This window comes from Pseudopipra pipra, chromosome 3, assembly GCF_036250125.1.
Source record: "Pseudopipra pipra isolate bDixPip1 chromosome 3, bDixPip1.hap1, whole genome shotgun sequence".
In the NCBI taxonomy this organism is placed as follows: domain Eukaryota; kingdom Metazoa; phylum Chordata; class Aves; order Passeriformes; family Pipridae; genus Pseudopipra; species Pseudopipra pipra.
Window position 1 is genome coordinate 60,075,940 of NC_087551.1, and position 118,662 is coordinate 60,194,601.

The 118,662-nt window shown below is 41.3% G+C and overlaps 1 protein-coding gene and 1 long non-coding RNA gene across 5 annotated transcripts; one reads left to right on the plus strand and one right to left on the minus strand.

Moving 5' to 3' along the window:
• Positions 1-19,564: 19,564 nt before the first annotated feature.
• LOC135411643 (uncharacterized) lies at positions 19,565-102,387 on the minus strand. 4 transcript variants are annotated; one of them, XR_010429241.1, is made up of 8 exons: positions 101,980-102,374; positions 79,047-79,138; positions 58,631-58,875; positions 57,172-57,286; positions 49,328-49,891; positions 47,265-47,339; positions 26,022-27,964; positions 19,565-20,503 (listed from the first exon to the last, which is right to left on the minus strand). It is a non-coding gene; the product is annotated as an uncharacterized LOC135411643 (long non-coding RNA). The 4 variants fall into 4 exon arrangements; XR_010429242.1 differs by lacking the exons at positions 19,565-20,503; positions 26,022-27,964; positions 47,265-47,339; positions 101,980-102,374 and adding exons at positions 48,712-49,033; positions 79,307-89,285 and having other exon boundaries at positions 49,123-49,891; XR_010429243.1 differs by lacking the exons at positions 19,565-20,503; positions 26,022-27,964; positions 47,265-47,339 and adding an exon at positions 48,712-49,033 and having other exon boundaries at positions 49,123-49,891; positions 57,172-58,875; positions 101,980-102,387.
• Positions 102,388-102,411: 24 nt separating this feature from the next.
• CCN2 (cellular communication network factor 2) lies at positions 102,412-105,595 on the plus strand. The gene is made up of 5 exons (XM_064649465.1): positions 102,412-102,810; positions 102,912-103,134; positions 103,263-103,514; positions 103,733-103,944; positions 104,268-105,595. Exons 1-5 carry the CDS (start codon positions 102,418-102,420, stop codon positions 104,562-104,564), a joined length of 1,377 nt encoding a protein of 458 aa, XP_064505535.1. The 5' UTR covers positions 102,412-102,417; the 3' UTR covers positions 104,565-105,595.
• Positions 105,596-118,662: the final 13,067 nt, after the last annotated feature.

The following is a 118,662-nucleotide window of genomic DNA, read 5'->3' on the forward strand; positions in this document are numbered from 1 at the left end:
TCCTTATCTGACAGATAAGCACCATTCTTTTTCAAATGGTCCAGCACACAGTCATTCCCATTTATAACTTGTAGAAAATCAAAGGAAAAATATAGAAAACCTGTTCATAGTCAAGCCAAAATTGTTTACTATGACCCACAAGCCACAAAAGCCTTACAGGTGGTATGATTTGCTTTGCAATGCAAAACAAATGCCTTTCTATTTACTTAATTTGATTGTGAGAAAGCAATCCTGTGAAAAGCACATTCTTAATAGAGGTAAAATGTGGCAATGAAAAGTATTCCTCTGTTCTTAAATCTAAGTTAGTGACTCAATAGTATTTCATTCCTGTGCAAATGTGATGAATGTCTAAAAACTCCGAAGTTAATTACTGCTAAAACTTCATTGAGTTGGAATACACTGTAGATTTTTTCAGAGCACTGTGCAAAACTATTGTCAAACTACAGCACTTAGAAGTGCTGGATGTTACAAGTATCTAATCAGTACGGTATGCTAAAAATACCTCAGCTGCATTACACTTGAGATAGTAGTTCAAGTAATTTCCATATGGCTGGTCTCAAGCATTTGCTGCTGTCCCTTTCTGAACTACAGCTAAACAAAAAATAAGAAAGGTTCTTTTCAATATTGCATTCCACATTTCTCAGCTCAGATTTTCTCTTTCAAGATCCATGTAATTCATTAGACTGGAAGGCAAAATGAAAGGAAAAAGGAAATAAAAAAGGAAGCTTTTCAGATGGTGCAACCTGGATTGCAGAGGATGGAAGTCATAGCCAGAGTGCAAAGGAAATTGAGTGGCTATCTTGTGCAAGGAAGGGAGGAAGAAGCAAGGTACCTTTACAGTATGGATATTTCAACTACATATATCCCCCTATCTAGGGGCTACATATAGGCATCAAGTCATAAAATCACTGCTACCACATATTATCCCCTCTGTACAAGTGGAGACAAGAGCCTATAGACAAAAAAACATGACAAGGGGAGAGCTAGTGTTCTGGCTTTGTGACACATCATCCCTTCTACCTACTTTGAGTCCAAAGTTGGTACTCTGGTTTTGGCTGGGATAGAGTTCATTTTCTTCATAAAAACTGGTATGGGGCTATATTTTGCATTTGTGCTGAAAATGGTGTTGATAGTATAGAAATACTTTTGTCATTGCCAATCAGTTCTTGCACAGCTTCAAGGCTTTTTCTACTTCTCATGCTACCTTACCAGTGAGAAATCTGGGGATGCACATGAAGCTGGGAGGGGACAGAGCTGGGACAGCTGACCTCAACTGACCACAGGGATATTCCATACCATATGGAGTGATGCTCAGCATATAAATTGGGAGAAAGAAGAATGAAAGGGGAGGATGTTTGGAGTGATGGCATTTGTCTTCCCAAGTCACTGTTCTGCATGGTGGAGCCCTGCTTTCCTGGAGATGGCTAAACACCCACCTGCCCATGAGAAGTGGTACATGAATTCCATGTTTTGCTTCTGTGTGTTCCTTGTTCTGTAAGTCCTTTCCATGAGAATAGTCCATAGTCAGACATCCCATTTAGCTAGCTGAGTGGGCATTACATAGACAGGTTTAGACCTTCTCAGGTATGAAAGCTTAGTTGTCCCAAAGACCACTTCCAGAACAGGCAACATCACAGGGGCCCTTTTAAAGCCTCAGAAGTCATTGCAACTATCTAATTCATGTCCCACAGGGATTTCAATGATTCCTGGATTTAGCCCGGGATTTAGCCTTCAACCCATTTGCTGTAGAGAAGCCTAAGGAAAGTGGGATTCACAAGAAGTCCTCAGCACTATCCTAGACCCTAGACTTCTATTCAGAGAAATGTCAGCAACACTCAAGAAAGTGCAGGGCATTTCCAAAGGTCCCTCTTTGATCCCACTTTTGTGATGATGGGATAAGGTATTTTTCATTCTAAAACTTGAACTTTCCCACACTGTTTTTTCAATGGTGAACAATATTAAGAGGGTTCCTTACCTCAAACTTTTAGGGCATTTTTAAGCTGGTTACTTAAGGGAAGTTAGTTATATACTTTTTCCTCACCAAGAAAAAAAAAGACCCTAAAAATTGTACCTAATGATACCCTGAGAAACCTTCAAAGAATGAAAAGTCCAGGTTTATATGCAATTCTAAACAAGAGTAACTTAAATATATTTTTATTCCTTTAATGGGCTCATTTTTCAGTGACTTTTCTTATCTGATATTCCTGGAAGGCCCTTGGCATTCCTCACATTTTTTCCCTTTTTCTTTCAGCTGCTTCATAGTGCCCTTTCTACTTCAATCTTTCATTGAGATGCTAAGCTGAGTGACATACTTTAATTAGGTGACATTTGTTGCTAAGGAGACATGCTTATTTAGACTAAATAAGAGGAGGTTACTTTAAAATACAAGTGTACTATAAATGGTAGCTTTATGTGTGGGAGGGAACAATAGTTTTGTCAGAGAGGTTATTAACATATTTCTTGTGTTATTTTGGAAAGAAACATACAATAACATTCATTTTTTTTTATTTCTCAACATAGTTCCAGTCTTGCCAGTCTGCCATGCTAATGAAATATTTTTCACAATTAAGCAGTTAAAGCTGGCAGTGCCTGAGAAGTGCTTTGATTTAAATCCTCTTGGAATCAATGTTGCATTGGTATATGAAGCCCTATGCTTTTAGCATGCTTAATTTGGTATTTTTGTAGTCCAAATTCTGGTAATGATAACAACAAAAAAAAGTAATTAGTTCATTTTCAGAGCACCTAGTTTGATTAGGTCTTGTCTGAATTTCCCCTCTGGTGAAAGGAGTAACAGATGGAGGATATACAATATTAATTATGGGAACATGTGTAAAAGAGTTGGTCACTAGAGTAAGATTAAAGCATCAAAGTAGGTTTCACACGTCAATGTGAAGTCCACAAGGATATTCATGTGTTCCAATCCATGGAGATATTTGTGTGTTTCAATTTGAGCCATTAAGAACCTACTCAAATTTAAAAAAAAAAAAAAGTGGATTACAGTCAAAAGTAGGGGGCAAAGTGACATAACAGATATTAAAACAAGTATGCAAAATAATGTAGTCAATCAATATGTAGCTGAACAGTTATAGAGGCCTCCTGTAGAGATTAATGGATTAAATACCAAATTCCAGAAAGTTCTGAAACATCCCACAGTTATTCTTCCTGAAGTATAACGTTATGCATTTTAAAATAATGCCTCTGATACAATCTTTGTTCAATTTCTGTATGTGAAAGTCCTATAAATCCTTGAAGAACTTTCCATAAGAAAAAGAAGTTAAAAAATGTTGCTTTGAAGTAAGTGAAAATTAAATTAAATTTTCACTAAGATAAGAGAAAAATAACTTGCTATCTCACTATAATAAGCATTATCAGGACAGGAAATAAACTTTCATTTTGTTGTAGTAGTAGCAGTGATAAGGGAGATCATTATGGCCACTTTATACTGCAGTTGTCTTTGACCCTGCCTTTTTCCTGGACAGCATGCTTTGTCAAGTCTGGACAAAATTGATTGCAACAAAACAGGAGGAAGAATGAAACTTTTCCAGTCTGAGTTACAAGTGCCTGAAGGAGCTGTTGGTGCCATTGAACTAATCCAGCCAAGCATTTTGGTTTAGATGCACACTTAGGATAGCAGAATTGATGCAACGCATTTACGATTTGTTCCTTGCTACCACGACAACTACATATTTGACCGCTTTTTAATTACTCCATGCAAAATACATGAAATCTCAGTTCAAAAACACCCTTGAGCATCTTGATGGCAGTCAGAATATTCTCAATAATAAGGATAATTTTTTAAGTGCTTAGCTGATCTAGAGAAGATCTTACTTCAGTTTGAATAAACCAATCTATGAGAATTACTTGTAAGGAGAAAGACTCTGAAGATCAGACATTTAACCTTTAGAATATGTTCAATTTGTTTCATGGAATCAGTCCTTATAGGAATAAGAAAGTCTAAAAAGCAATCATATTTTATAATCTTCTTAAGGTTAGTGTTTGATGTTTTGGTTCTTTTTTCAAAATCATGCATCAGTAGACTTACATATTCTCCCTTGGTCAACCTGAGTCTTTAATTGTCTGTGTCAACAGCCCCAGACATGTGCCTACACTGGTGAACACTGCAGACTGCAGATCCGTTTAGATGATGCCTAGTAGTTGAAGACATTTCTTTGGAAATTTAATTCCTACAGAAGCACAGACTTTTTCTGTGCAGGTGGATGCCATGAAAGTCCCAGAGGTTTTGGTTTGAGTAAGCCAAAAATGTCAGCCAACATAAAGCAGGAATGACAAACACTTTATGTCATTGACTGAGCGTGTACTTTAGGTCTATTTCTACCTATCTGGGTTGCAAGGCTACTGGATGAATGCCCAATTTCAACAGCATTTGGATGATGTTTGGGTGAGGGGGGGCAGCTGGAGCCCAGAGCCAGTACTTGGGCCAACTCTCTCACCTTTGGTGCCTATAACTGCATTATTTCAACAAAACAGGATATTGTCCAAGAGAAAAATGGAATGTCCCTTCCTTTAGCTAAGTTTCTCAACAGCCATTTAGCATCAGGATTATTAATTATGGAATCTCAGAAATGGGAGTGGAGATTTCTTCAAGATGAGGGAAATTAACCTGGTTTCCCTCAACCTGAGAAGTGTCTGAGAGAACTGCTCACTCCGGAAAAGATGGGGTAAAGAGTGCATCTATTCTTATGGCAAATTATATGAACTGGTTTGTAGCAAATTTGAAATATCATTGAACTCTGGTAAAAAGAGCAAAATGATTTTACCTTCATAAAGAATGAAGGCATCTAGATAATATAGTTACCTGAGTCTTGCAGATTTCCCTCAGGCATTGCATTGTGCATCTTTTTGTTTTAAAAAGTTTGCAGAAATTGTTGCAGTGTTAAACCAAACCTAAGGTAAATAAAGTACAGTAGGTTGGGTAAGCTAATAATAAAGAACAAATTATAGGAAAAAAACCCCAAAAAATAAAAACAAAAACAAAACCACCACCACAACAACAACAAAAACCAACCAAACAAGTGAAAAAAAAACCTTACTAGATAAGCTGGCTCTTGCTGAGACAAAAAATAACTTGTTTTTGCACAGCATCAAAGAAAGTGAACTCTGATAGTGGATGCTTCAAATGCATCAACAAAGCATTTATGCACATTTTAATGCTTTCTTGAATAAGAGCTCTTGTCCAGCATATCTTAGTGCTGTTGCCTTCATTATACTTTCTGATGATCTATTAGAGCAATGCTAAATGTGCTCAACTTTTTCCAAGATGAAGAGAGACAGGGAAAATGAAACTGCCAGCACTCATGTGCCTTTTCTCACTTCTATTTTTCTTTCTCTAACAAAGAAGACCTCAGTCTACATATCTACATATCTATCTTACTATTTTTCTTCATATATGCAATTATATCTCCAAAATACAGGGAAAATTCAAAGATAAATTATTTATTTTGTTTATTTTATAGTGCATAACAAGCCTGCCCACTTCTTTATTATAGTTAAATTTAAAACTACCATAGAAAAATATTTAATTTTGAATAAAACTCAGAATTTGACTCCACCCTTCCTCCCACAACCAAACTCACCAACCCAGAGAGACATTAAAATAATAACATTATTCTGAAATATGGTCTCAAGGTCAACAGATTCAAGTTCTTTGAAGATCAAATACAAAACTTATCTTAAAAGACTCCAATTGAAACTGCACTCCTCTGCTTAAAATTCGGAATCGTGCATTCAGTGCCCTGGGCAGATCTTAGTGGTGTGGTAACAGGCAAACAGGGATATTTCAGACAGGCAGTGCTACTCTAGTTCTTTTAGTGGGAAACACGAGTATGTGCAGAATAAGGACTCTGCACATACTCGTGTTTCCCACAGATGTCTTGACTCTAGGGACTTCACTTACACAAATCGTTATCTACTCTGGCGTTGGGAAGGTCAGTACTGAATTCAGGAATCTACAGAGGCAGAAATTTGGCTAAGGTCTTTTCCAGAACTATAATAAAAGTTAACATTTGTTGTACAGGTGTCTCTCATCTATGCCTAGAGCACACCACACAAAATGTTTACTCTGGGGCCTGATCTTCCTACTCTCTCTCTCTATACATGCAACTATGTAAAGGTGATTCTACCAAATATGTTGGTGGAGAGTAATTTACAACCACTACTAAAATTTCACTGTGTTATTCATCCCTCTGCCATTAGCACTGGCACAAGGAGATGGCTATGGTACGATTTACTCCTGTAGAGGCTTTTCTTTTTAATTTGATTTTAGCTGCTAACTTCAGGACCAAAAGCTCTTGAAAGTTCAGCAATGAGTGGAATTTAGGTGCAGAATCAGACTTTAAGCATACTTCAAGATGGGAATGAGTATGGCTATGCCTAAACAACTTTGGTTGGGTGTCAGAACGGGCCAGATTCCCCCGAAGAGAGCGGTCGAGGGTTTATGACAGCTTCATTGCTTCCAGACCTGTCACCAGCTGTCTTTATGTGAGTGCCCATACCTCTCTGCTGAATGCAGTGCAGAAAAGCCATATATATATACAGCTCATCTTTTGGTTCTTCTCTCAGAGCCAGGCTGGAGATTTATTTATCTGCAATGTTGATAATGCTTTTTCTTTCTTATGATGAGGTCAGATGATGATTGCCACCCATTCTGAATCATAACATGGTAAACCTCAAAGTTGTGACACAGAAATGAACAGCAGAGCTTATTTGCCCATAGAGAAATAGAAGGATGGGTTGTCAGAAAAAGTGCTGTGACTGTGACTCCTATAATATTTTTATAATATTGGATCAAAATAATGTCCACGGTTTGTCCTTACTTCCATTAAAAAACAGTCACTGAATAGTACTTGGCTGGAAAAAGGCATTAACTGCTGGTAATTGCATGGTTCTGCTTGGCTGCAGCTCTGGTAGAGATCCTAAAGGCAGCTGGTTAAATGTAAGTTCTGGTTCCTCACTCTTGTGAACACATTTACAGTACATGGATCTGAATACCCCTGAGCCTCATGTCTTTTCTGTGAGGTGACGTGAATACATAAGGATTGGAACACACACATAGGATTGCTTTAGGGGTTATTTTGCTTGGATAGGATAAAAGCACAAGAAGAAAGCTTTCCAGGGATCACTGCTCTTTGCTCAGATGGTGTGCTTTGTTGGATGCTGTCATGCATTTTTAAGCTGTCCTGGAAGAGTCTGGCCAGCTACAATGCAATGATACTTTTGTAGAATAGTTTTTTGCATATTGAATATTACTACTGTTTAGAATATGGTGGGTACATTAACATTTCCCCATGTAATTTTGATTAAATGAGGTGTTATTTGGACTAAAGGCCATGTCTTGCAATGATGGTACCTGTCAGATCAAACCCATAAAGAATTTCAAAGGAGTGCCACATACCAAAGCTACATGTTCACTTCTCTCATTCTGAGCAAGTAGTTTGGTTTTGAAGGGTATTTTTAGGAAATTATTAACTTTCTTGGCCTAAGTCAGGCAAAATACTCTACAAATATGCCTGTTCTTCTGAAGTATTCATTTTCTACCTGTTTTCTGTGCTTCTACAGCTCTTCATATCTGCTGTCTGGGTGAAATAACTGCCTTCTAATGCAAAGTTTGCCACCTTTTCGAAAGCCTATATAATCTTCTGAATACTAAAATCCTACACAAACAGATATTTGCAGCATTAAAAGGAAGAACTAAAGTTATCATCCTATAAATTAGTGAGACAATTGACATTACAGAACTGCTGTTTTGTTCTGTGTTTGTAGTCTGTGTCTGTGTGCTTGCACACACAAATGCGCCCACATAATGAATGAGATTTGAATAAAACAGCATCACTTAAAGCAAGAACAGTATAAGTCATACATCATTAATGTAATAGCAACAAGATGCTAAGATTTGGTTTTATGACATTGGAAAACAGATATTACTGTTGCATGTTAAAACCCCTTTTATCTTTTCATGAACAGTCCTAGTTCCTACACTCTTGTGCCTGCAAACGTGAGGATAAGCAGCAAAATTCCCACTGATGGCTGCCATGTAGCCACGTGGCTACACAAAAATGTCTGACACATTCATATTTCAGTTAAAAAAACATCCCCAAACAACCATTTCTATGAAAACTCGCTATAACATTTTACATGTCATAAGTTTGTCCAAAGTTTGTAGTTTCTTAGCTGTTATTGCACATCAGCACCTTGAGAGAACGAAAGGTAAAAACTACACTGAAGTGTCTAAAGCTCAGAACCCAGTTTTGGGGACCCCAGTATCCCCAGACTAAGAAACCACTCTGGGAAAAAGTAAATTCTGATTTTGGGTACCATAATAATTTATGTTATTATGATACCCAATGGGAATCTCATTTTAGCTATCAACCAACCCCAGCATAACCTAATTCTGTATGTGCATCTTTTCAGATGTTAAAATCTCCTGCAGGTCTAAATTTGTTTCTTCACATGCCAAAGTCCCTCCAACCTCCCCTATGTTCACATGAACTTGAGGTCTAACTCACATAGAGGTGCAACAAGTATCCACAGAGCAGACTGTCCCTCTCCCTGGACCAAGGGACAGGCAAAAATCATATCTAATGCAGTACTATATTGACACAAAAAGCAGTGACAATAAACATTTTCTTTTGAACAGTTGTCCCAGCACACAGCAGGTCCCTTCTGAGATGATGCTGACTAAGGCACTCCCTGCTTGGGATGGTGCTTGTCCTGGACCCTGGGTGACAACTGCCATGCAATCCACAGGGAACCTGGATGCTTAAAAGCAAGGTAATACAATGCTCAATGGTGTAGTCTCCAAATAATTTTGTTTAATATATTTGTGCTTCAGTTTGTTGGTTTTAAATGAAGGCTGAGATCCTGAAGATAAACTGTGGTCTGCTTTATGCCTTTCCAGAAGTGGGTCTCTTGAGTGCAGGAAAACACTGTCCTATTGTAAGTACAAAGGAAATTCTAAATCGTATTACAAAATCTGACCATCAGATCCCTAAAGCAAAAGATACAACAGAGGAATGACAAAGGTATGAATTCTGTAGTTAACTACAGTTCTCCAAAGTGTGCAATTCCAGATTCCTTGCCCTGTCCTTGAATTTTAAAAAATTATAAACATTGAAAATATCCAGTAAAATAATCAAGCCATGGGATACAAGCCTGGTGGACAAAGGTAGCCAGATCTAGTTCCCACCCTTGTCAAAAACAGTAGGAAAGCCATTTCAGACACGAAAATAAACTTCTTCAGAATAAGTTTGATTCAAGGCCAGAATGAAACATGGTCCCTTCACAAAAGTTTGTGTTGTCAAGTACCTATTCAAACAAGGTCTTCTAAGCAGCTAATAATGTAACTAAAAGTGCTGAAATACAGAATAATCCATCCAGGATAGAAAAATATTTTTTCCATTCTAATATCTGGGAATGGAGTACAGTTGCATTACTTTTGTTTCTTTGACAGCCACTTTCTTTTTTTTTTAGCCTGTATGCTGTGCCAAATCGAAATTCTAATTTGACAATATGAAATATTGTGTCAGTACTGACCTAGGGTACTGCCCTCCACAGAGTGACAACCCCATTTTAGAGGTTGAAATGCTTTCATATACAAAGGTAAATGTGAGGAAAGGAGGAGCTGCTCAAACCTTATACTTCTTTTGTTCTGCTTAGGATATCCTTAAAGAGCTTCTGTCATTTCTGCAGATTCTCTATTATGCCTGTGTTTGGGTTTGCAAGGAAGAGTTACATATGGAGAGAGGGTAACTTTATATTCTACTGATCTGGACACAAAACCATAATCTGACCATTCTTATAAAGAAAATAGGGGTGGTATTACAAAAGCCTGAGGAAAATGATCAATATATGAAAATTTATGCGTCAATTTCTCACAATCAAAGGCACAGCCTAAACAGATATTTCTTACCCATAAACCCAAGCAGACTTCTTTGACTACCACACTATTTACTTTCCAATGCTTTGATTAGTGCACTACTGTTTTTTCACATTTGATTTCTGACATTTTTCTTCATAATACTGTATTTTCTTCTATAGAGAAATGGGAAATATATTGCCAGAGGGAAAGGGTTAATTTATGAAAAGAAAAGGTGTCTTTTTTAAAAAATTAAAATATGGTCAGAAAGGCTTCTCTTTGACACTTGGCAGAAAAATCTGATTGTGATATTCCAAAATTAAGATTGAGTGGTTCCCCAGAGATTTATTGTAGTCTGTAAAGGCATCCGAAACAGGGAGTGCTTTGTCTGCACCCTGCAGGTTAGTGCAGATGAATACTTTCTGAAATCAGATTTCACTGTGCAGTGAAACTATAACCTTTCCTTACAAAGATACCACAGAGTTACACGTCACGCATGACCAATGTTAATTTTCTTACTCAGCGAAGCAAAATTCAACCTATTTTATGCCCACAGACAGTCAAATTTTTGAGGCACACTTATCGTGTCATCAGTTCCTATTCCATCCATACTGGCATGTGCACTGGCTTCAATAATCCATGAGGTGACTGACTAAAAGGTGAAACAGCTATTAAAAATATCTGTCTTCTCATTTAGCTCTACATTAGAAAGTTATAGCCCAACTAAATTCCACTAAATTACAGAAATTTATGTACACCAGAAAGTGGTTTGGAGGAAGAACAGCAATTCTCTCCCACAGAGGACTTTGCCATTTCCAAATCTGAGTACAGTCTGGTTAGAAACTGAATAGTCAGCAGAAGAGCCACCAAAGCACAAGAAGCCAAGCAGGCGGGGTAGCAGGGAAGAGGCATGCAGGCAGCCTGCTTGGCTTCTGCCAGAAACTTTCCCAAATGGCCGACGTCTTTTTCATTCTGACTGGACACCAGACATCAGAGGAATTGATGTTGCAACTGGGTATTTCTCTACCCAGCTCTAATTATGGCAGAATTTAATCTTTCTGGACTAAGAAAAATATTAATTAGTTTTAAATGCAGGATGCTGGTCTGAGCAGTCACTTTGGCTACACTTTTAAAGATATGGCTTTATTAAGACAAACACTAAACATATGCCTATGTCCCATTTCTATCAACTGTTAAGCACGTATTTTAAACTAGACTCTTTACTGAGTAGCAGTAGATGTAAAAGCAATCCTCATATAATGTTTCCCAGACAATTCCACTGCACCTTTAAAAAGCTGGAAAGGAATATCTTCTGAGCAGAAGCTGCCTATCATGTGTTTTGTCAGCCTATGGGGCAGCAAAAGCAAATGTTGAGAGAAGACTGCCAGGTTCCTCATTTGATCCAAGGTCAGATTTTGAGCTGGACTTGCAGACTCTCAAGTGTGACTCCATCCACTGACTCTGGATTGCTCTGCCCCTGAAGACCTGCCTTAATAATGCTATAAATGAAAAAAAAAATGCTTCTTATACAATATCACTACCATGAGTTACTACAGAACAACAGAAAAAACTGACAGTTACCACCAAGATTTCTTAGATTGAAAGTACTTATTACTGGAGTTGATTTCAAGTTTTCACTAGAAAGAAATAGTGCTGTTACCTAAAGCAGAGGTCTTCACCTGGATCAAAGCCAACTCAAGGGAAATGTATTTGGCATTAAACTCCACTGTGCACTGCTTTCAATCTCTCCCCATCATTTTTTTTTTTTTCCACTAAGGACTACATCCTATTTAATCTTGCACAAGGTATTTAATCTTGCTGGAACCGGGGCTGAGATGCACAGTATTTACTATTACCCATAATACAAGCAGGCATAGGGTGTGATTTAAGGATGTAAAAGTCATGAATATTTTGTCTTGCACTGGAAATAGCATTAACTTTTTCACATGCACTTTCAATGTTGAATAAAGCTTGACTTGAGAAGGGTCTTTCTGTAGTGGTCACAGTTAGAGGGTAGTACTCTTACAGAAAGAACAACATTGTCCTTTACAGATGTTCTCTCAGATGTGGAATGTCAGATGGTCACAGGCTGTCCAGTTTCACAATTTGTAAGAAGGCTGAATTATATTTTCATTTAAGTGTGTGCTTTCCAAACTGTGGTAACATCAGTTATCTTTTACAGCCTGGCCTACTTCGTTAATGTAAGTAAGTGTGGAAAAGAAAATTCCAGCCTGTACCCACTGAATTAGACTAGAAAATGGGATTTTATCATGGTCTACCTCAGAGTATTTTTTAAAATCCCACTCACAGAGTGATTGTATGAACTGGTAGCAGTCAGTCCCTGCAGAGTTAAGGCCTTCCTTAAGTCATGGTTCAAAATGCCTAAATTAATGGATTCAGCATGGGGAAAGGAAAATCCAGATTCAGAGAGGACTGTGAGGTTTATGTCTCCTAAACATTTTTATTCTGGGCAGTTTATTCACAACTGCAGCATCTCAAGGCTGAATGGTCTGGTTTGCTTCATTCATCTTGCATTATACAAAGTGACTGTATGCCAGGCAGAGGGATTCACCGCTGGAAAACTCCACAAGCTAGAGTAGTCTCTGGACACTTCAGATGCTGTGGGAAGAACTCTGCCATCTGTCCCTCACACCCGTGTCACCACCCCTTTTCCTGGACGTTCACCTTCTGCAGTAAGGGAAAATAGAGCACAGATTAGTATTTCTTCTGTGTTTTCCATCTAGAGAGATTCAACAGAAGAAGCAGGGTTATTTCCTAGGGAGTAAGTTGGAGGAGTGCTTCTTGCAGCCAAAGAAGCCCCCATTTTTCGAAGCATAGTTGCATAGAGCACTTCTTTGGCAAGGCAGTTCCTCGGCATTGTCTCTCACTTCTGCAGGAAAATGATGTGAAAAGCTGCCCCACCATCAGTTGGATGTGCTGCCCAGCCATGCCATAAAATATCCATTTCTTTCCTCTGCATTTATTCATACATGGTTACCCTTCTCCTAGCCATCAAGAAAGTTAGTACAACAATAATTTTCCTAATCTATCTCTGACTACTTTCACCTTCCTTCTTTCAATTTAAACTATGTTTCTTCACTTTCATATGAGAGAAAAACTTCAGTCTCATCACTGCCTAGTATCCATATCCCCTCCTATTTCACCTATACTGATTGTCAACTTCCACCTTTCACAGTCACTTAACTCCACATATTTCAATTTTCAAATGCAGTCTCAAAAGCAAAGCCATCTTACTGGTTTCCTTTAAATCCCTATTGAAATCTCTCTTTTGACATGATGCCTGAGAAAATCTTGACAAAAGTTAGGCTACCAGAGAGTTGACAATGTCAAAACTGCATACCTATAACCAGTCTTATGCTGGTATCCATCTCTGTCATCTTCTTTTAAGGAAACTATAAATTTGTGGAACAGTCACCCCCTTTTGACCTTTCCCAACAGTGTTACCCACATTGTGTTGGCAGTCTACAACTGTGACTCCTAGGCACAATGCAGACATTACCTTGAAAAAATATGAACAGTGAAAGTACCAGACAGGGGTTTCATAGCTCACTTTTCCATTACAATTCGTTCAGGCATTCGAGAAGTTTTTTTTGTCAATCACATGCTTAAATGTCCAGAGCAGTATTACTCATAACTCAGATCAGTTTTCAGAACAATAATAAACAAATGTTAGGAATTAATTAATAAATTATTAAATAAATGGGACTGTAGTTTCCTCAGATTTTTCTAATTGGAATGTTTACAGGTGCATGCAGAGATTGGCTTTTCCTAATTAAAGGATGAAAACTTCTTAAACAAAGAGTACAGTTTGATTAAGTTTGTGGGAAATTAAAAAATCATCCTGCCAAAGTCTTTAAAAAGGGTGTGAGCCACTGATATAGTCAGTACATTTTAAAATTATTCCAGTAGAACCTAATATCTTTAGAAAATGATTGGTTTTGTTGAAATCATACTCTTCAAATATTTTACATAAGAGATATCTGCACACTAGACACCATGAAATGACATCCAAGAAGACAGCCTGTGTGGGCGAAGTGATGCCTTGAAATAATATGGATATGAACCTCACAGAAAGAAAAATGTAATGTACACTGAAAATTTGGTAAATCTGTGTTGTCTCTTCCTAATATCCCTTTCCTAATACTCAGCTTTTCCCATCTCTTAGAAAAGGAATAAAATTACTGATCTATTCCCTGCCAAATTAGAAAACAGGCACCTGGGCCCGGCAAAAAGTACAGTCCTTGTCAGCTCTCATACAGTCACATCTGAACAGGATGCTAAAAGGAAAGCTATTCTGCATGGAGGCTAGCTCTCAGCTGATGACTGTTCATTTCTAATGCCATATATATGCTATGTGGGACATTTAAACTGAAAGTAAAAGAGTAGAGTCACAAAACCAGCAAGGCCGGAAAATTGCCATCTTTGTACCACTGTGGTGAGGACAAAAACAGATCCAAGATTCTTTTTTGTCTTGTCCCACCTCCAGGCAATGAACCAAGGAATAGCAAGTGATGACCAGAGTTACTCAGTGAAGTTTTACCTTCTACCTCACTCTTAACTGTTTGGAGGCAGAAGATGAAAAGTAAATGATCCTTCTGTATGCAAGTGATTGAACTGTGACATAATTTTTTGAAAGTTACATCATATCTATTTCCTGTACTATCTTTTTGTTGTCAGGGTCTCTTTGATCACTGACTTTTAAGGGCAGAGCCTGTCTCTCACCATGTGTTTGGACACAGCCTAGCAATGCAGGCTTCAGTTCGGATCAGGGCCTCAAAGTACTACCATCATATAAATAACCATTCTCAGAGAAACAGAAGTCAAACACAAAAACCTCCAGGAGATGAAAAGCACACATGGTTTCCTGGTGACTCATTTTGCACAGTCCTGAGCACATTGTTTTATTTTGCTTTCAAAGGCCAAGTCACACATGGTGCCCTCCACAGAGGAGTAAGGATGTCAACATAGAGGATCAACCTACAGCAGAACGCAGGGCAAGTGTTTAGGGACTGGGCTGCTTTTTGTTCTTTTTTCCTTCACTAAGTACTGCACCACTAAGCAAGTATTTCTCCCTGCCGGTTATAAATAGGCACTAGTGCCTTATCATCTTCTTGCTCACTGGGAAAGAATGTGGATCAGCTAAAGAACGAGACACCCAGGAAAGCTGCTGAACAGCAACAATAATCTTTGTTTAAAAACACTCTCTCTTAGAGTCAGAGGCACAAATTCTTTGGTAATGAGTTTCTTGACCTGGTAAATGACACGATGCTTTATATACAAAAATATTAAGAGAAGATTATGTCACTGGTAAAAATGTGCTGAAATGGGGCCTTTCCCTTTTGCAAGCCTTTAAAGGAACTTTCCAAGCTTACTAAAACTGTGTAGTCATGCTGCTAACAGGCAGCCAAGTTCACACAGGGTCCAGTCCAAGGGCACCTTCAAAGCCAGCATACTGATGCACCTCCCATGTGAATGCCTAGGTGTGTTAGACATTACCAACATGGGATCTCAAAGCCCAGAAATTATAATCATCCTTCATTCTTTTATCACAAGGTGAATCTAGAAATAGCTATAAATCAGGACTCCACAAAACATGGAGATGATTACAAAAAACAGAAATTATTAAAACAAGGCACTGCATGAGGATCAGCAAGATATAAGCCAAGATCCACATAGGTCTTTACAGAATCACAGAATATGCTGAATTGGAAGGGACCTACAAGGATCATCAAGTCCAACCATTAGGCCTGTACAGGACCAACCTCAAGAGTCACACCATGTGCCTGAGAGAATCATCTAAATGTTTCTTGAACTCTGCCAGGCTTGGTGCTGTGACCACTTCCCTGAGGAGCCTGTTCCAATGCCCAATGATCCTTCTTTCTCTAATATTCAACCTAAACCTCCCCTGATACAACTTCAGGCCATTCCCTTGGGTCCTGTCACTGGCCACCACAGAGAAGAGATCAGTGTCTACCTCTTCTCTTCCCCTTGTGAGGAAGTTGTAGACTGCAATGAGGTCTCCTCTCAGTCTCCTTTTCTCCAGGCTGAACAGACCGAGTGACCGCAGCCGCTCCTCATGTGGCTTCCCCTTAAGGTCTTCACCATCTTCGTTTCCCTCCTTTGGACACTCTCTAATGGCTGAATATCTTTCTTATATGGTGGTGCCCAATATTGCACATAATATTCCAGGTGAGGCCACACCAGTGCAGAACAGAGTGGGACAATCCCTTCCCTCGACCAGCTGGCAGTGCTTTGCCTTATGCCCCCCAGGACATGGTTGGCCCTCTTGGCTGCCAGGGCACTGCTGACCCATATTCAAGTTGCCATTGACCAGGACCCCCAGGTCCCTTTCCATGGCACTGCTCTCCAGCATCTCATTCCCCAGTCTGTACGTACACCTAGGGTTGCCCCATCCCAGGTGCAGAATCTGGCACTTTCCCTTGTTGAACTTCACATGGTTGGTGATTGCCCAGTCCTCTAATATGTCGAGGTCCCTCTGCAGGGTCTCCCTGCCTTTGAGGAAGTCAACAGCTCCTTCTAGTTTTGCGTCATCTGCAAACTTGCTGAGTATCCCTTCCAATCTTGTCATTTACAAAGATGTTGAAGAGCACAGGGCCCAAGATGGAGCCCTGTGAAACCCCACTAATGACAGGTCAGCAGTCTAATGTCATCCCATTCACTATTACCCTTTGCGCTTGAACCATAAGCCAATTGCTCACCCATCACATGATGTGTTTATCCAGTTGTGTGCTGGAAATTTTGTCCAGAAGGATCCTGTGAGAGCCAGTATTGAAAGCTTTACTGAAGTCCAAAAAGATTACATCAACTGGCTTCCCTTGATCAACAAGGTGGGTTACCTTGTCATAAAAGGAAATCAGGTTGCATAAGCAGGACTTTCCTCTCATGAAGCCATGCTGGTTGTGACCAGTGACTGCCTTGTCTTTCAGGTGTTTTTCAATATTTCCCAGAATAATCTTCTCCATAAGGCATCCTCTCCACTGCCAGGTACTGAAGTGAGACTGACAGGCCTGTAGTTCCCAGGGTCCTCCTTCTTGCCCTTCTTGAAAACTGGGACAATGTTTGCCAGTTTCCAGTCATCTGGGACCTCTCTGGATTCCCAAGACTGCTCAAAAATCACCAAGAGAGGTTTTACAATTACATCAGCCGGCTCTTTAGGATTCTGGGATGAATCCCATCAGGCCTCAAAGATTTGTAGAGATCCCAGCAGATCCCACACAATTTCTGGGTTGACTGGGACTCACGGTCATAGTCCTCCAGCTCAGGGCACTGAGACCCCCTTGGTCCATCATTCATGTTGAAGACAGAGAAAAAGAAAGCATTAAACATCTCTGCCTTGTCTCAGTCCCTGTTTGTGAGGTGACCTCCATTTATTTAATGGTGAGCATTGGTACCTAGAAAGGAGTTACAACTTTAAATCCTTTTGTAGATTTTGGCCCTCTGTTTTATTCCGAGGCTTGTTCAGCTGACAAATCAACTCACCTTCCAATGAAGAGTTCATGTTTCCTAATTTGTAAAACATGTACATAGCACATATATAACAAAAGTGAATCTTCACAGACTCAAAGTCATGACAAGAAGGATGACAGAATATCCCCAAGCAAAAACCATTTTGGTCAAATAATTGAATATTCGTTCTGTTTTTGTGGTAGGAAGTACTTAATGTTTCAGCAGGTACTTTCAACGAAGCAAGGCACCAGATTCTCTTGCCAGTTCAACTGCAGCCATAAGCAATAGATGGGGCAGGGAACTTCATTTTTGAGAAGAGGAGAGCAAGTTAATTTGAATACTGTCTCTTTGGAGACACATTCCTTTCATCCTTCTATACAGTGAGCACCTAACTCAAATTCATCCTGCTTAATTCAGAGTTCCCAAGTAAAATTTCTATTCATTGAATCTTTATAATCCAAGATCTTTGGACCACAATAAAGTCAAAATAAGAACAAGAAAAACCTAAACCATTGTATATTAAAAAAAAATGTGGTCAGGATTTGACCTTAAAAGGAATAAAGACCAATAAAAATGAAAAATAATGATAATCCTCTTCGGCTTTGCAGAAGAATTTTTTTTTTTAATTATTAATTACTTCAAGTTTTAGGAATGTCTTACCTAAAGCATGTACACAGCCAAAAGACAGTGCTATTTTTAGAGTGATATTTCTCAGCTTGTTTGGCAAGGTAAATACCAAAGTATTTGAAAACATCCTTCAAGATTATAAACTTTGAGAATACTCAGAACTGTCTTCAGGGGAGCTTGGCAGACATTCACCCACAAGACAAAGCTTTCCAGAAGGGAACTTACTACAATAACTTATTTTCTGTGAATAGAGGATCCAAGACAAAGTAATACTCACCATTGCCCAGGGTTCTATATAACAGGCCATTAGTATAGTATTTTCTATACTCCATCATTTTCAGTGCTTCCTGAATCTGTTGTTATAGATTATAATCTATCCCCTTCAGACAAAAAAGTAATGTTGGAGATCTATTTTCTTCCAGTAATACCCAGAACTCTTTCTGGATCTCAACAGCAACTGCAAAAGACTGCTCCAGTTTCAAATTCAGTACAGTTTTAGAGGAAAGGGAAGTGAAAAGGGATCCCTCAATCACAGATAACTGCCCCACATACAAACAAGATAAATAGCAACAAGAAATGTTCTTCCCCATATACAATGAAGTAGCATCTAGCAGATCTTCTTCCAGTAGGAGCCATGGGACAGCGCAGTAGCCTCAGCATGAAGATTAGAAGCACCCATTGACATTTCATATCCAGATGTCGTTGTAATCAGAAATCACCTAGTCACTCTAGAAGCCACTCAACCTTCTACAGTGCCTTTCTTTTCACATGCTGCTTTGTGGTAGTAGGTAAAACAATGGGTCCACTTAAGTTAGCTTAGCCAGTGTAGCAGCTAGCAGACTTTTGTTTTTAAGAAGCAGAATTCTCATCCTGATTTTTCTAAGAACTGTGCTAGAATGACAAAATATTTGTTTTGATTTTTTTTAATACTGAGACATTTTCTAAAATAAACATAGCTGCAGACAGGAATCTGGGCTAGGTATGGTAGAATTACACAAGCAGACCAACTGACATCAAACTTAGAGAACTGTTCCCAAAATGTATACACACCCATTATACTTGAAAGTGCTGGACATTGATCTCTATTTCAATATAAACCACAACCTGCATCTAATTTCCCTTTCTTCACATTTTAAATTCTCAAAACCAGCTCAGCAAGTTCTCATCCTCCCTTGCACCTGGGGAGAAAAAAAGCCAAAAAGGCAAGAGAAACAGCCAAAAGGAACAGGGATGTTCCTGGGTTGCTAAATGACTTAGCTCCAATAAGGGGTAAAAAAGTTGACCTACTCCTAGAAGGTATTGCTACTCCAGTTCCCACTAACTTCCTGTTTAGGATGCTAAGCAGAGAATTAATAGTCTCTGATAGTACAAAATACTGAAATGGACATGTTATCTAGTTTGTTGCGAGGATTTGCCAGAATACTCTTCTTAATGTGTCTGGATGTCTCCATGTGCATCTGTTCTTGGCCACATAATAGAGGATCGTCTGATCAACCCTGCCCTTTCTGAGTTCTTAAGCTTGTTCTGAATCTCATAAAATAAGTTTGGAAACAGTATTAGAAGAAAGACTCACACTGCTTCTTTGTTATTCTTTATTTAATTTCAGAATTTGCATTTTTTAAAACATACACACAAATTAAACAAAAATTCTAGTCATATAAAATTCCTGTATTCTACAGCTCTCAGCCTTCACAGAGTCCATGTCCAAACATTCTCTGCAACATGTTCAGAGGCTTTTCCATAGTCAGACCAGAGGCCAGAATTTTAGTTCCTCACAGAGCAAACACTCAGCAGGTCATGCTCAGAGCATGGCAGAAACAAGCTCAGTAGGAAATGTCTAGAGTTGGGTGCAGTCCTTTGTGTGTCTGTTTCACGGCTCCGAAACAGATATAAACCAGATGTAGTTTCAAAACTGAGCAATAACAGAAGTGCAGCAGTAAACTCAAACCAACATATCTGTTAGTTGCATTAATCAGCACAGTATTGATGTAGTCAAAGCTTGCTTTAGGTTCGACAGCTTAGCTGGCTTTTCTCTACTACTACCAGAACCCTCTTTAGAGTTCTCAGACAGTGTAAGGAGTGAGTGTACCCGTAGTTGCCAAAGACTTTAATGTACCTCCACTTTATCAAAGCAGATTATGCCAAAGGATGTCCATAATGTTGTGAAATGAATGTTTGGCTATTGCACTTGCTTGCAACACAAGCAAAAAGTAGGCAATTTTTTCTTATTTAATTAATTACTAATTAACAGAAAAATTTGATCATTGATCCAGGTATTAGACAACAAAGAGAGAATATATCCTCCTTACTTCTTAGTCTCAGTTTCCCTTATTCTTGCTGCAGGATACACTCAGTCCATCCCAATTCCTGTGGTGAAGCAGTGGGTGGCCCTGGAAGTTGAATTGCATGCATAAGATCTGCTGCCTGTTGCTCTGTGCTTGTTGGCTTCTCTCTGCTCTGCTGTGCTTCTTACTGGTTTTCTAGGATCACCTCATCCAAGTTCAAGAATGGCCCATTCTGAAATGAAGAAAATCAAAGGTGACAGGAGGACTGCATGGATGAACAAGGATCTCCAGATCAATATCAAATATAAAAAGGGTCTATAAAAGGAGTCAAAGCAGGGAAATGTGACACAGAAGGAACACAAAGACATTGCTCCATTGTTCAGAGATGGGATTTGGAAAGCCAAAGCCCACCTGGAATTGCTTCTGGTGAGACACATGAAGGACAAGAAAAGGCTATGGAAAATGTGGGCCTGCTGCTGAATAGGGCAGCTGCCCTTTGGCAAAAGACACATAAAAGGACATGGTGTTCAAGGTCTCCTTCACTTTGGTCTTTACTGGTAAAAACACTCTTCAGGAATCCCAGGCTCATGAGATCAGTGGGAAAGTCTATTGCAAGGAAGACTTACCCTTGGAGGATGAGGATTAAGTCAGGGAACTTCTAAACAAACTGGACAAGCATAACTCCACGCCACCTAATGGGATACACTCACGAATGCTGACAGATCTGTGCAGAGTCACTGGAAGGGTACTTGCAATTTGTCTTAGACAGATCTTGGTGATCAGGGAAGCTTCCTCAATATTGGAAGAAAGGGCATTTCAATTCTATCATCTCTATGTGAGACAGTCACCCATGGATGTCTCTTCTCTTGCCTGGTCTTCCTTTATTGATTTTATTTAAAAGAAATAAATTTAAAAAAAAAAAAAAAAAAAAAAAAAAAAAAAAAAAAAAAAAAAAGAAGCTGATGGACTGAAGCCCCAGTGATCAGACTCCAATCAGGACTTGAACTTCAAAACAGTTGTGGATTGTTCGAAGACTAAGAGAATTGCCTACTCTCTGTTGCATAATTGCATTGTATGAACAACAGGTTTGCATTGTCTGCAAAGAACTAGAGTATGACCTGTTTTTCATCTCTAGAGTAAATTTGGTTTGAAAAGCCAGTAAATTACACAAGGCAGGCTGCAGCATCTCTCACCCTTCAATCCCTTTTGTAAACCTTATCAAGTTTCCACCTTAACCATAGAGGGTAGAAAAGGAATAAGCATTTAATTGGAAATCTATGTAAACTTTTCAGTAAAAACAAGTTAATTGATCATGAAAAGAGTATATGAAATTAAAATAGTTAAGAACTGAAGGAAATTACATTTGTTTCACATAAAATGAAATGAGTAAACAGGGCAGGAAGACACTGCTTAACACTATAAGAATGCTATTATGACTGACTACCCGCATTTAAAAGTTGTAAACACCATAGAGTGAGATGAACTGCATATAACTGCAAGTGATAAAATGACATTGAGCAATACACAATGCTGGCTTCATATCTGGAAAACAACTCTCTTCATTACAGACAAATCTGCTGTAGAGCAACAGACCTAACTCCACCTTAGTTTTCTGTAAGTGTTCCAGTGTCAGGCTAGGGAGAGTTTTGGGTGATGTACCATACCCAGAGTACACTACTGGCAAAATGATAATCATATTCTTCTTGTCCCTGAGGACTAGAATGTCACCTGCTTAATGTCCGTATAATTGGACCCTGTTTCCTGATACTGCATACATCTTCCCATATAATCCCATTCAGCAAGCTGTGTCTTAAAACCAGTTAGGTTCCTTGCCCCAGACTCATCATACTCTGCGAAAACTTTGCAGTACAGCCAGTTCTTTCAGTTTCTAACCCAGAGTGATTCATAGTCATATTTAAAAAAAGAAAAAAATTATTCCTCTGAAACATGGTCTTTGAGCTCAGATAGTTACTTCCCCTGCTTTCTTTTACTCATCAGTGTACTTAGGGAATGCAATCCCACCCTTTCTTTCACTAACCTTCTCAGTCTCTACCTTGCAAGACAGGACTCTCATCCCCATGCCATTTCAATCATTCTCTCTGCAAATGTTTTGTTTAAGTTCACCTTGCTGGAGAAAATGTACTAGGTGTCAGAGGTTAAATTCCCAGTGATGCTTCAGAATAATCTTCAGGCTATGCTAAAAATCTTAGGATGACATGTGCCTTATTCAGGACTGATCCTGTCTGTGTTTCACAGTCATCCTCTGACTGTCTAATACTCTCAGCTGCTGTAGTATACACTCCATCCTGATTTTCACAAGTGAATTCCCCGTTTTCAATGGAAAATTTTTCTATTTACTTCTAGGTGTGTAACTTCTGCACTTTGATGATTCTAACTCAGGACAGGGATCTAAATCATCTAGTAGAGCAGAACTGTGCAGCTGCTATGATTCTCTCTGTCTTAAGAATGGTTAGCTCTTCCTCTTTTATGGAGAAAAAGAATGACCTAAACAGAAATACAATGCATTGCATGTTTGCATGACCTCACCCTAGTCTTGTCTCTTTGGAAAGTACCCTACACTTGACTTGCATTCCAAGTATACACTGCTTTGCAAAGGTTTTTTTATTCCCTCTTCCCAGGGTTTATTTTAAGCCACTAGTTCCTAAACGAGGGTCACAACCTTACTTTTATGCACAAGCTTGGCAGTATAATTGAAAGTGGGGTCATGACCCCAGAAGTGGGTCTTGATGGACAGATGTTCTGAGATTCAAAACCCCTTCTGACCTCTTTTAACACCATTAAAGTCTCTAGCAGTGTGAAGCACATCATGAATGCAACAGGAGAAGATGAACCTCTACTTACCACAATTTGAGCAGTTCTGATGAACTCTGCAGCTCTCAACCAGAGTAGCAGTCATGTTGCTGGTCTCAGGATGTTACTCTCAACTGTTTGTCCAATGTGCAATTAACAATACAATTTTCTTTATGGCCATAGAGGGTATTTTTAAGCAAGTGCAATGAAATAATATAGTAAAGCTCTTAGTAATAACATGCACTTCATGATGACTGCAGAGTTTATTCTAGGCCTCTCTACTTAAGGTGTGAAATTATTCTGACATACTAATAAAGTCTTTCCAGGCTTCCATTGGGATCATATACATCATTCCTCTCAGATAAATTGCACTCAGTTATTCCTGTGAGCTGAAATAGTTTGGTTTAATTACAGAACCATTGATGCTTAGATAGTGCTCTGGAAGGAATTCAATGGCAAACATAGCCATTTTCCATAGAAAACAGTCAGAAGAAAAATAGATGATGACTGAGACCTGCTGTCGCAAACATTATTATATAGTCTAGGACAGGCACAAAATAGAGGAAATGCCTTATAAGAATGGCTGTGACTAATGATGAAATGTGTGCCAGAGCACTCTAGTCCCACAGTTGTCTGGTCAGTCACCCTTCTCACTTGTGTCTCTAAGTCTTCTTCCCAGATTATGAGATTGCCTTTCTCTCACTGCAGAACATGGTTGGGAGGCAAGGGAACATATAGAATCATAGAATCATAGAATCATCCGGGTTGGAAAAGACCTCTGAGATCATCAAGTCCAACTCTTGATCCACTACTGCTGCGGTTACCAGACCATAGCACTAAGTGCCACATCTAGTCTCATCTTAAAAACCTCCAGGGACAGAGAATCCACCACTTCCCTGGGCAGCCCATTCCAATGCCTCATTACCCTTTCTGTAAATAATTTCTTCTTAATATCTAACCTAAACCTCCCCTGGCACAGCTTAAGACCATGCCCTCTTGTCTTACTGAGAGCTGCCTGGGAGAAGAGACCAACCCCCAACTGGCTACAACCTCCTTTCAGGTAGTTGTAGAGAGTGATGAGGTCTCCCATGAGACTCCTCTTTTCCATGCTAAACAACCCCAGCTCCCTCAGCCTCTCCTCGTAGGACTTGTGTTCAAGTCCCTTCACCAGCCTTGTTGCTCTTCTCTGGACCTGCTCCAGCACCTCCACATCCTTCCTGAAGTGAGGAGCCCAGAACTGGAAACGTATCTAGATTCTGGAGTTGAGAAGCTCTCTGGAGTCAAACTCTGTGGACAATGAGGCTATATCTACACTAGTAAATTAGACAGTGCCCAAAACAGTCCCAGGCACTGGAATGCAATGTCTCTACACTTCCCAGTCAGAGGGCTCCCAGGTACGCTATAGGTCTCTGCCTGTCAGCATCCCCAAATAATTCCTGGATACGGTCTGGCATCTGAACATTCCCTGGATCATTCCCAGTGGGGACTTTGCATGAAAGTCCTCTGTTTTCCTGTCTGAAAGAGCCTACTAGAATAGACGTAGACTATTCCTGCCAGTAAGCTGTTTTAAATTATGTATGTAGAGTGTTAAATGTTCCAATACCTTCAGTGAAGTTATTCATGATGTAACATGTTATTGCGGTTAAGAAGTTGGGATCTTCACTGTAGGAGGACAGTGAAGAGGTTTTCTGAAATACTCTGAGCAAGAAGTAAGACTGTGAACAGCTTTCAATGGACCTGAAGGAGGCAGAAGTATTCCCTTTGTTATTTTTGTTGTGTATTTGCTCATCATCAATCCTGTCTTCTCCAGAGCAAGGAGATATAGCTGGCAGTGGTGTTTAGGGAAGGATATGCCAGCCAAAAGCATAAACTTTTGCTGGTGGTGGTTCATCTGTGACAAATGACATTCACAGTACAGCTTAGCCCTTTCTCTATTCTCACTGGCAAAGGCAGTAACTATCATGTCCACTGGTCTCAGCCAGAAGTTCAGCAGCCTAATGCTTCAACAAGGTATACCCTAATAAGAAAGTCTCTCCCACCGTGACTAAAGGAGTCTTCACTTTACGTGTCAATACTTTCTTTCATTCTATCATTTATTTTATATGTTTTCTGAAGAATAGCTGATGCCCAACAGATATTTTTTTCTGTCATGATGGTACTACCTGGTTTTCCTTTTTCTCTTATGAACCAAGTGACAGCTTTTCTTTCTTTTGATACTGTATTCTTCACTTTTAATTTAGGCCTGTGTTTTGTCTCAGTGGTCCTCCTGAATTTTAAGTAGTTTTGCTGAAGTTCCTAATTATTGTCCCAAATTTGCCCAAGGAAACCAACATGCCTCCACAGGAGTAGTACTTACCCTCTTTAAATGTTTGTGCAAATGTCCATCTTGAGGACTTAACAAAAATAAATAATCCTCTGTTCTGATACCATCAGTTCAAGGTCTCTGGCTCTGACCCCAAGTGCTTTCCTGGTACCCAAGCCCCAGAAGACAGCTGGCAGGACTGTGCAGCAGCAGCCAGGCAGTCTGTTGTATTTAAACTGCTCTAGACACCTGGCACTTTTTTTAGTCCTTCTTCCACTGTGCTTTAGCACATATGTTCAGCTATGGAACAGTTGTTGAACATTCAGAGTCCATTTGTATTTGTACCTGAATATACTAAAATGGGGGTAACAGCATATAGTGTGTGCTGCCCCTGGCTTTTCCAGTCACAGTGACTGAAAAAACCCTTCTCAGATGACAAATTTTCACTATAATTTTTATCCCTTAAAATAAAACAACAAAAAAATATACAATGAACATTCATACCCACTTGAGTATATAGGTCCAGAGACTACAACTGGAGAGCTCAAACAGTGGATGACAAAGACAGCACACACTTTTTGAGAAGGCCTAAATGACTATGCAGTGAAATTTAGAGTTTGGTCATATGTGTCAATACCTCTCTCATCAGTGTGTTCTCCTGCTCCTGATTGTTCATCCTCCAGAAGCATGCAGACCAAATGACAGTTTTCCATTTCTTATGTGACTATCAGTGTTCTAATCTGTCTCCTGTTTGGGTATGGAATCCAGTACAAAAGAATCATCTCAGACTGTGAGGTCTTTCATACCCACCAGCTTCCTTTAATGCTCTTCAGTTTAAAAACTCATTCACAATGTTCTTGTTTCAAGTGCTAGAAGTTTGGTGTCTTTAAATGTCTATACAGAGCTCATATGCCTGTATACATATTCTGCATAACAGAAAAATGCCTCATTCCTATGATTCTGAGTCCCTGCTCATCTACAATCTTTTCTGCTGGACGTTAAACCCCTGTCTTTTGGCTTCTGTCTTTTGCCCTGTGCAGAAAGTACTGTAAACCTTTCAGAGAGCACTGCCATGGAAGTCTTGCTGGTTTTAAGATGCCTAGATTTAGCCTCCCAAATCTCTGTCCTGCCTCTTGTTTTGCCCTAGGTGACTCTGTGGACTAGAACTCCAGGATCCTTCCTCGTGCATTTTACAAGCCAGACCAGACTCCTAAGGAGATCTGCCACCTCTGCATGCCTCCCCAGCCTGCTCCCAGCTGCTGGTCACACATGCCTCCCAAAGGTGGTGTGGGGCCACAGCTCTGCTGTGGCTTTGCATGTGCACTCACTCCCCAGCCCAGATCTTCAGGATCCAAAGCTTTGCACAAGGGTCCAAAATATTGGAGATATTTTATTTTATATTTATTTCAAAACAAAAAAGTTGCTTTGCAAGAAGGAAAAAGTTTAGCAATGTTCTTCTTTTTCCCTAGCCAGCCTGGACACCCCATGAACTCTCCCCACTGCCCACAGAGCTGCCTGCACCACTAGCAAGGAGTAGCCAACCCAATTAGTCCCTTCCCTTTCAAAAAGGACTCAGACCCTTGAGCCATGCCAGATGCAGGACACTGGGCCCTGTAAGAGCTGGAGCATAGACAGATCAAGATGGCTTGCCTCCTTTTAATTACTTACAGTTACAAATCTGAAAGTATAAACTCTGAAAGGCTAAACAATATCTTCTCCCATGACTTATTAAAGTTGAATGGCACACAGCCTTGTTCTTTTGCCATGCTGTTTCACAGAGCTTCATCTCAGACCGGTTGGCGAAAATTCACTTTAAGATGAAAAGCTTTTGGAAAGAGAACAACACATTCTGAGAACATAACAAGTACTCTGAAGCAAAAAGGCTTTCTCTTATTTTTAAAGTTAAGCTCATTAGGGATTGGACTTGTGTTTTGCAAGTGATGTTGCAATGGCAACAAAGCTGGTTCCTTAATAGCACTAGGTGAAACAGACTCACCTTCTCACATCTCCCTCCTGCATGCTTCTCTGCTTGTCCAGATACTCTGTTCCTCTTACCTTCAAACCTGCTGGAAGATCTGCAGGCTGTGCATCCTTTCTCACTCTGCCCAGGAGAGTTGTGTCTGACTGACTGGCTGATGATTACAGGCCGCTTTTAGTCTCTCACTGAGCGTACGGTTGTCTTCTGCTGAAGCAGAGAAGCAAATAAAACATCCTCTAGAAGCTGTTTTTAGCTGTGTCCTGTATATCTGCAGCTGTGCTTCTCATAATCTCTGCTTCTACTGCCCTCTAGTATTGCAGAATTTTGGTTGACAAAAAGCAAAACAATGAACAAAAATTCTGATCATCTTCTGTTATCTTTCTACTAGATTTCCTTATTTTCCTGCAGGAGCGTAACAGTTCTTGTACTTTTCTCCAAGGCCATTTAAAACTCCACCCCTCCTGATTTTTTTCCTCTTGCATCACAAGTCACAGCTTCAGTCTTTTCCCGTCTCAGGTTAATCATGCCTCAAACCACTTTTTTAAATCCACAGTTCTCATCTTTTTCAGACTTCTTCTTGAGTTTGCCATTAGTCTCAAACCCTAGGGAAGAACAAAGAGATCATGACAACTTCACAAGGATTTGTAAAGCAGAATCAAATCATCTTTGATCCCCTTTAGAGATATATGTACAAGGGACCATTATTTGAAACATGCTGTGGTTCCTTGTTTTCCTGCTTCTCCTCAGAGGTGCACAGTTTTGAGACTTGTGTGCTCCACCATTTCTGGTTAGATCCCCAAGACGAACACCAGAGGCTTTTCTCCAGCAGTAGTATTTTTTGTGAACTATTTTCCCTTGTTCTGCTGTTTCTACACAGAATGACAAAAGTAATAGTGTTATGGTCTGCATTATATTTGAACTTACTCATTTTCTACTTCTGTGTTTTCCACTGAACAGAGAACAGGGGTTTTTTTTCCCTTTTAACCAGTAAATAAAAAAGAAATCACAGAGTAATTTGCAACTTTGTCTTCTTGCTCTCAGACAGAGGACTAGCTTTCATGTTGCAAAAACTTAAGTAGTTTTCGTGATTAAACTCACAAAGTGGCTGAGGAGCCAACTTTTCTAGACCCTAGTGTCTGAGGTGTAGCTTTTCAAAACTTTTCCTCATCTGCATCATCACAACTTTTACACAGCTGTGAAAAATAATGACAAAAAATATAGGGTATTACTAGGGGAAACCACTGACTGTGGTTTTAAAAGGGACGTTAACTTTGGGCTCAAAAGGGACATTGACTGTGGCATCGTAAGAAAAATAGACTTAAACATTGTGCTCCGGGCAGAAAAAAGTGAGAAGTCTTGGTTGGAACTGATGGTGAAAGTTGCCTTGCTGGAGCAATTTCCTTTTGTCCATGATGCTGTTAATTATGTGTGTGTATATATATATATATATGCCTATATGGATATTCCCATGAGAAAAAAAAATCAGTTTTTGTAATGACAAAGTGGTAGCATCATATTCCTTTCTGGATTAGAATATTTTATATTATCAAGATCAAAGTAAAAATTTCAATAACAACTGACAAATTATTTCCTTCAGTTGGGCAGAAGAGAATGAAAAGAAAAACAAAAACGGGAAGAAAAAAAAGCCACAGGGACAATTAAAAGTAGGAGAGGAGCAAGAGGCAGCCAAAACAGAGCACAGACTTTATCAGATGGGCATACAGAGAAGCTGGCTGGCATGACAGTGTGTTACGAGCTGGAGAACAAAATTGATGCTGCGAACACACTGCTTTCCTTTGATGCAGTGACTAGCATCTTACTTAAGAAAAGACACTGTGTACAAGTGCCACACCATTTTATGAGCACTTGACACACAGCATTAATCATTTTTCCTCACTAGAAGCAGCTTGCCAAGTATTGTTCTCTGTTCTGGGAGTGAATTCAATGAGCACTTCACCTACTTAATAGAGACTGAAAGCTGGCCTAGGGTTTCACTTTGAAGGCATTTTGCTGGAGCTTTCCTGTCATAATGCATTCATTTCTATAGGATTTAAAATCTTTAGCTCTTTAAGAGCTACATGGGGACACAGGTATCTGGGGGTCACTCCATGCATTTCAGCATCCTGCCTCCAACAGGTTCCATTTACTGTCAATCTGGGAAAAGATGGAAATGACTCAGACAACTGCATAAAGCTCTCATAGTGGGAAATGTCTTCCTGCCTCCTGTGGATATCAGCATGTGCCCCAAAGCATGAGACTTGATTACCTTACTCCAGATCATAAAACTTCTAATGTTACTATAAAGCCTTCAGGCTACTAGGCATTTTCTTAAAATATAGCTACCACGTCTAGCATGATGACTCCCTGTACAACAGGCTATGTGCCTGATATTTCCTTGTACTAATTACCAATCATTAATATCATCACATGAGCCCTGTACCTAACTCAATGTCCATTTTCAAGAAGCAAAGGGCCACCCATTCTCAGATTCCACCAGAAAATAAAAGCTCAGTCTTGAATTTGGGGCTAATGGGACAATTTGCTTACAAGAAAGGTCTATTCCTCCACTTCCTACAAGCAGCTGTGCACACACACACACACCAGCCTGAGAGCCCAGACCTCCTCTGTAGCATGGACAGCCTTGGAGGAAGCATGCACCTGCCAGCTGTGCAAAGTGGGTCACCAGCCTGACCATTAGCATTTTGCCCAGAGGCTTATTCTCAGCCTTGTGGTGCACATGCTGTTTGGCCCAGGGGCTTGGGTAAAAAAAGCCCTGTGAAGCAACTATGCTTTGGAGAATCTCAGGTCTGAGCTATTCTGGGAGGAAACGAAAAAGAAAGAAAGAAAGACAAAGCAAAGTAGTTTACTGCAGGCTAAGCCTGTAATCTCTTGTAGTAACACTGACAGGTAAATGTTATGTCGTTTGCTTGATCTACTCCATAACCAAAGATGACTCCAAATAGTCTAGGGAAAAGATTTTTTTTCTCTAGCCCTATCTCCTGCAGATCGTTCAGATGTGAAGAGTTCTTACCTTCCCCTAGAAGAGACAAAATGCTCTTCTTTAGAGCTGTTAATATCCAGACGTTTGCTGGGCCCTGGAAGTAAGGGCCTTGCATCTCATCTGGACAGATACACCTGGTAGCATCACTGGCAAAATCCTTGCTGCCTTAAATGAAACCAGGATTGCATTCCCTGACTGCAAAAACTTCAGGTTCTTCAATTTCTCTACAATAAGATCTGTTATTCTCATAAAGCTTTGCTCTAGAGTTACCCTTTAGGCACTTTTTTACCATTATCTTAACAGAGTTTACAGGCAGCATAATCAGATGGATTATACCAAACTCTGCTGGGGCAACTCACACAGTGGCCCTGCAAGCAGTATCCTGTCTACCTCCGTGCAGCTCTTTAACAGTGTGCAGAGAGCTGTGGCATTCCCCTCCTACAGGGATAAGGAGACAAACATACAAAGTTATTTATATATCTAATGTCATCAAAAGAGATGAAAATAAAAATAATTACGCCCATATTGAATACCTGTGTAGATGGCACAGATGAACTACAAGAAGACAAGCAGTAATCTCTGCCGAATAGCAATGATCTCTCTGGTTAGACACAGACCTGAGTAGGGACTGAAAACCTTACACTTGCCAGAAAGAATAACCATATGCCCTATCTATTAAGTTGTGCCAAAAGGCGTCAACATATTTAAAATAATAAAAATACAACTGAATATATATTGCTCTACATAAATATCTCACAAATATTTCACAATTTCAGAAAAACCATAAAGAATTGAGAGAAAAATGGCATGGGTGATACACTGGTATCAGAATGAGATGAAAAACTCTATCTCACAACATGACTGAAATTAGAATGAGGGAAGGTTTGCTGTTTAGCTAAGTGTCTGTATTGGCTTAATTCTTTATGTTATCAGATCTTAATTTAATTTGAATTTTGTGTTGAAATAAAGGCAAGAACTCAAAATTAAATTAAGCTAGAATAGTAAGTTTTTCCCAACTTTAAGATGATATCATCTATTTTTACATGGTTTCTACTTGAAAGCACTTTTTACCCATGCCTTAGATATTGGAGGACATCAACTGAGCTAGAAAATTAAGATCTGGATTTTTAACCTTTCATCTTCAAGGTTTAAAAAAATTTGTAGCAAGGCTTTTTGTTTTGACACAACTAATTCAAATGGCTGCAGTTGTTTGTGAGTCCTTCAATTAATCTGCCCTATGACATTTTCTCTGTGACAGGACACTAGACAAATTTTAATCTGCCTCCATTGTCTGGAGAGACCATTCTGAACCCTTTAGGCTTCAACCAGTTGTCACTAGTCTCAGGGCAGAAACACGTCTTTCAGAAAATATGGATGTGTTCACGTGCAATGGTTCTCCATATGAACCGGAGAGGTGTACTTTTTCTTTCTGACAAACTTCTTTTTTTTTCTGAAAATATTTCATTTATGCACTTTCAATATAAAACTGGAGCAATTTGTCAGAAACTAACATCTGCAAAGAGGAGATCTGGTAAAACACAAATTAGAAATGTTTCTTATGTCTATGCAATAATCGGTTTTCCACTGAATTAGAGAATAAAGTACAGGATAAGCAGGGAAATGATAGTACTTTAAAATAAACATCCTATGAGCATTCTGTGACTTGAATTCCTTGCTACACATATAGAGTGAACCAATTGATTGTTAAGAGCATGTTTATTGAGGATTAACATTCATGCAAAGGATGCAGGCTTCCTAAGCCTCAGCAAATCTGTTTTTAATTTTCAACTGGCATATAACTATCCAAGAATAATGAACCTTTAAAAGCTACACTGAAAGCGTATTGAAGATATTTGTTTCAAACTGCCACTGAAATATTTCTTAGCTAATGGCATCAACATTTTAATGCAGAAATATAGAAATAATCACAGGCTCTCATTTTTATTGCCTTTCACCGAAGAAGGCCTGATTGGAGTAATTAAGTATGCCATTTTAGATTAATCCCTTCTATTTCTTAGAAGATGAAAATGGGTTCCTCCCCACATTTGCATTCATTAAAACCCATAAGTATTGTCTCCTGTTCATGACAGCATTCTAATGACTTTTAAAGTTAGCAACGTTAAAGTTTGGGAAGAAAATAATTTAAAAAAATAACTTCTTGTAAGTTTTCTTACTGCAGTAGCTCACTAAAAACTTTTCAGGTGACATTGATGGGCGGGAAATAGCCATCACTCTGAAGTTGTCACCACTGCAGAAGAGTTCATTGTTGTACTGCACTAACAAAACTGAGCATTAATTTTTAAGGCAAGCATCTGAAGATTAAGTTATCCTCTTGAAATATTAGCTCTCCTTCCAGCAGATGTTGCTGAGCTTGGGTCAGGCCGTGAGAAATTTTGGGCCGGTTCTGTTCTGCTACTCACACTATAGTGGTTCTGGCCACTCTAGCATTTAGCTTTAGCCCCTAGATCACAGACAGCAGACCTCACAACAGCAGTGCACTCACATTAGATATTTGCAAGCTGATCTTTGTGCTGCTTCAATCAAAAAGACCTGTGATCACAGTGCTTGGGTATGTTTTGTTATTCGCAAAAGCTCACTGTCTTAACTCTGAGGAAAGGCAAACATTTCCACTTCTACCTCTATGGGCTCTGGATTGAGACTTCTATTTATCAGATTCTTCATAGATTTGGATAGGTAATTAACAAGAAGAAAGCAAAATAATTATTTAAATTAAATAAACTGTTTCTTATCCTCATATATTTTAAGTTATACCTCATATTGATAAACTCTAAATCCCACAGAACAAACAAGAACAGTCAGAAAACTATCACTGGGGAATTCTTGGGGCAATAAATACACTTCTAGAGGCATGTCAAGAAATTAATACTAAGTGTTAATGGTTACTCTATTAGTCTGTCTAGCTAGTGCATTGATTCTTTTCTTTTGAAGAATCTGCAGCTCTCTGCTTCCTGAGAAAAAATAAAGCCTTGGATTACTCAACAGGAAACCCTACTTTTTCAGAAGACCTTATTATTGCAACCATTCTTTTACGCTAATTCTTCTGGAAAACCTAACAAACAGGAGCAGTTTCACCCAACAAGGTTGCAAGGGTTTGTTCATCTATTCCTGATGAAGAAATCCTCTTCTACAGTTCTACAGTGCTTATTCTTGTGTTCAGACTGAGCTTCCTCATGATGAGAATAAACAAATAAGTAAAGTAAGTCCTCTTGCCATGTATCTTAATGATCCCTTTCAGCAATGTGATGCCCATTACCGCAAATATGTAGGAACTTCAAGATTTGAATTTACATAAACTCATGCAACAGAAATCCTATGTATCCACGGTTGACAGATGTGAAACTTAGACTGAGAACCTGAGCAAAATGTAGCCTGTTGTGGCTCCATGGCTCAGTGATTTGTCAAAGATAACACAGGAAATATGTGACAGAGATTTTAATTTAGGTTTCCTAAATTTGCGGCTATCATCCTGACCATCCTCCTGTCTTTTTCCTCTCATCAGTAATATCACCACAATGATCTTTACCAAGTATCCAACACGTATTTGGAGAAGAAGTGGGAGGTAGCTGCTAGAGCTAAAAAGAAAACCTATGTTTTAGAAAGAAAACAAGTCCTGTACTTGTCAACTGGCACCCACACTTTGCAAATGAGCTTTGCTTTCTGTTCAGGGTGCAATTAAAAAATGCTATTTATTGTGGACATATGCAAAATATGCACAGAGGACAACTATCACAAGTTGGGCAACAAAGTAACCAAGCAGCCAAACCACTAAACCCTGAATACCCTGAGAATCGCTTTCTCTAGCAGAAAGACCGAAGAAGTCTGAGGACTTATCCACTGCTGTCAGGACTCTGCTTTTACTCTGTGCAAAATGGAGGCTTACTCTTGCTCTACTCCGGGTCTCATGACCTAACTGAGAGATAAGCCCTCCTGGCCTAAGTGGTACCATGGCTGGTCTTCAGAACATAAAGCTTTCTGCATAGAACATCCATATTAATTTCATAACACAAGATTGCTGTGGAGAAACATGCTGAGATTGAAAATTGCTCTTATGAAGTAGCCTCACATTCCTGTGCATCTCTGGCATGCCATAACCCTACCCAGTCTGCTGCCTCCACCAAAACAATACTTCTTTATAGAAAAGGCCCCTAGCCACAATTGCAATTGAGGGTCTGTTGTTTTGACGTGACCTTAGGCATAGGCCACATCCATTCACAGGACAAAGGAGAGTAAGTCCTCTTTATTATTTCCTCCAGAGAGAAGCAAAGCATGGGAGAAGGTAAAACTGTACAGTCACATATTTGCTGACAAATATACACTAAAAAGGCAAGTCTGCTGTAAAACTGCATTTCTTCTCAGCAGAGGAATGAAACAGCAAGATAAGAGAGAAAAGTAATTATCTGAAATTTATCGGGAAGTGGTTTTTGGGTTTTTTGTTGTCATTTTGCCAGAACCCTGAGAATCCAAGAGAACTTAGTGTCCCCATTTGGGCTGAAAGTGGCCATAATAAACAACTGGAGGGTGCTGATAGCATATTGCCCTACATGCATTCTCCACAATATCCTTGCATTGCTCATTTTAAAACAAGAAAAACATTTCCTGCCTGGATACATAACAGCAAAGGGCAAATTTCTGGAATGGCCTGAGACAAAGGCAGGGTTTTTGTTTTGTTGTCTTTTGTTTTAATGAGACTTGGAGAATAATAATGGTTCAGGATACCAGCAAACAGCCCAGTTGGGCTTTTGCTTTAGTTCTCAGAAGGCAGAAAAACAACCTCTCTGGTCTGAAGACATTTTTTCGTTACATCTCAGTCAGGAAAGTCTGCTAATAATGGGAGGCTGGTATTGCTCTTTCTAGACTGTACATAAAAAGGCTTTCAAGTATTAGTATTTCTTTATGTTGTGAGTGATGCAGTTGCCTTTTCTCAAGATATTTCTCCACTGCAGTTGTAGCAGCAATGATAATGACTGTTAGTAGCCAGGCATGGAGCTGGACCAAGCACAAAAATGTAAAAATAACCCTTACAGTCAGTCTTTTTTCTAATACTTATTAATTATTTCACATAAGAAACTAATTGGCATTTGAAAATGCACTAGTTACTCAACTAAATTATTTTAAAATATCTTGAATAACATATCAGTTCATTAAAGTCAGAATCAGAGAAACTCAAGATTTGGAGAATCTGCTCAATTTTCCCATCAGAAGCAAGATGTCTGACTTTGACTAGTGTTTTCATTATTTTTGCTTATCTGTCTTGCAGAGAACTCTTAACATCACCCTTAAGTGCAATAGGATCCAAGGACAATGTTTTGATTGCATTCAAAAATAATTTCTTGTATAACAGAAGAATATATACAAAGATATTCAACTCCTGCTTCTCAGCCCAACCTTCCGTAGGGTATAATATCAACAGTTACGAGAAGTTTCCACTTTCCTCAGCTCTTAGTTCAGAGTAGAAATAAAAGCAAGAGACACATGTGGATGATTCTGCTTTCACATCACTGAAAATCAGGACTAGATCCAGAAAGATCAAGTGAGCTGTACTAACATTATGTTACCATAAGCGAGAGCGCAAGTGATATGTAATACTGCTGTAACTGTTGGCAGAAAGAGTTCTGCCCTTTTGTGTATTTGTTCTTGTAATTTTGACTGTCTGCCTCGTATCTTTTCACATGCTGAATTTCATAGTTATGCTAGCCCCTGTTTATTTCTTTTTGTCTGGTGACACCCACTCGCAGATATTTTCATTGAGGTTCTCCTGATAAGGTTAGGAAATCTTGGTAGGTCAGGAACTTTGAACAGTGTTTTGAAGTTGAAAGACTAACATTAACTCCTTCTTTTGGCCAAAATTGCAACCTTTGCTATAAAAAGTCTGGATTATTTCATTTTAAAAGTCTTTATAAACAAATTTGAACCCCTAATAATAACTCTTATATTTCTCTTTTCAACTCTCCACCTAAATTTTCACAAGTCTCTTTGCTCATCATCTTTTTATAACACAGAGAGCACTTAGCACAGGGCTTATTATTAGGAACAGCTAATATATTTTGCAGTACTGGCAGCTTTAGGTATGCCCCCTCTTTCTAATAAACGGAACTGGTAACATGCAGTATTGTCTCTTCCTTCAAACCTTTTTGTATCATCATATCTCTAATATATTTGACTATGAATATACTTGAATATGTATACTTATTAATATACATACTAATAAGGGAGTAGCACTCATATCACATAATCACCACAAAGTTATGACATCTGGTCAAGTCAGTTCCTCTGGTTTCTTCTGTAGTTGGAAGAGAGAAATCACTGCTTCTAGATACTAGTCTTCCTAACTTTAGATCAATGAACTGAATTGCCTCTCTTCAATTAGAGCCCTACTCTAGACAGCTAGCATGGACTAGATGTTAGCTTTCAAGTGGCAATATCGAAATGAGATGAATCTGAATTCTGGTCACAGGAGCTGAGGTCCCCAAGCACAGGGTGAATGGAAAAGGATAAGATTAGAAATAGTGTTTTCAAGCAGAGAGATTATAAATTTCACCCCAGATTCTTATCATACTATTTGAAAATATCTCCAGGGCTAATGTGGTAAGACTAAGGGCAGAAGAAGCTTCATTAAAGCATCTTTTCCAGTGTGCACAGGTAACAGAGTTAATTGAGCACAGGTAAAGCCACTTGTATGGGTATAATGACCTATATTCAAGTGAAGATGAAGGACAAGAAGATTTCTCAAAAGACCAGGAGTGCTAAAAAAATTACACAGAAGGTAAGTTAGCACGGTATGATTGGTTTGGCAAGACAACAAATGGGGTATTTTTCCCTTTTTACGAATACAATGAGGAAAAAAACCAAAAACCACAAGGAAGAAGATTTAAATGAAAGCATAGCACTGACAGAAGACTAGATGGGAACACGGGGGCCACAGAAACACTTAGGATGATTGTCAGAATGGCGCTCTAGGAGCAGTGCAGCAGCATGTCTTTGTGGATGTGTGATTAACTCTGCACTTTATGTGTGACCCCAGGAGAGAGCCCTCCATTCAGCACAAATAGAGAGTGTCAGGTCTTTTGAAAGAGGTAGAGTGGATGCCTCCATTTACAGAATCATAGAACCACAGAATCACAGAATATGCTGAGATGGAAGGGACCTACAAGGATCATCAAGTCCAACCCTCAGCCCTGCAAAGGACCATCCCCAAGAGTCATACCATGTACCTGAGAGTATCATCCAAACACTTCTTGAACTCTGTCAGGCTTGGTGCTGTGACCACTTCCCTGGAGAGCCTGTTCCAGTATCCAACCACCCTCTGGGTCGTTACATAGGACTCAAGACCCTTTTTGGTACTGACACATATCACTGTTAAAAACAGATTTCTTACAATGGTTAAAGGAGTGAAAAAAAAATTCTGCTCATCCTTCTCCATCCAGTCTATGCTTCCTTCTTTTTAAAGTGAGGATTTTGCTAACTGCTTTCATGGGTAGTTTTAATACATGAACAAATGTCTCAGAAAAGTACCTAACAAACATTAATGGTTATTTTAGTTTTCAATTTAAATCCCATTTCACACTTCCAAGATAGGAAAAAACACTTCCATAACTACCTTCTGCTCAAACTACAGTTATGAAGGTCATAACCCCTTAAAAAAGAGTGTGAAACTGAAAATACTGGCAATCATTTCAGCAGAAGATCCCCACTCTACACTGCTATAAGAAGGATTTGGAAAGAATGATATTTATGACTTCAGCCATCACTTTCTTCTAGAGCTTAAAATTTTTTCCATAAAGTGTTTTTATTATCTTCAAGATGCTCTAAAAAATGTTTTTTCATCCCTAAATGTGGGTCAGATTAGGCAGTCAAAAATGACTTAGAGCACCACCACTTTAAACAGGACTTGCTGGTGCAAGTAAGAACTTTTTGGATGTAGCCAGTGCTGTAAAATCTGACCTAGTATTACCAGACACTAGTGAAATGGTCTCCATTTATAACTTTATGGTCACTTTAGAATAAACAGTACTAATGAGGGGTGAAGTATGTGAATGCTAAGCAGAAGTGTTTATTCTGTATCAGTACCCCACTACCAAAACTCAATTTGGTATTGGTGGACATTTTACCCTTTAAGGAGAAGACACATTTGAGAGAATTACAAATTCTCTTCTATTATTTTTGTTCCAAAAAGAAAATGCATTTTGATACAGAACTCAATCCAGCCAAAAATATTTGCTTGCTAAAGACTGTAGGTCTAAATAAAAATAATCCTGTAAGGGAGCAGGAGTGGCAAGGCTGGCCATAAAGGAATCCACATAGGTGTGTGCTAAGGCACAGGACACATGCAGTGTGTATGGATAAGAGTGGACATTAGATCCAAAAGCAGAACTAAGTTCTTGAAGTACAGGTATTGTTGCAACACTGAGTTTTTCTGGCTGTGCTCAAAAGCTTAGATCTCCAGTTTCCTTTTACTATGCTTCAGCAGAGCTAGGCATCCGAGATTTGAGCACGAAATCACCTGCACTCCATCATTCACAGCTGTCAAATGGGACAGGCTGAGCCTTGGTACCTGCTTTCCTCAAGATTCTGGTTGATGCCCAAAGAAGGGTGAGTCACTTCATGCAAAGTTTGGGTAAAAAAAGAAACTGCCCTGCAACCTGCTAAACCTTAAGTGCCATGCTCCCTTTCCCTCTCTTCCTGGCTCAGTGAGTTCTGGATCCCTCATTGCATAAGGTTTCCTCTTAAACAGAAACTGTGGGAAACAAATTTTCCAAAAGCCAGATGATTAAGAAATTCTTCAAGGACATCTAAAAGCAGACATCCCATGGACTGGACAACTGTACTATATGAATAAGTAACTTCTTGAGAACTAAGGCAGAATAAATCCTACCTAAATGTCCATCAAAGTACAAGCTATGGCTTAAAACTTGACATCACATTCCTGATACAAAACTAGTTGGTGTCCAGACTTCTGAAGCTTGGTGATAACTAGACTTAAAATGCTTTAAATTAGCTTCTTGTTTGTTTGTTTTTATAAACAGTTACCTCTACACAGGGAACCACGAAAGTAACAGCACAGCACTTTAAGACTTCATACCCATTCGTCACAGGAACGGATAAATATTTTGTTCTTTTTATAACACACTTTTGATATTATGTCTTTTTGTATCTGAGGACTAGTAATAGAGACACTATTTCAGGCCATGGAGTACATATTCCCTTTGAATAGCTCACATTCGTAGAAAGGCCAAAAGCAAGCAAGCAAGCCAGACCGTCACTGCCAGCCCACCGCACTGGACTTCTGTTCAGCAGCGAGGACAGAAACTGACAAAGTGTGAGAGTTTTCTGCTAAATACACCTGGTATAAGCACTAACTCGGGGCCCCACTTGCTGGAAAGCAGCTCTGTGAAGAAAGACCTGGGGCTCCTGGTGGACAACAAGCTGTCCACGAGCCAGCAGTGTGCCCTTGTCTGGATCCCTTTCCCCACCCACGACGTGGGGCGACCCAGTTCTAGTTCCAACTCCATCTGAGGAACCATTCCGATGTCTTGAAAGATGGGGAAAGGGAACTCCAGCGTCAGGGGTTTCAGGTCCTGAGCCTGGAGGGGAGAGGTGCCCTCCCCTCCCCCCACGCACGTGGTCCCATGGCAGGCACGGAGACAGCACACCGGGCGTGGAGAGGAGGCAAGAGAGAGTTTATTGTTGGGGGTGTTATATTTATAGGGTTAGGGAGAATCACAGGTTAACCAATTAGAAGTCTCAAGGGGCTTACAGGAACACCGAATCACAGGAAGGGGTTTACAAGGTCCAATGAGAAACACCTCAGGACACCTTCCCAGGATACTCCTGCATGGGACAACACTTGTTGTGGGGGGTGTTGGGAAGAAGAAGCATGTGTTTGCAAAGAGACCACCAAAAGCCATTTTAAGACATGTTTAAACAACAGTTTTCCCATATAATGCAGGTTTAGTGCCACACACTTGTTGCCAAGCAGGCCAATGGAATCCTGGGGTGCACTAAGAGGAGCATTTCCAGCGGGACAAAGGAGCTGATCCTGCCCCTCTACTCAGCCCTAGTGAGGCCACAGCTAGAGTACTGTGTCCACTTCTGGGCTCCTCAATACAGGAGAGACATGGAGCTCCTGGAGCCGGTCCAGAAGAGGGCAACAAAGATGATTGGGGGACTGGAGCATCTCTCTTATGAAATGATTCAGAGAGATTTGGGCCTGTTCATCCTCAAGAAGAGATGACTGAGAGGGGACCTCATCAATGTCTATAAGTATCTGAAGGGAGGGTGCCAAGAGGATGGAGCCAGGCTCTGCTCAGTGGTGCCAAACAATAGTACAAGAGGCAATGGGCAGAAACTGATGCACAGGAAGTTCCCCTCAAATATGAGGAAGAACTTTACTGTGTGGGTGACCAAACACTGGAACAGATTGCCCAGAGAGGTTGTGGAGTCTCCCTCACTGGAGGTGACATTCAAAAACTGTTTGGACTTGAGCATTAGATGAAAAGGGGCTGCTCCTTCTCCCTTGGGTACATCCAAGTTGCAGCCCAAACTTGTTTCTTATGACACCTGTCATGCACATGACAGTTTCAAAGACACACGCTTGGGAATTTCCACATCCTCATGAATCTCAGAAAGTTAAGTCCCTCAGAACTCAATTCAACTCTCTTTTGGACAACCAGAAGATTCCCATTGGCTGCAGTCAAGATTGAACTGACAGCGATACTTGCTGCCAAGAGCAGCATTTCCTTTAACAGTGGATGGGTAACGTGGAAGCTTTCAATCATAGGAAACAACTGGAAGCTGTAATGTTCTGTGCTGTAAGTATCCCCAGGAATTTGCTTAGAAAAAGGAAGCTGAGGATACAAAAACAGTCCTTTGTTTTAGTCTTCAAGTACCATAACAAATTAATTATGTATTGTAATATTTAATCTCACTTTTCCCAGCAAAGTATTTTGTGAAGTTTTTTTTTTATATAATACATCTGCTAGCTTCTGCACTTTGTTTCTCACTAAATCCCTCTCTCTCCTATTTAAATGAATTAAAAATATATCCTGTTCTGAGCTATTGACACATCTCAAGGTAAGGCACTTCTCTGACTTGGAAAGTATTACATCCCACTGGTATCTGGCTCTCGTGGACATGTGGTTCCTTCCCACTCAGCTTTCGGTGGACTGCTTCAGTGGACATCATTAAAGCAAAAAAATGATAACATCCTGGACAAACTGCATCTTGAAGCTTAAAAAATCCTGTAAAGGGGTACAGCCTAATACTGTTCCTGTGGCTCACACTGTCCCAGATGCAGTTTCTTAGAAGATCCAACCCTATGCGGCTGACGTTTTTCCATGGCCTACCTCTATCCTGCGTTAAACAAACAGAGAAAACACCTAGAGCTGCCTTGAGAAGTGGGGCTGAAGAGGAAAGCAAAGACCTTCCACAGAAAATTCAGTAACAAATTAACAAAAAAATATTCAATACTAAAATAGTTCACACTTCACTGGAAACAGAAATGGTAACATAATACCAACATGCTATAGCTGGTGGGCTTTGCACTCTTAATTCCCTCCTTAGGCAGAGTTCTCTGATTCAACCACATTTTCCAGGGCACAACACAGCCTCCTTACTTGGAGAGGAGATCTGGTTCATTACAGGAGCCAGAGGTCGACATAGGAGTGTGCCTTTTCATCAGAAAACTTGAACACAAAGTTTCAAGTATACTTTTGTACCCCAAATTAATTTGTTCTGAATACTGGCATTTTACTAGCAATATGAAGAATAGTAGATAAATAGACAGGTACATAGACAGGCAGATGGACAGGCAAATTTTCTACCAAAGGCAAACATTTTTTCATGTACTGTTTTTGAAAAGACAGTTTTCAAACATCTATAAAAAACACTGAATATCAGAGAATAATCAAAATTTGAAATGAGCAGCAATTAAAAGTCAAATTACAATGTAGAGATTAATAACCCTCTGGCCACACGTCTGTTTATGCTAAAAACACTGTAAGCTTAAGTCATGGTCCTGCAAGACTAAGAGGAAGCTGAATTGTCACAGAAGTAGCAGTCGTGCCTGAATTCATAGTCCTCGAGGTGCATTTGATGTCTTGCTATGTAAATGTTTTTCTGATCCACAATAACAATAAAACAAATGGTGTACCACATACCATTCTCCAACTGATAGTGACATTTTTACAGGACATATTTGAACACAATGCTATATTGTTCACATGTCTGTACAGTTTTTAGATCAGGACTGGCTGAGCAGCTTGGAGGAGAGAAACAATTAGTTCATTTAGAAAATTATGCCCTTGCAAAATTCATCATATCATTCCTGGATGTTTTATGCAGGCAGCTAAAGTGATGTAGAATCAACTATGTGGAAAGAAAAGATAATTTCACTTCAGAACTCATACTCTCAGCTGATGGGAATAAGTTCTTCTTCTCTTGCCTCTTTAATTCTTAGTTTGAAAATTATTGTCTGGGAAATCTGACTCCAGTTAGCCACCTGCCAAGTATTGACTCATATCTGTGTACAAGATGTTCCCAATTCTTGTGAGTGTATTTTTATCTCTTTGTAAAACATATCACATCATCCACTTTTTGAATACACGGTAAGAAAGCAGAAAGGACCCCCAGCATAACCAAAGGGTCAGATTCTGGGGGTTCTTTCCCTCCTGCTTTCTTCGGATTGCATCTTTCCACTCTCAATGCCTTTTGACAGAACTGCTCTGTATCATTTAGAAGCATTGTCATGGACTCTTAAGTACCACTAAGTTATATGGCAAATCTCCAGTCCTTGTTTTTTATAAGATGCTGATGAATTTGTCTGCAATGAATATAAGGTGTCTGGATAACAAGCTGGCTAAAATGGCTCAGTTCCCATTCCTAAAGTACCAGGTGAGAGCGTTTCTCTAGTGATGACAGCATTCAAACATAGTAACATTTATGGTATCAGCCTTACATTGATGCCACTTTCCAGCACATTCAATGACATCTGGGCATTCTTGAAATTAATTTGAGCTCTTTTGTGTGTGTATGTGGGCACATGTGTGTGTACATACTGACTGAGAACAAGGGAGAAAGGAAGAGTTGCTGTTTTACATTTAGTATGGATCCTGAAAAGGTTCGACTGCTAATAAACACTAAACATCACTTATAATCAATCACTTAGGTAGGCCTTGCACTTGAATGTGGTTCAATCTCCCATCAAGGCACTTATCATGCCAGAGGGATACCCTAAGGGGAAGAGGAGCACTGCAGGTAATCACTGCAAAGTGCAGATGGAGCAGGGCAGTCGATGCACTCAGAACCCTAACATCTACCACTGGATAACAGTCAGGCAAGTTCTCTTTAACCTCAAGCTAGCACATCAGTTAATTTACGCAGACTAGGAAAGAAATTCCTGTAGAAACTTGCAATTTGTTTCCTGTTAGTGCATTGTTGACTTATCTGTTGGCTGTTCTTGCAGCATAGCACTCACGGAAACCTGAAGTCACACTGTTAGGACTTGCAGCCTTTCATCTGGTGAGCTGCAAAAGACCCTGGGATTTTCATAAGCCAGAAATAGCTGGAAACTATTAAGGCAGTATGGGAGAGCACCCCAGATCTCCCTGAAGTGCATTGATACCCACCTAGCTGTTCAGCAGAAATTTGATAAGTCAATATGGTTGTGACTGTGCTGAAAAAGCAATTGCTATGTAAACAAGACTGTCCACACCACTTAATGAATCTAGCCTTTGGTCCTCAATATCCCTGAAGTGTAACTTCATTGAAATGATACAGATGAATGAACCTAAGTGCTGTTGAAAAAAAGACCAAAAGTCCCTTCTGCTAAACTCTCAAACAGATTAAGTCCTGTAGGTTTGATATTTTGGGGTTGCCCAAAGGAGATTGCTTCAGAGATAGAGTGGACTTGATGGGTAGGTTTGTTCATAAGGAGAGGTCGATATACCCACCTCCTTACCATTCTTCTTTGCCCTGTGGCCAACTGTGGCTGACAAAAAGTACAAGGACAAGACAAGCACAGAGTGGTGCATTCATCTGGAAGAAATGGCTGCAGTTTCTAACTACAGATCAGCATAGCCTTACTTTCTCAGCGAGTACCTGGTTTTGAAATTTGGACTTCTTAAATTATTCAGAGGATTGAACACTGAAAGCAGAAAAGAATGGAAAAATCAGAGAAAACAAAGTCTGATGTCTCTTGAAGAGCAACTTGAGACTCTGGCTGCCACTTCGTCCACTGGTTTCATTTGGCAGAAGTCAATTATATAATGACTCCACAGCCCACAGGACTGCTTTAGAGCATCTTCAGATTGCTTTCATGACCGTCTTTCTATGGAGTGCAGAGTGTCTTCCTTGCTCTCTTCTATCATGATCACCTTCAGTCCTAGCTCTTTCTTTAGGAGAGATACAGGAAAAAAACCCAGTCTTTCCTGCCAAGGAACAATACATATTCCCATTATGTAAAGAGCAGACGTATGGACTTTGCTTCCACAAAACAAATAACACTTTCTTTAAGCAGTTGTATCTGAAAGGGGTGTATGCTAGAACCAAGAAAGAAAATATAATTAAAAGTGAAATTTTCCACAGTAAATAATGTCCCGGGTAAAAAGCTTAAGTGACAGAGCTTTGAGAGACTGAAAAAGCTTATTAACTGAGATAATGATGCCTGCAACTATGTATCATTAAAATGACAGCTTACCACGCAAGTCTTGCAGTACCAATCATCAGCAGTCCCAGCCTTAGCACACTGGCTGGCCAGGTTTCGGCAGCAGCTGCAGTGGTAACATGGCTGGAGCTGCTCCTGTGAGATTTGGAGATAAAAAAAGAACACCCTATCTGACTCACTGAGTTAATAACTGTCAGCTCTGCCAACACTGTATTCAGTGTCTGGGAAGCTGATAAAGTAAATTTCTGCCCATATTGGTAATGGCAGTGATTCACTGAAAGCAGTTGGAAAGATGTTAGAATCATGTAACAGGATTAGGATTTCTCTACCTGGCAAAAGAAAGAGGGATTTAAAGTATCACAAATTCTCCCTGAAATCTTTCTTTAGCATTGGTTTTCATTTCCATTTTTAGTTGGATCTCTGTTCTCAACCATCTTTCTTTCTGTTTCTTTCTTTCTTTTTTTTTCTTTCTTTCTTTCTTTCTTTCTTTCTTTCTTTCTTTCTTTCTTTCTTTCTTTCTTTCTTTCTTCTCTTTCTCTCTTTCTTTCTTTCTTCTCTTTCTCTCTTTCTTTCTCTCTCTCTCTCTTTCTCCTTCTCTTTCTCTCTTTTTTTTTCTTTTCTCCTTTAATCTCTCTCTCTCTCCTTCTCTATCTTTCATTTGGTCTTTTTATCATGCTCTATTTTTGTCTTTCCTCAGAAGTGTGCGTGACGGGAACCCAGGAGTAACTTATAACTCACACATGTGCATCTTCACAGTGTTTTGCAGATCACTCTTTTCCCTTGTTGCAAGGGAGGATGTGTTTCAAAAGTCAATTTTAGAAGAACTAACTAAGGTACAAGAAAAAGATTGATTATACCAGAGTATATGACCTTGGGTTTTAACCTGTTGATAGTGATTATTGCTGTGAGCCTGAAGTTTTGCCAGCGTGACTCTACAGAAAGTTTGGACCCTGATGTTTCCCTGGGACATACCTAAACCTATTCCCCTTCCTGAGAATACATATTAGTTTATTAACGAATTATTTAACACACCAAGAAAATAACTGATATGTAGAAATACGATATTAGATGTGAAGGAGCTAGAACAGAAAATCCAAAGGACTAATGGTGAAGGTCAGTGGAGAGGAAGTTACAGCATTCAGACATAGCAAACAAACACTGTGATTTTATTTCAGATGGGCCTGCAGGAAGGAAGGAATCTAAAGGGTAGAAGATAATGTGGACATGGAGTTGAATTGAAATTGAATTTAAGTGCTCCAGGAAGGTGGCAGAAGTGCCTCAATGAGCATCTGCCACAGAAGCACTAGAAACTGAACTCTCATGACTCTCCTTGGGAAAGTTGGATGTTCAAAAAGGGAAACCTTTCCTTCTCTGGTCATTTCTTCTGCTGCGACCCCGCCCCCATCCCCCACCTCCAGCAAAGGCTCTGGATATCAAGTATGACACGATATTGAAATACGTGGAGGTCCAGGGATCAGTCATCAGTGGAGTCTAACTAGTATTCATTAACTTCCAGTAACTTTGTTAGTTCCATCTTCAGCAGTACTTCTGAAAAGAGTTGGGCTGGTCCAACACAAAATCTTGGCTTATTCCAGTGCAGATCAGCACAGGTTGAATTTTACTAATTTGGGTGAGACTGGAGACCCAGAAGTCTGCCTAGGATGCATTTCCGTCAAGTCAAAACCCCAAAGTAAATGTTTATAAGGGCCTGGCAATGGGGGGGGGAGGAGGTTTGGTGCGGGTGGTTTTTTTTGGTTGCTTTTTTTCTAAAAATTAGGTAGAAATAACAAAAAAAGTATGCAGTTCGGTTCATTCGAGGTGGCATAACAGCAACAGACAAGACCGATGTCTCACAACAACGTATCATCTAGGATTGTGCTCAGTACATAGCATTCTTCAAATATTGAAACAGAACAGTGTTTAGACCCTGAGTTTGCTCAGAAACACTGGAATGAGAAAAATACTGAAAAAAAATAGTTGGCTACCACTTAAAAGGCTTCTGTTTCCTTGGAGTTGGGAGAAAATATGTTACTAGAAGTAGTAATTAGTGAAATTATAGAAAGAGAAAAATTGAAGTCTAGGTTAGTTAGATGCATCTATTGCCCACTAGCTGGAAAAAAAAAAAAGAAGAAGTGGAAAAAAAAGGTGCACTTTTCTGATTTTTTTTTTTTTTGCAAAAATTATCTTGTGGCTTCAGTGAGGAACTAGAAAAATTCCTCACCTTGGCACATCCATGGCATATGGTGCTCCATGAATTTTTCCCATGTGTCTTACTTTGACTTTTGGCCATGTAAACCTAAAAAAGAAAACAAAACCCCAAACAAAAACCTGAAGATCTATTGGCAAAGAACACGTAGTACCAAATAACATTTGAGGTTCATGTGGTAGAAGAAAACGGATCAACAATTGGTAAATTATAGGTTTGACACTAATGGGGAAAATGTTGTAACACACTTCGCACGCTCAAATATTCCCTGTTTTCATGTCTTTGAATGGGACCAAGTTCTTGAGCTCTTGTATGAATCTACTCATTACAGTTCAACAGCATCAAATGCCAATGCAGAATGACATTGACCAGTTCCCTTTAAAGTATCTTTACTGGGAAGTGAGAATATTTACAGATTAACTGAAGGCTAATCATTGGACTTCCTCAGCGAAAAAGAAAACTTTGGTCATATTTTGATTTTTTGACTTGACTTTCTTTTTCTTTTTGGCGGGGGGGGGGGGGGGGGAGGGGAGGGCGGGGGGGATTAAAAACATTTGATTTGGCCTGAACTAAAAGTGCATACTTCACACATATTTCTAACCAACCCCCAAAAACAGTCTCTGGCTTTGAACGTGTTGAACAGGAAGCCATTTAATGTTGGAATGCTTGCTTTGCCGGTCCAAGAAACACACGTACTTATTACTCCTGGGCTATCTAAAAAGTTTGAGGGTGAAAAAGTTTAATTTATATGTAGAAACTTGTTTCCTGTTGTGTTTCTTCCCCTTGTGTGCCAAGTCTGTTTTTTAAACTCCGTGATAGGAAACACATTTCCCTTTTTCTCCCTTTCGTCCCACTTTATTTACCCAGCTGTATAATTCACTTCAATTTATAGTTCATACTCTTACCTGGCTTGAAGTCCAAAGACACAGGGAGAGAGAGGGAAAGATGGATGTTGTGTTTTCTTGGTTACTGAGGAAAGGGAAGAATCTGGGTGGATGTGAAACTGCCTTTATATCAATATCAAGGGAGCGGTGGTGGGAGACTTCTCTTTCAGGATGTGCCACAGTATATGTTGAAGAAAGGTGAGGAAGAGGGCACAAGGAAAATTGTGGCAGTGTAGAGTGTCCCATGATTATTGAATAAAGTTATGCATGTTTTAATTCCGTTTACTTTTGACAAGAGATACCCATCTCAGCAATTTTGCTCACTTTGGAACTACTTGTATGTAGAATCATGAGTAGCTAAATAAAACTAAGAGAAGTAAAACAAAACAAAACAAAATTTAAAAAAAAAAAAAAAGTAAAAATAAGACCAGTACACAGATCTTTGGTGTACCTAATACACATATTTATGCATGAACTCTGTAAGGGAATTGGAAAAAAAACCTTTCTGAACAAGAACATTTTAAAATAAAACTGTGCACATAAATTAAAATTTCTACAATTAAAACAAAACCAAGGAGTGCTTGTAGAACTGTTTTTTATTTTCATTAGTTTAGGGTTATTGTTTCAACCTTTGCTGTGGAAGCAAAGCGATGGCTAGCAAAAGCCATTGTGTTGATAACTATATATGTCTATCACAGCTAAAGAAAACTGCCAGGCAACTTTTGTTTACTACTTAAATTTTTAAGGCTACTACAGCCTTTAGAATATTTTGAGGTATTTCGTTTTTTTGATTTTTGCTGTCCCAGCATTTCAATATTTCAATATTTAAAAAAAAAAAAATCATAGCTATTAAGTGGAGGGAATGCACCAAGAAGAAGCCTGACCTGGGGGTGAAGTGACCTCTTCCTACAGAGGAAGAGGTTACTACAGACTTCTGCCCTTGGAGTGATCCTACACCAAATGCCATGGGGTGGCTTGCATCCATACACCTCTTCCTACAGAGGTCACTTGGTTTATGTTAATAGCCTCAGATTAAAGTTTAGCACAAACACATATAATTTCTTCTGTATGTGCAACAGATCCTTCACTTCCTTATACCTCCATTGCTAAGAAAGCCTGAGAAGTCAGCCCAAACCAATCCCCGTTCCTTCAAGACTAGGTGGCTGGGAGATACAGGGTGCCGAGCACCATTACCTCCACAGGAAATCACTGCTGCAATGAGCTCTCACGGACCGCCGCACTGCACCGCTTCCACACGGATTGGTAGAAGGCCAAGCACAGGACTGAAGAGATTTCACTTGGCATCGCCCACATTTCTGCCAATATTCCTGGCCAGACTGCCCATCACACCCTGGCTGGCGCTGAGGCAGGATTGTCAAATCTCTCTGGGAAGCAGAAATACTTGAAAAAGATTGTTGCATTTGTTGCACCTTTTCCCATAGATCTGCGAGTGGTTGCTTCCTAGAGTTGATGGCATATCCCAGATGGCGGCACTCTGAGGAGGCTCTGCTGTTTGTCGGCCACAGTGGGTCTAGAATTTGAGATCTTTCATCTCCCCAGTCCATGTCTTTTTCTGAAGAGAAGGTTCAAGAACAGAAAAAAAAATTGTTCCTCATTTCTGCCAGAACGGCACAATCCTTGCTACAGTGATTCTGAAGCAAAGTCTCATGCTCGTTGGAGGAACTGTTCTGCCTCTCCTCTCTTCAGGGATTTGGGATATGGGAAGGAAGGAGGGCTGAGTCGTCAGTGCACATCACCCTGCTCAAAGAGAAAAGATGCTGCATTTAACTCTCAGTGTTTGGATGCCAAATGTTCTGCAAGGGACTCACCCAACCTCTGAACAGCAAAATAAAGAGAGACTTCCTTGGTCTGTCAGAATACTTGCAAAACAAAGTTAAATTATTACTTTTTCTGAATAAATAATATAAAAATGAGGCACTTAGTGCACCATTTCAAAGGCTGACTGCTAACCACCAGCAATAAATATATTTTGCTGGTAACTGAATGCAGGAATTATGGTAGATCAAATCACTACTTGGGGCCTGGTTGAGGCATATTACAATGAAGAATTGGCAGAAGTAGAATGAGCTTCCTTTATCCAACTAATGTGCTTTTCATCCATCATCCCTTTTATTGTCTGAATAGACTGTAAGTATTTTCTCTCCTTAGATCTTGCTCATTCTTCTGAGAACCCTTAAAAAATCCTGTTTCATCCCTACTTTAGGAACTCTCAATTTTATCTCTCTAGCACCAACTACAGCCACATTACTACAGACTTCTGCCCTGGGAGTGATCCTACACCAAATGGCATGGGGTGGCTTGCATCCATAATGCTCAGGGCTATGCTGTGGAGCACCTCACCTATTGTCACCTCTGGAGCCCACAGGAAGCCCCCAAGGACCTAAGACATAATTATTTTATGTTGTGACCTTTCAGAACATCTCAGACTGCTGCAGCAGTGTTTTCATAGCATGATGTCAAATTAATGCACAGCATGGAGCATGGTATGAGTCTGTGTGAGGGTACCCGAGAGCATTAATTTGCTAGAAAGACATAGAAAAACTGCATAGAACTGAACAAGCTGAACTAGTGTTTTCCGGAAATAAATTGTCCCCAAAATAATTAGTGGATTTCATCTCAGGGAAGACTAGATTTATTCCAAAGGGCAGCCCAGGACTCTGGTATCCATGGAAGAAAATGAATAGAGGTCCAGAGCCTGAGAACAGGCTGAATACCTGGGTTACAGTATGGACACATCCACAGTCTCTGGCATTTCTAACTAAACCCTAGTCCTCTCAACCCTTCTTCCTAATTAGCCACAAGTGTTCATGCAAATGATAGCTGAGCACATCCCTGTCTGCTGAGGGGTTCTGCATGATTTCTGAAAGCTTCCAAAAGGTTCAATGGTTCAGAATGTGTTCCATTCCCTCCTAGCAATGCAAAAATGAAAACTAGTGGGCTTTTTTCATAACTTTTTTGTCCATATTCCAAAAAAAAAGGAAAAAAAAAAGCTGATCAGAATTTGGTGTAACAAACATCTCCTTCCATTAGTTTTTGTTTAATCCTCGTAGGGTCATTCCAGTGTTGGTCACTATTGTGCAAGCAAGTCTAGCTACCTGCACCAGTAAGAGGGAGTTGAGAGCACAGGATCAATGTTCTGACAGGCCTTTGGCTGTCTGAGCCTCTCTAGTTTTGGCCTGACCCTTTCAAAACCTCAAGTGTCTGCCTCTATTCTCAGCAAAGTTAGTAGTAACAGTCCCATTAATTTCCACATTTGCTTGATCTCTGTCAAAGCACACATTTCATAAGGAAGTCACTGGAGGTTTGTGAAAAAAATTATTTGGAGAAACAGTGTCCAGAAAGAGGTTACTGGAGATCCCTTAAATCTGGGACAAGGAACTTGTACAGGCACATTAAAACTGAAGGTAAGTTTTCCCTGACTGTAATGCAAGTGGAAGCAGACAGTCACACAGGGCTTTTGGAAGTCACTTATCACCAGCTAAGGTGTAAAGCCTAAACACATACTCAAGAGTGCATGTTTGCTGATAAAGCCTAGGAAACTAAAATCCTTAGTCAGTGGTTATGAGTTTTCCTTGCTGATATTAGAAAACTTACTGATAAGGATGTAAAAAACCTGGCGAAAACTTTGTAAACCTCCAAGCTAATTAGAGACTTTGTCATCATCTTCTGTATTCTATTGGTATTAGCCTAAGAAACAGTGTCTTTACATCCATTTTTATGAAAGACTGCAAATGTAGCAATTCCCTTGCATGTATAAACTTAGATCCTGGAGGTGGCAGGCTGTGTGCCAGGATTCACAGATTAGACAGGATTTATGTCTCTTATCTAACCAACCTGAGCTCTAGTGGTCCACTGAAAAACAAAATACACCTTTCCAAAACCTTCTCAGTATGCCTTTCTTCAAGTTGACTACATAATATCAGTAGGAAACAGAAGACTGTTCTCATTCTGCACAGCTCTCAGTGACTGGAAGTCATCTTCAGTCTTATATATACTGTATAGAGGAAGACACAGTTTACCATGCAAGAAATGGAATGCCTGAGTTCTGCAGGCACTTAATGAGAATCATGTGTAACTTTTAAAATACATTTTATTCTTTTCTTCCAACGTTGTGGAAAGTGTAAACAAATTTTAATGATTCCAGGTCATTCACTTCAGCTTTCTCAAACCCCAGAGCAAACCTTTTAACTCTACTAAAATTATCTTCATTTTCCAAATCTTGCTATACCTGTATGCCTGTTGATTCCCTCACTAGTGTATTTCACAAAAAAGAAAGAATTAGTTTTACATCATTAGTATAAAGACTCTAGGATGTCTATAAGAAAAATAAACTTTTGTTAATCCTATGTCTATGGAGAGAAGCCTAACGAAACTTTTTGTATAACCTCTTCACTGGTTGCAATTTATTTTGAAGATTAGAAATGGAAACATTTTTATAGGTAGTAGATTCTGGGGAAAAGAAAGTGATTTTTGCTTTGAATCCAAAGGACCAAGAGGCATTTCCATTAATTTTGGTTGAACTGTCAAAAAAATAATCCTGAGGAATTTTAAGAACCAAAGCATGTAATTCCCTCTGCCTCCTCAAACACTTGAGGTTGATATTTTTCAACCCAAATTTATCAAGAGTTGTCTTTCTACTGCATATAATAATAAGGTCACTTTTTTTTGTTTTGGGTGAGTATGCAAAAATACACATGTACATGTGGACAATTTCACACACATAGTATCAGGCTCTGTTTCTGTCTGAATAAGACTGTACTTTACAATTAATTTTACCTCTAGATATCTCTGAGTGTTCTTGTGTCTTTCTAGGACCTCACTCACTCTTAAAAAACATTACCTATAAATCCAAGAAACTGATTTCTTTCTGTAAAACCTTTGACTGCTTCCTGTTAGTAGTATTTCGAGAAAAGGAACTTGATAAACACTTTCATGTTCTCTGTACTTTGCATGTTTATACATATTTGCAGATACATTTTACATCAATGACTTCATTGTTTATCAAGGCAAAAAAAAAAATCAGCCAATCCATGCATTAATTATCTTGTTTATTCCTACTCCTTTTTGACTTGTGAGTCTAGGTGGGATTTGGGTTTCTATACTGTTTTATTTATAGATTATGTAAACATTACAATTTTCACTGTATTTGCACCACCTCTGCAGAAGTTCCCCTAAGTCTCAAAATAAATAGTTTTCTGTATATTGCCAAAGCACCATTTAAATCTAGGTTGGCATTTAAAAGTCATTCACATTTACTGTTTGTCAGTGACTTCCCATCACTTTTCCTCAGTTTAAATGTAAAAGGATGCTGGTGGTTTTAGCTGTCAGGTCACTGAGTTGTTTCTTGGTTTGAAAATAAGGTGGAGTTCTTCCTGGCTCATGTATCATCACCTCTAAACCAGCCCCAGTTGCAGTAAGACATTAATGTAGAAACCATGGGGAGATCTGGAGAAGCCGAAATATCAGGAAAGCACCACAAGGTGACAATCATTTATAACAAGGTATGTTATTTGTGGTTGGGTAAGTGCACAAACAGTGCACGGGGATAAGATTACTAGCTTCTACTTATCAACCATACACACGAGCCATGGGACTGAAAGAAAAACAATATTTTACCTGTAAATGCATTAAATTTTTTTAAGCCAGAAGGAGACAAAAACCATGGCCTATACCAGCATTTTCAGAGAAACATTTCAGAAGACAGAACTCTGTGTAGCCATAAATACATTGTTCTGACAGAAGAGCTCCTCTCCTTCTTCATAAGCTTCTACTACTCTCTAGTAAATACAATTAATTTAACCTTGATAACACAGTTCACAATTATTTTCCTTTCACCAGTACATATACCATTAGGCATCACTACATTTGTCTTTATTCATCTAACAGATCTGCATTTTAATATCTTGAGGTTTCCTGGCGAATGCTAAGGTGAAGATGGGCAAAGTAGTTGAACTGAAATAAAACGTCTTTGTCTATTCTTATCATCAGTACTGCCCAGTTTGCCTTGCTTCCTGAAATGTTAGATTGGTCTTTTTTTACAAATGTTTTGAATTTTGTGCTTTTAGATCTGGGATAGACATGGAAATAAATGACAACATTACAAAACAAAAGCTAAGGTGCGGTAATGCCAACTGGGATCAGAAATATGGGAAATCTGTCAAAAAATTCTTATATTCAAATCACTTCCTCTCCAATTTTGCATTAGCAAGACATTTTGACTTATTCAGATAAGGTCTAAATAGGAGGCTGGGCTCTCCAACATGTGTCTGAAACTAAAGTGAAGTTGCCAACATTTTGAGACAAAAAATATTTGGTTGCTAGTTCACTTTAAATGTTATAGGAAGAATATTCTAAAAACTTCAATATGCATCTGCTGTATAATACACTGATTGCTTGAAATCTCATCATCAGTCACCTTTTTGCTAAATGGTAGAATAAAACCTGAATGTGAAAATAAAATCTCATTAATGCAGTCCCTGTACCTACTCTGGGAGCAGCTACTGAATTTTAGGGAATACATTATGAGGAAAAGTCCTGCTCAGAGCATCATGGGGATAGAATGATGCTTAGCTAGGAGTCTTTCTAATGACTTTGCTGAATTTTAGATCAGCCCATAAGATGTCAGGTTATGTGTATTTTGGAATACAAATGCTATATAAATGCATGTGTACACTGTGCATTAGGATCTGCAAAAGTACAGATAAAAAGTACAGATTGGAGAGAAAGACAAATGTGATGGTAATTAAGTCAGATGAAACTAATAGATTTTCCAGCTGCAGTTAAGAGCTGGCAAGCAAATGGCGGTTACATATTTTCATCTTTCTAACATGGAAATGCAAGTATTCTATAGCTGTTGAATAACAGTCTTTACAAACCACATTGTCAAAGTATGAGCAATCAGTTTTTATTTTTAATTTTCCAGAAGTTCTGCATTTTCACAGTAACATTATAATGGTTCTTTGGGGAAAAAAAAGAGTTCAGACTGTTCAGCTAATAATGATAGCTTAGACATAAAATAATACGTTCTAATTATAGACACAGAGTGGAATTCTGATGTTAACCTACTTTGTGGAGTCAACAAAAATATCAACACTCAGTTCAAGGAAGTTAACTGAAGCCAGCATTCTGAAAAGCTGTTTTTTATAAATCAATTCTTATTTCCTATATTTGCTAGTTCATAGATAAATCTAATACTGCTCCCTATTACTACTGTTGTTTTAAACATCACCTTTCAAAAACTTATTTACTTAGTCAAAAGTGTACCAAATTGAACTTTTGCCTACGGCATATCTTCCTCAAGATGAACATTTCTGAAATGTTTCAGCCAAGTCTATAGGGATGTTCCTGAGAATATGCAAGAATTTAGAGATTCAGTGCTTTTGTTTTCCTGACCAGACTCATTTCACAACTTCGTCATGTTTCAGCTGGAAGTGGCTATGACTGCCCAACTTAGTGCTGTGGGCATGTGTGCTTAGCACACTAAGCTATTGCTTGCAACGTGCAGTCCCACTGGACCTAGGCACAGGCTTCTTAGCTAACAAAACAGCAGAAAGAGGTCATTATGTCAAGATAAGCCAGCAAAAACACTAGAACTGAGGCAGAGTGGGAATGTTTTGTGTTGGCTGCTCAGGTGCCTGCAGACTGTGCCTCAGAAGACAGGCCATTTCTCACAGATTGCTTGGACAGCAACATGTCTCCATCCTACCTTAAGTGACATTTAATTCCTTTTGTGCACTGAGATGTGAATAAAGAGCAAGATGTGTAATAAACAAATACCAAATTGCTGCTTCTTTATTTAGCACCAGTCGATCTGTGTCTCAAATAGAGCAGGACTTCTCTCGCATAACAGACTCACTGAAATGTGAGGCATGTGTTGAACACCTGAAGGTATGACTAGGTCTGATTATCAGTCTGCCTCAGTTCTGAGTAAAAGCATATTAATATCAGCATCAAGTCTGCAACAAGTTGCAAAAGGGTTCTAGGAGGCATTTCTCCTCTTATGAAGAGCTCTAAGACTTTTGTTCCAACTCTAGGAACTGCAGGAACTGCATTAGGTGTAAAAAGACATATTACATCCAGCAGGTCCTGTATTACTCCACTGCAGTCCATGAATTGCCACTTTATAATTGTCAAGCAACTGTAATAACTTGAACCATTTAGAAAAAAAAAAATGCTTCTTTTGCTTTTCTCCACATCCAGCAAATTGTACTGATCTTAGAGTCATATGAATGTCCTGAATGGACAAGTTGTCTTCTGCATGCAATAGGTCTCTGATGCATCATATTAGCAGAAAGGTGAACTGTCTGTTGCATTTCAGTTTTGTTAGACTTCAGTTTTAAAAACAGTCCTCTCCCATTCGTTCATTCTCCCAGTTAAAATCTTGCACTGGGAAAATGCGATGACTCACCTACTTCTCCCTTCTTGCTACAGTAAGGTAAAAGAGATTGGCAAGCAGCTGCAGAGCGAGATGGAAGTCAAAAAGAGAAGCTCATTCTCCCATCCCATCACAAGCAGCATCTAGAAACTGCTGCCTCTGCAGACCTTTTCTTCAGGTGACTCCATCTCCCAAATTGACTGTGATCCTGAAAAAATGGCTCATGCCAAATAACCATCCAATAATGCTGCAAATTCCAAGCTAATCAGGGAAATTGCCTATTCACTTGAACAACAGTCAGAGGCCTGGGAGGCGCCAGCCTTCAACTGCAGTCATGCCTTGGCTCATTAGTTCTATGTGCCCCTGAAACCAAACTGTCAAAGGGGTGTTGAGTGCACAAAGCACTGGGCAGCATCTGAATTAAATTCCTGCATAGAACCAAAAATAGAACACTTTGAGCCCCTCCTCTGTTGTGAAGAAAAAATTCCTGGGCAAAAAAAAATGCTTTTCTTGGTATTATTTAATGTGTTTTTCTGTCTAAAAAGCTAAAGATTTTTGGCCTCAAGGGGTTCTAGCCTGTTACCTTAGAGACTGTTTCTTTTAGAGGCAGTGGAGTGGCAGAGGGCATGCCTTTGTTGCTTACCTTGGCAACCATGAATTGCTAAATGCTGTTCCCATGAATGCAAGCCTTTCACTGCCATTAGTGCTTGCCCACAGGTATAAACATTCCTTCATGAAAAGGTCCAGGGGAATGTACACTACCTCGATAAAAATCAAGACAACAAACAAAAGCATATTATATAACAGAGTAGTTATATAAAATTAGATTTTAAAACAAGATGTGTCTTTAATGACATTGATCCTGGACGTGGTCAAATTTCCTGTTCCATTTATATTCCCTACAGCCATACCGAGCAGTGGCAGTGGGGAAGGGAGGAAAGTGAGAAAGCTCAACAGGATATTCTTGTTTCTGTAACTGCAAAATGGAAGACCACTGTGTCTGTACTCAGAATAAAACTGCTGGATGGTTTCAGAGGAATAGTACGACTCTAGCGGTCTCCCTCCCTGGCACCAGGGCAGATAGAGAAAGGAGGAAAGCAGAACTTGATGGGGCTGTGCAATGGCACTAGATCCCCCCTGCTCACAGAAATTCTTTATGGTCTAGCTGGGCAAACACTACAGGCAACATTCTCAACATGTTTACCTGTATAAAGCCCTTGTGCTGCAAAAATAAGAGATTTGTTGTATTCTTCCTGTAAATGAGGCTGTTGAGTGTGGAGGAATTAAGTTCTAAACTTAATTCTCCGCTCCCTCCCTGTTCCCCAGTCTCCATTTTGTAAACTGATTTTTTTTTAATAAACAAGATTTTCATTCCATTATCAAGTCAATCCACTTTCTCAGATCTCATCTGATAGTCAGTACTTCTAATAAAACCTTGGCCCATCTGGATTTTTAGATTTTAGTGAGGTGTATTTAGAAGGAGAACAATCTCTTGGGAAAAGGGCCACTACATGTCTCTAAATGTCCGTCAAAGGGGAGCCAGAAAGAAACTAATGGCTCATGTGAACTGAAAAGCTCAGACCACAGCAACACACAAGGAGGCTATGGTCTTGATCTGCCTATACAAGAACAACTTCGTACAATGAGACTGGGGTATAGTTCTGTGGCAGGTTTTTTGGGCCAGGAGAAGACTTCTCTCGCCTTGAGAAAATCCATGTGGCAATGGTGCCTGGCACCTCCCATGTATCCCTCCCCATGAGCAGAGTGGGCTGGCCTTGCAGCCACTACATGCCATCACACCTGGCAGTCAAATGAGCTCTTGAAATCTAAGCCTAATGCAAGGTCAATGTCACAGACCTTCAGCTGATGGCCATATAGCTGCACCAGTTAGCCACGTGTGCACAGATTGACTGCTGCTTCTGAAATATTCACACGTACCCAGTAGATGTCAGTGGAATGGCAGCTCTTAGGATACCATGTAGTAGACCATATCCATGGGCAAAATCCCTACAGAGCCCCATTGAAGCCAGAAGAATGCCTAAGCTATTGGTGTTACCCCTATTTGCACAAAGGGCAAATGCTCATTGCTACAAAAAAATCACCTCAAGAGTGGTGATTCTGTCCCTCTACTCTTCTCTGGTGAGACCCCACCTGGAGTACTGCATACAGCTCTGGAGTCCTTAGCACAGGAAAGGCACTGGAGGGAGTCCAGAGAAGGGCCAAAAAGATGATCAGAGGGCTGGAGCACCTCTCCTGTGAAGACAGGCTGAGAGAGTTGGGGTTGTTCAGCCTGGAAAGGAGAATGCTCCAGGGCCTTCATTGTGGCCTTCCAGTACCTAAAGGGGACCTACAAGAAAGATGGGGACAGATTTTTTAGTAGGGCCTGTGGTGACAGGACAAAGGGTAATGGTATGAGGAAGAAATACTCATGATGAAGGTGTTGAAACACTGGAGCTAACAGGTTGCCCAGAGAGGTGGTGGATGCCCAATCCCTGGAAACATTCGGGTCAGGTTGAATGGGACTGAGCAATGTGATCTAGTTGAAGTTATCCCTGCTTATGGCAAGGGGTTTGGAAATAGATGACTTTAAAGGTCCCTTCCAACCCAAACTATTCTATGATTCTATAAAAATATGAAGAACATTTCAGCAGGCATAAGTAACAGCCACACCCCAGGCAAGCACAAAGAATGACAGCTGTCACAGGAAAAACCTGGCCAGTTGGCCATGCTCTGCCCTTCCTGGCTCCCAGCAGGGCAGCTGGAAGCTAAGCAGACAGGACATGCAGAACAGGATACTCAAGTCTGACCAGGAAATCTGAGTGGCCTTTTCCCTTGCTCGTGAAACCTGTGGGTTTGACTTTTCTCTCTCAAAAGAAGAAATGCTATACTGACAGGAAAAATATTCTCCGATGTCGCCTTTTAAGACACTTCTCTCTTTCCCCTCTTGAGCTCCAGTCAAGCAGTTCTCAATTCTTTGCTAGTAAAGCAGCTACATTTTTGTTTTCCTTTTCCTCCATATTGGAGCACTGTCAGAAGGTGAAGAATGAGGTAGAGACTCCTCTCCCAGGCAGGGGTTGGCCAGTTGCCCTTGAAGGTCCTGCCTCGGCATCTCCCCTCACTCTCCAGCCTTCACTTCCCCTCATGTGTCCTGACATCAGGCACTGACAGCTACTATGGATGTTCCCAGCACCCTGCAAGTGCCAGCCAACAACAGGTATCCTCACCTTCTGCTGTGGTACAAGCTTTATGCCTGCTGGCCTGCAAGTGCTACAGTTTTGGGCTTCTCCTGGTTTAACTGGGGGACAGCTTTGTGTTTCTTTCTGCTAATCACACTAATGATCACATCATCACTGTCACCTTGTAGGGTCTGAGGTCTTTACTGATTTATATCATGTTCTTCTGTAGAAATACTGTCTATTCTACTACTTTCTGCACACATCTTTGTTGATATTTCCACTCCCGCTGCAACCTTAAGAGAAAGAGGAACCTTCTGGTTTGTTGCACTGGACAGTGCCCACGGACTCTGCAGCCTTAGGGACATTCAGGGGTGTGGTGAAGGTCTAAAGACCTCATTGTTAGAAGTGTCCTCTGAAAAGGAAACAAAAAAACTTACAGAGAACTTACTCCTGGTTTCAAATTTCCTGATTTCAAATCTTATAAAAGATTACCAGCCTCTGTCTCTGTGTATGTAAAAATACAACCAAACAAAAACAGGGCAAGTCCACCAGGGAAAAATAAGCATTGAAAAAGACAAAAACCGCTTTTGGTCGCCAAAAAAGTGAATGTTCTTTTCATCAGTACTAAATGCGAAAACAACAAAAAATGAGAGCTACTCCTTGGTTTCTTGATCAAAACAACCTTCCTTCATGAAACAAATAGTATCGCTTTCCAGGTATTTGTCAAGCAAGAGACAACAGTAGTTATCAGACATTTTCTATAATCCACAAGTGAGAAAAATTGAAAAGATATTTGATATATGATACATGAAGCAAATGTGAACCAATGCAGCTGTGAACTCCATTAGTGCAAACATCTTACAAGGAATACTAAAGAACTGGGGACATGTAGACAAAGCTCAGAAAGCTTCTAAGTTTTAAAAGCTTGGAATGTTTGCTGTGTAGTTATGGTGCATCTCAAGAAAACAAGCAAAAATATTTATTCGTGAACTTTTTCTCTGTTTTTCCTGTACCATGTTAGTACACAAAAATGTTCCAAGAAGTAGAATATTTGCTCTGCTCACTTCAAAGTAGCAGAATATATGTGCAAATTGAAGAAATTAAGCAAAAAACGTCATAAACATTTCTGAACTGAATATGCACTTCAGAAAAATATTCTGTCCTACAGTTCTCTGTTCAAAAACCATTGCTTGAGTTGGTTTCTGAAGTCCTTACTGCACTGAGAAGCTCTGCCATCTCCTTCAGGAAAAACAAAAAAGAAGAAAAGAAAATTATCAGAAGGGTTGGAGTATCCGTAAGCACCCACCACCTGAGTTGGTAATTAGCTGCCTTTAAGATTTAGAGGTAATCGAATTTTTTAGTCAAAAATGGTCAGAATTCTGTTTCCTTTCAAAGTGTGGATGGTTCAGACTTGGAGTCCCTCCCTTCCTCTACCCTCAAGGCACCCTTCCATCCCTCCCTTGTCTGACTGCCTTGTGGAAGTGTAGGGCAATGTCTGCCACTGTTTCTTTCCTGGCATGGAGAAACAATAACCATTTACATCAATGAAACATAAATCTGGGAGCATAATGGCATCAGATATCAATCAAAATAAACCAGCTGTTAAGCAAACCTGAAGACTGGTAGGGGAATAAAGACAAGATCAAAGGCTACAGTTCTCACTGCAATGTGAGCTTTTCCACTGCTTCCCAGTTGTGCCATTACTGCTCGACTGAATGACAACAGACCACTGCATTTCAGAACTACCAAAGAAATCTCCACTATAGGAAACGCTCAGCATAAGGTCAGATCCTTCATTATTTTAGTCTTCCAGCACAAATATCAGGTCATATGGGTTCACTCAGCTGAATTTCCTGCATCTGAGCTGTAAATTCTTGACATATTCAGCAGTTCCTCCATAACTACAGCACCCAGAATAAAATATTCTTGCCTTGCCTTGCCTTCCTTCCCTTCCCACAAAAACTCTCCTCCTTCTCAAAGATTCCAAGTTTTTTCACTTCAGATTTTGGGGGGTGGCTTTCCCCAGGTTTACCCTTGCAGCCAGCCTGCTGGTGGTCCTGGAAGGCAGCACAGCCCTAGCCTTCACCCAAGAACTTCTACATGATCACTGGGTCTGGTGTCCCTCTCAGTAACATACAGGGTATAATACTGGGTATAATAGTCTCAGTGGGTGAAATCAAATAAATTAGTATCATTTCAGGGGAAGCAAGTAGCAGTAGTTTTGGTTCACTACACCAAATGTGCTAAAGGCTGAGAGTTGCCAGGAAAAGGACCATGCAAAATAAGGGATATTTTCTTCTGTAACATGGTGAAATTAAAGAAAAGCTAAAATTTGTATTCAAACACTAGCTTCACATGTCCAATTCTGCCATTACTGAATGAATGTGCTGAAATGTGAGGAAAAAAGACTTACTTCTGTCAGGGAGCTCTGAAGTGCTGTGATTATCAGGGAGAAATGGAAAAGTTCCCTGGAATTATCTAGTGATCATGTACTGGGCTGTTTCAACTCGTACCTGAACAGCTCATACCTACGTGAGAATACCAGGAGAGCAGCCCTCATCTCTCCATCTCCCGATTTTACCTGTGGGTTGGATAGTCCTGATAGTTCTCTTCCTCTACTTACAGCAAACACACTCTAATTCATCCATTAATGTAACTTGTCAGCTTCTGTTGTAAAACAGTGGTCACAGTTTGAAGGTACCAGTACACGTGGTCCACAGTGATCCTCTTATATTGGTGTACCAAAGTCACCATCAAACATTCTTTATTTGAAAGCAACCACATGTATTATGTTGCTGATTTATGTTATACGTTATTGTACTACCCAGTCATGGTTAAAAACACTTTCCTCTGGAAGTTTTGGCCTAACAAGTATTTTAGATGGTAAATTCCATGAGAATATGCTGTTAATTTTTACCTATCTGGTGGCTTACTTTAATCACTGCCTTTATAGTGAAGTCACTGCTGGGATGGTGGACAGCAAATATTTAACAGTAGTTGATAATGCTATGCAAAAGTGTAGGGAACAAACTGAGGAAGAACACCATATCCAATTGAAGTGGCAGAGGAATGCAGCAGGCAGAATGTAACTACGTGTGTCAGAATTTGCCTAGGAAACTGAAGCAAATGCCTCCACTCCTTCAAAAAATGTACTTTTTAGCATATAGTGATCTAAGTCTCTTTGCTAGGTGAACATTGCACTGTTAGAGTGCTGGCAGGAAAGTTACAGTTAAAAAACCCCGCCAGATACAATAGAATAAATATTTCCTGAATGTTTATTAATTTCAAGCTGATATAAGGAAAAAATATGCCATAAGAAAAGCAAAATCAAGGGAAAATAAAGCTAGTTTTGAGCTTCATACATTTCTCAATTTCTAGGAGCCAGAGCCAGAGGCAGAAAAGAACCAGGGATACTTCTGACCCAGGAAATGCTAAACTTGACACAAATGCCTTTCTTTCATAGGATTTAAGACCTGAGGCTAGACTTAAATTTTGAAACTGTTGAAAATTATTTGGCAATTCATTATGGTTTTGATGACAGCACTCAAATCTTTAAAAAAACAGCCTGGGATCTTTTGGATGCCTTTAAGTCCTGGAAGGAAGGTCTGAAGTCTATATTCATTAGTAAGAGCAAAAGTCTATATCCGGAAAGCAATTCAGAAGTGGAGAGATGTGTTTAGAAAGTCAGCACCCAGCCTGGTGATGCTGAGCCCCTACTAGGCACTGTGCAGGGGATGGCTACAGGAAATCCTCTCTGTATACTGCTGAGAGTAACAGAGAGCCTCTCCAGCTAGCAAACAGGGAAACCCTAAGGACAGGCACAGGTTTTTAACGCTATCCTCAAGGGCCCATGTGTTGTCCTGAGAGTTATCGGAAGGTGCCTTCCCTTCTTCAAACCAATGTCTCAGCCTGTAGGAAAACTGCCTAAATTACAACACAAAGCAGAGGTGTCCAGCCATGCTTTGCGAAATTGACCTCAGGACAGTCTACAGTGTCCTGATTGACATCTGCAGTTCCATGGAAAGTGGCTAACTGCTACTCACTTTGGTCCTTCAGAACTGGGAGAAATCCTATTTATTTGGAAAGCTCCCAAACCAGCCAGTAATTGGCACATGCCCTCTTGCCTGCTCAGGCATCCTTTGCAACAGGACAGATGCTCTCAAAGTGAGACCAAGTGTCAACTTAAACACTATGCATAGAGGAAGAAAAGGGGTAGCTTTTCACATTAATCTTAATCCCCTGGGCCCTGGAAGCAGCATAGATGAAAAAGTTAATTAGTTGAAGCAGAGTACCATGCAGAGGAAGCAATATTCCCTTTCATCCAAAAGCTAACTTGGGTGTGCAGGGTCTACATATGTGCTGAAGCCAAAGAGGGAAGTGATAGGGATACTTATCACTGCTTCAGCCACTGCTCTGGTCATTAGTTTGTTATGCTGTCTGATTTTCCACAAGTGATAAAAATGGAGTATTTTGGTATCTATGCGGGCTGCAGATAAACATTATATGAAACAGCTGCAGCAAGAAACAAAACAGAAGAGACTGGGGAGACAAACTTCAAATATAAAATTCATTTCAATAACATATCATGTTTTAGGCCAGCCTCCTTTCACAATGTTCCACAAAACCAGTCTTAATAGAGACATTTACAAGCATGGAGTATAGGTTTGGAAGAAGCCAAGACTCCTTTTATTCCAGGAAATTGAGAGAAACTTTCCATGCAGACATACGCAGTCGTGCAATCACAAAACCTCCTCGAGTGTAACTTTAAGAGACACAGCAGCACTGCTTGTCGGATCAGCTAGAATCACTTCATTTTGACTGAAGAGAGGAAAAACAACAGTAAAACCACTGGGTTCAACAATTTGGGCCAAGTCCTAAAAATAGAACTGCTTTCTTATGGGAAGAAATACAAAAGAAAACCTCAATCCAAAACAAACAAACAAACAAACAAATGAAAAAACACCCTCCAGAAGATCTGAACTGTTCTCAAAACTGTCTGAATTTGGTGCCAAGCACACAGGGGCAGCCTAATACTTACGAGGGTACCTGTGCCAGCTTTGAATCCCTCCAGTAACTAGAGAGTATATCCAAGACTGGGAAGAGACTACGGAAAAAAACCCCTGTTTTCTAGTGGGCAAGCTGTCCAGCTATTTTAACCTTTGCTTGAACACTTGCCTTGAGGCCTCATGATGCACAGTCTTTCCCCAGCAGACTGCCTCCAGCTGCCAGTGCTTGCAGCCTGGCATGGCTCTGCAGTGGGACCAGCACCCACGCTCCAGCAGTGCCTGCGATGAAGCAGCTTTGCTTCTTGTGAGGAAAGGGTTCAGCCCCACTGATGAGACTGGCAACTCCAGTCTTCTCACTGCCCAGACCAGGTGTCTTTCGTAGTATATGAGTCAGCAGTGCCCTGGTAGCAGGGGGGCCCAACCGTGTCCTGGGTTGCATCAGGCAAAACATCACCAGCTGGTCGAGGGAGGGGATTGTCCCGCTCTGCTCTGACCTGGTGCAGCCTCACCTGGAATATTGTGTGCAGTTTTGGTCACCTCAATATAAGAAACATATTAAGCTGTTAGTGTTCAAAGGAGGGTAACGAAGATGGTGAAGGGCCTTGAAAGGAAGCCGTATGAGAAGCAGCTGAGGTCACTTGGTCTGTTCAGCCTGGAGAAGATGACATTGAGGGGAGACCTCATTGCAGTTACAACTTCCTCACAAGGGGAAGAGGAGGGGCAGACACTGATCTCTTCTCTGTGGTATCTCTTCTCAGTGACAGGACCCAAGGGAATGGCCTGAAGTTGTGTCAGGGGAGGTTTAGACTGGATATAGGAAAAGGTTCTTCACCCAGAGGGTAGTTGGGTACTGGAATAGGCTCTCCAGGGAAGTGGTCACAGCCCCAAGCCCAACAGAGTTCAAGCATTTGGATGATACTCTCAGCAACATGGTGTAACTCTTGGGGATGGTCCTTTGCAGGGCTAATGGTGGGACTTGATGATCCTTGTAAGTCCCTTACAGCTCAGTATATTCTGTGATTCTGTGATATGTCTGCAAGAGGGATTCAGACCCAGGTGAGGGTCCTCGCACAGGGTCACCCCGTCATTCCCTCTGGGCACAGAGCAACCCTGCAGCTTCCTCCCAGGAGGGAACAGGGCATCGCTACTGCAAAATGGATCTGCTTTTGCACAAAAAATCACTACTGTGAATGATTTGCCTGAAATCATCATCTTAGAGCAAGTCCTTGCTGTGCTAGGAGCTGTACAAACTCAGAAGTGTCTGTGTAGGACTGGAAAGGCACAGGGGAATGTGCTGTTGCTGGCACACAAAATAACTGAAAAGGAAAGGCAGTTTTATGTTTCCCTGCCTGCACCCTTCAGAATGGGTGAAACATGAAAAATAATATTAAGAAAATAAGTAACAAAGCAGCTTACATTTATCCCCTGTGAGATGCCCTATTATCTTACTAAGAACCAGGCAGAAATACGGCTCCTCATGATTTTGCTTTCATGCTTTGTTCAATCTCAAAATGTATGGTACTAAGAGAATGTATCTCCTTCAGGGACAGAATAAAGGAATAAACACTTTCTGCCATTATGCTGGCAAGAAATGCAGGTCTTCTTTGTTCATGAAGAAAGGGAGGATTCTGGATTTTCATTAATCACCTGAGAGCTTCATGCCAAAACACCTGCAATGTCACTACTAACATCTCACAAAAGAGTTCTCAAGAGTTATCAAACTTTCATCTCCTCCTCTTTCTCTCCAGGCTGATGGCCTAACAGCTGTTTGTCCAGAACACCTGAAGATGCTGCCTGCAAAGACTCTGGGAGGGCAACTCAGCCACTGTGATGGTTTCAGTCTAGGCCTTCCTGGAAACCAGCTTGTAACCAAGAAGGAACTAGGAAGGTGACCAAGGAAGTATTCCATGCTATTCCTTTACGTAACCCAGGGTATAAATAAGGCATTGATAAGAGAGTTCGCCCTCTTTCCTCTCCGGCGAGGTTCGAGAACGGTGGGTCCCTGTTTCGGTTGGGCTTATCTGGAGCCGAGGCCTACAGTGACTGCCGTTATCTGCCACGCGTGAGGGGAGAGCCAAGGACCGTGTCTGGCCATCCTGCCTGTTCGAAGGGAAGTGGTGAGAATTTTGCTAGTTTGCCTTCGACTGGCTGTTTGACTTGTTCGGTCCTTGCCCCTTTTTGTCCTTCTCCTTTTTTTTCCCCTCCACCCCCCCCTTCCCCCCCCGGTGTGTGGTATTCCCCTTTCGTGTATCTGTCTTATATATAAATATACATATATATATATATACATATTTTTTTTGCTATAGCTTTGGCTGCTTGGTTTTTCTTCTTTTCCCTCTCTGGGAGGCGGGTCCTTGTTGTCGAGTTTCGGGGGACTTGGCAGGAAGCCAGCTCGAAACTTGTACAACATTTTTGGTGTCAGAAGTGGGATATTTTGGTTAAGTTTGGCTTGTTTTGATAAACATTTTCCAGGAAGACAGCTAAGCTCGGTGTTGTTTTGCAAGCCAATCTATTGTTTTGGGAACAGGTCTGGGAACACTGCCAGAGTCTGGGAAAACAGCCAAGGAAACTTTGTTTATATAAAACAAAAGTTTGTTTTGGGATCAAGAAGAAATAATAACAAAAAGCAATGGCTATTTCATTAATTTGTCTTATAATTCTAGCCGTCTTTACACCTGTGTTAGGCTACTCTATAGGGAGACGTCCAGACCTTGAGGATGGATGGAACGAATTGCTTCCATCCTTTAATTTTGACATCGAAGGTTTGGTAAAGGAGATCCCCATGGTTAAAATCGGCTCTAATTACTATATAAATCTTATTGCAACAGTACTGTCATTGATAAAGGTACTGGAAGTGCTCCTTAAACTTGGAAGAATGGGGTTCCGTTGCTCTCCCTCTTGTAGGAAAGATCACACCTCAAAGGGATTCGCTGGAACTTTGGAAAGGGCTGCAGACAGGCCAGTCCCCGGGTGGCATGGAGCTTGGGGAGATTTCGGTAGATTAGTAGGACGTGTGTCACCCCCCATTAATTGGGAGTTCACACCAGAACAAATGTTTGATTCTGGTGAGATGGCCCACTGTTTGGCAGAAGGGTGTTTTTCCTACAAAGATCCGAATATGCAATTCTCCGCTTTGTGCTGGGGCCTGGCTAATGCTTATCGAGCTGCCATAGACCACCTTCAGAGGGCTAAGGTCGACACAGAGACCCAAACCACGCCACTTGAAACCAGTGATGTCCCTATTAGGTCCACAGAAGTTGGGGTCCAAACACAACTTGAAGTCAATGACATTTCTACTAAGTCCACTAGAACCGGGACTCAAGCTAAGAACCGGAAGATCATCATTGCCCCTATAAAGAAGAAGAAGACGTGGGTAAGGGAGATCGAGGAACTTACGGACCCATCTCCGCAACCAGAACGCACAGAAGAAAGAGAAGAAGAAGAAGAAGGAACAGAGGATGTAGTGAACGAAGGAGCGGCAGCAATGGGAGAAGGAGCAACAGCAAGTGATGAAGGCGCGACTGCGAGAGAGGAAGAAGTGGTTGTGACTGAGGAAGGAGCGATTGGAAGAGAAGAAGCAGCTACCAGAGAGGAAGAAACGGCTACACGGGAAGGAGCACGTCCAAAAGAACTAGGGGCACGCCCAAAGGAATACAGAACAGCACCAAGAGAAAAGAAAGCAACAGCACAAATGGCCGGTGGTATATTGTCGCTTGATGATTTATATCCTGACTACAAATTCAGTGTTACAAAGGACGCAAAGAAGGAGCCAAAGCATCCCCCTCAATTGGAGGGGGAATTATCTCTACCCCTCCAGACCCAACCTTCTCTTGGAGGTGTGGATGATTGGAAGAAGCCCTTATCTTGGCACCCGAGAGACTACTCGCTACCTCCACCGGCTGGGTATCGTGAACGACGTAGAAGTCCATCTCCACGGCGTGAACGACGTAGAAGTCCATCTCCACGGCGTGAACGACGTAGAAGTCCATCTCCACGGCGTGAACGACGTAGAAGTTCATCTCCGCGGCGTGAACGACGTAGGAGTCCGTCCCCACGGTATGAACGGCGTAGAAGTCCATCTCCACGCCATGAACAACATAGAAGCTTATCCCCATGGCATGCCCAGTCTCCATCTCCACGTGAGAGATACAGGGAGGAGGCAGGAGCGGTTCCACGTAAGAGCGGAAGAGTAAAGAGGGAGGTAGAAAAGATTCTACGTGGGAGAGATGGACAAGAAATAATGCGAGAAAGCGAAATTATACAATCACTGACCACAAGAGAGCTTAGAGATTTACGGAGAGATTATATGCGCTTGCCTGGTGAACAAATCCTCGCCTGGCTGGTGCGATGCTGGGACAAGGGAGCTGATAGTCACATAATTGAAGGTGATGAAGCACGACAACTGGGATCCATTGCCCGAGACCCTAAGATAGAACAAGAAATGGGAAGGGAGAAAACGGCATCCAGTCTTTGGCTCCGAATTCTTCATGCTGTGAGGGCGAAATACCCGTTTAAGGAGTCCCTCAAGAGTTCTTCGAGAAGGTGGAGGACTGCGGAAGAAGGCATCCAATACCTGCGGGAATTGGCCATGCAGGAAATTGTCTACTCTGATCCAGAATATTATGACATCCAAGTTCCCGAGAATGTTCCTTGCACACAACCAATGTGGAAGAAGGTAATTCAAGGTGCCCCTAAACCATATAGGTATTGCTTGATAACCGCATATCATCCAAAGATGGATGAACCAAGTGTGGACACCATGTGTGCTTGGATGAGGAGCATAGAGGAAAATCTGGAAGACCCCTTCGACCCTCTATACCGACACCCCTATGATAGGGAAAGAATGGAGAGAGATTATGAATATTCCAGATATGAGGACGACCTTAGAGAAAGAGAGGACAGAAGGTATAGAGATTACCAGGAAAGGCCAATGGGAAGATCATGGCGGGACCGACAAAGACGACCTCGGCCTAGACCTCGATCCTGGTCTCGATCTCGCTCACGGTCCCTGTCATTCACAAGTCAAAGGAAAGAGAACTCTAAGCGTTGGCCACGTAACCAACTATGGGCATACCTTCGTAGTAAAGGAGAAAACATGAAGAAGTGGGATGGTGAACCCACTTTTAAGCTTGAAGCTAGAGTGAGGGAGCTGAAGCGAAAGAAGACTGACAAGAAAGTTGTCTATGTAGTAGACGGAGATTTCTTAGAAAAGAAACTGCGATCGCCGAAACACGAGAAGATGGAGGTCCGCTTCGACAACGGTAAAAAGTCTAAGAAGTCAAAGTCAAACTCTGACGACGAATGCTCTGATCAAGACCAGTAGAGGGGCCCTGCCTTCTGCCAGGAGAAGGAGAGGGACCAAGAAGATAACCGAGTTTACTGGGCTGTGTGGGTTCGATGGCCTGGCACATCGGATCCTCAGAGATACCAGGCCTTGATAGATACTGGAGCCCAGTGTACTGTAATGCCTTCGGAGTATAAGAGTACCGAGACTGTTACTATTTCTGGAGTGACCGGAGGGTCTCAAGAATTGTCAGTGGTAGAGGCAGACATGAGCTTGACGGGAGACCAATGGGAAAAGCGTCCCATTGTGACGGGGCCAGAAGCCCCTAGCATCCTTGGTATGGACTACTTAAGGAGAGGATACTTCAAGGACCCGAAAGGGTACCGGTGGGCTTTTGGTATAGCCTCGGTGATTGAAGAGGAGTCCAAGCAATTGTCTGCCCTTCCTGGCCTCTCAGAAGACCCTTCCATTGTAGGATTACTGCAAGTTAAAGATCAAGAAGTGCCAATAGCCACAACAACTGTGCACAGACGACAGTATCGGACAAACCGAGATGCTGTGATCCCTATCCACAAAATGATCCGGAAGTTGGAGAGCCAAGGGGTGGTCAGCAGAACCCATTCACCCTTCAACAGCCCCATCTGGCCTGTGCGTAAATCCGATGGAGAGTGGAGACTGACCGTGGACTATCGTGGCTTAAATGAAGTTACGCCACCGTTGAGTGCTGCCGTGCCAGATATGTTGGAGCTCCAATACGAGTTGGAGTCCAAGACAGCAAAGTGGTACGCCACCATCGACATAGCCAACGCGTTTTTCTCCATTCCCTTAGCGGCAGAGTGCAGGCCACAGTTTGCTTTCACCTGGAGGGGCATTCAATACACCTGGAATCGACTGCCCCAGGGGTGGAAACACAGTCCAACCATCTGCCATGGACTGATCCAGGCCACACTAGAGAAGGGTAAGGCTCCCGAACACATCCAGTACATCGATGACATCATTGTATGGGGGGATACAGCAGAAGAAGTTTTCAAAAAAGGACAGACGATCATCCAGATTCTCCTCGAGGCCGGTTTCGCTATCAAGAAGAGCAAAGTCAAGGGACCTGCCCGAGAGATCCAATTCCTAGGGGTGAAATGGCAAGATGGACGACGCCAGATACCAACAGACATAATCAACAAGATTGTAGCAATGGCTCCCCCCACAAACAAGAAAGAAACCCAAGCTTTTCTGGGAGCAATAGGTTTCTGGAGGATGCATATCCCAGAATACAGTCAGATTGTGAGCCCTCTTTACTTTGTGACCCGTAAAAAGAACAACTTCCAGTGGGGTCCTGAGCAACAACAAGCTTTCAGGCAGATCAAGCAAGAAATTGCACATGCCGTGGCTCTTGGACCAGTTAGAACGGGACCAGATGTAAAGAATGTGCTCTACTCTGCAGCTGGAGACAAAGGTCCCTCCTGGAGCCTCTGGCAAAAGGTGCCTGGCGAGACACGAGGGCGACCACTGGGTTTCTGGAGCCGAAGCTACAGAGGTTCTGAGGCTAATTACACCCCTGTGGAAAAGGAAATCTTAGCGGCGTATGAAGGTATACGAGCAGCTACAGAGGTAATTGGTACTGAAGCACAGCTCTTCCTGGCACCCCGATTACCAGTCTTGAGCTGGATGTTCAAAGGGAAGGTACCCCCTACGCATCATGCCACTGATGCCACATGGAGCAAGTGGATAGCCTTGATTACGCAGCGTGTACGATTGGGAAGCTCAAATCGCCCTGGAATTCTGGAGGTTATCACAAATTGGCCTGAAGGTGGGAACTTCAGTCTGGCAGAAGAAGAAGAAGAGCCAGTGAGCCGAGCTGAAGAAGCTCCGCCATTTGATCAGCTGCCAGATGAAGAAAGGTGTTATGCCCTTTTCACTGATGGTTCTTGCCGTATTGTAGGAAGGAACCGGAAGTGGAAAGCAGCCGTTTGGAGTCCCACCCGACGAGTGGCAGAAGCTACTGAGGGTCAAGGCGGGTCGAGTCAATTTGCAGAGCTCAAAGCCGTCCAATTGGCCCTGGACATCGCCGAACGAGAAGGATGGCCGAGACTCTACCTCTACACAGACTCGTGGATGATAGCCAATGCTCTATGGGGATGGTTAGACCGATGGAAGAAGATGAACTGGAGGCGTGGAGGAAAACCCATCTGGGCTGCTGACTTGTGGCAGGACATCGCTGCCAGAGCGAAGAGTCTGAATGTGAGAGTCCACCATGTAGATGCCCATGTGTCCAAGAAGCAAGCTAATGAAGAACATAATAACAACAGAGAAGCGGACCGAGCTGCACAGATAGGGGTGTCACAAGTAGACCTAGACTGGCAGCAGAAGGGAGAGCTGTTTCTGGCTCGATGGGCCCATGATGCTTCCGGTCATCAAGGCCGAGATGCCACTCACAGATGGGCACGAGACCGAGGGGTGGATTTAACCATGGATATCATTTCTGAAGTTATCCATGATTGCGAGACCTGTGCCGCTATTAAGCAGGCGAAAAGACTGAAGCCCCTGTGGTATGGTGGACGTTGGGAGAAGTATAAGTATGGAGAGGCCTGGCAGATTGATTACATCACATTGCCACAGACCCACCAAGGTAAACGCTATGTGCTTACCATGGTGGAAGCAACCACCGGATGGTTAGAAACATATTCGGTACCGCATGCAACAGCCCGAAACACCATCCTAGGCCTTGAGAAGCAGGTCCTGTGGAGACATGGCACTCCAGAGCGAATTGAGTCAGACAACGGGACTCATTTCAAAAACAGTCTAGTGGCCACTTGGGCACAGGAGCATGGTATTGAATGGGTATATCACATTCCATATCATGCACCTGCTGCAGGAAAAGTAGAAAGGTGTAATGGACTGTTGAAGACGACTCTAAAGGCACTAGGTGGAGGAACTTACAAAAATTGGGACAAGAATTTAGCCAAGGCCACCTGGCTAGTCAACACCCGAGGCTCTGTCAACCGAGCTGGTCCTGCCCAAGCAGAGTCCCTCCACACTGTAGATGGAGACAAAGTTCCAGCGATCCATCTAAAAGGTATGTTAGGTAAGGCCGTTTGGATCACTCCTCCCTCAGGCCAAGACAAACCCATTCGTGGGATTGTCTTTGCTCAAGGGCCTGGATATACTTGGTGGGTTATGAGGAAGGATGGAGAGGTCCAATGTGTGCCTCAAGGAAACCTAAGCCTGGGAAAAAACTAATTCTGTGCCTTGAGTTGTATTTTACAGGAGACCAGACACCAGACGGAAAAAAAAAGAGAGACCCAAACAAAGCTGATACGAGAATCTAAGGATGGCCGATGATGACACAGCCCAAACCAATGAGCCAGCCCTAAACCGAAACTGTGATTATGACGAAAGGGCCAAGAACACAAATCGAGTTGCTGGTGGTGCTGATCTTCAATGACAGACGACAACCTTCGAGAAAAAATAAACATGGACTATATATATATATGTGTATATGTACGGGATAGAGACAAACACAATATACAGGTGTTACGTAAAGAAATAGTATGGAATAAGGGGTGGAGAATGTGATGGTTTCAGTCTAGGCCTTCCTGGAAACCAGCTTGTAACCAAGAAGGAACTAGGAAGGTGACCAAGGAAGTATTCCATGCTATTCCTTTACGTAACCCAGGGTATAAATAAGGCATTGATAAGAGAGTTCGCCCTCTTTCCTCTCCGGCGAGGTTCGAGAACGGTGGGTCCCTGTTTCGGTTGGGCTTATCTGGAGCCGAGGCCTACAGTGACTGCCGTTATCTGCCACGCGTGAGGGGAGAGCCAAGGACCGTGTCTGGCCATCCTGCCTGTTCGAAGGGAAGTGGTGAGAATTTTGCTAGTTTGCCTTCGACTGGCTGTTTGACTTGTTCGGTCCTTGCCCCTTTTTGTCCTTCTCCTTTTTTTTCCCCTCCACCCCCCCCTTCCCCCCCCGGTGTGTGGTATTCCCCTTTCGTGTATCTGTCTTATATATAAATATACATATATATATATATACATATTTTTTTTGCTATAGCTTTGGCTGCTTGGTTTTTCTTCTTTTCCCTCTCTGGGAGGCGGGTCCTTGTTGTCGAGTTTCGGGGGACTTGGCAGGAAGCCAGCTCGAAACTTGTACAGCCACTTCCTCTGAAATACTTCCCTGCTGCTCTTGTGAGGCATTTCACTAGTATTCTAAGGCAATCTCTGTATTAGTGATTTTAACTTTTGCCTATAGTATAAAAAGGTATTTTAACAAAACCTATAAAAGATTTTTAGCAGTACAATTTTAGCAAATCTTCATCAGTTTAATTGTTGCTAAACAGGCTCCAGTGTAGCTCCATCAGTTTTCACGTAAATTCCAGACCCAGTCCTTGCTTCAGTTTCCTAAAAACCATGGTTAGAATGACAGGATAAGCTACTTTCTTCCATTCCATATGGCTGAAATTGGTATAAGGACCAAGGGAGGCCAGTACATTTAAGGAGGAAAGGTCACTTTTCACACAAAAAGGGATTTTAAGAAGCCAGGGTCACAGCTGAATTATCATATGCCAGCTAAAAGAAATATAAGAGAAACAGAAATATTATTTTGGTTCACATAAGTATCATATTCTCAATAATCCTTTTATTAGCAGGCTGCCCTTTCCTGCCTCACCTTTCTTGCCAGCATTTACCTCAGGCTCATACATTTCCATCACATGCAGTGAGAAGGGCATTTGTCAGCTTCCTGTCTCTTAAAAAATATAAGTAAATCTGAACTTGAACTTACCAAGACGTACATCACAAAGCACAGAGCAGCAACTCTTACAGTTGTTCAAAAAATGTGTTTTCAAGGAGAAGGTCAATATTTTTTATATATTTATCTTCTTTCTAAATGTCTGACCCAAATAGGCAATAAAAGAGAATGAAAGCCTAAAGCAATCAGTTTTAATTTTGTCATGTGATTCTGGCCTGGTGCATAAGAAAATACTCTTTTAACTTAACAAGCCAAGTGTGCATTGGAAATATTATTCTAAGCATTTAAGGGTGTTGCATAACTCTTGTGTATCTTCTAAAGATAGTAAAAATAGTAAAAATCACTTTTTCAGTAAAAAAATGCTGGTTTATTTTTTAAAAGTTTCTTATGCTTTTTACAGGCATTTAGTATCAAAGTGCATCTGATGAACATTTATCAAGGCTCTTCAGGTAACATGTTTAACAAAAATACTCATTAAAAAATAGTTTCTTTTTAGCATGACAAAATGACAATTGAAACTTTTTTGTTTGCAAAAATTTTTCTTTCCCAACAGCTATCATGAACACTTTTACTTCAGAGTACAGTGTGGTTAAATTGTTTATTTAAGAGTCTGAATCATTACTGTATTTTCTCCCACCCTATATTTCTAAGTTTAATCCTATGTATAAATTTTAAAGCTTTCATATGATTTGGACCAACTACAGAAGCCCCTTGGAACAGAAGCTATGCCTGTACTAGGCATGGCTCTGATGCCAAGGCCAACTGAGTGAGTGCAGGAGCATTTTTAATTACAGCACTAGCCTATGCATTTATGATTACTTAAGTGCACTTGACCCCACCAGTTGTCTAATCCTTCCTTTTAACTTCTCCACGGTCTATTAAACATCCCCATTTACAAGACTCTCTGCTGGCATCAAACCCTTGGTGGCTGCAATTCTGCCTTTCCCCCTTACAATGTTCTGACAGCCCTTAACATATTCCAGTCCAGATTTGACCTCTCAATGGTACATGTCTAAACTGAGTCGATCTCATTGACAAAGATCAAACCACTACTTAAAACGTCTCGTGGCTTGATTTCCTTCCCAGCAGACCCACAACTCCAAACTGAAGTAGACATGAAAGGCTGCATGCAGCTGCAAGGAGCATTAGGTAGGAGAACAGTGCAAGCCTCACATGATCTGAGCAGCCAGTGTTCCTATGGCAGCAGCACAGGGAGAAGGGAGGGGAAATGGGCAACAGGCTCCTGACCTTAGAGTAAATCCCTGCCTAGAAAGAGTGATGGCAACACTAACCCGCGCATGACAGGAATACTCTCTGCACACTACATATGCACAATGAGGATACAGTCAGCACCAGATAAATGACTTCTCTGAATAGAAATAGATTTTATGCTATTTCCCTTCTTTGTGGTGTTGCTTAATTCATTTGTACTTATGATTCAGAACTTTCACAGATACCATCTGGAAAAATAACTTTCAGGTGATCCAGCAGTACAACATACAGTGCATGTATTTTGTATGGGAAAAAGAATTGCTGCTCTCAAGCACATAGAGTAATTTATGAATGCTATCCTGAAGGTGATTGCCAGCTGACATTAAACTAGAATAGAGAATACAATTCCTACTGTTTTCCACAGTCAGAATACAGACAAAACCACTGCTTTTGCGAGGAGATGAAGAGGCTAAGCAAAGAGCTATAGCATCTACAGTTTTACCTGTGATTTCATTATTTACTTACACTCAGGCATTTAATTTTGCTTTTAAGTTATATCTTCTTCTTTAAGACAAGTATTCTACCAAGGTGCAAGGAGAAAGCTCTTGATTTCCATTTCTTGAAAAGGCTATTTTGCCATTAATATACTGGGAACCAGTCAAAAACTATTTTCCTGCAGGGCCTACAGAAACAGAACTAGTACCAGAAAAAAAAGGTTTCGAACTAATTCTTGCAATACCGATGTAAAAGAAAATCATGTGCTTGCCAGACAAGTTCTTTAGGTCAAGTACAGCCAGAATGTGTACTTTGAAAAAGAGAATCTATTTCCCAGATAATAATGTTCTTTGGAAAGAATTCCATGCTCCTAGAAACTGATCTGTAAAGTTTATTTTCTGGCTATATGGGTAGAGGAACATAGATCCAGGAAATATACTCATCATTCTCAGTGGATTAGAAAAGTTATTTCCTGCCTCTCACAGCTCCTTCAACCTTCCTTGGTCCTCTCCTTACCTTCCTAGCAACCATTTTTCCACAACGTCCTACAGTGACTCTGATCTCACTGAATGCAAATTTGTCACTCCTGGATTTCTTTATCTATATCCCATTCTTGAAGAAAAGTGTGGAGCTGTTATTGAAAACATTCTAGTGAAATGAAGAACAAGGGAAAACAAAACCAGAGGGCTTGATAAGATCTCACTGCGTGATTGTGAGGGGTTGGGATAACTAAGAAAAAAAGTACTTCTTATTGTTCTGGTAATGGAAGGGAGAAATCAGTGAAATTGGAGCTCTCAGAAAGCAACCCGCACAGATTACTTTAGATTTTGTTCTTATAAAACACAAATAAAACTAAGAAATGAGTAAGATCCCAACTATCCTGGAGTAAATAAGTGAATAATTTTTCTGTACAGTATCTTAGCAGTGAGAAAACCACTATCCCATTTCAAAAACTATATCTTAGGGAAGAGCAACTGACATCATCTACTTAGACATTTAACACTGTACCACGCGGCATCCTTGTCTCTAAACTAGAGAGATATGAATTTGGCAGATGGACCACTCGGTGGATAAAGAATTGGCTGGATGGTCATACTATGCGAGTTGTGGTCAATGGCTCAATATCCCAGTGGAGACCAGTGATGACTGGTATTCCTCAGGGTCAGTACTGGGACCAGCACTGTTTGACATCTGTGTCAGCAACACGGGCAGTGAGATCAGGTGCACCCTCAGCAAGCTTGCCAATGACACCAAGCTGTGTGGTGCAGTCAACATGCTGGAGGGAAGGGATGCCAGCCAGAGGGACCTGGACCAGCCTGAGAGGTGCATTCATACAAAGGCCAAATGTAAGGTCCTGCAGAAAGGTCAGAACAATCCCAAGCACAAATACAGACTGGGCAGAGAATGGTTTGAGAGCAGTCCTGGGGAGAAGGACTTGGGGCTTCTGGTGGATGAAAAACTGGACATGAGCTGGCAATGCGCACTCACAGCCCAGAAGGCCAACCGCATCCTGAGCTGTATTAAAAGAAGCATGACCAGCAGGTCAAGGGAAGTGATACTTTCCTCTACTCTGCTCTGATGAGACCCCCACATGCATCCAGTTCTGGGGCCCTCAGCAGAAGAAGGATGTGGACCTCTTGGAGTGAATCCAGAGGAGGGCCATTAAGATGATCAGAGAGGCTGAGAGAGTTGAGGTTGTTCACCCTACAGAAGAGAAGGCTCCAGAGAGACCTTATAGCAGCCTTCCAGTACCAAAGGGGTCCTCCAAGAGAACTGGAGAGTCCTTTTAAAAGGGGCTTGCAGTGACAGGACAAGGGGCAATGGCTTTAAACTGAATTAGGGTAAGTTTAGCTTAGATATTAGGAAGGAATTCTTTACTATGAGAATGGCAAGGCACTGCAGCAGGTTGCCCAGAGAAGTTGTGGATGGCCCATCCATGCAAGTGTTCAGTGTCAGGTTGGGTGGGGCTCTGAGCAACCCGGTCTAGTGAAAGTTATCCCTGCCCATGCATGGCAGGGGAATTAGAACTAGATGATCATTAAGGTCCCTTTCAACCCAAACTATTCTATGATTCTATGATATGTAAGTATGTAGAGTAACCAATGGTATAGTATATTCTCTAAGAAATGATTCTTTCTTCACATATTACACAATGGACTGAAGAGTTTTAATTATCCCCTCCCAACTTTGTACTAGTTCTCCTCCCTGCCAGGAAGAAAAACCTTGTGGCATTTCAATTCCACTCTGCAGTTGAGCACTCTGTGTCTTGAGGTAACAAAACCAATTTGCTAATTTGGTTGCTAACTCAGGGGGAGAGGACTATGGCTTCAGGGCTTCTTTGTAATTCTTGATCCCTTACCCATGTTTGGTTTTCTTCCAAATAAATATACTGCTGCTTCCATTACAGTGGTCCTGGCTCCTAAGAAACAAAACACTACGGTTTTAAAAGCTTCCTCTAGTTTCTTTTCAAATTTTTTAATAAAACTTGTGGAATATATTTCATTTGCATAGAAATATCATATACATTTTTCTCCAACTTCTTCCTGGGAGCATTATTTTGACTGTGCAAAAGCAAAATATCTGTCAGTTAATCTCTCACCTGACCTTCTGCTGTCATAAACAGGATCACAATAATGTACAACTCCACTGCTGAGCACATCATCAGGGATTTCATTCATTCTTTCTTTCCTGGGCTCCTGGATAAAAAATAATTAACAAACATCACAAAAGCTGCTTTAATAGCTTTGACAGTTAGACCCACTGAGGGTGATGTTTTCTGACTTGAACTTAACCATCTATCTGAGCCTGCTTTCTCCCATTTGAAGACTGAATAATCTTCATGAATCTGTGAGGCAAGGCCTTACCTGGTATAAATTTCCTTAATTCTTCCTGTAGATCTCATCTCTTACAATAGTGTTCATGGAAAGCTCTATTCAAACCCTTTCTGTTCTTCTCAATAAATGAGCATTCAGGCAGCTGACTGTAGTGGAAAAATGGAGAACATACAGAACAGTGCAAAAACTTACTATCTTCAATTTAGATAAATACCATACATATCTATTCCTTTGGAAAAAAAATATATTGTAAAATTTCCAGGTTCTCTGGCCAGTTCAATATGCTGTTACTGAACTCTAAAGCTATTATTTGTCTGGGTCTTTTCTCCTTCCAGCCTTTCTGTTCTGTTTTGAGGGCCTGTGCTTCTTTGCTCCATTAATGTTCTCCTCTGAGGAACTCAGTTTTACCCCAGCTGCACAAACACAAAGCAAAGCAAACAAAAAGTTTTCTTGGTTCCTTGATATTTTAATGCCGTTCTCCTCGTTTTGTCTCCTAGACTCTTCTTCCACATGAAAACAACTAAACTATTCTTTTTTTCATGTCACAGACCCAAGAAGCCCTTTTTCTTCCAATACCCCTTCTTCATGTCCCTAAATCTCTTCTTTCTTTCGGTACAATATTCCCCTTTGAGCCTCCTGTTTATTTGCTCAGCACTGAGACTGGTACACAAAAGTTGCCTCCTGCTCACCCATGTGGTATCTCCTGCTTCAGCTCTAGTACTACGTCTTCCCACAAAAATGCTCAGTTTAATGCTTCAGCCAGAAAAATACCCTGGTATACTACCAGGCATATTACCTTCAGGGTTCAGTTGCAGCACAACAGGCTCAGAGGGATCATCAGTTCTGCCTGAAGGCAGAAACTTCAATAGTCACATTTTCACAGGAACATTCTTGCATTTTGTAAGTATTTTTTAAACATGCTCCCTATTTTTACGGCTGTCTAGGTCTCAAATTTAGGCCTCTAATTTGAAATAAATTAGATCAAATTAATGAACAATTCGCTACTATGTGTCCCACAGTAATTCTCAAAAAAACAAAAACAAAACAAAACCCTCAAAGTTTTGTCAACATGTTCTCTGCAGACATAAGAAAGTAATTTGGACTAGGTGATTCATTGTTTGCTCCTTTTCAGATTTAGTGTTCATTGTGAAAAAAGAAAGATCTTTGTTTTAAATGCTCTACAAAACAACAGTAACTCTTTTCACAGGCTAAATTCTCTGCTTCTAAAGAAATATTGATACAAGAATCAAATTGCCGAGACTCTCCTCAGTTTCTTTTATCATATGCACAAAACTTCAGTAAGTTCAAAGCACCTCATTTAAGTACAGAACATTATTTAAAATTAATTGCATGCGAGAAGGAGCTCAACTGACTAAGTCTGCAGAAGCTTTGAAGAAGAAGCCTGCTTTAATAGAGACTGCCTCCATCTTACCTAATTATTGCTAAGGAATTAATCACTGCAGCTTGTAAGGGAAAAGCACAGCATTAAGTCAAAACATGATCATATTACATTTACAGACCTCAGGTACTACCCTGACTTTTTAATTTCTGGTTTCACAGGATCTTGTTGCTTTTGAATAATCCTGATATATCTATAACTGTCTTCAGAAATTGGCCTAACTGGTACAGTTTCTCACAGAAGACATTGGTAAGGAAGAATGCAAGAGCAAACATGCTAAAAAAGATTTCTCATTTTATATTGGGTTGTTACACGAGACTTTCTTCTGGGACAGGATACAGATCTAAAGCAGTCTGGTTCTTAATATCCAGGCTAATCATCAAGGACAGTAAAAACCATGGTATTTAAATTGAGTAAACAGCAATTTTGAGTCATATTGTTTCTCTCTTCTAACATGCTGTATGCTGTGGCTGAAACCACCCAACATCTGGACTCTGCATATGATATTGCCATAGCTGTACTTGAGGGTTGCCAAACTGTTGAGCCCACGTGTGGCTTCACAGCTTGATATCCAGAGAGCTCAAGTATGACTCAAATTCTGAAAAATCACCAGGTCTATGGTTGCAATATGATTCAGCAGTTTGGAGGCGAGCCTTCTTAAGGAAAAAAAAACCAGCAGCAAGAAAAGCCTCAACTGACCATATAAGGCATACAACTCCTAGCAAAGTAAACTCCTTTAACTCCTTCACTTCACAGCAGAGTTCCATAATTTGACTAGTTGATACAAAATATGGCTTATCACAAGCATCAGGCTAAATTCTACTCCCCTAGCAACTGTGTAAACTCATATGAACTCCACCATTTTCAATGATACACAGCCTGTTTAAATAGGAACATACAAAAGCTCCTCGACATGTCTCTTTCTAGTGATATTTGAGGTAAACTTGAAATCATTAACCAGGTACAGAGCAACATCCTTACAGAAAAAAGCCTCCAGTGGTATTCGGGAATGTAACTACAGAGGTGGACTCATTCCCTACCACACAGAGATACTAGATTTGTAAATTAATTAAGCTTTGTGAATTTGAGAAGAAACAAAACTCATGTTCTGCACACAGCCAGAATGCACTGGGAACATCAGTCTTAGACTAATTGTGCTCCAGGGTTGTTTACACACACACATAAAAGACAACCATAGCTTGCCAAAATGAGGTGCCCACTGGCCTGGTACATGGAAGAGTTCAGCTGCTGATTCACATTGCAAAGCCTATTCCTCAAACTTGGCTCCTTGCCTTCTAGAAGACAAAAATAGTTAAACCATGATTTTCCTTCTTCATTTTTTGATTGTTCAGGTGGACCAGCACTGCACCAAGGCATGAGAGCCGAGAGCCCTGAGCCCTCATGCTGTGCTGCTCAGCCCTGCCTAGTCAGACAGGTCAGACACCATCCATCCATCTGTACTGCCCTCATTCTTCTGGTGACGATGCCTGCTCTTTCCTTGTCAAGCAGAGTGGCTTATCTAATATTCTCTACTGCCTACAAAATACATGCTCAGTCATTCGGGAAATTAAAAAAAAAAAAGCAAAATAAATGCTGCTCCAATTCAAGTTGAACAATTTGTTCAGCACTATGAAATGTTGCTTTAGGAAAATTCCCTTTTAATATAGTAAATGAGACAAATGGAGTCCCCTTTTTTCTCATTCCCTTCTCTTTAACAGTAATTGAATGAAATGGAGATTGTGAGGTAAAATCAGGAACATCTGGGTCAATTAGCATGGAAAGTCAATTCTTTAAAACCTGATGGATGCCTCTGGGAATCGCGCACTTCACAGCACGAATCTCAGTGCAGTGCCACACTCTCAGCAACTCAACTCAATTAAGCCATTACGTGGTTCTTTAAACCTGGGGATTCCGGGGAATTGGTTAATTGTCTGCTTGTCATGGTTTCTCCTCAGGGAGCATGTAAATGTCTTCTGTTTCTCCTATAGATGTGCAGTGCACATAAGAACAATCCTTTTTAGCTGACTTATTCAAAGCTTATTTCTCCCGTGGGAAAATTAATCTTCCTCCTCAAATACAGAACAAAGCTCTCCAGTGGAAACAAATCATGCCATCAATGTAGAACAGATTTTCAATGACTACAGTCAAGTTTATATTTCCTTTTCCTTGTAAGGCTCAACTATTTCTCCCTGCTTTCACTTGCTCATAACTTTCATGACCAAACACCTCAGGCCTGTGATATGCAGCTATGAGCAGCTATGAGCAGCTCTAACATGCTCTTGGACTTATCTAATGCACTGTAAGTCACTCACTGACTTTACAATCAGCAGAGCCTGAGCAAGCCGTCTAAGTGTTTAGGAAGCTCTTTACTTCACAAACAAAGCTGAGAGTCTCCGCAGGATAACTCAGCCCACATCCAGATAGGTGGACAGGATGACACATCAGGGGATGCTCATCTGTCCCAGTTGAGAGCTGCTCTGGATCCAAGGGATCCACTAAAAAGATGTTGAACAGCCAGCCTAAGGCAGACATTCCACTTTTAGATGGCAAAATTACTGAGCTTAATCCCACCTACACTTCCCCAGTGCTGTGACTGTGACAACCACTCAGGAAAGACAGACTGCTGTCCCTGTCTCACCACACCACATCAGTGAGTTCCTCTTCGTATGCACACAAGCAGCTGCTTTCACTCTTCTTTTACTTCATGTTCAGACTGCTGAACACCCAAAATCTCTAGCTGGCCTCAGCTGAAGACAGTTACTGGGTGCTCAGGATTGTGGAAACAAGTGACCCCATTTAGCCCCTAAATAGGGATTTAGAAGGCTAACTTTAGCTGAAGATTTTTTTTAAACTTGGCATGGTATTAAAATCCATCCATGGGTTGAGTTAATTTTTTACCATCAAAGAGAAGTAAAACAACTTCCCCAAGGTCATACAGCAGGATGACTAGGATTAGAATGCCACAAATTCCATGTGCTATAACCAGAAAATTATTCTGTTTCCTAAATGTAACATAATTGGGACATAGTCTGATACATGGAGACTGAGTAAGCCACACTAAATCTACTGATGTGTTCTGCAATGTCTGGATGCGTCCCCAACCCTAGCTATGAAAGGAAATGTAATTATGGTAATGAGAAAGTACAGTCCACCCACCATTTGGGTTACCACACATATACGTAACCAATTCCAAATATAGAACTGCAGTAATGTCTCTTACACTCTTATCTCCCACTGGATCCCTTTTCCTTAAGTTACAAGCTTGCTATCTTTTCCTCTGACAGAAGAAACAATCTATTTTGGTGTATGCACACTAGCTAAAAGCTTATCACATCCATCAGGACACAGGGAACAGCTGCTGGACGTTCACCAGAGAGCTGCCACTGGGGACAGACACCTTCACTTGCCCACAGAGATGTAACCAGAGTGTTTGCTCAGGAGCAATGCTGGGGATGAAGGAGGGAAGCTAAGTCTGAGGAAGAAAGTTCAAGGAGAAGAGGAAGATCAAGAAGCCAGAAAATTTTACAAAGCACCCTTGTGTTTTGGAACCTATGCCAATTTTAAAAATGAGGCATATGTCTATTAGTGCAGGCTAAGCCATGAATGCAAGGCAGTGTAGAGATTCAAAAGCCTTATTTAAACATCCTAGTTTGGCTCCAGAGAAGCAGAATAGCATAGCACACAGTCCAGGCTAGCTTACACAGCTTCTGCCATGGCAGTTTAGACCAGTCACTGCCTTGGGTGCAAAAAGGCCTTATGTACAGTGGTGTCCTCAGTGTGCATCACTCAGTTTACATCATCTGGAGGATGTGTCTTTATAGACGGTGCAATACCTATTTGTAACTTAAAAAGTTCAGCTGCAGCTCCGGAGTACGTGCAAGGGATCCTGACGACAAACATTCTGGCTCTCCTACCTGTCTGCAATCCAGGGACACAATGCCAGACACTTTTCCTCTTGTGGTAGACTGGCATGCAATTATTTTTGTGCACCTCAGCTTGCCTCGGTTACAGAAAAGAGAGGAAATATTTTATTACCTTTGATCTCCTAAACCAGAGTATGGCAGATAGCTAAAGTTTTTGCGGGCAAAGGAGAAATGGCTCATTGCCAGCTGTCTATAAAGGCACTCAGAGGTATCTAAAGCTGAAAAAGAGTTCTGATTTGAAAATGTTAGTATCTTTAGGCTGTCATGCCTAGATGTTTGCCATGAGTTACAGGAGTATAACCAGAGGCAGCAGAGGCAACAATGGGAAGAACTAGAGAACAGCACTATGACCTGCACATCCCCACACAAGGCTCTCTTCTTGGAAGTGCCTTGTTCTTGTGCTGAGCAACAGCATGTCACAGCAGAGTAATCCCAGCCACGACAGAGGCAGCCAGTCCCAGTGTATTGGTCACAGTTCCTTCAGTACTGAGTGCTTCTGGACACAGTCACACATCAGGGCTTCACATCAAAGGGACTCTCTGTTCACTTTCCACCTACAATGAAAGCAACACCATAGCTCTGTTCTCAGTGAAAACAACACTGATGCTCATGTACATGCATTTGGCTCAATCATCACAGTGTTGTAGATCCAAGATACTTCCATTTCCTTTTTAGAAAAAAAAAGAAAAGACAAATCAGCAAACTATGCCTTTCTTACTGACTAGAATTAACCAAGGTGGTGCCTGATCAGCCATGGATGGAAGAAGAAAAATAGAGAAGGACTAGTAATCCCTGTAAATTCAATTCAACCAAGTCAACAGCAACTTGAAAGTTTTCTGGATTCCTCACAATCCACATGCAAGGAGTTCCTCCAGTCCACTTTCTGCTAAAAACGTATCTGCATTCCAAAGTTAATACAGAGGCCAGTAACAACTGAATTGCTTCCTGAAATAAGGTACAGTGGCCCCTACAGTTGAATATACACCATATACATGGTGAGGAAGGGACAGAATATTAAATGGCAACTGCATGTAATGTAGCCAGTTCCTGACTGCCCTGCTTATGCTTTGCTGTAGCCTTCTATCCTGCTTCAGAGATTATGTAAGATGCTCCTACCATGTTTACACTGGCTTCACTTTGATGCAAGTGAATACTTGAAATGTCACACACACACATACACACACCCCCCCCCCAAAGACAGGCCTTCTTCCAGAACTGTCAGCAGCACCTTTGAAAAGTTGTACATACACCTTAAAAAAAAAAAAAAAAAAAAAAAAAAAAAAAGGAGCTATTCTTTAAGAACTTCTTTTTCTTACCTTTCTTCAGAAGTAGCTCTAGCACCCTCTAACACTCAGGACAGCACAAAACCTGATATGTTCACCTCATTATTTCAAACACATATATACACATACCTACGCAGACCCAAAACTCTCTCCTCAGGAACATGGCCTTCCCTTTTCAGGTACATACCAGCAGGAACACATACACTGAAGAAACAGAGGCAGAAAACAGTCATGTTTTTCACACAGCCGTTTTATTCTGCTTGGAGGAGTTCCTTTTCCAGCCACAGGCAAGGGTTGAATTCAGAGAAGCCAAAGGCAGTTGAGGCGGGATGTAAATGAGACCACACCTCCCAAACACACTCCAATCATAAGGGAAGGGCATGGATGTAAATAAAACCACACCTTTGCTGGACCAGTCTCCTCTTCTTACGTAAAACAGTTTCCATGTAAGTAAGGCCAGTCCCTCAGATGGGCTGTCTATTTTCATTTATGATGAGAGGTATGTAGGCAAGGCCAATCCCTTTCACAAACTCTAAAGTAAAACTTTGAGAAGAGTGTAAGTTTTACCCTTCTGTGGCTCAGAGAAAAGCTAGTCCTTTCTCTGGAAAGCACTTTATTGCTCTGTGTGGGATTTCATGAGCCAGCCCAAATCTTTCTTCACTCTTCCTGTCAGACACTGAAGACTAATTTATAAACAAACTGTCTATAGAACATAGATACACATTTTAACATGTAACTTTTGCCTTGCACTGACAAGCCTTTACATTTATATTAGATGGGTGCCTTCCTTACTGGGCAGAATTCAAAAAGTACAACAATGGAAACACTGTGATCCTTCTGCATTGTCTCTTATATCTTTCTTTCCACACGCACATCCAAAGCTGATTTCAAGATTTCCAACCCAGATGAAATGCAAGAGGCTTTTCCCAAGAGATTAAGAACTAAACTGCAGCTGGGATTCACTACAACTTTTTCCAGATGTCAGAGCTCACTATAACCATCATCAATTTTGGTTTGGGTCAATGAGCAACACAAGTACCAGTAAAATATTACTATCATTGACAGTCATTTAACTATTGGAAACACTTACAATGTCCAGGTTAGGAAGGCAACCAATTTGAAGGCATTCTGAGAAGAAAAACACAGTTCTCATCTACACTCCTCAAAGGAAGAAAGTCCTGGAGAAATAAAATACGCAGACTCCAGCTTCCTAGAACATGATACATGAGACAGACTTAAAGCATTTGCGATGGCACACACTTTAGCCAAAAAGGTGGTTTTTAATAAAATTAAAAAAGGGTGTACTGCATTCCCACAGAAATGGTGGAAACATACATGTTGTCCAAGTTTAGGAAAACAAAACTGTCCACATTTTTTATGTTTGCACCAAAGGAAAAACTACTGCTTTGAACACTTGATGGAAGACTATTAAGGGAAGTCATTATTATTGTGGCTCCCACCAGTGATACAAGAGGTCAGGATCTGTCAACATTTTCCTTATAAATCCATCTTTCAGTAGAGTCTAAATAGGCCTGAAATAACTAGTTGGGACCAAAATCTGGTTTGTGAGATCCCTGGAAACAAATTTGCACCTGGCTGTTTAGAAAATTCTTGTCTAGAAAGACCATGAGAGTGGAAGAGGACTCATTTTTAGTGGCTAAAGCTATCTATCTTGTTTGTGATGCTTTACAGTGCTAATCAGTGATCAGCAACCAAACAGGATGTTTGCAATTGGTGCTGATCAACATCCAGAAGTCCACACGCACATTTAGCCATGTCCTCCAGCATTTTGTTCTGAAACATGCAGCTGCCACATAACACAGGCTGTCTCGTGATATATCTGGAGCTCACATTTCCAAGGATATCCTGGACAAAACCCAGAAAGGACCACAGCAGGAAAAGAAAGATTCACAAACAGTCTCAGTTTCTAGAAAAGAATTATTTCATGCCCAGGCTTAAAACTAGGCTATTTCTAAAGCACAATTATTATACTATTAGTACTCAAACCAAACCATAGATGCAGTTTTCTTTTTGAGGCAGTCTCCCAAAAGTGTCTATCTGAAAGCTGTACACTTTAGGAAGGAATAAAGGAAGTAAAATGAGAAATGCAGTCATAGGGCAGGTCTGATTTGGCAGATATTTCATTTAATGGACTGGTTCCCATCCCCTGCTCCTGTCTCATTGCACTGTTCAGTGGCCCTGGCCACTCTCATGCACATGTAGCACATTCCAGCCTTTTATTCACTTCTACATCTTCCTTCCACACTTCAACTTATATAGCTGTAAAAATGAAAAAAGTCAATAGTGAAGTCCATTAACGTTTCCCTGTACCAGGCTAATTAGGTGTTGGGCAGAACAGCAATGGGTCCTGATGCAAAACCCACCAAAGTCTAATCTTTCAATCATTCCTCCATATGTTTTTCTGCTTTACAGTTTGTTGAACTTCCCCCTCAGCATTTTCCTTCCATGCTATTTCTGCTTCAGTTTATGCCACACACCTCTTCTTTCTCACTGTTCCTTTCAATGGCAACACCTCAAAAGTCAGACCACCTTACCTGCACTTTGAGGAAATATCCATCCAGGGTTACCGGTTCTCCCCTATTTTACCAGATTTTACAAGCTCTTTTACACAAACCTGCCCTTAATCTGTGTGGCACAACTGGCAGAATTTGGACCTGAGTATGGTCTCTTCAACACAGAAGAGTTTTATTGTGCATTCCTGCAATGCTGCACACAAATGGTATCCTTTGCACACTAGTTTACTATTAAAAATGTATTAACCCATCAATTATGTCTTAAATCCACTAGTTCAACAAATTACGTAAAACCCTTACATTTTAATTAGCTAATTAGCTAGATCCTTTAGGAAGATTGTCACTTAAACTCCTAGGCTTACAACAAAATTATTTTGTGAAGAAAATCTATATAACGGTATCTGAGAGAAACTTTGAAACAAAATATTACAAGACAGAAACTGCAGTTGGTGAGAGACCAATAAACACACTGTAAATTCTGAGAGTTTGCTCAAGAACCACTGAGTTGTGAATGACTATTCCAGAAATGGAAAAATAGAGAGTCTCTAGACGTCCGAATAGGGTGAGCAGGCAGTGCTCCAACAAACAAATCAGAAGTGGAAAGAGAAAAAAATGTCTTCTTGTATCCAAATAATTTCGAAAATGAAAACAGGGATTAAAAAAGAAGAATTAAAACATGGGAAGCTGAAGTTTATTCCCATATTTTATTGTGCCACTTGAAAGAAAGATAAATGCAAGCTCTGTCCTGATGAGAAGCAACATCCTCTGTTTTTCTGCCAGTGTTAGATAAGACCATCAAAGATGGGGTTTAAAATAGGATGGGATTTAAACCAGCGCACAGAAAGAGAGCTCATGTTGCTTTTTTCTAACCTGTGTACTCTAGAGGTGGTAGACCAGTAGATAAGGCTCTCTCCTCAGCTCTTGCCCGTGACACTCTGCAAAGCAGAGTCTGAAAGGGCAGCTGCTGGTAAAACAGAAAAGTGCTGAACGTTACTGCCCTTTGCTACGAAAGGCAGAAGACCCCTGAAGGAATAACTCCGCCCTGCTGCCACTGGCAACACAGCCCACACTTGAGTTCTCTGAAAACATCTCTGGCACATCACCCCTCTGCAAGATGTTTTAGGGGTTATGGCAGAAACCCAACCACTACTACTTTGGAGACCTGTTCAGTGTCAGAACACTTAAATGAAACTCAACAAACACAAAGCACTCCTGAAGCAGCTGTGAGGGGAGGTAAGGTCCTTGTGTGCAAGCGCCATCAGAGAACAGTTTAGTACCCTTGGGTCTCCAAAGAAGCTCTCACTAGACTCAGTCCCTACCACCATGTTTCAGAAACTCCCCCGCCATCCCAGCAATGAAAAAGCATGACAAACAGCTACCATTTCTTTATAGGTAGCAAAGCTTTAGCCCATGCTGCCTACTTTAATGTGCACTCAAGAACAGGACTCAAGTAAAAGCACAGAAGATACAGAATGATGGCTGAAGGTCTCCAAGGAAGTCATCAGTGATCGATCCCTACTTGTTGGACTCAGTGGGCTGCACCCAATGCTAACCTTTTGAACTACCCAGCCCAAGGCTCTGTACTGCAGACACTCACAACAATGGGATTTGGTTTAGGAACAACTACAGCGACAGAAAACAGTAAAACTGCGTTACCAAATTTGCTTTTACACAACAGGCTTTAATGACTCTGAACAAATCATAGAATATTTTTAAGTGTTCCCTGATGTGGTCCAGAAAATGGATTTTCTGCTCCTTGAAGAATACCGGGTTTCCAATCATCTCTTCAGCCCTACTTACAGTGACAGACATTAAAAAAATGTCACTCAAAGCGAAAATTTTAAAAGCGTTTTTCAGACCAATCAAGACCAGTAGTTCATTGACACAAAGTGGATTTGAAATAAACTCCCCCAACATTTCTCCCTTCCAAAATCAAACCAAAACACTGACATGTTTAAGAACAAAAGAATTCCAAGTTTTTTGTTGGCTTCATTTTGCTGAAAATTAACACAAGTGATGCACAGCATCTATTTCATCAGGATTCCTCTTTCTAATGAAAACAAACTTAGATCAATGCTCCCCAGTTGCCCTAGAAATTTAAGGAGAAAAGATTACAAATTTTCAAGTGTCTTCTTCTCTCAGTTGAGAAAATTATAGGTTACCTAACTGCATAAGACAGATGAACAGATAGGCAGGCAGATGCTCCCAACTTTGAACACACACATTAAAAAAATAGTCCTGGAGTTCTGAAGAAGATTTTCATAGCCTTCTGTAGGTCTGACTTGTTCCCTAAGTGGAAAACAAATATCTAACTGCCCTATATACTCTTGGAAAGAAAAAAAATCCTGTCATAATTTTAAAGTGTGTTGATCATAGTTTATTTTTAGATCTGACAAACCAGAGAAACATCTCCAAAAATATTCTAAAGAAACACAGTGACCTTTCCAGCTTGGAGAGCAGAAATGTTTTAACCACATCCTTCAAGCTATGGTATAGGCTAAACAAATCTGTAAGACCCCTCAACGGCCTTCCAAAAAACCTCCCACATTCACCTATACACTGTTCCATAAAAACTTCTCACCTAGGCTAGCAAAGGTAGTCTTAGCTAGAAGCTCATACTCAGAAGAAGATCAAGGAGTCACCTATTGAAGAGAGGAGCACTGATCTGAAGACAAAAAAGGAGGCTCGTGGGACCCTCGGCTGAAGGCAGTGAGGAGCAACAGCCAGCTTCATCTCTGCTTCAGAGAAGGCAGCTCATTTAAGACACAAGTGAAAAGAGAAAAGGTAGTGAAAAGGCACTGAGACTCAGTCTGGGAAAATGATGGTCAGGAAAAGTAGAAAGCTTCCAAAATGACCAGGGATTTTATGCACAAATGATGCAAAAGTAAGTGAATACTTTGCAAGATGCTGTGAGACACTGGAACAGTTAATGATTTAATGACTTACACATTCTAAGATCACCAAAAGACTTTTGCAAACTGAAAGGAACCAGCAAAGCCCACCCCTCCCTGAATACTGCCAAAGGACCTTCAGATCAGATAAGTGGGTGCCATTGTCCAACTATCCTGGGTGCAGATGCATACCTGAAGCTACAAACTGGATTTCCAGATAAGGGAAGAGGCTAAGAAGAGGTATATCCCATAAAGTGGGAGAAATCTCTCTTATCATGCCAGTGTTCCCCCTTTACATGATAACTGCGCATCTAGCCTGGGACCACAATGGACAATTGATTGATAGTGACACAATAGGCAGCTGCAGCTGTTTTAGGAGATGTCAGAGACTCAGTGACATGCCCCGTGACACTATCCATTGGAAAACTCCCCACCCCAGTGAGGTACAAGGTGTTCCCACCTGAGCTGGAAGTGTGTAATAACTCATAACTTCTTTGAGTTTTGGGGGGGGGGCTTCCCCCAGGCCCAACAGATCAAGACCACCACTTCAACCAACAGACATGAAAGCTGCGACTACCAAGTTTCATCGCTGGATCCCGTGGGTGATGACTATACACACCTTTCCACCCTTATCCTTTCTTTTCCTTTCTCTCCCTTATGCATTTCCTTAAGTGTTATATTTATGCTTTAATAGTGCTATATTGCTATGCTTTAATATTGCTATGTTTTAATAGTGTTATATTGCTATGCTCTAATGTTGCTTTATTGCTATAGATGCTTCAATATTGCTGTATTGCTATAGATGACAACACCCAAACCGGCAACATATCTGTTTACCTTTGAAATAAAATTGTTCTAAAATAAATCATATATATACACATATATATATACATGTTTACAAAAATCTATTATTCAGTGTCATCTCACTCTAATCCACCCCAAGGGATTTGATAATAAGAACCTGGGTTACCCTCCCCTTCTGGAGTGGGTCGCAACAGATGCAAAGGGCAGAGGCAGGCAGGGAAGAAAGTTTTACCCCTCCTGCTCTGGTGATGACATGTTACAGCTGGTCAGACAGAGTGTCAACACTACCCCATGGTCAATCTGAAGCTACTTACAGCAGGGTATTGTATTATGTCTAACAATTATCCCCTACAGTTGGGCTGGGGCCCGGCCCCGGGCGCGGAAAGGAGCAAGAGAATGGGAGCTTCGCCTGTGTGGACAGTGCCATCGTGGGAGATAAGAGGGGAGCCCCGGAACATACAGAAGAGAAGGACAACTCTAAACCCGGGCAGACAGAGCTCGTTCAGCCCTGTAAGGCCATCCATCTAAGAGAAGGTCACTCTAAACAAACCTACATCCTGAGGACCTCGCTGCCACCGCCCAAGCTCGCTCGGCCCCAACAGATGAACCTTAGGATTAAAGGGTGGGCTCAGTTCAGCGCATACTGTGTCTCTCCTAAAAAATCCATTGTGCAGGCTCGAAGGCTTTACCCACATTTGCAAAGCCCTGTATCACCAGCGCGCTTGTAACAAATGTGGGTAGAGACCTTTCCCCAATCTTCGTTTGCGAAGACTGGCCATGATATGATATCCCCTACACTTACTTACCAATTCAAAACTTCCTTCCAAGCAAGGGCAGTCATTAAGCAAGAGAATTGCAAACTCTGGGTCTATTTTCACCAGAAGTCTCCCAGCATCAATTCTGTGGGCTCATATCACACAAATTATGGGTGCTCTAGTCTCTTAACCTTTGGAGGTTTTTTCTCTCCACCTTCCCTGTTATTCCCATCTTAGTTCTCTCCAAAACTCTAATACATTGATTCACTTAGTCTAGAATTATCAAATATGTTCCAAGTCCTGCAACTATGTTCCTGCTTAGATTTCTTGGTAAATTTCTGTTGGACAGAACTTCTTGTTACCTTCCTGGGGTTTTTTTGTTTCATACTATTATTGTTTTTCTGATTAAATGATGAGAATGTACTGATCCATGTTGGCCTAAAGCAAAAGCAGGAAAAATGAAGGAATTTTGAGTAAAAACATAACTTTGGCAAGATTTGCTCTGATGGCCTTCAAGAAACAAAAATTAGACACCTCATCCATTCATCAGCTAATTTGGCTTTAAATACAGCATGTGTGGTTTTCTTGCTGTAATTATATCATAATAAAATGTCAAAAGCGTACAAGGAATCAGCTCTGGACATAATGCAAAATTACATTTCCACATGAACAAACCTGTGACCTCTAGCACCAGAAATACACATCTATACCTTTTCAACTAGAAGAATAATTCAATTACACTACAGTAACTCTGCTGTCCATTCATCCTAAACCGTGATGAAGAGTAGAAACAGAAGGCCTAACACGTCTAGTCAAAAACATGTCATGTCTTAAACACTCAAAAGGATTGCTGTGATTTCCCTAAAACTTAACTTACTTTCCTTTTTCTTTTTTCCTTAAAGTGATGAAAATGGAAAACCTGTAGAAACTGGATTTACAAACCATATATGCTATTTTACTCTTGGTTTTGTCTTTGTACACATATCAATTCTTCAAATGTTACAAAACACACACCATGCTCAGAATTAACATCTTGACACTGTACTTTGTAAAAACACTCTACTCAGGGTCTAGGTTTTTATATTGTTAGGTGCCAGCCTTTTCATTCTCTTCTTTTACATACTCACACCTCTTTGCCAATTTCCTCTGGAAATATTCTAGGAAAAAAAAAACCTTCAACAAAACAAGTTGAAGGTGCTTTAGGAAAAGTGGGACAGAAGAGTAGGTATCTTTAAAATGGATTTATGTGACACTGAGACACTGACTCAGGTCAGTGTTCCCCACGGTTTTATTACTGCAAGGGTCCAGGTGAGTGCAGCAAACTGTGGTACAACCTTCAGTATACTTCTGACTTTAATCCCCTCTATAATTCATGCATCATTGGAATAAAGGGAAAAATTAAAATATGCTCTAAATTTACCTAATTTTATCTTTGCATTTTTATGTCTGGTAAAGTTCCTGAATTTGCAACAACCACCCTAATTAAAAACAAGAAACTTGAGGTTTGGGCACAGGTTTGGAAAATGTATATAGATATATATATTCTTGTTATCTTAGATGTTTATTCTTGAGCAAAACCAGCCTTGCATTCCTTGAGAATTTCATTATACTTAAGTTCCACTCAAACCTAGACACATTACTTCCCAAAAGTATAAACAAAGTCCTTATGTCTTATTTGGAAACTGGACCATTAATTCCATTCTTTTTTGTGTGTGTTAGTTAGGCACAAGGTTGTGGAGCAGCCATTGAATTCATCAATACACTAAACACAAAGAATGTGGATTTCTCCCAGGCTCCTTTTGATCATAGTTCAAAAGTCCAAGAATCACAGACATACAAAATGCACAAAAAAAATGTTACCCAAAGAATTGTTTTCCTTCCCATCCTATTCCCGTCATTAAAACCAAGAGCAAAGACCGGCTTGCCATATTTCCCTCTGCATTCTAAAATAACACATTTAGCAAGTAATACACAGCATTGTTGTTTCTCATGATAAGTTACAGAAACATAAATGCATTTCTCCTTTAATTCTTCCTTTTTCCTCACTCTATCTCATTACAAATCTGTGCACTCAGATCTAGAGGATTTTATAAAAAAAAATGTGCCTGATTCACTCCTTTTGGTTGCTTTCCTGATCATTAACTAGTTCCTGAAAATTATTTCGTTCTTTCCCCAAAATTGTTGACTAGGTTGTCCAGTGATAAAACTCCCTAAAGCAAGAAATGTAGTCACTCCACTGTGTCCCTCAATGCAGGTTGTTCCTGAGTGCAGTGGGGCAAGAGATAACAGAGACTGGCATCCGAAGTTGCGGAGAACAGGAGCACCCAGACTTTGCTGCAGACACATCTTTCTTCGCCTGGCAAATGAGTTGAACTCATTTGAACTGACCTGAGCACTGTTTCTTGGTGGTAAAATGCTGTGAAGTCAGTGGGAAGGAAGCTACCAAGCCCACCTCATCCTTGGCTGTTCATTTACAGCGCTCTCCTCATACACCATTTTCTCCACTCCCTCCTGTCCACCCCCCTCCCCTGCAACCCTTTCCACACAAATACATTATGTGCACCTCTCTCTTCAGCTCTTTATAGCCTTTCCCACTCAGCACCATGGCTGGTTGTCTCTGGGTATATGCTCAAATTCGGCACATGGATGCAAAGCGAACAGAAGGGATAAGCTCCTTTCCAACTTCTTCTTACACTACACTACTCCAAAATCCCAACCCACTCTGTCAACTCCCACTCTTACATTCCCATCTCTGCCCACATCCCTCCTCTGCAAAATTACACCAAACCCCCCGGCAGGGCAGGATGGTGGCTGTCAGCCACGCTGCTACCACAGACTATGCATTGCAAGAGCAGCTGTGGCCACACACGGGATGAGAGAGCAACCCTACAGCCAGGGCCAGGGCATGAGGAATGCATCCCCCTTCCCCATCCTGGCTGCATAGGACCCAGAGAGTCCAGTTACTTCTGGGTTAAGCAGACACGGTGGATTTCAGCAACACAAACAATCTCACAAGAACAACCCTTTTCTATCACGTTGGCAAAACTGTCCTTACTGTGTCCTCTGCTTTGCCTCTGCCTCGCATTTTTTCTTCATTAGTCAATAGCCCTAACGTGGGAAAAGCCTTTTGTCAGAACGACAGGGATTTTGCAAGTACTTTACAACTCCCACATGTCATCTTCCCTCCTGAGGCAGGAAAACAATACAGTCACATTCCCCTTATATCTGGACAGAAAAGCTGGTAGGAATGAATAAGGAAAACAGCGTGGTTTTGCGATGCAGTGAACCATTCAGCTTGTCGCAGCTGCAAAAACCCTCCAGCTCCTTTCTCCAACCAATCCTTACATTCTTAGCACATCCACCACGTTTTTTCTTCTGCTCTTCTCCCTGCGAGGGACTGGCCAGGGAATACAACACTTGCCTACGTTCCTTCCTAGGCAGCACAGTCCTTTCCAAACTTCTACTCCCCCCTGTGGCAGTTTGATGGCAAAAAAAGAAATAGAAAGCATGCTTCCCAAGTCATGCGCCGTACCGTCACACTTTGCAAACCATTTATCAAGAAAAAAAAAAGAGAGATATGAAAGCCTAGGCGAGGTCTCACTGAATTTAAGATGGTAAGACAAGAAAGCTGTTTCCAGAGAATTTGAAAATCAACCCTCGGTATCTTGTGAGTGACACAAGGAGAAGGAAAAAGATGTTGCTAGTTCATATATGTTTTTAAAACTTACCTGAAATTTTTGTATTACAAAGTTTGTAACTCACAGAGGAACACTATTTAGCACAGTTTTAAGACTTTCAAATACCTTACAAATCTTAGGCAATGAAAAAAGGCAATTGCTGAACTGTCTTTTCATCCCAGGTCATAATTGAATCTTAAATAATCATACAGATCTACCATGCTATTAAGGTTAGACTTTTCCACAAGATCCATCATGGGCAACTTCCTCACAAGAAATGCACCACAAATAACTTCTTAGGCTCGATCTTCATAAAGACCCCATTGTCCAAAATGATCAAAACAAACACCTAGGTACAGTAAAAACCTAACCTTGATTTCTATTTAAAACCCTTTAATAAAATGGTTATAAATGGAGTAATATGTTCAGAAACATTTGCTGTTACTGAGAGTCCTACCACTTTTACAACATCATGCTTATGACTTAAAAGCCACTCATTACTAAGACATCTGTAGCAACATGGTTGTAAACTCTAGACCTGAGACCATTGCTGTTTAAAACAACTAGGTTTCCTCAATTAGTTCCCACAGGAAATCAAAATATCTCAGACATGTTCCCACTTCCCTAACAATGCACATTTCTTGGAGTATCTGTTTTTCTCATCTCCATGTGAAAAATGGTCTGACAGAGAACTGCCCACCAACACCAGAGGGATTAGCATTTCAAGATGGTTTTCAGACCTGCCCCGGTAGTTGCTAAATTTCACACACATTCGCGGGTCAATAAGGAAGCCACCTTGGCTGTTGCAGGTTACATCCTAGTTTCCCTGACTGCGTCATTCATACAGATGTATTCACACAGGTCACATACCACACATCACTTGCTGAAAAAACAGCCAGCCAAGCTGGCAGCTGAACCACAGGGAGCCATTTTCCTGAATAATCATACAATCTCTAAAACCCGATGTTAATACATTGAGGACATTACGTTCCTTTGCAGGTCAGATGATGCAGTGTGCTTATCAAGTCCTCCAGAGGCATTACAGACCTATACAATAAGTCAACTCTTCCACTTTCTCAGGAAGGACTGTGTAAACAGAAAAGCCCGCTATACCAAGGTCAGTAACTCAGGTTGCATCACAAATGGGGCAGATTTTACAGACAGTTCTCTCTCTCCTTTTGTCCACAAAGAAAACACTCTGTTATCCCCACATGTACAAGTATTGACCCTATCTTATCAGACAACATTGACAATTGTATCTCACAGGATTCTCCACAGGCCTCTACTTCTCCACAGCAGCTAAAATGTAAATTAAGAGATCCCACAGTTTACATCAGAGCAAACTGCATTTGTTAAGGAAAGTCCCTGATCTGGTGAAGTCTTAATTAAACATCAGTGTCTCTCAGCTTGAGGGAGAAAAAAAACATGAAACTTCAAAATTTACATTGACAGCTCCTGAGAGAAGCAGGTTGAAAGACTGAAAACAAAACATTTTAGACTAAGCAGATCTGATTCATTCCTGCCCACATACTCCATGACTGAGTGGGAGGAAGTGTTCCTCCAGCTGTTTTCCACGTGGTTCCTCTGAGAATCTCAACAGGGTTTCTGGTGCATGTTCTGAGCTAGTCCCTGGCCACATTTCCTCTCCAGCCAGTGACACTAACTTTTTGTGAATTGTTAACCGTTTATGGAACAATTGTCAAAGGAGTGGTTAGTGACTCACTGCAATCCTACACTAGTTGACTTACACGGCAAGAGGTTGAGAACCTCAGTCAAATCTGAAAAATAAACAACTGAAAGTCTCTTCCCTCCTTATTCACCTTTGTGAGCTGTGGAAGGACTGCACTTTCCTGCAAAAACCCAGGACACAGCCAGCCTCCTCACAGGTGTAGCGAATGCTGCTCCTACAGTACTTATAAGATCTATGGCAAATTTTTCAGAATAAAATCAGACAATCTGAATCTGTGGCTCAGTAGGTAAAGGACATTTGGCTTCAGGCTACTTATAATCTCACTTTTGTACAAATAGTTTTGCATGTGCTTTGAATACTCATTTAGATTATTCTACTTCCAGTAATCACTTTGCTGGTTTAAGACCACACACAGTCACCAAAACTCCAGTTCTTTTTTTTTAAAATAAAGCCAAGAGCTTAAAGCAGCAACTGTCAGTGATTCTAGAAGTAACAAAATATTGCATGTTAAAACATAAAGAATGTTAAGTTTAATAAATGACGATTACAGAAAACAACAAAACTCAGGTCTGCTAATAGGAATTGCATCTATTGGGTTTGGGTTGCTGAGCAGCTTTGATGGACTTGGACTTCTCAAGTCCAAGTATTGTGATGGCCAACAATGCATTTAGTGATCCACCCAACTAATAGTAGCAGAGAATCTGAATTAGTATCTCAAGGAACTTGGACTAGGATCCACCAGTTTGGCAGTGAACATTTCCATAGGCTCTATGCCATCTACTGCCCCTCCCAGAATTCTTATTCTGGTTTACTTTGGAGAAGAGCTAATGTCTCTCATTGGTAAGATGAGCTGACGTGAACTGTCGCGGCTCCAAAGTAAAAGGCTTTGTATCACTCTAACAAAGCAATACAAATTGCACGACATGGATAACTTGCTTGACAGATCCTGGGAAATGCAGTTTTTGCTTTGCCTTTGTTGATTCATGAGCTCACACATCTCTCCAGAAAAAGGATGAGTAAAAGTCCAGCAAGCAGTTTACTTCAGAACCCTTTCTATGCCTACAGATACATAGAATAAGCTACCAGATGACTTCTAAGAAAGAGAAATACCAGGCAACCACATTCACGATTGAATAAATCTCTTTATTTTTATTCCCTGTCTATTTCTGAACTAGCAGAGTAAGTCTTTTTTGGAATCTGCATTTTAAGCAAAAGCCTGCGAACGTAACTTTAACCAGACGTCTCTGAATTTTGAGATATATTTATTTCAATTTTTAAGAAATATCCTCCTGAGCGTTTTGGGAAAGGAACTAATTGGCGTACTAAACCTGAGGCAAGCCAGAAATGTCTGAAGCCAGCTACAAGCCTATCGTGATGATAAACAGCTCAGGGTCCAGATGTCCATATATGGAAAGACTTCCTATAAGACTGACAGTACTGTATGTTCATTGCGTATGGTTGTTGGATCAGATTCACATTCCTTGGGTATGTTTCTCTGGGAGCTTTCGATTTCCGCTTTGAGGGCTGGCTCAGACCTCCAATTGCTCTTATAAAAAAATATCTGTGACTGAAAGTTGAAAATGTGCAAGATTCTTTCTTTAAGTACACAAACACTCCAAGTCTAGCCACTTTCCTGTAGTCTTGCCAGGTTTTCACTATGTCTGATACCTGATCTAGTGACTTTTTGGGGGGAAGCAGAGAAAAAAAAAAAAAAAGAAGGAAAAACACGAGAGAGGAATGTAGCAATCCACACCTGTACATTTTACAAGACTTCATCAATTGAAGCTGATGTAGACACACACATACCGTATATAGCTGTGTAAACAAGTCTGCAAGACCAGTGTAGTGAATTCCTAGTTTCAGTAGAAAAAATATACTATCTTAAAAGCATGTGCTGTATAAACACCTGCAAGGAAGTCAAAATTAGTGCATTTTAACCATTTTATTCATCAATGCCAATATGTACTTCTCCAACCAGTGGCATATTCAAGAGGCACCTGGATGTGGCATTCAGGGATATGGTTTAGGCGTGATTATGATGGTGTCAGGTTGCTGGTTGGACTAAATGAACCTGAAGGTCTCTTCCAGCCTTGATGATTCTGTGATATTATCATCAGAAAGAATACGCTGAAGACTGGTTGGACTCTGAAAGAACTGCCTTTGCTTCCAGGTTCCCTTCGCCCCCCATGCATACATATATATGCACAAACGAGATACCCATTGTGACACATCTAACAGCACAGAAACCAAAATGAAAAAAAGACACTCCTAAGGACTCCGATTCTTACCCACCCTTGTGGGCTGGTAGAACTTGTGATTTAGTGGGCTAATGCCCAATTCACCATGGTGCAAGACCAGAATTAGTTCTGAAGTCCAAATACCTATTTAAGTAGTTTTTCTCAGGGCAGCAAGTGTATGGGGCTTGCTGTACTTGGCATACAGTGGGAAGACTTAGGACAGATTTATCCTGTAATTTTGGATTTCCTGGCTTTCTGGTGGTTTGTTACTTTTAAACATACTTTTTCTGTCAGTGAGATTCTTAGGTTTTGTTTAATAAAATTGTATCTCTGAAAAAACCTCTCACATGGAAAGTTATAAAACATGTCTCAAGCTTCTCTCTCTCTCTCAGATGTTCTCCTTACCATATTTAGGCATTTAAAAAAGGCATTCTGTTTACCTGGTTACATTTGCATTTTGGTATGCATGTCATACATAGTTTGGTACACATAGTATTTACCCAGCACTGAGGCCACTGGAGTCCTTCAAGTAAATACAGATTCTGGGAGGCTTCATGAGTTTGGGAACATGTATTATTTACCATAACTATTCCTCTGAGATTTATTTTTTTTCTTTCAGAGCCAATCTCATTTCTTTTAACAAAGAATTTTGAGTAGAAGAAATTATATCCAAATTACTTTACCAGACAGAGTACAATGCTGGCAGAATATAAATAACAGTTTTATGGTACAATAGTCCTACTGGGGCATTACATGAAGAACTTTTTTCCCCTCATGAATCCTGTGCATACATATTGCTACATCATAGCATGGAAGTATGCCTACATATGCAGGGATGGAAAGAAGCAAGGGGAGGGGGTGGTACAGCAGCGGGAAAAAGCCTGTATACAAAAGATAACATCTTTTAAGATAACTATCAGATTTCAGTTTGCTTAAAACGATGATGCATTAAGCCAGTCTCTCTTACTAAATGCTAATATACTTTTACAGGTCAAAAGCCAAAACATTGGCATTCCTTCTGTTAAAGTGGAGGTCAAACAACATGACATCACTGAATATTCAAATGACACACAGGAGGTGGGGGAAGAACCATCCTTCGGATTAAAACAAAACAAACCAAAACAGTTATCTATAATGACTTAATACAAGCCATAATGCTTACGTCTTGATTTCAGTCAAATACAAACTACAGTGTTAAGGTTTTGGCTGAGTGCAGTAGCATGCCAGTCTCTCCTTCTTGTAATCCTGGGGTGGACCATTAAGAAGGTTGGGAGGCAGGGCTGTGCAAGGAACGTGTTGCTCGAAAATGACAGCTGCACACAGGCAGTGGGAAAATAATAGCCACTTCTTCCATGCTTCAGACTCCATTGGCTGTGCCAAGTATTTCAGAGTAAACAGGCACTCTCTCTCTATTCATAGAGAGCATGTATTAGGGAAAGAACACATTACAAATATCCAGTATGATTCAGTGGTACACAGAGTCAATTTATACCCGGTAGCGTAATTATACCTTTTTTCGGTGGTAGCAAAGCTTCGGGACCGTTCGCCGCCGGGCACCGGGTACCCCGCGCCACTCCCGGTCCACCCGCCTGCTGTCCTCCCTGCCCGGAGGAGGGACGAGGGGCGCGCGGGGAGCACAGGGGAAGGGAAATAGCGGATTCCCCCGGCCGCCCCTGGCAACCGCGCCGCTGCCCCCCTCGCCCCTTCTCGCCGAACCCGCCTCCCGCTTCGGAATAACGCGCTGCCGGAGGCGGCCGGGAGCGCTGGCAGCGGCGGTGACTTACATTTAAAACACATCGGCACGAAAAAGAAAAAACCGGGGGGAGGGAGGTGGGGGTGTGCGCTGGGGGGGCGCAGCCGGAGGAATGCGGGAGTCAGGGGTCAGGGCCGCTCCGGGGCGGCGGCGGCGGCGCGGGGCGGGGCGGGCGGCGCGGCGCGGCGCGCAGGAATGCGCGGAATGTCGCTGTTTGTCCGCGGCCCCATTCAGCCCATTGGCGAGGCCGCGTCGCCGCCGCCTATAAAGGGGCGCCCGTCCCGGCAGTCGGCAGTCACACAGCCACTCTCTCGCCGCACTCGGACGGAGCGGAGGAGAGCGGAGCCCTGCAGCACTGAGCAGCCACCCGCCGGCACAGCGCCCGCCGCAGCCCCGTCCGCGCCGCCGAGGAGAACCGCCCCAAGGGAAGCTCCCGGCTCACCTCGGCTCACCTCCGCCGGGCAGCCCGACGCCGCTGCCTGCCCGACGCCGCCGCCGCGCCGCCCACAAGCCGCCGACCGCTGCAGGATGGTCCACGCAACCCTCGCCCCCTTCGCCGCAGCCCTACTCCTCGCCCTCCTCAGCCCGGTAAGTTCTGCCGCCCGCGGCGCCGCCGCCCCTGCCCCGTCCGGGCAGTCCCGGCGACAGCCCTGACGTCTCCCTCTCCCTCTCTCCCCCGGCACTCGCAGGAGGCGCACGGCCAGGAGTGCAGCGGGCAGTGCCAGTGCGGCGCGGGGCCCGGCCCCACCTGCCCCGCCGGCGTCTCCCTGGTGCTCGACGGCTGCGGCTGCTGCCGCGTCTGCGCCAAGCAGCTGGGCGAGCTCTGCACCGAGCGCGACCCCTGCGACCACCACAAGGGGCTCTTCTGCGACTTCGGGTCCCCCGCCAACCGCAGGATCGGCGTCTGCACGGGTGAGTGGGGGCCGGGGCTGCCGCCTGCCACGGGAACGGGGACAGGGTCCCGCCGGGCAAGGGGACGAGGGAAGAGGGAATCCCTGAACCAACCGCCCGCCTCACACTCGGCCTCCTGCCCCTCGCAGCTCGGGACGGTGCCCCGTGCGTCTTCAGCGGCATGGTGTACCGGAGCGGAGAGTCCTTCCAGAGCAGCTGCAAGTACCAGTGCACCTGCCTGGACGGGGCGGTGGGCTGCGTGCCCCTCTGCAGCATGGACGTCCGCCTGCCCAGCCCCGACTGCCCCTACCCGCGCCGGGTGAAGCTTCCTGGAAAATGCTGCGAGGAGTGGGTCTGCGATGAGACTAAAGAGCAGACTGCCGTGGGACCTGCTCTTGCTGGTGAGTGGAGATCTCTCTGTGGATGGCAGCCAGGGGAAGGGGGCATGGAGGTTGAAGGCTGTGGGATGGGCTGACACAGGGCACCCCAGCAGCTGGATTATGCAATAAGTGGAGTCACCTCCCAGTGTGGCTGCCTGAATTTCTCAGGAAAAGAAAAGAGCCTTTAACAGGGCATGAAGTGAGGCAGTGGTCTCATTTTGTCTTTCTGTCTCCTGCAGCTTACAGACTGGAAGACACTTATGGTCCAGATCCAACAATGATGCGTGCCAACTGCCTGGTGCAGACCACAGAATGGAGTGCTTGCTCCAAGACCTGTGGCATGGGCATCTCTACCAGAGTCACCAATGATAATGCCTTCTGCAGACTGGAGAAACAGAGTAGACTTTGCATGGTCAGACCTTGTGAAGCAGACCTGGAGGAGAACATCAAGGTAAACATGATTAGCTTTATGTATGATCTTCTGGGATGCTTCCATCCACTAGCAAAAGGCCAGTGACCAAAAGTGCAGTTCCGACAAGTAGTCAGTTTCAAGTGGTTTACCTTGAAATTTGAGTTTTACCCTAGTGATGAACAGTTTACAGTTAAATATCTTTAATTTTCTGTCATGCTGTATATTATGGCACAGTGTATGATGCTCTTGCTTAATGATAATATAGTAAGGATTAGCATGTCTGCTCTCCTTTAACTTGCAAGTTTAAGTGCTGTGTGAAATCCTGCCTTCTAAACATCTTGTATTCGCTTACATCCTAACAGAAAGGCAAAAAGTGCATTCGCACCCCCAAAATCTCCAAGCCTGTGAAGTTCGAGCTGTCTGGCTGCACCAGCGTGAAGACCTACAGAGCCAAGTTCTGTGGTGTCTGCACTGACGGGCGCTGCTGCACACCCCACAGAACAGCCACCCTCCCTGTGGAGTTCAAGTGCCCTGATGGGGAGATCATGAAAAGGAAAATGATGTTCATCAAGACCTGCGCGTGCCACTACAACTGCCCTGGAGACAATGACATCTTTGAGTCTCTGTACTACAGGAAGATGTATGGAGACATGGCATAAAGCCAGAAGGAGACACTGAGTAGATTCTCAACTTGAACTGATTTGCATCTCATTTTGTAAAACATGATTCAATAGCACAAGGTATTTAAATCAGTTTTTTTTTCAATTTCAACAAACTGCTCCATGTGACTTAAGACAATTTTTCTACTGACCCCAAACGGTGGTTTGAAGAAGAAGGTAAAATGGACAGTGGGACCACAGCAAGACACAGCTTCAGAACACGTTGTTCTTGAGGTGGTGGGACGACATTAAGGGAAATAGGCAGGAAAAGCAGATTCAAGCAAATGTTCCCTTAATGTGGTACAGCGTGGTTCATCTAGTAGTGCAATTGAGAAGCAGACCGTTGGCATGTTTGCTGGCACTGGTTTAGTGACAGCAACAGCTGGAATGCAAACACCCAGCCAAGTGATAAGTAGAAGGTGTTCTGTTAGTCAGGACAGTAATGTTTCAGCTCTGACACTCTGATTCGGATGGCTTGGTCAACAAGAATCAGAATCATGTCTATTAGACTGGACAGCTTGTGGCAGTTAATTTACCTGTAACAAGCTACTTTTTATTAATATTGTAAATACTGTGTGTATATATCTTTGTACAGTTATCTAAATTAATTTAAAGTTTTGTGCTTTTGTTTAATGCTTTGAAAGTTCACTGATAGCCTTCTTTTTTGGAACAAGATAGGTAAGATTTAAAGCTTGTTTGACAATGCATTCAAAGCATGAAATAGGTACTCTAGTGGAAATTGCTCAGATAGGGCCAAATGGTGAGTTGAGGTCAAGATGAAGTTGAGGTGCCTGTAGTGTTACAAAGCATTCATCTGGCAAAATATGTTTACTCACACTTTATAGGACAAGTGGCTTTAAGAAAAATGGCTCTTCTGTAGCTCATCAGTCTTTCCACTCGAGCATTTGTTTCTTTCTTTGACTATGGCTCTTTTTGGACAGTTTATTTGTTGAGAAGTGTGACCAAAAGTTACATGTTTGCACCTTTTTAGTTGAAAATAAAGTATTTATATTTTTATATAAATATATAAATGGCTTGGTATTTCATTTGCCTTTAGTCTTCACTATTCCTTTACATATTCCTAAAAGGGCTTGGCTTTGCACTAGATGAAAATCAAGAAAAGTGTGGTGGGTTCTTTGTCCAGAAGCACATACACTTAGGAATAAACTAATGATTTACAGTTACTTACTCTGTTACTAGTGAACCAACTCTAGTTTGTTACTCTTCTGAATGGAGGGCGGGACAGGCTTGCTTTGCCAAGTCTGATATGGCATTAGAAAGTGCAGCAGGTCTCTCATGCATCACGATGCTTTGAAGGGAGCCAGCTTGTCACCATGGTGATGGACTGCTGCTCTAATACACCATGACACGTGCTTGATTTCACTGAAGTGTTCCACAGGTTAAGATTTGTTTTCAAATAAGTTAAGGAAAGTATTTTTAGTTATCGAAAGCATTGAAGTGGCTCTTGACTCTAGAGTCTAATCCAGAAGTCTGAAATTTGGTACAATTCTCAGGGAAGAGCTAATGAGTTGTACATAAAAATCACAGAATAATACAAGTTTGAAGAGGCCTCTGAAAATCTTCCAATTTAACCTTCATGCAGAGTAGAGCTAATTTAGATGTAGTTTTACTTAAATTAACACCTAAGTATGGTATGGTAGACAGAGCACTGAACTCGAATCGCAATTACCTGGATTATCTTCCTACTTGATGACTGAGGCAAATAGTTTTACATGACAGTTCTGTGTAAAGTGTCCATTGATTCAAACTCTTCCAAGCCCACAGATGAGCAGCATTGTAAGAGCTACACATTTTGATAATGGTCCAAACATTCTTCTTAGATAAGCATTTCCCTAAAGCTGAAGAAAAGCTTCAGTCCTGTGCTAGGTCCTACATCAATAACAGACTTTTTTGTCCCTTTATTAAGACAAGGAGATTCTTTGAATTCAAAATTAACCTTTGCACTAGAAGCATTAGTTCTTTTTTCAGAAAGAAACACATGCTCTCCAACAAGAATCCTTTTCAGGCAAACAAGTTCAATCTGGAATTTCCTGGTGCTGAAAGAGTGTTAGCTTAGAAAAATGTCCATCCTTCCTGAGCACCTTCCAATCCCATTGATTACAGCTAGCATTAGCAGCAAATCAGTGTAACACCAGCTTTGACTAATGATGGACAACAGAGCCCTAAACTAACAGCAAGTCAATGGGAGTCTTGCCAATGGCCTCACCAGGCTTTGCTCAAGGCCATAGAAGCATTTTCCCTTCCTCTGAAAAATACGAGGAATTCTTGTGGCATGAGGAAGTGGCTTTCTCTGTCCCATATGAAATAGTTCTGGGTAGCCTCTGGCTCTTAAACTCCCTGAGACTCTCCAGTATTTTTTATGTATTTTTTTTTTCAGGTTATGAATATGATGCAGCCATTCAGTTCACCCTGGAAACACTTCCAATAGTCATACGACACCAAGGACTGGTTGCCCGACTGCTACTGTGGCTTCACCCCCAAATAACAAGAAAACTGTCATTTCTAGCTCCAACAAGGACAGGATGTATGTGGACTTCATTCATAGCCATCACTGTAGAAGCTCTCAGGATCACAAGAACAAAAAGAAGCACATTGCGCCTGGCAGTAAGAGATTGAGTGTTTGTGACACTGCTTAAGCCTGTGGAACAACTCTGCCCTGCAGTCTTTTACAGATTGGTAGCAGATATTATAATGAATGGCCTTTCCTTGTAACATCAGCCTCATGAGCCTCACAACCAGCTCATGAGGTTCTCTCAGGTTCTTCTCCCAGTCCGCTGCAGTGTGGGCTGTATCTCCAACACCTAAGCCACACAACGCTGTGGCCTCCCCTGGCATTCTCTACCAGCTGTGCCTGGTATATGAGGCTGGAGGGCCAGTGAGCAGCAGCAGGGCTCTAGTGTAGGAAGGGCTGTCTGTAGTTAGACACCCACAAAGGGGGTCCCCCAAAACAGATCAGGACCACTACCTATGCTCTCCCTGGTAATGCAGTGATGAAACTGCTGTGCCTGCCGTCTGACAAATTATTGCACTGTTTTACAGGTCAGTGGAGAACAGAAGAGGTCTGTCAGAATATTTTAATTGTGGTTTGCTGTTGCCACTATGAATTAAAATAAGGAAGTATGCTGCATATGCAAATCTGTTTAGCAAATTCTTGCTCTCCCCTGAGCATATCAGGCATCATAAATGTCAGATATCACTGCATTATAATGAATTGCACTCCATTTTTTTCCAGGAACTTATGTAGTCTTCTGACAGAAGCATACATTTTACACCATTACATGGGTGTTAGACCTCTGACGGTTTTATCTCTGAAGGTAAAGAAATTTAAATATTTTGTTTTAAGGTCTCCTAGAGGTGTAGGTAGGCATCATACTGTTTGTAAGACTTTCTTTCAAAGGTATCTCAGGAAAAAAGAGCCCTTGTGTGGAATTTATGAAACCTTAAGTGATGGTTACAATGTGGGCCTTTCAACCGTAAAGAAGTTTCCTAATTTCATTCTTTGTGCCTAAGATGCATAGATGGAAGAATAAAAACTTGAGCTCAGAAGTCCAAAGTCACTTACATGTGGGAGAACATTCTTTCCAAATACATTGGTTTGGAAGTTTGCTTTTGGTTGTTTGCATCCTCAGAAAATCCTATTGTGCAGATTTGCTACTGTAATTTTAAAATATTTTATTCATATATGAAAATATATTCATTCAAATGACTAGCTCCTTAAAATGGATCTCCAGCTATATTAATAATATAGTTGGTAAAGGACCACTGTAAAGTTAATACTCATTTAATGAAAGATACTCAATTAAACATTAAATAGGAATTCAAGGTGGCTGGAGACCAGAGTATCAAATGCTTTGAAATAATTCTAAGCCATCATATTTCAGATTTTTGTACCATAACACTTTTGCATAGATTTGCAGCTTAGCTTTCTAACACAATACAGATGTGAACAACAGACACGGATTATAGCCCTTTCATATGAAATAGGCTGTACTCTCCAGATGGAAATTTGTCAGATTCCTCAGAGCTAAGAAATGTCCAAAAGACACTAGTTAAGAGACTCTTCAAGAATGAGCCAGTTTTAATGATCCATAACCACATAGGAACAAATAAGTCTTTGAGCAGTATCCAGTTGTTTGTCTCACAAAGACGAGGACTCAGCTGAGAAAACTGGCTTTTGGACACAGCCAGAAATAGAGTACTCTTAACTAGATAATTTGTATTTTTTTCATGTAGCATAGCTTTTTCAGACATCGCACTTGAAGAAAACTGTCATAGCATTACACTGAAAAGGTCATTAAATGTAAGAGGGAACAGTAATATTCTTATCTAAATATATAATAATTCAACCATTCTGACTTTGCATCATACCACCAAAAACCTAAGTTCTTTGAACACAGTGTTTAAATGCAGCTTTAACCGATGTTATATTATGCCTACATATGGAAGTAGTTAGCAAGGAGAAGTTGGGATGAAATACCAGTGTAAGGCTTTGCCCAAAACCCAAGAAGAATCCGAGAGAGGAAGTAGTTCAGTTAACTTATTTTTCCTCTCATTTTCCACTTTTTTTCCTCCCTGCAGTTCCTTTGATTCATGTCCATAAATGGACATACCAAAAGCCACTACATTCTCACAGTGTTTTTCAGCCTGCCTAGAACCAGGAAATACCAGGAATTTCTTCAAGGAACCTGTTCCCAAACTGTACTAAAGCCTTCAACACATTTAGCATTTGAACAGAATTTAGAAGCATGACTAAGGTCCCATCTCCACTGTATGATCCAATGTTGCTCCCTCATCAGAGAATAACTGCTTGCAGTCATTAGTGCTAGCCCTGGCTTTTTCAGCTCTTCTCTGCACTGGTCTAAGCCCACATCCCCAGAGTAGTGAATTTGGGCTGATTCTGAAATGTCTTCCCCCTAAACATCTGGTTGTGTATTTGTGGCAGCATTCCTGAGCTCCTGTCTGTTACTGGGGCAGTGCCAAATGCAGGACTATTTACATTTGCTTAATGGTAAGTAAATTAAGCCCTGATAGTAGTATAATAGTGTTTATGTTGTGAGGAATAAAGCATTTTACAGCCTCCTGAGCAGGACCAAAAGGTTGCTAAGGCGGTACAGCAATGTTAACACAATCCAGTGGTGCCTCCATTCATTACTTAGCCCCATTAACTGAGCCACTGAAAGAAATGCACAGTCCAAATAAATGTTTGCTGGTTTAAATTAGTCCTATTAAAAGCAGGTATTTAACAGCTTTCAGCAGCTACGAAATATGTTTTCCTGCTCCTGAGCTAAATGCTAAGAACCAGCTTTTCAGCCAGTTTTCAGGGCTTAGGTCAGCCTAGCTAATTGACACAACTGCAGTCAGACTGGTTTAAACCATCTGTGACCCTAAATCTTGAGGCTGTACAATTTTAGGGGAACTGCATGGGGCTTTATACCTGGGAGGGCTCCTGAGAGGACACAGGCTGGCTCCTGTGGCATTTGCTGGGCAATAAGCACAGGCAGGAGCACAAATTGCATAATAAAGTGTTCTGTAAACAGCTAAAGGTATGACCAAGTGTAACCTGGCATTCTCCATAGACCTTATCACAAAGCTATTTAAAAACAATATGTATATTCGCTAGTAACCACACAGAGACATATACAATGGCCCTCTCAACACAAATCAGAGCCAAACGTGCAACTGTGACGCTGGCTGATAAAATCACTTTGTGCTGTGTGGTTACTGCTGATTGTGGGAGGCAGCAGATTCTTCTTCCAAATAGTTAACAGTTTGGCCTAAGATCTCTCTAAGATTATTTATTAGACTTCATTAAACCAGTCTGTGAATATTTTTTTGCTCTGTATATCCATACCAGGACAACTTGTGGGCTAGTAGGATTGCATAGAAACATCCTGTCCTGCACTGACATCTGTATTTTGTCTGTCTGCTTTTCCAGAACAAGGAGGAGGCACAAGTCAGTCTGCCATTTTATTTCATGAGTTCATTTAGATAAAAAGGACTTTATTGATGAAGCAATTTTGGAGTATATAATTTCTGTTAGATGATGGTGTTAATAGATGTTCTAGGAAATACAGCAATATATTCTCATATTTAACCTAGCTAGCACTTAATACACCACCTGAACCACTATCAGACTACCAGCTCCTGAAACACCAAATACGGCCTGTGCTGGGTACTACAAAGACTCTGTGGGGTCCCAGTTGGCGCAGGGCTCTGCCAGACTTAAAAGCCGGACCACGGCAATGAGACCAGGCTCTTTCTCTGCATCACACTGACACCGTGTGGCTGCTCCGCAGCGGCGGCAGCTGCAGCCGCCTTTTCTTCTGAGTACAAACTTTGCCTCCGTAGGATGAAACGAGACAAGCTCATTATGCTCTTTTTGGTGGTAGGTATTTAATGTCTCACTTGAAAAAATTCGTGTGAGTTAAGCGAAGATTTGTTTGGAACATAGGAAATCTTTCTTATTTTCTCAAAGTGTATTAAACTACACAGCTCTGCCTGAGCACCATGGAGTACTTAGATATATGAAATACACTTTGTGTATCATTGTTACCTGTATTAAAGATGCAGAAAATAAAACCCAAGCATGTGGTTAAAATTCCCCTGGAACCAGCTTGCAAGTCACGGGATGAGGCCTCACTGATCTCCTTTCTCTTCTGCTTTGGGTTGTTGCCATGCTTTGAACTGGCAGCAGGTAGCAGAACAGGAGCCATTGCAAACCCTCCCTGGGCAGCATCTGACTTCCCAACAGCAATCATCCTGAAAGAACAGATTACTATAATATGACACAATACATCACAGTAATTGTTACCATAAGGTACCTGGTAAAATAATCCATAAGGAGGCTTTATTAATTAAAGACAATAATAAAGAAGAGTATATTTTAATTGTCTTCCTTTTTATATTGCATGCTTCTTAAAAACTATCAAATGCTCCAAGGTTCAAGTTTTAGGATGAGCAGATCTTGCTTCTCCTCCTCTGGGTACAGATTCTCACATAGGTTTTGGGATCTGTCAGAAGTCCATGACATTATCTTACACACTTATACCTCGTTGTTTTTTTTTTTTTAACATTTGAATAATTATGTTACAATAAGCTTTTAGGTTAAGTTGTTGAAAGGGATAATTTCCTTTCTGACTTCTTCAACATGCATAGACAATGAGTCACATGCATTTTGTGTAGGTTTGGTCTCCTAAACAGGTCTTTGAGTCTGATGCTCTGAATTTAACCCAAACCTACTGTAAAAAAATTCTGATCCATCTCCATACTTGAGACCCAATTACTGTATAATGGATTTGAACATACAAATGGGCCAGAGGGCTGCTGTGCCTTGTTCTTGCATGCTTTATGCTGCAGCTGACCCCCAGCCAAATTGTGGAGCAGAGCCTGGTACATGGACAGCTACACTACTTACATTCAAAAAAGTGGTAAGAAATGCTGTATGTTTGTTAGGTGCATACATTTCCTTCATAAGTAAAGATGTTTTCTACAACTCATTTGACTAACATCTTTATTCAATATTAGCAATGATGGACTGGCCGTTTTTAGTCACTCAGAACCAGAGATTCACCTGAGATTTCTTTTCCTTACTCTGCTCCTTAACAGCACTATGTACCTCATCTGCATGAGCAAAGAACAGAGACTTTTTAGAGATACATTTCATCAGATCACCTTTTGCAGGTGAACAACTTTTAACAAGGGGTCTTCACAGAACTTCAGACCTATGGCAGTGTTTTCTTAACTAACCAGGCTGGAAATGCTCAGTAAGTCTCAGACCTGGCACAGGACCCAGAGACCTTGAGATACCAGTACCACTCGGTCAGGCAGGTGTCAGAAAAACCTCTTCACTCTCCTAGTGTAAACCCCCTTCTTGGAAAGGAAGGTGTATTGTGGATAGCCCAACTTTGTGCTCACCATCAGCCTGGTCATAACTGACCAATTTCTTCAGATTCTAAATCTCTACCAAGAGCTACATCCTGTAACTACTTGTGCACAAGTATTGCTCTCACGTTGCTGGTTTGAGAATCCAGGTTAGCAAACATTTCCTTACATAGTTTTCTTTACACGGAAATTCTTCTGCTCCTTTTTTTGATGTTAAGGTAGTGGCTCAGCCAAGCAGGTCTAAAAACATGCTCAGGTTAACTTCTTTCCTGAGCATGATATTCCCCACATAAGTATTTTGCATTGTGATTCAGCCTTAACACTGATGTTCTAGCTGTTTTTAGGACAGTTTTGAAATTCTTATCGTACACACACCCTAACAAAACCATTAGCTACATAAAGTGTCACTTCTTATACCGTCAGTATCTGCTATATATTACATCTGAGAAAACCATCTTCCAATGAGAGAGCTAAAATCAATGCACGCTCTGTTTTTAAAGATGGGGCTTTAGGAAACTGTGCCATTTACCAAGTCCTCAAAATTTCTCTAACAGTGGGAATTATTTCTTTTTTACATATTTATCCAAGTCCTTTGGGCCAAAACTTTTGATTATTGGCTTTTTCTCTTTTAAGAAGCCATGTGATTTTCACAACTGATAGACCTATTCCACCCAGCTCCCAAAGCACTACCCATTTTTTGATGCCCTTTCAGTAATAGAATATTTGCACTCTTGCTGAAATATTTACAGTTCTGTAATTTTTGTGGACTCTGATATTAAGCTCCACATAACTTTTTCTTTTAGGTAGGGCTTTTTCTTGTAATAATTTGGGTTCACCATCATGTATTTGATAACAAAAATGTTCATCTTTCAAAAGCTTTATTCTAGCATGGATGATTTTTTGGCAAATTGTCATTGTGAAGGATTCAGTGTGGATGTTCCGGGAATCTCCACACTTCCTATATTCAAGGAGCTACAGGTCAAGAAGCTACATGAAACCAAGTGCTGAATCTGAGCAGATGTCATCAACTGTTCTCCCAGAGCTACAGCTCTACTTTCTTCCTCAATGTGTTTTCTGATCTTCCCAAGTTTGAACTCTTCTCTACTCCATGTGAACAGCATATCAAAGTCCTGTTCTCTGAAACTTGAGATCTGCAGCTAATTTTGTAAACTTAATGAAAACAGTCTTTACCACCCAACCTATTAGCTGACTTTCCTCTGAAGTCATAAACATTCATTGTCATAATACCAATCCACCTCTCCCATTTCCCATTTGTATCAGGCTATTTTGGCTGCAATTTGTTCTGATCTTGCAGCATATGGGGGCAGGGACTCTGGGGTCGTGCTTTTATTGGTTTTGGTTTTCTTTTTTTTTTTTTTTTTTTTTTCCAGAAAGCTGTGGGCAACCAGGTTTATATTAAGTAAGCTCCAAGATGACATCCATTTCTGCAAGACATCCCAAGAACAATTGTTTTCCCCAGTGATTAAGTGGTTGATACAGAATCATACTGCATTTCTGCTCTGCTGAAGCCAGCAGTGGAAGTTAGCAATGCACATTTTACGTGAATTTAGATCACTTGCATAAGAAAGTGCTAACATCTGTAGTGTAATTAGTTCTACTGGCATGTTTGATACACAGGATATACAGAATTTATATGAAAAAATTCCTCAGTGATAGAAAGTCATAGCATAATGTTCTTTTGCAGCATTTTGATTCATTGCACCTCATTAATTCAGGCTTCCCCATGATCTCATCTCTAAAATTTGTACTGGGTTAGCTAATTTCAAGAGTGGGAAGTACTTCATAAGAAGCCTAGGAAAGCCCTTTATTTTTCATGTGGTTTACCTGGATTTCTACTGTCCTGGGGACATATTTCATTAGAAAATGTACACTGAGCAAAAGAGATCGTTAACCAGTTATCCCAGATCAGGCCAGAAGAGGGCCAGATATCACCAGCAAATGCAGCTGTGTTCACTATTTTTTCAAAGTAAAATGTATCCATACATGATTATCAAACTGCATTTCCATAAGCAATTTATTTTGAACAGGAGAAGCAAGTGTACATCATTCCTTTCTCTGGTGTAAAAAGGCTAAGTGCAATTTTAGACCTAGTTACAGCACTGTAACAAAGAGCATTACTTATTTTTTATAGTGGGCTGTGCCATCTTCTGCAGCCAGAAGGTGCAAGATTTAAAAATTAATTCATCGTCCTTAAGAAGCACGCTTTTTGCCACATAGAAATTCTAAGCTCTGGCACAGATGCAGGATGGCAAACTTAAGGCATCCAGCACAGGGATTTGAAGAGACATAAACAAATTCTCTGTCAAGGCACAGAGAGACTGGTGCTGAAGTGCAGTTTTGCCAGAGTGCCCTAAACGCAGAGACTCCTACCAACTAGATTGGAAGTTAGCAAATGTGACACATATCTACAAGAAGGGCTGGAAGGAGGATCCAGGGATCGACACGCCTGTCAGCCTGACCCTGGTGCCAGGGAAGGTCATGGACAACATCGTCTGAGTGATGATGGCACATACAGAATAACCAGAGGATCAGCCTCAGTTAGCATGGGTTTATGAAAGGCAGATCCTTCCTGACCAACTTGGCCTTTTATGACAAGGGGACCTGCCCAGTGGAGGAGGGAAATATTGTGGATGTATTCTACCTAAACTTTAGTAAAACTTTTGACATTATTTTCCACAACATTCTCTTGGAGAAATTGGCTGCTCCTGGCTTGGGTGAAAAACCAGCTGAACAGCTGAGCCCAGAGGGTAGTGGTGAATGGAGTTACACCCAGCTGGCAGCCAGTCATGAGTGGGGTTTCCCCGGGCTCGGTACTGGACCAGTCCAGTTTAACATCTTCATTGATGACTTGCATGAGGGGACTCAGAGTCAGTTCACAGACGACACGAGGCTGAGCAGGAGTGTTGATCTGCTGGAGTGCAGGAAGGCTCTACAGAGGGATTTGGACAGGCTGGATTTGATAGGCCAAGGCCAATTGTATGAGGTTCAATAAAGTGAAGTGCTGGGTCCTGCACTTAGGTCACAACAACCCCATGTAATCCTCCAGTCTTAGGACAGAGTGGTTGGAAAGCTACCTGATGGAAAAGGACGTGGAGGTGCTGATCAACAGTGGCTGAACATGAGCCAGCAGTGTGTCCAGGTGGCCAAGAAGGCCAAGGGCATCCTGGCCTGTATCAGCAGTAGTGTGGCCAGCAGGACTAGGGCAGTGATCATTCCCCTGTACTCAGCACTGGTGAGGCCGTGTCTTGAATCCTGTGTCCAGTTCTGGGCTCCTCACTACAAGACACACACTGAGTTGCTGAAGTGTGTCCAGAGAAGGGTAATGAAGCTGGTGATGAGTCTGAAGCACAAGTCTTATGACGAGCATGTGAGGGAGCTAGAGTTGTTTAGCCTGGAGAAAAGAAGGCTCAGAGGTGACCTTATTGCTCTCTACAACTACCTGAAAGGAAGTTGTAGCCAGGTGGGTGTTGGTCTCTTCTCCCAAGTAACAAGATGAGAGGAAAACAGCCTCAAGCTGAATCAGGGGAAGTTTAGTTTGGATATTGGAAAAATTTCTTCACCAAAAGGGCTGTCAATCACCAGAACAGGCTGCCCAGGGAAGTGGTTGGATCACCATCCTTGGAGCTATTTAGAAGACATGGATGTGGCACTTAGTGACATGGTTTCATAGTGGACTTGGCAGTGTTGGGTTACTGGTCTTAGATCTTGGAGATCTTTTCCAACTTGAATAATTCTATAATTCTATGACTTTCAGTCATGCATATGTGTCTTATGGACATGACCAAATGGCAATTCTGCTGTCTTCTGATCAGGGGGAGATCAGTGCAGAGGTTTGGGGTGACTCAAAATACTTCCATTCCCCTGTATTTGTTTTACTTCGGTAAACTAAAAATAGGAAGGACTAAACCTGCAATAAATGGTAACATGAATATAACACATGTTGTGGCTGAGGAGAAATACAATAATTTGCAATGGTATCCTCCAAAATCTGTTGCCAGGCTTCCATAATTATTCCAAGTTTGTCCATGGTCTCCATAGCAGCCTTTCCTGAGGCTTGAGGCCGGTGTGATGACTCACAGTGGTTCACTGAAGGACTCAACTTATTTCCAAAGGAGTCTGAGTCACAGAATGCCAAACCTGGATTGGTTTCCTGTAATATAGAGGTTCCCAAGCTATGGCAGACATACCACTCATGGTACACAAGCCACCTCAGCGTGGTGCTCCAAAACCTCCCAGACAGTGCCACAGGGTATACAAGAGTAAGCAGGAGATGTTGCTGCTGCTGGCAAACAAACAAAATTCTTTGGAAACTTCTGCTTTAGTAAGTTGCTGAACTCATACTGACTCTGTCCCTCTATTCCTCAGAAGGGTAAAAACAGTTTACCACAGCACAGTAGTAAAAGCACTGAATATAGACCTTGTTGTGAGCCCTGGGCTGGTTTCCTGAACTCATTAGTGGTGCCACTGTGGGCACAGTGTTACAGCAGCTGCTCTGCAACCTGCAGCAGAAGTTTCTCACAGAGCTCTCACTCCTGAGCATCCACTCTGGAGTAGTACAATGGGCAACTCATACTGGCACACACACCTCCTCAGCAACAGACTTGAGCTTTGCAGCAGATTTTGGAAGAAAGGAAGTCAGAAATGCAATCTTTCCTCCTAGATGACCATCCTAACCACAGGCACAGATTTAGGCTTTCCTTTATATTCCTTTTTGTCTTCTGGTCCCCATGAATCTCATTTTCCTGGAAAAGTGGGTGTTCTCCCATGCAGCAGAAAGCTAGCTCCTCCCAGCTTGCCAAGTACAGTTTATAACCTTATATTTAAAGGGATAATTTCGTACTTTGAATCTCCTCAGACTAAGGAAAGGCAGGAGCCCAGGCCACCCACTCGCTGGATGACACAGGGCAGCCTCTGGAAGGTGCTCTTAGCAGATGCCTGTTGTGTACTAGGCTAGACACTGTGGTTTAGTGGATGCTGGCTGTGTCAAGAAGAGATGTACCAGAATAGGCCTATCTGAAACACAGGCAGTTAGATATTGTTTCATTTTATTAAAACACATTGGATCCTGAGGCAAATAAGAGTAAGAAACCTATAACACATTAGTAAAGCAAATTACCTCACAATTACTGATGGCAGCAACCAGTGATATAAATCTGTGCTACCTGAATACCTCTGAAGGCACAATTCCACATACATTTTTTTCAGCAGCAAAACCATCCCAAGGTGTCCTCCACTGCTCATTCCTACCTCACCATCCCAGAGCTATCAGCTTCTCAGGTACATTAAGGCTTGCTTGCCTGCATTTCATGACTTATATCATTCCCTAACCAGTCCACTCCACTGGTTAACTCACCCCACAGTTAGACAGCCCATACCTACAATGGATGTTCTTTATTGTAACTTCAAGCCATCTTTCTTTTCTCCCTGAGCATAATGTCACAAGGACCAGATTAGCTCTGTCTACCCTGGAACAATCTTTAACATCTGTGGAGGCTCCTACCACCCCTCTCCTCAGACATCCTTTCCTTTTCCTAAGAAAACACCATTGCTTAGGAGATGGAGACAGACCAGCACCTTCCCTGCTATTGGTGGGCATCAGTTGCAGCCTACAGCAGCTCCTGGTACCATCCCTGAGAAGGTCTGGTGACACATGACACTGCTAGGCACATCCAGACTGATGACCTGTATTCTGCCCCTCCCTTGTCTTTTTTTACCTGAAAGAAGGCCAGGCTACACAACAAAGAAGCAGTTACATTGAATAACACTGACAGTCAAGTCACAACACTGTTGCTATGACACGTTCCAGCTTCACCTACTGAGAAGGCTCTGATACAATATATCAGCTGAAACAGGAAACATTTTACATCCAAATGGACAAAGCTGTAGGCTTTTTTTCAGAACTGAGTTTGATGGTGGCTGCAGCATTGCTCCTTAAGGCCCACTGGCCTTCCAGAACACAACCAAGTATCTGCCATCCTGGGGTATCACCAGCCACTGGATATCAGGACTAGCACTAGCATTTATTCATATGCTTTGATACCATCCTTATAAATGTTCTTAAAAATCAAAGATGAAGAAATTAAATGAGCAAAACTACTTACACTAAGATTAAATCAGGGTAACTCTCTTCCTTGTCAAGTTGACTTGTCAATTTCTGACAAAGCTATATCCCAAA

Coding starts and splice junctions, on each gene's coding strand:
- CCN2 (XM_064649465.1), top strand. CDS start 102,418: ATGCGCGGAATGTCGCTGTTTGTCCGCGGCCCCATTCAGCCCATTGGC. Junction 102,811..102,911: donor TCCTCGCCCTCCTCAGCCCG/GTAAGTTCTGCC, acceptor CGGCACTCGCAG/GAGGCGCACGGCCAGGAGTG. Junction 103,135..103,262: donor CAGGATCGGCGTCTGCACGG/GTGAGTGGGGGC, acceptor TGCCCCTCGCAG/CTCGGGACGGTGCCCCGTGC.